At 35.5% G+C, this 144,179-nt stretch overlaps 6 protein-coding genes across 13 annotated transcripts; 3 read left to right on the top strand and 3 right to left on the bottom strand.

Annotated features, from left to right (window-relative positions):
• The first annotated feature begins 59,734 nt into the window (after positions 1 to 59,734).
• On the top strand, positions 59,735 to 72,328 carry LOC114309884 (uncharacterized). Of its 8 annotated transcripts, none has more exons than XM_082921600.1 (7): positions 59,735 to 60,850; positions 66,680 to 66,821; positions 66,900 to 69,275; positions 69,721 to 70,181; positions 70,554 to 70,629; positions 71,836 to 71,921; positions 72,077 to 72,328. In XM_082921600.1, exons 1-4 carry the CDS (start codon positions 59,772 to 59,774, stop codon positions 70,090 to 70,092), a joined length of 3,969 nt encoding a protein of 1,322 aa, XP_082777726.1. In that variant the 5' UTR covers positions 59,735 to 59,771; the 3' UTR covers positions 70,093 to 70,181; positions 70,554 to 70,629; positions 71,836 to 71,921; positions 72,077 to 72,328. The 8 variants fall into 8 exon arrangements, with proteins under 8 accessions (XP_082777726.1, XP_082777723.1, XP_082777727.1 ...); XM_082921597.1 differs by having other exon boundaries at positions 69,718 to 70,181; XM_082921601.1 differs by lacking the exon at positions 70,554 to 70,629.
• A 6,808-nt stretch (positions 72,329 to 79,136) lies between these two features.
• Positions 79,137 to 80,345, bottom strand: LOC145822076 (uncharacterized). The gene has a single exon (XM_082918663.1). It carries the CDS (start codon positions 80,343 to 80,345, stop codon positions 79,137 to 79,139), a length of 1,209 nt encoding a protein of 402 aa, XP_082774789.1.
• Positions 80,346 to 85,457: 5,112 nt separating this feature from the next.
• On the top strand, positions 85,458 to 100,718 carry LOC114309906 (5'-adenylylsulfate reductase-like 4). Its single transcript, XM_028255783.2, has 4 exons — positions 85,458 to 86,258; positions 99,304 to 99,491; positions 99,615 to 99,739; positions 99,934 to 100,718. Exons 1-4 carry the CDS (start codon positions 86,037 to 86,039, stop codon positions 100,377 to 100,379), a joined length of 981 nt encoding a protein of 326 aa, XP_028111584.2. The 5' UTR covers positions 85,458 to 86,036; the 3' UTR covers positions 100,380 to 100,718.
• Positions 100,719 to 104,765: 4,047 nt separating this feature from the next.
• LOC114309917 (14-3-3 protein 7) lies at positions 104,766 to 109,057 on the top strand. Its single transcript, XM_028255791.2, has 7 exons — positions 104,766 to 105,195; positions 106,452 to 106,758; positions 107,270 to 107,357; positions 107,513 to 107,622; positions 107,719 to 107,867; positions 108,592 to 108,626; positions 108,814 to 109,057. Exons 1-7 carry the CDS (start codon positions 105,129 to 105,131, stop codon positions 108,817 to 108,819), a joined length of 762 nt encoding a protein of 253 aa, XP_028111592.1. The 5' UTR covers positions 104,766 to 105,128; the 3' UTR covers positions 108,820 to 109,057.
• A 10,409-nt stretch (positions 109,058 to 119,466) lies between these two features.
• Positions 119,467 to 120,204, bottom strand: LOC145822075 (uncharacterized). The gene has a single exon (XM_082918662.1). The coding sequence runs from the start codon at positions 120,202 to 120,204 to the stop codon at positions 119,467 to 119,469; it is 738 nt and encodes a 245-aa protein (XP_082774788.1).
• Positions 120,205 to 128,511: 8,307 nt separating this feature from the next.
• LOC114309927 (putative protein phosphatase 2C 9) lies at positions 128,512 to 135,937 on the bottom strand. The gene is made up of 6 exons (XM_028255803.2): positions 135,568 to 135,937; positions 135,303 to 135,458; positions 134,090 to 134,329; positions 133,709 to 133,985; positions 129,033 to 129,187; positions 128,512 to 128,963 (listed from the first exon to the last, which is right to left on the bottom strand). Exons 2-6 carry the CDS (start codon positions 135,339 to 135,341, stop codon positions 128,823 to 128,825), a joined length of 852 nt encoding a protein of 283 aa, XP_028111604.2. The 5' UTR covers positions 135,342 to 135,458; positions 135,568 to 135,937; the 3' UTR covers positions 128,512 to 128,822.
• Positions 135,938 to 144,179: the final 8,242 nt, after the last annotated feature.

Genomic DNA, 144,179 nt, shown 5'->3' with positions numbered 1-144,179 from the left:
CCGAGCTACCAATCACCTTGCAGAAACCGAGATAGAACCTGTAGCATCCATATAGCCGAAGTAGGGCTCCTATTTTTTACTTTTATCTTGTAGCACGGTCCAATGATCTGTGCTTAACCCCTTTGTTTTCTACTTTGCAGACTTAGGTTGCCCAGGCACTCCTCTGCGCGCTCAACCGAGCCACTGAGACAATTTTTTGGACCGAACTTTAATTTATTCATAAATTATACAATAAATGGGGAAGTATAGGTTTCTAGTAAATACTTCGGGCAGTCTATCCGAATTCAAAAATGACTACAATATACCCGACGACGTCCACCTAATTTTAGCGGAAAAAGATGTCATACCTTGGGGAAATGAAGGCTTTGTCCCTTTCACCCTCTTATCCATAATTGAAACCGAACTACGATTTCCAGTCCAACCCTTAATTTGTGAGTTTCTTAGGCAAACCAGACTATGCCCAACCCAACTATCCACCAATTCATACCGTATAATAATGGGAATAGCCGAACTAAACCGCCAAGCCGGTCTCAACCTCGGTCTGGCCGAAATCTTTCACCAATACTCTATTGGTTCGAAGGAAGACGGCTGGGTGTACTACCTTAGAATACGCCGTCGTCGTGAGAAAATAATAAAAAACACACCGGATAAAGACTTGAATGACAACGATTTTTTCTGGGTGTCTGGGAACTTTGAGGATCACCAAGCCCAGATTCCTGGCCGAAGCATCAATTGGAAAAAAGGAGAACCCGGTATATTTACTTCGGTTTTCTTGCGTGCTTTACTATATTTCGATTTTTCAATCTTTCAGCCGAACTAACAGTTGTCTTCTTTCGCAGATTCTGCCCACCTCCATTCTCTATATAGCTATCCAAACCTAGCGACCTTGCGCGCCGCACTACGGTATCCAGAACGTAGTTGGGCCAAGCTGCTAAAGTTCGAGCCGACCTATAGATACAGCGGCCGCCGAAAAGCGAGAGTGACCAACTTTCTGCTAGATGAGGCCCCAGAACCAGACCCATCCTTGCCAGAAATCAAACTAATCCCACTGACCGCTGAAGAAGAAATGGCCAAGAGAAACAGAGTCAGGGCCCTCTTGACCGAGACCAACAGACCCGAAGTACCGCCACCAAGCCAAACGACTGAGACCGTGGTAGCCCTTCCATCCCAGCAGCCATCCTCATCTCGGGCGAATAAGCGTGCCCGGACTAGCCAAACCGAGCAACGACTTGTTGACGAGGACGAGACCATTCTTCCGCCCAGCCCTCAACCAAGCCCTCAACCGGAGTATTCTAACCGAGGTGACTCCTCCAAATGAGCTCCAAGTCTTACCTTTCAAAATCGAGATATTCAGGAAACTGACTCGGTTGTTGCTGAGAAGGATCACTTTATGGCTTTCAATCTAGCCAAGAGTGTTTGCCTTCCAAAAGACATGAAGCACTACAACAAACAACTAAACACCGAGCTGAAGGCCATCCGATCATCAACAAAATCAATGATCCTGGTAAGTGGCTCTCCCTTTTCTTTGTCTAACTTTTCCCAACTGTCAGTCCGGCTAAAGAGAGTGACTACTCTTTTGCAGGCCATTCAGAAGAACAACATTGCACATAAGAAAGTGCTGGAGCTCCGCAGGACTGCCAGGCAGGCCATGGCAGATGCCGAGGCAAAGACAGCCGAGCTTGAGCAAGCTAAGAAGCAGATAGCCGAGCTACAGTCCGAGAACGGTCACTTGACCGGGCTTGTTAGCTCGGCTGAAGCTGAAAAACAAAAAATTGCACCAACAGTGAAAGACAAATACTTGCGCGAGTTGGTCAAACTTGAAAGCAAAAAAGACGCCGAAATAGCCGATCTGAAGAAGAAGGTCAGTGATGCCAACGCCAAAGGTTTCAAAAAGGCGGAGGGCCTCTACATTCCACAGTGTGAGGGGGCGAAGGACTTATTCTTTAAGTGTGGCTGGAGGAGTGCTGTGGAACAGCTCGGCTGTGGGCCCGAAACCGAGGTCTACAATGCTCCGCAGTACTTTATTCCGGCCTCACTAGCGGAATATGCTGCTTCTGTCCAAGAACAATTTTTGCAGGATTCAAATGATGAAGATGAAGAAAACGAACAAACTGTTACTCCGGTAGTCAACGAACAAGTCAACGATCAATCAACTCGGTTGGAGGCAACGGTTGAAGACCTGACTGTTGAGCCATCGACTGATATCGTTCTGCCAGTTGCTACTGAGACTGATCTTCCATCTGCAACCGGTGTTCAAGTTGATATTGACGCCGACCTTGAAGACCTTTTCACTTGATTCTGTACTTTTCTTTTCTTTGTTACTTTTTGCTCTTGTAACCGGGCTATGGCCCCCCCTTTGTAATTGCTTTTTGATGAATGAAAAATTCCTTTTTGTTTTGAACTCTTATTTCGGTTTATCTGTATGTTTGTACTTGCAATGACTTTTCCATGTTCTTTTTACTTCAAACTGTTATCTCGGTTTAATTTCCTGTTTAAGCTTGCTTTCTAATAATATTGTGGCCGAGACACTTTAATATGGTCTCAGTTGTGTAGTCTGACTGAGCATTCCAGCCAACCACTCTTTAGCCGATGTATTTATTTCGGCTAAAGAGTACTAAGAGTTTGGTTTAATCCAGCCAACCACTCTTCAGCTTTACCCTTAATTCGGCTGAAGAGTAACAAGAGTTGGTTTAATCCAGCCAACCACTCTTCAGCCATACCCTTACTTTGGCTGAAGAGTAACAAGAGTTGGTTTAATCCAGCCAACCAATCTTCAGCCATACCCTTACTTTGGCTGAAGAGTAACAAGAGTTGGTTTAATCCAGCCAACCTCTAAGTTAGTTTTTCCAGCCAACTTAGAATAAAGTGTTTGGTTATTCTGACCAAACGTCCTGCAGCCTGGATCCTTATCCTGGGTCTATGAGGGGTGTTGGTTTGATCCAGCCAACGTCTAAGTTAGTTTTTTCAGCCAACTTAGAATAGAATGTTTGGTTATTCCAACCAAACGTCCTGTAGCTTGGATCCTTATCTTGGGCTTAGGAGGGGTGTTGGTTTAATCCAGCCAACCTCTAAGTTAGTTTTTCCAGCCAACTTAGAATAAAGTGTTTGGTTATTCCGACCAAACGTCCTGCAGCCTGGATCCTTATCCTAAGCTTAGGAGGTGTGTTGATTTTTCCAGCCAACCTATAGATTGGTTTTTCCAGCCAATCTAAAGTAAAATGTTTGTAATGTTCTTATCTTCTCTAAAATTGATAAAAAAAACAACTATGCTGAAAAAAATCGACTTGTTTTATTGAGGAAGGAAAAAATTACACATGTTTGAAAGAGGAAAGCTAAAAATAAAATAACTTGAGATTGGTGGTGTTCCATGGCCTAGGGATTGCTTTGCCGTCCTTGTCTTCTAGGTGGTATGCCCCTTTGCCTGCTAACCCAACCACTTTGTAAGGACCTTCCCAATTTGGCCCTAACTTGCCATCTCCTGGTATCAAGGTGTTTCCCATCACTTTTCGCAGTACCCAATCTCTGATCTTGAATTGTCTTGGATGCACCATTTTGTTGTATTTTCTGGATAACTCTTGTTGATATGAAGCAATGTGAACTAGTGCTCTTTCTCTTCTTTCTTCGGCGAGGTCGAGCTCCAATGTTATGGCCTATCCATTCAAGTCGGGATCAAAATTTTCGCTTCGAATTGTGGGGAGGCCAACTTCCAGTGGGATTACTGCTTCCATACCGTAGGCTAAGGAGAATGGTGTTTCTCCTGTTGACCGCCGAGGTGTGGTGCGGTAAGCCCATAAAACATGAGAGAGCTCTTCCGCCCACTTGCCTTTGGCTTTTTCTAACCGTTTCTTCAGTCCATCCAATACTACCTTGTTTGATGCTTCTGCCTGACCATTTGCTTGGGGATATGCCGGAGTAGAATTGTAGAATTCTATCTTGTACTCTTCACAAAAGCCTCTGAAGATTCTGCCGTCGAACTGAGTGCCGTTGTCTGAGATTAGGGCTTTTGGTATGCCAAACCGAGTGATGATATTTTTCCAGACAAACTTCTTCACATCTCTTTCCTTGATTGATGCCAATGCTTCTACTTCCACCCACTTTGTGAAGTAGTCTGTTGCTGCGAGAAAGAACTTCCTGTTGCCAGGTGCCGTTGGAAGTGGTCTTACTATGTCCAAGCCCCACATTGTGAAAGGCCATGGGCTAGTTAATGGTAGGAGTTCTCTAGCTGGTTGATGTATTTGGTGTGCGAATTTTTGGCATTTCTCGCACTTCTTCACATATTTCTCTGAGTCGGCCTGCATGTATGGCCACCAGTATCCTTGTGAAATGGCCCTGTAAGCTAGCGATCTTCCTCCTTGATGGCTTCCGCACACCCCTTCGTGTATCTCGTACAAGAATGCTTCTACTTTGCTGGGGTGGACACACTTTAGATAGGATCCTGAAAACGACTTTTTATATAATGCCAAAGATGGGGAGAGCCAAAATCGCTGTGACTTTGCTCTAATTTTGTTGGCTTCTTTCTTTTCTTCTGATAGGACGCCGTCTTTCAAGAATAATATGATGGGATCCATCCATGAGGGGCCTAGTTCTGCGCAACATACCTCTTCTGCTCGGGGTCCTCAATGCTTGGTCTAGGTAGGTAGTCGATCAGTAGTGGATGAGGGATGGAGGTGTCTGCCATTGAGGCGAAGCCTGCTAGTTCGTCTGCTCTGCTGTTCTCCTCTCTGCCTATCTGTTCTATCCTCACTACTTCAAATTTCTTGATTTATGTTCTGACCAATTCTTGGTACTTGGCCATCCTATCATCCTTTGCTTCATAGTCGGCAGAAATTTGGTTTACCACCAACTGTGAGTCGCTGTAGACCATTAATTCGGTGGCCTTCATGTGGTATGCTGATTTGAGTCCTGCTAGAAGTGCGTCATATTCTGCTTCGTTGTTCGATGCTGGGAAGCCCAGGTTGATTGTTTGCTCCACAACCAGGCCGTCTGGTGAGATGAGGACTATGCCAAGTCCTGCACCATGCCGGTTGGATGCTCCATCCACAAAGAGCTTCCACATCTCACCAACGAACAACTTCTAGCAAGTGGAGGGGTCGGATGATGTCGTGGGGTCAAGAATGTTGCTGGTGTTTTCTTCAAGGTCCATGCTTGCTGTCTGCCCCTCGCTATCTGATTGAACCAAGTCTTTATTTGTTGGTGAGTCTTGGTTTGTTGTAACTTGGTTTGCTTCTTCCTTGCTGTCTATAGTCTGGTCTGCCTTGGAGTCTGACTGAGTACCTTCTGCTAGGGGTTGCGCTATTCCGACGTCAACTTTCATCCCTAGTTCGGTTGTGTCAGTTAGGTCGACTGGGCAGATATGATGACTTCCAGGAGTAAACTCTGCGACGAAGTCTGCCAAAGATTGGGCCTTTACTGCAGTCCTGGGTTGGAACTTGATGTCGAATTGTCCCAACTCTACTGCCCACTTCAAGATTCGCTCAGAAAAGCTCGCCTTCTCAAACAAAGCTTTTAGTGGAAAAGCTGTGAGGACAACTATGGTGTGGGCGTGAAAGTAGTGTGCCAATTTCCTGGAGGTCATCATTAAGGCCAATGCAAGTTTTTCCAGTGGCAAGTACCTTGTTTCGGCTTCCAGCAATGTCTTGCTGACATAAAAGATGGGCAAATGTTGGATTCCTTCTGCACGAACCAACACTGCGCTAATTGCGTGCTGAGAGACTGCCAGGTACAAAAAAAGTTCTTCACCAGGTACTGGGGTAACAAGCAGTGGTGGGGAAGACATATATTCCTTCAAGCTTTCCAGAGCTCGGTCGCATTCTTCGTCCCACTCGAACTTGACTTTTAATGCTTGAAAAAATGGTCGTAGTCTATCTGACGACCGGCTGATGAATCGGTTAAGTGCAGCCGCCATGCCGGTGAGTTGCTGCACTTCTTTTACTGAGTTTGGTCTCTCCAAATCCTGGATTGCTTTGATCTGGGAGGGGTCTGCTTCTATACCCCGGTTGGTCACTAGGAAGCCCAGGAATTTGCCAGATCGTACTCTGAATGTACATTTAGATGCATTGAGGCGCAACTTGTGTTTCTTCAGGATTTCAAACATCTCTCCTGGGTCCTTGAGATGGTCATTCTTATTTTTGCTTTTGACCACCATATCGTCGATGTAAGCCTCCATCGTTCTTCCTAACAATGGTTCAAACATCTTGGTGACCATTCGTTGGAATGTTGCCCCTGCGTTCTTTAGGCCAAAGGGCATGACCTTGTAACAGTATAGTCCTCTTGGAGTTGTAAAGGATATGACCTCCTGGTCTGGTTCATACATGGCGATTTGGTGGTAGCCTCTGTATGCATCTAGAAAGCTAAGTCGGTTGTGCCCCGTTGTTAGGTCTACCAGTTGATCTATCCGTGGAAGAGGAAAGTTGTCTTTTGGGCACGCCTTGTTGACTGTTTTGTAGTCGACGCAGACACGCCATTTGCCATTCTTCTTTGGCACTACGACCGTGTTGGAGATCCATTTTGGATAGTGCACCTCTCTAATTGCTCCTGCCTCCAGCAGGTTACCTACTTCTTCCGCCACTATTTCGGTATGGTGAAGTGCCGATCTGCGAGTGCGCTGAATGACTAGTCTGGCGGATGGGTGGACATTGAGTTGGTGACAGATGAAGTTTGGATATATGCCCGGCATGTCGTAAGGTGTCCAGGCGAACACTTCGATGTTAGAGGTTAAGAATTCCAAGACCTCTAATCTCTCAGTGCTAGACAGCAACGAACCGAGCAAAAAGAACTTATCCGGGTTCTTTTCATCTATTTTTACCTCTACCAAGTCCTCCACTGCTTTCTGATCCGCAGCTTTGTCGACATCTGAGAATAGCTCATTACTCTCAGGTTCTTCCACCGAATGAACATATCCTTTGGCAGCGTGGCTGCCATTTACCGTGACAAAGCATTGCTTGGACATAATCTGATCCCCATAGACCTCTTCAATTACACCAGTGTCGTTTGGGAACCACATTACTTGGTGGTAGGATGACGCCATCGATCGCATGGCATGCAACCATGTTCTGCCCAAGATGATGTTGTAAATGGAGGGGACTTTTAATATCCAGAACTCTACTTGTTTAGTCACGCTTCCAGCTCTGACTGGAAGAATTATTTTGCCGACGGGCCATTCTGGCATGGAGTTGAATCCAATTAGGGGAGATACGGCTGGCGCCAGGTCCTTGTCTTGTAGCTTCAATTGTTTAAATGTTTCATAGTACATGATTTCACATAAACTACCCTGGTCAATCAGAATCCGCTTGACGTCAAAATCCTTGACTCGGAGAGTGACGACCAGGGCATCATTGTGAGGGCAGTATATTCGTTCCAAGTCTTTATCCGAAAAAGACATGACGTTTGTTGCCTCTGTCTTCCCCTTCTTGATGGCAGGTTGGGCACTTAACACCTCCCTAAAGTGCTCGGCCTTTTTGATTGATCCCCTGAGCTCGCATACACGCTCAGGTTCAAAGACTCCATGTATCACATTGATAACGCCTTGAGGTGGGGCATCGATCGGCATTCCGTTGGGGTGGTTATGGTCCTGGGGGGCTGGTTAGGCCCCTCCTTCGATGTATTTATCCAGGTGACCTGCTGCCATCAACTCCTCCAAGTGCTGTCTTAATGGCGTGCAATTTTCAGTGCGGTGCCCCTTTTCTTTGTGGAAGGTGCACCGTGATCTTTCGTCATAGTCCTTCTGAGCTTCCCCTAGCTTGGCTAGCCATCTGACGAAAGGCTCATCTCTTATTTCGCTCTGAATCCGATATATCGGTTTCTTGAATACCGTGGTTATGGCAGTGCGGATTCTCAACCATCTTTTATCCGGGTCTTCTCCGTTATCTCGCCTGCCACGTCCGTTTCTGTTCAGTCGATCTACCGTATTAACCTTTACTGAGGTCTTTTTTTCTGGTATTGTGGTCGCCCTAGATTTTGCTTTGGCACGTGCGCCACCTCTTCTACCCTGATGTGCTGATACACTCTTTCCATCAAGACTTCAATGGTGAGGGGTGGCGTCATGGTGATCGAGTCCCTTAGTCTGTTCCTGACTAGAAGGCCTCTTTTATACTGTGCAATGGCGAGATTGGTGGGGCAGTCCCCAATCTGATTGAATGTCTCCCAGTAGCGACTATTGTAGGATCTTAGGGTCTCTTTATCGCCCATGTCGATGGAGAGTAACTGGTCGATCTCCACTGGGGTTTTAGTGTTCGTTCGGAACCTTGTTACAAACGCCTCTGCCAATTGCGCCCAAGAGGCTATGCTGCCCTTTAGAAGTTTCTCGAACCAAGTTGAGCCTAGGTCGCCAAGGCTAGATGAGAAGAGTATGCACATTAAAGCCTCGTTTCGCCTGTATACAGCCATGACCTGGCGAAAGTGGCTCAAGTATGAGTAGGGGTCCGTCTTCCCTTCATATGTAGTGAATTTGGGCTGAAGGAAGCCTGATGGTAGGGGCGCGTTTTCAATCGCCGGAATGAACGGCGAAGTGTGCAGCCTTGCTAATGCTTTGTCCGTTGGTTCGTAGGCAAGGCGCGGTATTAGCATTCCAACCTCGACGCTTCCATGCGTCCGAGGAGCCAACCGCTGTAAAGCAAAAACTCTGTGTGGATCTCGTGCCCTGGCATCATCCTTGCATCGTGCCTTTTCTTCGAGCACGGTTCGCAAGTCGGATGATCTAGGTAACTCCGTCTGTCTAGATCTGGTTTGGTGTGTATGTGAGGGCCAATACGTGTTTCCTTCAGTGTATGATCTTTCAGATCTCGTCCTCTCAGACCTGGAGTAACGAGTTCTGGAAGACCTGGATTGAGTATCGCCTGTCCTGAGGCTTCTACTCTCTCCTTGCGAGGGTGTGGTATTCCTACTACGATTTTCCAAGTGGTGAGGGGGCGTCTTATTTTTGCGCCCCTCTCCTGTCGTCACTTCTTTGTTCTTTATCTGGCGCTTCAAGGCCTCCATGTCCGCCGCCATCTTCCTTATCAATTCGTCTTGCTCCTTCACGCGGTCCTCCAGAACTTGAGGATCAATCCTCCGCCTTTGCCTTTCAGGACTTTGTGAACGAGAGTGACGGGGGCTGTGAGTCCGTCTTCCCCTAGTATCTCTCCTGGGGTTATGTCGTTGAGACTCTAAGTCCGCCATTGGAGGGATAGAAGGTAATCCTTCACGCCTGGCCCCCCCATCTGGTGTTTGCCTGTCAATGGCGGACTGTGGTAATTCTTCATTGTGCGCCATTGTTCCTCAAGAGGTAAAGCTTGATCAAGAGGTTTTGTTCTGTCTGTTATTCCCACAGACGGCGACAATTGTACGGGAAAGAAATAAACCTTCTCGTATAATCCTGTTGATCAAGTCTGCGCTCCTCTGTACGTCGTCGCTTTATCACCTGAAAACACAAACGAGACCTAACCGGCGGGTGTGTGCCGGAAACCTCTCCGATGCCTAAGTCAGTAAGCTTGACAAATAGACAAAAGCTCCGTGTATTCAAAAAGCAAAGTTGTGTGTTACCTCTCCAAATGTGATGTTTGTGAGCTTTTATAGGTTTCGTGTGGTACAATCCTAGTAGGACTTCTACTCCTCCATGCAGAGTCCTCTTAGGATTCATACTACTGAAAGATAATGCTTATCCTTCAACACCCCCCTCACTGCTTAAACCAAGTGAGATGGTTTTTACCATGGCCGAACTCCAACATGACCGAAGTAATCATGGCTATGCTGAGCCGCAGAGTAGGCCGAACTATCCTTGGTTCGGTTCTTCTTTTCACTACAACTTATCTCGATTCTCTCATGTACGAACCATGGTGTGTTTAGACCGAGCTACCGAGTAGTAAGGTTATGACCGTTCTAACCACAATACGCTATGACCGGACTAACTCTGAGACCGGTCTAACTCCAAGTCGCTTCTGGACCGGAGTAACATTACATTTATCTCGGGCCGGAGTAATTTTGTACCTCTCTTGGGCCGAAGTAACTTTACGGCCTTTTTACTCAGCCCTTCGTATTGTGGGCCATAATGACCATCTCCCAGCTCGGCCCGATTTTCACAAAAATTATCCTCTCATATTTGTTTTATAATATATATATACATAATATTTAAAATGTAATATTTATACAAACATACAAAATATATAAAAACATATCAAAATATGTAAAATAATAAAATAGTAAAAATAAATAGACTAATAAAATCTATTTTAACGGGTCAAATATCTAGTATTTAGGCTCTGATCATTTCGTTTATAAAAGAGAAAGTTGTTCTTTAGTGGATTCTAGAGATTTTGGACTTGAAACTTTGGTAGATTTTGGATTGACTCATCGCCGTGGATTCGAGAGATTTTGGACTTGAAACTTTGGTAGATTTTGGATTGACTCATCGCCGTGGATTCGACATCGGCGTCGTGAATTCAACATTGGGTAAGATAATTCCGAGATAAAGACGGTAGTGGAAGAGGCACATTGGGGTCGGTTCAATTCGGATGTGGATTCGCTAGGTAATTGAGGATATACTTATATAATTCTTTTTTTGTCTTCTTAGTAGATTATTTTGTAATTTTGGCCATGATTTTTTTTATCACAATTGAAGGTACTCCAATTGTGATTTTTTCACATTAAATTGTTGTGTCAATTTATCTTAATTGTTTGATTGGGCTTATTATTTATTGTTTTAAATTGAAACATAATCACCAATCAATATCTCGGGAATCTTAGATTTACACATTCAAAAGGACTAAATGGATTACAAAAAAAAATATGGAACTATATAAATCACAAGTCTAAAATATGAGACTTATTGGTCAATCTCTCATTTAAAATTTATAGTCAAAATTTATTTAATATTGTAATTTTAAATTTACACAATTGATTTAAAATTCTTAATACTTTTTTTATCAATTTTTGATATCATAAACTATTAATTTAAAGTTTATGGATTAGATACATAAGATTTTTGTTCCAAGTATTTGAGATATGGTCATATTGACAATTGGAACAATGCAAGAGATATTTAAATTTTTACATATAATTTACTCCCTTCTCACTTGGGATATGAGACCCACAGAAAATTATACAATAATTCAAAGTATCCCGTGGTCATATCTTATCACTAATCATCATTTTTTATATCCTCTCATTTTCTTCGATCGTTCAACACAAATAGCTAATACTCCACATTTTCCATCAATAATACTATCATAAAACACCACGCAACCATACTCTAAAACTAACAATTATCACCTCAAATATCTCTAACATTATGGACATTAAAATTCAAATTGGAAAATGGGTGAAATTCTAATAAAATTCTCATAATTTCATTCACAATAATATGAAATGATAGGTATTAATTTTTAATTTACCACAGACTCAATTATATAAAATTTTACTTATCACATCATTAAAGGTACATTTGGGGATCCAAATGTGAGTCTCTAGTCTTACTAATTGAAATTTAGGCTTTGTTGGGTTTCATGTTACCAAAAAAAAAACATAAAATACATTTGCTAAATACATTAGATTTTTTAACAAATTAATCCTTTTTTTTATTTTTAGATGGGGATCAAACTAATCCTAAAAATAAAAAAAAAATAAGAAAACTTGTGATCAACTCACATGCCACTAAAATATATATATATATATATATTTATTGTGAGAGTCAACATATTGTGAGAGTCAAAAAAAAAAAAAAAAAAAAAAACTCACATGCCGCTAAAGTGGCACATGTGCTAACATGGTGAGAGTCAACGTATCTAAAAAATATTGTTAGACATCTCACATTTGATATTATTTTTAGGGCAAATTACAAATACTCCTTCGAGATTTAGTAAAATTATAGATACTTTTTGAGGTTTGAGAAATTACATATACCCCCTGAAGGTTATATTTGCATGACAAATCAGGGGGCAATTTGTTATGAAAATATAAATCTCAGAGGGTATCTGTAATTTTTGAAACCTCGAAAATATCTGTAATTTAGCTAAATCTCGAGAGAGATATGTGTAATTTGCCCTTATTTTTAATATATCATTATATGCCCCCAGTCAAATCAGCGCCTATTTATTTTGCAATCATTAGGTGTTTTTTTTTTTAGTCTAGTTTATCTCATGTTGAGAGAAAATTAGATTCGTCTAGTCTAATTTATGGGTTTATTTTTAGATTTTATTTTAATAATTTGAACTGTTCAATATATAAAACTCGTCGTGTACTATATCCTTCTAAAAACTCACGTTGATCGGATATCGATAGCTATTTGATCGGATCAGATTTGTATTAAAAAAATGAACGGTGAAAAATAAACGATTGACAGAATTCTAATCCGATCAAATAGCTATTGATATCCAATCAAAGTGATTTTTTACAAAGATAATAGTACTCGATGAGTTCTACACATTAAATTGTTCGAATTATCAAAACATGACCAAAAAATGAACCTATAGACTGAACTAGACGGATCCAATTTTGATCTCAACATGAGACAAGCTGTTCGCTTTTGTTTTTTTACACATTCTTAAATGAATTATAAAGATTCAAGTGCAATTGATATCTAAAATTCTACCATAAACATCAATATTTGGTAACGAATGATCTAAGCATGAGTAAAAAAAATATTAATACAAATGCATTTCATAATCGGAAATTCAGTGGCAATCTTTCTTAACAATACGTTCGGATTTAAAAGATCGACAATGCTACGTAACTCAAATTTTGTGGCTCAAAAGTGGCTCAAATAGCCAAAACGACGTCGTTTTGAGTACAGAACAACATAAAAATCGTTTTGGCCATTTGAGCCACTTTTGAGCCACAAAATTTGAGCTACGAGACATTTTCCTTAAAAGATACATGCAATTATCGAATGATTTCATAAATTCAAAATTTCCTCTATTAGATTTGGACTCGGATTGAAAAGTCTTAATATGAAGTGATTACTCATTAAAATAAATTAAATTTAGGAGTGGTTTGGGATGATCTAAATAAGTGTAGTTTTTGACTTTTTATGAAATATAGATTGAGTTTGAAGTGATGAGGTAGAGAGGTGATATGACTTAAATAAGATGATGTGATTTAAATAGGATAGTGATTTTTTGATTTTTTTAAAATACCCCAAACAAGACAAGTTACAAGAACAAGATTCATAATTCAACTGAATTATTATGTCTTTTTTTCTTTATCATTGTAATTCAATTTATTAGTTCACTTGATGAGGAGGTGTAGTGATAACCTTCTTCTCCCAAATTTCTCTCTCACATGCTCTTATTTTCTTTTCTTCACATGTTGATAGGTTATGTTCATTTTAGTCAAAAAAAAAAAAAAAATTAAAATATCATTATAAGTTGTTATATCATTCTTTTTATTTTTTTACATATTTTTTTTAAAAAAATTTTAAAAAGTTACTAAAATAATTTTCGTTTGGTATGCCAAAAAGTCTGGCTTTTTGGTTATTTTAGTCATAAAAAGACAAAATAGGCTAAAAAGTTAATAAGACAAAATGTCGGGAAATTCTATTTCCACACACCACATTATCTCTATGCACATCTTTTCTCACTCCACTCACTTGGTGATTTGATTTTTAGGTATTTATCTCAATCCACACACGCCTTTATTTTCTTCATCTTCCAAACTATAACCCTAGCCAACATCCACCTCGTGGGCACTAATTTACTATATTAAGTTACATATTTCTTTCTACTTACCTTAAGCATGCCAGTAGATCACTAAAGAAAAGTCATATCTATACTGTTTTATCAAGAAACAATGTGTTTTTCCTTCTTTTGAACTAACAATGTCCATGTGATTTCTTCACATAGCCAACAGTCAATACCACATCCCATGCTCCCTTTTTATGCTTATCAATTACCAATCCTTCCATGTGATAATCCAAAATATTGTTTGGCAGACGGTACATAGAATTACAAAGATATATTACGTTAAATATAAAACAGACCCCATAATATTTTCTTAGACTTCTAAAATGTTTCACAAATAATTGGTTTTATAACTCCATTATTTTCTTATCTTCTTTATTTTTAATTGTTGTCAATGGCTACTAGTAGTAGGTAGTGGTTAGGGTTTTGATTAAGGGTTAGGGTTTTGATTGAAATAGAAAGGGATATTTTGGTAATTTCATTTAAGACAAAAATGTAATTAAAAAAAAAATTCATTAAGTGTGTTGATAGAGAATAACTGGTGTGTGGAAATAGAATTTCTCAAAAATGTCACATCTAAATCATAATTATTTCATTTTTTTTCTCATAAAAGCCAAAAAAGTCAAAAAATCTATTCCAAACGAGACTTTTTAGCCCCAAGCTAAAATAGCAAAAAAATCAAAAAGTCAACCCACATCCCAAATGAGGTCTTAGGCTTGTTTTAGGAAGATGGTAAAAAGTGACTTTTTGACTTTTAACCAAGCTTTTTGATTTTTTTTAAAGTCATTTGGGAAGTTGATAAAAAATTACTTTTTGACTTTTTTAGTTAATAATTTTTAATGTTGTCACATCACCATGCCATAATGTAAAATGACCCAAATATCCCCTCCCCATGCAAAATGATGAAGTGCTTGTCTCAGTAAATCTTAAAGTGAATGGAGGGTATATTCGTAAATTATCGTACGACTTATAGCCAACTTCCCAAATGGCATTAACCACAAAAAAGCCAACTTTTGGCTTTTTCAAAAAACGCCCAAATGTGACTTTTGACCACATTTCCAAAATAAGCCTTACATTTTATTTTGCATTGGCCACGGTAGTCAATTTTTTTATGTTGTGACTTTTTTAACCTCATTTGGTTTTTGTTTTTGGACTTTTTAGACTTTTGTGAGAGAAAAAATATAATGCTTATAGTTTAGATGTGACATTTTGTCTTATTAACTTATATAACTTATTTTGTCTTTTTATACTTTTTTTAGTCTCAAAATGAAAACCAAAGGAGGACTTAGTAACACAAATTCCAGTTACCAAAATAATATCTCTAAAATAAGGATAAGAATGCTTACACAATTTCCTTCTCAGTCCTCGTTTCAACAAGAATCTTGTCTGCTAGCCATTTAGGGTTCGTTTGGAATGTAGGTTAATTTTTTAATTTTTTAATTTTTTTAGTTTGGGGTTAAAAAATTTTATTTGGGATAAATTTTTTAACTTTTGTGAGAGAAAAAAATGAAATGATTATGGGTTAGATGTGATGTTTTGTGTTTATTGGGCTAAAAAGTCTATTTTGTCTTTTTATAACTAAAATAGAAAAAAAATAAAAAAGACTGACATACCAAACGAAGGCTTAATGTTGGTATTAACTCACACTAGTACGCTGCGTCTTAAAGGAATTGGGGTGGCTATTGTGCCTTGGGTTTCATTTTAGGTCTCATTTGGATGATTTGAATCTCATTTTTTAGGATACATCAAGTAAAATACAAAAAATCAAATTGATTGGACATCGAAAGTCTTTTCATTGAATTGCATTTGTATGCAGTTTTGTATTTCAAATTACATTTACTATTTATTTATTTTTTAAATACAAATGCAATTCTATGAAAAGACTATCGATGTCCAATCATTTTAATTTTTTTACACATATATTTTACTCGATATATCTAAAAAAAAATAAATGATTCAGATCATCAGAAGTTCCAAAATGAGGATCATCAGCTACACAACAACCACTCCAATTCGCATCTTAAACCACATCTTGAATTTAATTATTCTTAGTATTTTTTTGGTTTTGTCATATTTAAACTGAGAAGTCAAAACCCATAACTACATCGTAATTTAAATTTTTTATTTTAATTACTTAAATTATATTTTTTGTCACAATAAAATAGGAAATTCATAATTTAAATTACTTGGATTATATATATAGTGCTTGTTTGGTGTCGCTTAAAAACTGCTTATTTCAGCTTTCAGCTTAATTTAAGTTATTTTGATATGTTTGGTTTAGCTTATAGCTTATAACTTATAGCTTTTTGGAAGTCAGAAATCAGCTTATTCTTTAAGTGGGGCAGGAGATGCTTAATTTATAAATCAGAAATCAGCTTATGTTCATAGTTATAAGCTATAAGCTGTTTAAGTTATAAGCACTTTCTCACAGCTCTACCAAACAGAGCCATATATATATTTGTCACAACATTATAGAAATCTCATTGCATCACGACAGAATCTCAATTTCTTCTTCTATATTAGCAACAAAAAAAAAACAAAAACAAAAACAAAAACAAAGACAACGTATATCTGCTAAAATCATACGTCATTTAAAAAATTTAAAAAAAAAAATCTCTAACTGAAATATCTAAAATGTACAAAACATGTCAATAAACCATATGAATATTAAAAGTTAGTTCAAGAGTAACTCCAACAATCTGTTTAAAATCCATGTGGTCCTTCAACAAAATAAACAAGCTCTATAGCGTGATTGGAAAAATGATAACAAGATTTTTATTTTAATTACTTAAATTATATTTTTTTGTCACAATAAAATAGGAGATTCGTAATTTAAATTACTTGGATTATATATATATTTGTTACAACATTATAGAAATCTCATTGCATCACGAAAGAATCTCATTTTCTTTTATAAGAGCAAAAAAAAAAAAAAAAAAAAAAAGACAACGACAGCATATATCTGCTAAAATCATACCTCATAAAAATAAAAATAAAATATTAAAAAAAATAAATAAATCTCTAATGCTGTGTTTGGTTGGGAGATTTGAGGGAAGATTTGGAAAGAGAAATGGAAAATGTAGGTGAAATGAGAATAAAATATGCTTAAATTTCACATAGTTTCACACACCTTTTCTCTTTCTCTTTCTCTTTCTAAATCCCTCTCCAAATCCTTTAACCAAACACAGCATAACTGAATTATCTAAAATGGACAAAACATGTCAATAAACTATACGAATATTAAAAGTTAGTTCAAGAGTAACCTAACAATAGATGTTTAAAACCCATGTGGTCCTTCCACAAAATTAACAAGCTCTAGGGTGTGATCAGAAAAATGATAACAAGATGTGCCAAAACAATGAAATGGTTTAATTTTGGATAAATTACAAATATATCCTCTGAGATTTATTTAAATTATAAATTATCTTTTGTGGTTCTAGAAATTACATTATGCCTCCTAAGATTTCTAATTTCATAACCAATAAGTCCTTTTATTAATAAATCATCAAGTTAATTAATAGTTTTTAATAATGTTAAAACTTTATTTCAATTAATAATTTAGATAATTTTTCTATTGTATAGGTGAACAATTAGAAATTTCATTTTTTCAATTAATTATGTTAAATAAAAAATTCTGACAGGGAAGTATTTGTAATTTTCCAAACCACAGGAGATAATTCGTATTTTAAACAAATCTCAGGAGATGTATTTATAATTTATCCTTTAATTTTAATACGGTTCCTGTTAATGATAGTGTTATTATATAATGTTAAATATTCATAATTTTAATACATTTTTTTTTACTTATTTCAAAATACTTTTATATATTTTTATACATTTTAATAATTTTTTATATGTTTTTTGCATTAATTTTTTAGAAATTTTTTGTATTTGTTTGTACCAGGTTAGGTCATAAGCCTCACTAAAATGTAAATATATGGTTGAGATTGACGTATTGCGAATCTATGAATAAATTTAAATTACATGTTAATATTTTTAAATAAAATTATTACTAATCAAAATTTTAAATATGTGATATTATTATTATAAAAAAAAAAGTTATTATTCTTATATGATTCTGCTAGCCATAATAATTGGACATTGGCTAAAAATCAATTAACTTTTTTTTTTTTAAATGATAATTATAATGCAAAATTTACATATTTTGCCTTCGTTTGGAAAGTAAGCTGGTTTTTTTGCTTTCTGGCTTTTTGATTATTTTAAGATGAGCTAAAAAATCTCGTTTGTGATAAATTTTTTGACTTTTTTATTTTTTTGAGAGAAAAAATGAAATGATTATGAGTTAGATGTGACATTTTGTCTTATTAATTTTTTCATTTTGTGATTATTTTAGTTCCAACTATATATGCCAAACAAAGTAAGATTATATCATATGCACCTTATAACTAAAAAATAATATGACATAACTCTATACTTTTTAATCATAACTAAAAAAGAGATAAGCCATGACCAAACACTACATGAGGCATCTGATAAGTTAGTCATAACTAAAATATTGTATAACTAAAAAAGAAAATTAATCATAACTAAAAAAAAAAAAAAAAACATAATTAAGAGTGTATATAGTACATTCCTTTTAAGAGGTACGTTACTGTATAGTAGAATTTCTCATTTTATATTAATGAAATTAACTGTCAAAAAAAATGTAATTTATCATTTTCAAAAATTATTCAAGAATAATACTTGGCAGCTCAAAATGCCATTGGCTCGAATAGCACGATTGCCCAAAATGATGTCGTTTTGGGCTTCTTTTTTTTTCCCCCCATGTATCTCTGAAACAGAGAGAAAGAGATGAAGAGAAGAAAGAGAGAGAAGAGAGAAGAAGAGAAAGAGAGAGTAAGAAAAGAAAGAGAGAAGAGGGAGGGCGCTTCACCCATCACCGGCACCGCCATCATCTGTGTGTATACACAGATTTGTGTACCTCTCTCTCTCTCTCTCTCTCTCTCTCTCTCTCTCTCTGTATAGATCTGTGTGTGTATAGAGAAGAAGAAGAAGAAGTACAAAACAGTTGTTGTTGTTGATGTGCTGTTATTGATGAAGAGAAGAAGAAGCACAACACAGCTATTGTTGTTGTTAATCTGGTGTTGTTGATGATGATGTATTCTACAATTTTTTTAAAATTTTTTTTTTTATTATTATTATTTTTTTTTGTGATTGTTGGTTGTTTTTTCAGATTCACAGCTCCCTTTTCTCTTTCTTCTCTCGTCTTCATCTTCATCTTCATCTTCATAGAGAAAAGAATAAATAAATAAATAAATAAAAAATCTCAAAACGACGTCGTTTTGAAATTCGAGCCATTTGGAGCGAGCCTTGTCCGAGCTACGTAGCAAAACTGAATTATTCAATATGATACAATTCCAAATAAATTATTTATCTATTTATATCAATATCAAAAAAATAAATAATTAAGGAAGAGGCTTCTTTTCGGTCCAAATAGTATTGAAGGATGCTTTTGGCTCACGCCACCACGAAATCTACATTGATAATCCGAATTGTTAATGTGTAAGGCTCGTCGATTATTTTATTATTACAAAAATTTACATTAATCGAATATTGATAGCCACTTAGGATTGTTTTATGCAGTAGGTTAAAAGTTAACATTGTGACTTTTATTAATTTTTTTTTTTAAATATAAAAAAGTAGAGAGATGATGTGACGTAAAATAGATTAAAAGCTAAAAAATAGTCTTTTTACTCACTTGCCAAAACAAACCTTAATCAGATCACATTTATGTCAACAGTAAGTATAATTATAAAAATAAATTATTAATATAAATATGATTTGATCAAATAACTATTATATCTGGTTAATATAAATTTTTATATAAATAAAATATTTAATAAACTCTATCCATTAAACAATTCAAACTATGAATGTTAACTTTGTAATGGATTCTTCAATTGAGAAAACTACCAGTAGATTAGGGGTGTAAATTCAATTCAGGCTGGCTTATGTCACGTCTCGTGGGTTCTTATTAAAATTCGGCTTGAGTTGAGTCGGTCTACGAGTTAGAAAATTAGGTCTATGTCTAGGGAATATTCGAGCTGTGGACGGGCTAGTGGGCTTAGGTTTGGGCTTGGGCTTGGGGTAAGGTATGGACCGGGCTTGGGCGGGTCTGAACAAATTTATTTTTTTTTTTTCATTTTTTTATTAAAATTTTATTATTTTCTACTTGACACTAGGTTTCGGACAGAATAGGCCTCGAACTGGGATTTGAGTGTGCCTTGTACGGATCACGGGACAACCCAAGCGGGCCGAGCTCACAGGCCAAGCCAAGATTCAAAATAAAGGCCCAAATCCAAGCCCAAAGTCTCGAGCTAAACTCAAATCTAGATCTAACCGGGCTAGATCCCATCATAAACCACGGATGAATTTCAAACCACCCACAAATACCATTTTTACACCTCTACTACAGATCGAAGCTTCTCCATAACATTGAAGTTTTTTTTTATCAGATAACATTGAAGTTTATATTGATGATATGATGATAACATTCTGACTTTCACATGGAGAGGCCGGCCAGTGGCCCAGTTGGTGTCGTACGCACCGCCGTCAGCGCATGCTCATTTCGCAGTCATGACAAGTCATCCATGGCGTGTTCAATGTTGCATTTTTTGAGAGAAAGCAAGCAAAGAGAAAAGTTACAATTGGTTTTCAATCATTGGCGCTAAAATATATACAAGAAATTAGAGAAAAAGAAAGAGTGATTGCAATCGCAATACCATTGTGCCAATCACGCTTATGGTTACCGTTTTAAAATAATAATTTTTTAAAAAAAAATTAATTTTTTTAATAATACAATTATTACATTTTAAAAATATGACTTTATTTATTTCTAATTTTTTTAAAAATACTTTTCAGAAATTTTATTTATTTATTTTTTGTATTTATTTATTTTCACTAAATTTTTTTAATATTTTAAGTAATTTTTAAAATTTTTAGACACACCTAACATAAATACACTTAAAAAGTATAATTTTTATGATTTTTTTCTAAAAAATTCACTAAATACCAAAAATATCAAAAAAATACAAAAATTCAGTATATTTTTCATATTTTTATGTATTTATTAATTTTTTAAAGTATTTTTCATAAATATTTTATTTTTTAGATATATCTAAGTAAGGTACATCTAAAAAAGTAAAATGCATGATTAAAATTTAAAAAATATTCACTAAAAATAAAAAAATATGAAAAATTAAAAACTCAATCTTCAGAAAACTAAAACCAAACGCACTGATTAATTTTTTAAAATTATTTTTTGATAATACATTTTTTTGAAAAATATCAATTATCATAATTATATTTTGTGTTATTAATAAATTTAAATGAAAGGTAAATTGAGAAATTTATATTATTTTAATTCTTAATTTTTGTAAATGGACTAATATTTTAGTATAATAAAAAAATAGAATAAAAGACTAATATTTTAGAATAGAGGGAATACAAAATATAATTGGAAAATGTGTGAATTCTAATAAAATTCTTATAATTTCATATAAAATAATGTATAAGAATAGGTGTCAATTTTTAATTTGTCACATATTTAATTATGTATAATTTTACTCTCTTATTACATCATTACAAATGTATTTAAAAATTTCAAATATAAGCTTCTAGTATTACTCATTGAAATTGAAGCTTTATTGGGTTTCATGTTACCCAAAAAAAAAAATTTGCTTAATACATTAAATTTTTAACAAATTAATCATTTTTTTAGATGGGGAACAAATTGATCCTAAAAAAAAAAAAACAAAAAAAAACACTTGTAATCAGCTCGCATGCCACTAAACTGGCACATGTGCTAACCTGGCGAGAGTCAACCTATCTAAAGGTCATGTTTGATTCACAAGATTAATAGTGAAATATTAATAATCCTATTAAATTAGTGTGGTATTCACTATCCAATTGGATTAATATCCATTAGATTAATAATCTCACCCCTACCCCATTACTAATAATCCTACAAATTTGTTGGATTAATTATCCATTGGATTAATAATCCTAAACAAAAATGTTAAAACAAACATAGGATAATTGGGCCCACAGATTAATAATTTCAATCCCATACTCTAATCCACCCAATCAAACATATTCAAAAAGTATTGATCGACATCTCATATTTGATATTTTTTTTAATATATCATTATGCCCCTAAGTCAAATTACAAAAAATAATAAAGTCCTAAAATTCATTTCTCATTACATTCACTCTTAGTCACCATCTTCTCCTTTTTTATCGCTACCGCCGCCGCCATCTCTAGTAGCCACCTCATCCCTTTACAAGCTCTCTCTGCCATCCCAAATCCATTTAAAAATAGATAGTTTATTTTTAAAAATATATTTATAATCTATTTTTTTTTAATACAAATGCGATAAAATAAAAAGTTATGATTATTAAATCAATTTAATTTTTTTTGATAGATGACATACACAAAAAGTCTTATAAAATAAATTGTTCGAATCATTGAAACGAGACTTGTAATGAGTCTTAAGAATCCAAATATAACGGTCCATTTTAAATTCAAATGTAAACTTAAAATAAGCCTACTCCTGAGTTTCAGCTTAATTTGGTAAAGGAGCACAAATAAATTAATTGTTGAGCTCAAGTCAAATTATTTATTATTAAGAGTTTGATTCGTTTTTAATAAACCTGTTCCAAAAAGTGGTTGAGCATCAAATGTCCAAAAGCCCAATAGTGAAAAGGAGATATGCTTCTCTTTTTTTTTTTTAAATTATCTTTTACAATTAGATCGGCATCCACCAGGGTCAAAATCAAGTGCAATTATTTTCTGGTTGGCTCCTGAAACAAAGGCATATGAATCATAATTCCTCATGATTTAATGGGTTAAAGTGACCTAACTATGTGGTTTAGTATCATTTGTTAAGTTTTTAAAAATTGTTGTTCAATATTAATAGTGGCTTGAAGTTTACTTAGCCTCCGTTTGGGAAGTGGGTTGACTTTTTGGTTTTTTGGCTTTTTTGGCTGTTTTGGCTATTTTAGCCTGGGCTAAAAAGCTTGGTTTCGGAAGGGCTTTTTGGCTTTTTGGCTTTTTTGACTTTTTTTGTGAGAGAAGAAAGTAATGATTATAGGTTGGATGTGATGTTTTGTTTGTTATGGCTAAAATAGCCTATTTTGTTTTTTGTGGCTAAAATAGCCAAAAAAGCCTGAAAAAGCCCTTGCCAAACACATGACCAAGGTTCATTTCTAATCACTGTCACACTTTTTTTGGGTAAATTGCATTTGATATCTATACATATATATATATATATATATATATATATATATATATATATATATATATATATAATTTGATTCAAATTTTAGTTTGATCTCTATTATTTTAATTTAGTCATTCTTTCTAAATTATTGTCAAAATTTTCTACATGTATTACACATAACACTGATGTCTGAAAATCGTGAGTCAGTTTGGATGAAAATGCCAAATTAAAATTGAATTGAAAGTCTAGATTAATATTACTCGAATTGAAATAATAATAAAAAAAAAAAAAAAGGTAATGCTATAGAAACAAATGTTTTATATAAAAAAAATTATATATATCATTTATTAATTGGAAACCAAAACACTCATCACTGTAATTCATAATTATAAAAAATATTATTGCCACATCATTCTTATCTTAAGTTTTATATGAATATCAATTTTCTTTAAGTAATTATATTCTAAGTAGGGATGCTCGCGGATCGATTATTGACGGTTCCGTTTATGGTTTGAACATGCCCGCATGTCTGCAGTTTGGAAAAAACTGAACACGTAACCACCCGCAGTATGGATTGCGGTTTGTGCGGATAGGGTTTGAGGATGTGCGAGCAGTTGCAGGCAGTTTGTGGATGGGGCTTTTTGTTCAAAAATTTATTTTTAAGCTTGTTTTTTTCCATTTTTTAAATATTCTTTTTGGACCTTTTTGTAAATTATCAATATACATGTAACCATAGTAATAATGCGGAATTGAATTTTACAGGATTTTAAATTCAATACAGCTCAAGAATAAAATAAACATACCTTTTTCAGCTATTGAATTAGAGAAATTGAGAAAATATCCCTAATAGTTAAACCTTGAATTCTTTGTCTCTCTTAATTAGGATGACTATAGAATTTAGAGTGATGGAAAAATACTTATATTATGTAAGGGGAGTCACTCATCCTTATATAGAGAAGAGAAAAGAGCCAGATAAACTTCATTAGAAGAATTCCTGTCTATCAAGGTTTCCTTCTTATCTTAGAAAAGTAATTATCCCATATTTAAAATTATAATTACTGAACTTTATCTTAAATATTGGCTTTATCTAGTTGTGGAGTCCAAATAAAATAAAACATGTAAAAGATATGTAGGCTATTGGGCCATACCAAAAAATAAATCCAACATTCTCCCACTTGGCCCATTAAACCGATTATGATGCAATTATGAGTTTTTCCAAAAATATGCAATTTATAAAAAAAATTGACTTATTAGATTCCACACTAAAAACTTTGATACATGATCATGGAATTTTAAAAATAGCCAATAAGTTCAGATATATTAGAAATTATAATACTGTGATTACTTCAGATCACTAATATGAGTTATAGCAGTTATATAACATTTATGTCATATTTCCTTGTATGCACCACATCATCGATAACCTTCACTAACCTAGTCTATTATCGGAATATGTAATTATGTGCCTGAAAGGCCCATGTAATTTGTCTTGTTAAGACATTTCCTGTTTATCAATATTCGAATTAAAGTGTACACACATTTTTAGAAACAGGAAAAATATAAACAAAATTATTATTGCGCAAATAGTGTCAAATAAAAATAATCACTCGAGATTAACCATACACATCATGGGTTGCTTAAAAGACTCATCCTGATAACATGCTTTTTGTATGTCTTTGGTGGCAATTCCTTTGTGACTGGATCAACAATCATAAGAGAGATGCTTAAGTTTTCAATTAACACTTTTTGTTTCTAGACTATTTCTCTAACAACTAAGTACTTTACTTCCATGTGTTTGGAACCACTTGAGTACTTTTCATTGTTAGAGAAGAAAACTGCTGCGGTATTGTCATAATATATCTTCAGTGGCCTAGCAATTAAGTCAACAACACCAAGTCCTGAGATGAAATTTCGCAACCATAAAGCATGATTTGTAGCCTCAAAGCATGCCACAAACTCAGCCTCCATAGTAGATAAAGCAATAGTGGACTGATGCACACTCTTCTATGAAATTGCTTTACTAGCTAGTAGAAAAACAAAACTTGATGTAGATTCTACTATCAAGGCAACCAGCAAAATCTGAGTCTGAGTATCCGGTCACTTCCAACTGTTCTGATTTCCTATAGGTGAGCATATAGTCCTTTGTTTCTCGAAGATATCTTATAACCTGCTTCACTGCTTTCTAATGTTCCATTCCAGGATTACTTTGGAATCTTCCCAACATTCCAACTGCAAAACTAATATTTGGCCTGGTACATGTATGGGCATACATCAAGCTCCCTACTGCTGATGCATATGGAATGTCCTTCATTTGTTTTCTTTCCAACTCATTCCTTGGACATTGTTTTTCACTTAATTTATCACCCTTCATGATGAGTGCATCACCGGCTGAACAAAACTGCATATTGAATCTTTCCAAAATACAATCAATATATCCTTTTTGAGATAGTCCTAGCAATCCTCGAGATTGATCCCTAAAGATCTTTATGCCAATAACATAGTTTGCCTCACCCATATCGACCATTTTAAAGTTCTTGGAGAGATATTCCTTGGTTTCATGCAATAAGTCAAGATCATTACTAGCTAACAAAATGTCATGCACATATAACACCAAAATAATGAACTTATTCCCACTAACTTTCAGATATATACACTGATCAACTGCATTTTCCTGAAATCCGAAGGAGGTAATGGCATCATTAAATTTTAAATAGCATTGCCTAGAAGCTTGTTTAAAGCCATATATGGATTTCTTTAATTTGCAAGCCAAATATTCTTTATCTTTCTTTGCAAATCCTTCTGGCTGCTTCATATAAATTTCTTCATCCAAGTTCCCATTTAGAAAAGTAATTTTCACATCCATTTGATGCAGCTCTAAGTCGTAATGAGCTACCAATGCTATAATGATTTTGAGCGAGTCCTTCTTAGATATTTGGAGAGAAGGTCTCTTTATAGTCTATGCCTTCTTTTTGAGTAAAACCCTTGGCAACAAGTCTGGGTTTAAAGCATTCGATATTGCTTTTTGCGTCGCGCTTGGTCTTGAAGACCCATTTACACCTGATTTTTTTACAATTATTAGACAATTCGATGAGATCCTAAACACCATTCTATTCCATGGATTTTAACTCTTCATTTATAGCATTGACCCATGTAGTAGAATTATCACTATTCATAGCTTGTGAAAATGAGACTAGATCTTTGTTAATCCCAATATCAAAATCAGATTCCTGTAGATACACCAGGTAATCATCTGGAATGACAGGTTTTCTTTCTCTCTGAGATCTTCTCAAAACTACCGGTTGTTGTGGTTTTACAATATTTTCAATGGTGGTATCTTCATGAAGTGGTGAAACATGAGGGGGTGAAGAATTTTCATTATGTTGTTCGTTTCCCTCAACCTGTTAAATAGTCTGAGGAACAACAATTTTTTGATAAGGATCAAATGTTGGCACATCTACCCTAATTTTCTCAAAATTCACCACTCGTGTTTTCTCACTCCCATTAATTTCACCATTCTCTAGGAATCTAGCATTACCAGTCTCCACTATCCTTGTACTGTGATTAGAACAATAAAATTTGTAACCTTTAGACTTGTCTGGATAACTAATGAAATATCCAGATATTGTTCTCGAGTCCAACTTTTTCTCTTGTGGGTTGAAGATTCTTACATCTGTTGGACAACCCCAAATATGTAAGTGTCTTAAACTAGGTTTCCTTCCAATCCACAACTCAAAAGGAGTTGTTGAGACCGCCTTATTAGGAACCCTATTTAAAATATACATTGCAGTCTTTAAAGCTTCACCCCCACAGTGAAATGGGTACAATTGAGTAACTTAACATATTCCTAACCATATCTTTAAGTGTACGATTATGCCTTTCAGCAACACCATTCTACTGTGACGTACCAAGCATTATATATTGAGCACGAATGCCTTTCTTTTCTAAGAATTTAGCAAATGGGCCAGGATTTTGGCCTGACTTATCATATTTACCATAATACTCACCATCCCTATCTGATCTCACTATTTTAACCTTTCTATCTAATTGTCTCTCAACTTCAATTATGTACACCTCAAGGATGTCAACAGCTTAAGACTTTTCATGAATTAGATACACACATCCATAACGTGAGAAATCATTTATAAATGTGATGAAATATTTTTCACCACTGAGACATGGGAGGTTGAGTGGCCCGTAAATATTTGTATGAATTATCTCAAGAAGCTAATTATTTCTTGTGGCACTTTTCTTGGTGTGTTTGGTTTGCTTTCCTTTAATGCAATCCACACATATCTCAAAAAGTGAAGTCTAGGTTTTTCAAAATCTCATTCTTTACCAATTTTCAATTCTATTTCTAGAGATATGCCCCAACCATCTATGCCACAAGATTGAGGATTTTTCATTAATTAAACCACGTTTTAAACCAATATTCGAATGCAGAGTTACTAATGATTGTGCAAACTCAAGATTTAAGGCAATTTTATATAAACCATCACATAAATTACTAGAACCAATCATTATTGAATTAAACATTAAATTGAATTTTCCACAACTAAATAAAACTGAATATCCAACACGTTCTAATTGGATAACAAAACTACATTCCTAGAAATTGAAGGAACATAAAAAGTGTCTTCTAGATCCATCGGATGACCTGTCTCTAAGATCAGTCGATAGGTTCCTACTGCTACCACGTCAACTTTGAGACGCTTCCCAATATAGACAAATCTTTCACTTTCCTTTTGTTTCCTGGTTGAGAGGTATCCATTTCTTTTCGAACCAAGCCTTTTGCTTGCTGCAGTTTTTCTTTACATGCCCCTTCTTGCCACAAAAGTAGCACTCGACAGTGAAACCCTTCTAAGCCTGATTTTCTTCCCAGGTCCATTCTTTTTCTTGGGTTGATTTTTCTTTAATTTTACAAACTTACCCTTCTTTTTCTTTAGAGCTCCATGAGTTACAGTCAATGCAATTCGATGCCCTTCCTTCCTCAGCCTCACTTCCTCCTAAACACACATATTAGTCAACTCATTCAAACTCCACTTACCTTTATTGGTGTTATAGGGAATTTTGAATGCGCCGAACTGTGATGGAAGTGAGTTGAGAATAAACTGCACGAGGAAAGTTTCATCAACTTGTATCCCTAAAGTTTTATGCTTTACAACTTTGTTAGCCATATTGAGGATGTGATCCTGAACTCCTCGGTTGCCATCATATTTCATTGTTGTCAATTCAGCCATAATAGTGCCAGCAAGTAACTTGTCAGCAGATCTAAATCAATATTCAATAACCTTTAAGTATTCCAATGCATTAACAGTTTGAGGTAAGGAGGTCTTGATGTTATTTGCAATGGTCATCTTCATGAATATCAAACTGAGTCTATTAGACCTTTTCCAAGATTCAGAAATGGCAACTTGTTCTACAATACTATCTTTAGTAATGTCTGTAAGTTTATCTTCAAGCAATGCCATATCAAGGTCCAACACACCCAGTGTAAATTGAACAAGTTCATACCATTTCGAAAAATTCAAGCCAGTAAGTAGAGGGACACCCGATGCAAGAGAGCGCAATGAGGTAGGAACTGTTACTGAAATAAGATAAAACATATGACGCCCTAAATTTTACTCTCAAGGTTAGGGTAACGTCACTAACGAGTCATTTGGTCAATAATCAAGTAAGATCCCAGGAAGGTTAGAGGAGTCAATATTGCCTCCCTTCTAAGTCTAACCACCTTAGATAGTAAACTATCTTTTTGACAGATCTTAAGAGGTATTAACACAAGGTCTCATAAGTAACGCAGAGATAGGCATAGACAATAGGCATATTAAAGCTTTGAGAATTATAATGATGAACTATTGATATCACATAAGTCTTTCCTTTGGTCAAAACTTAGGTATATCTATTGTCCACTCGTCAAAAATCACTTATGTAGGTTTAAAGTAATTTATGCAACCTTTCAGTTTAGTCATGTTACCTTTGGGTATTCAATTCTAATCTGTTAAATTACATAAGTTACATTACCCTACCCAATTCATAATTATTTGAAAGTGACTCTCCTTTAGGCTAGTCTTAATCTCTTAATTATAACTGCAATTGAAAATATTATCGACCTTAATGTTACCATTTTAACAATTCTTTTATGTAGTTCTATATTCATAAGTTTTACAAATCTATGCCACTTTAACATCTACTAAATTAGTAAACCCCATGAATACGGAACTAACCAACAATATTCTCTATTAATTTGTGTGTGGGTGATTTTCCGACCACACTGCCCGCTTAGTAACCAGCTGGAGAGCACTGGCAGAATAGATGGCCCCTGTCTTACCTGTAATAGAAATATAAGAATCCCGCGGTGGTTTCGACCACCCGGGGGCACTCCGACGATCAAGTCAGTATATCTCTCAAAGATAAATCAAGTACTAAACTCACAAGCTTGAGTATCAAAAGCATACCTTAGACCCATGGGGGTGCCTCTCTTTTATAGCCAATACAATCCTAGTCCCAAAAGGAGCCTGGCCCTAATGGACTTAGGATTACTGCTAATCTGGGACTCCTAGTGGGATTAGGATAAACTCTCTAAGAGTCTTATATTTTCCCAAACTGAAGTCTTTTCTCATTCTAGGACTCTTGTCCCTTATCCATTTATCTCGGATTCCGATATCTTCGGAGATAACCTCGGCCTTGCCGAGATTACCTCGGCGTTACGACCAGGATACGTGGCACCTCGGCTAACACGTCGGCGTCACCTTGCCACGTGTTGGTACTCAGAAAATATATCCCCACAACTGCCCCCTAGGTTCTATTACCTCGGCATTCTGAGGTGATGGAACCTAAACTGTTCATTCATCTGTGCCCCTCTGTCCGAGATCAAACTCGCTGAACTCAAAGTTCTATGGACTTTACTGTCCACTGGTGTCAAGAATCAAGTTTCATGCTTTCCGAGCTGCTTGAAATCGCACCTCCTAGCCGAGGTTCTGGTTCTATTAATTCGTAAACTCCAAGAGCTTTGCAACTGCTTCATTCACACTCTCTGGTGAGTTCTCGATTTCCAGTCATCTACTTGACTCCGGTAATTTTCATATCAGCGTTCATTTCACTTGGTAGGTTTATAAACTCTTTGCTTGCTATTAAGCTCAATCTTTCATAACTCTTCTGATTTACTTTGAATCTGTTTATTTGCCATTTGTGGTTTTCTGTTCTCGTCTGTCTTCAAGTTTTTGATTTTTTATTGCTAAAATACCTGGAACTGTTCTTTGTCATATCCGCTTTCTGTTGCTAGCATCATGTCTGGTTCATTACTTTCTTGTTCTTCACATGCTTACTTAGTGCCTGTGCACTTGGCTTTATTCTTAAACTTTGTCATCTTCTTGACTATTTTTTCTCTTTTTTCATTTAATCCTCTAGCTTCTTCTCTTTCTAGCTCTTTTTCTTAAATCCGTCATTTGTTCTAAGCTTTCAAGCTTCTGCAACTGTATTCGTTCCTCTCCTCCGGTGAAGCTTTACGTCATTCTGTCACTGTCGTCAGACTTCGGCAATTCTCATTCCGGCTTCCCTGTTTCTGGTAAGCCACTGTTCCTCCTGATTTTATTTCTTGTTACTTTCCAAGAAGCTCTGCTTCATTGTTAATCACCATTGCTTTTTTTACCCGTTATTTCCAAATCATCTTCTTGAATACACACTGTTCACACATCTGTTGATTTCTACCACTGTTCTTGGCTTGACATACTTGTGCAATCTTTTTGTCTTGATTTCTTGATAGCTTCATCATCATTCTTGATTACGAATTACATTCATGTTTCTGTTTTCTGTGTCTTTTTCCAGATTCTTGCTTTCAATCTTTGCCTTCAAACTCCGAGGTGCCAATCGCCGAGAAGAGCTTTGATCAAACTCTTCAAGAGGTCGATGCTGAGCTCGTGGCTGAGAAGGCTGCTGAGAAGTTCTTTCCAACTGTCTTCTGGGGGTGAGACATAACCTACCGCTGATGCCGAGTAGTTTGCTTCCTTCTTGAAATTGATGCCGAGGTAACGGTAGAAAAGCTCCTCCAACTGACTGCCGAGGCTGAACCATTGTCGTCCGTCGAAGCAGATTAGTCCAACGTTTTTGCTTTCAGTCTCTAGTTCTTTAAGGTCTTCATTTTTGTACTTGCCAACCTTCTCAGCTCTTAACAAGCTAGTTGGTCATCCCGGTTGATCATATCTCGGAAACGTCTTTCAGTGTTTATCTTGGCTATACCAAACTTGTAAATTGCTACAAATTTCAACAAGTGGTAGACTTCATAATCTTTGGTTAACTCATTTTGTAATTTGCTCAAAAGTTTCAACAAGTGTTAACATTCCTTGCTCCTTAATTATCATTCCTTCCCCCTACACCTTCTCACTGCCCCCTAATGTGAACACAAGTTGTACTTAGGATCACATTAGGGAAGTGGGCTTCATGCTGTAGTCACAGACCTGATGTGTTCTTCTTTCGCCGATGTATTAAAATGTCTGGCATTTAATTCACCCCCTTTGGACCCTATTTCTCTTGGCCTTTGCAAACTATCATCGCTGTTTCTTGAAGCATTTATTTCTTTCACAATTCTGGTCACCACTTCTGGCGTGCACTTAGTGGTTCTAATCAAGACGACGTTTGACTCTGGCGAATCTTTTGCCGACATTTAACTTTGTGCACTCTTGTCCCTTAAACATCATTTCGGTTTAACTTCGGTTAAGTATCATCTCAGTTTAACTTCAGTTAAACATCACCTCAGTTTAACTTCGGTTAAACATCATCTCGGCTTAACTTCGGTTAAGCATCATCTCAGTTTTTGAAGTTTTTCCTTTTTTTTGTCGCTTGTACTCTTGTACCTTTTTGTTCTTTAGATAATGTAAGCTCTGCATATGGCCGATGTGCCTCTTTGTTCTTCAATGTCTAATTCAACTTTCCTTCTCTGAATGAAGCGCTCTTCGTCACCCTCCTAGACGAGGATTTTCTTCAGTGTCTCTTCACTCTTTTTGGCTGGCTCCTTGCCGACATCATCTAGGACCTCCATGTCATCGTCTTCAATCTCTGCCTTCCCTGGTTCCCGAATATTGCAGGTAGTTTTCATTGCTGTCATGGAGCAATTCTTTGCCTGCAGTTGGTCTCCTCTGACTTTCTTCAATCTCATGTTCTGTGGGGAACCACAGTAGTTGATGCAACGTTGAGGGAACTGCCCCCATTGTATGCAGCCATGGCCTTCCCAAGATGATATTGTATGGTGAGGGCGTGTCAATCACCATGAATTCTGTCTTAATCTTCTAACTGCTCTTGCATGATTCTATGCTTAGAATTTTTTGCATGCCTTCCATACTTTGCCTCCTTTGTGCAATCTTCTCGGGGTTACATACCTCGGGTATAATAGCTACAAAACTTTTACTTCGGCAAGATACTAACCTGCAAACTTTTCATAAATTCTAACAAGTGCGAAACATATACTACTCAATGTTAACTTTGCAAACTTTTTCTCAAGTTTCAACAAGTGTTTAAATGGTGATCTCGGTCTAGCCTACTTGTAAATTGCTACAAATTTCAACAAGGGTTAACATATACTGTAATAGGGATCAACAAGGATTAACATAACAAGTGTTAAGCAATAATCTATTTGTAAATTGCAACGAATTTCAACAAGTGTTTAAACAACATACTTAGTTTTTTCCTCAACCTATAAATTGCTGCAAATTTCAACAGATGATCATATGTCGGCTTGACATTATCTTGTAAATTGCTACAAATTTCAACAAGTGTTAAGCATCTTCTTTGGTTGGGCCAACCTGTAGATTGTTATAAGTGTGCAAACTATGACCTCGGCTTCACTTCGACTTGTAAATTGCTACAAATTTCAACAAGTGAATTAAGTAATAATCTCGGCTTAACTTCGACTTGTAAATTGCTACAAATTTCAACAAGTGAAGATAAGGAATCAGCTTAACTCCAACTTGTAAATTGCTACAAATTTCAACAAGTGAATTAAGGAATTATCTCGACTTAACTTCGACTTATAAATTGCTACAAATTTCAACAAGTGAAGATAAGGAATCAGCTTAACTCCAACTTGTAAATTGCTACAAATTTCAACAAGTGAATTAAGGAATAATCTCGGCTTAACTTCAGTTAAGCATCATCTCGGCTTAACTTTGGTTAAGCATCGTCTTGGTTTCTCTTCGGTTAAACATCATCTGGGCTTAACTTCGGTTAAGCGTCATCTCGGCTTAACTTCGGTTAAGCATCATCTCGGCTTAACTTCGGTTAAGCATCGTCTTGGTTTCTCTTCGGTTAAACATCATCTGGGCTTAACTTCGGTTAAGCGTCATCTCGGCTTAACTTCGGTTAAGCATCATCTCGGCTTAACTTCGGTTAAGCATCGTCTCGGTTTAACTTCGGTTAAACATTATCTAGGCTTAACTTCGGTTAAGCATTATTTCGGCTTAACTTCGGTTAAGTATCATCTCGGCTTAACTTCGGTTAAGCATCATATTGGTTTAACCAACTTGTAAATTGCTACAAATTTCAACAAGTGGTAAACGCATTCTTTTTCTCTCTGCCTCCCAAGTGTGAACTTAAAATCCACTTGGGTTCTCATCATACATGTAGCTTCGACCTTGTCGCCGAGGTTTAATTCAAGCCGAGGTTGTCGGCCTTGGTTTCTCTATTAATCTTACTTGGTTCCAACCTGAGTTTGATTTTCGGCCTCGCATCGGCGAGCCGTTTCTCTTTTCTCGTTCCGACGCCTTTGTTCCCGGCATGTCCTCCTCGGCCCTAGTATACTTCTCAATTCTGGCCAACTTTAGTCTGATCTTGTATGTTTTCTTTTTATCTTCTGGGATCTGAGATCTGCTCATTGTGCTCTTCTCTTCTCGGACTCAAGTGCCGAGATCTTATCTTCTGGAATCTTGGATTTGCTCACTTAGGTTGAGCTTTTCTCTTCTCGGACCTACTCATCTAGGCCGAAATCATGTCTTCTAGAATCCGGGATCTGCTCACTTAGGTTGAGCTCTCGTCTTCTCGGGCCTACTTGTCTAGGCTGAGATCATGTCTTCTCGGATTCGGGATCCAGGATCTGAAATCCGGGATTTGCTCACTCAGGATGAGTTCTTCTATACTTGAATGTTATCTCCTTGGGAGCGCTCATGCCCCCTGTCTTTGCATCCCTTCTGGAAGGGTCTTCGTTCCTCCGCAGGTATCTATCCTTCCATACCTAGAGGTCTTCTTCATTGCTTCGATCTGTTGTCTTTGGTGCGTCACCTTCCTGGCTGGCTTCTTTCACTTCGTGACTCTGGTCACGAGTTTCTGTGTTGCTATTGTCCCCTTCAACGTCGAGATCGATAGATCTCCGACTCCCAGTAGGAGCGTTGTCTCTAATCTGATCCTTCTGTTCGTCATTGGCCATTTATTCTTCTTTCTTTCCCACAGACGGCGCCAAATTGTGTGGGTGATTTTCCGACCACACTGCCCGCTTAGTAACCAGCTGGAGAGCACTGGCAGAATAGATGGCCCCTGTCTTACCTGTAATAGAAATATAAGAATCCCGCGGTGGTTTCGACCACCCGGGGGCACTCCGACGATCAAGTCAGTATATCTCTCAAAGATAAATCAAGTACTAAACTCACAAGCTTGAGTATCAAAAGCATACCTTAGACCCATGGGGGTGCCTCTCTTTTATAGCCAATACAATCCTAGTCCCAAAAGGAGCCTGGCCCTAATGGACTTAGGATTACTGCTAATCTGGGACTCCTAGTGGGATTAGGATAAACTCTCTAAGAGTCTTATATTTTCCCAAACTGAAGTCTTTTCTCATTCTAGGACTCTTGTCCCTTATCCATTTATCTCGGATTCCGATATCTTCGGAGATAACCTCGGCCTTGCCGAGATTACCTCGGCGTCACGACCAGGATACGTGGCACCTCGGCTAACACGTCGGCGTCACCTTGCCACGTGTTGGTACTCAGAAAATATATCCCCACAATTTGAGTTATTTAATTATCATTAATTCAATCACTATTTATGATTTCTAGAATTTCTTTTATGTGATTGCAATTACCAATATAATAATAATAATAATAATAACTCTAGATGAACATGAATATATATATATATATATAATTATATCATGATATCAAATAAATATATTTATTTAATAAACTGAAATCACTTTTAATAAGATAACTTGTAATCAGATTTTGATGTACCAAGTCGGCCAAAAATTGGTAGCTAAATGAGTTAGATTGTGCAATAACAAAGTAACGACCTGAATCAAATTTTGATCACGGTTCGTTTAAAAAAAAACTGGTCCAATTCTCTAACAAGAACGCAAAGTTTTAACTTTAAAATTTGACTAAATTTAACCAACTACCTTACGTGGCTGATAAGTAGACTACTATCATACAAACTTTAAAGTCATGGCGATGCCTATGCTTATTGTAAAGGGATATGGAGAGCATGTTAATAGCATAACAAAATCAAAAGGTGTATTACACGTTTGATCAATTCAAACAAATTGAGATAATATTTTAAAGTCAATACCGATAATAAAACAAAGGCACTGTCTATTAATAACTGTATAATAAATATATTATTATTCTAAGGTGTATTGATTCACAAAACTAAAGTTCTGATGCCACATGTAAATTATCAATATATATGTAACCATAGTAATAATGCGGAATCGAACTTTATAGGATCTTGAATTCAATACAGCTCAAGAATAAAACGAAAATACCTTTTTTAGCCATTGAATTAGAGAAGTTGAGAAAATACTCCTAATAGTTGAACCTTGAATTCTTGGCTCACCTAATTAGGATGACTATAGAACTTAGAGTGATGAAATATTATGTAAGAGGAGTCACCCATCCTTATATAGAGGAGAGAAGAGGGCCGGATAAACTCTATTAGAAGAATTCTTGTCCATCAAGGTTTTCTTCTTATCTTAGAAAAGTAATTATCCCATATTTAAAATTCAAACTACTGAACTTTATCTCAAATATTAGCTTTATCTAGTTGTGGAGTCTAAATAAAATAAAACATGTAAAAGATATATAGGCTATTAAGCCACACCAGAAAATAAATCCAACACTTTTCCCTCCCATTTTTTAAATATTATTTTGGGTATAAAATCACATATGTTTTTTATCATGATATCATTAGTTTTCAAATGATTTATCTCAAATAAATTACAGACTATCTATCTAATTTACTTCCAAAAGGAAAAAGACCATAAACACATATCAGGATCAGTTAATTGACTCACATTCACTTTACAGAAAAAGTATAAACTAAACAAAACTCATAGTTGTTTTAATGAAAATGGAACAAAAATCTTTTCTGAAAAATTGATTTTAGGGTTTACTGGACTCATTAATTAGTGAAAAACAATAAGCATAACCACCAAAAGCCTTTTTACTCATTTTATTACAAATCACCAGTATTTGTTGGGTTTTCACACTTGCAATGCAAAACAAGTTGCAAAACATTTATGTTACCCAAAAGATAACCTATGAGAGAGGGTGAATTAGGTTTCTACAAATTAAACTAACAATTCCTCAATAAAATGAACAACTAGTACAACAAATTATTAACAAGCAAAATAACAGTGAAATACTACTAATGCAATGAGTATATCAAATGATAAACACAATCGTAACAGATAAATATAGTAGTAGTAGGAATTATAGCAAACACAATGAATGGAAAGTAAATATATCAGTTAGCTAGAGCCGTAGAGTAAAGAGATTAGGGAAAAGAATGCAAACAAGATTTATTGTGGTTCGGCTTCAACCAAGCCTACGTCCACTTCTCAAGCTTCACTTGAGATTTTAGACTATCTTCTACCTTTATAGGGGTGCTAGCAACCTCATAAATATAGAGCAATTTTCTACAAATTTTTTAACTTCACAGGGGTGCTAGTAACCTCATACATATGAAGCTATCCTCCACAGATTTTCTCTAGCTTTACAGGCTTGCTAGTGACCTTTTACAAGATTGGAAATGAGTGTTTTTGCTTTCAAAGAAAGCTATAAAAAATATCTTTCACAAATAGATATAAAAATCTAACTCTCAGATTTTTCTGTAAAACCTCTCAAAGGCAAATAGGCATAAGGCTTAGGCTCAATGTTTGTTTTTTGAAGGAAATGAATTAAACAAGAATGAAGAATATTTCAGATAACTCTAAAGATGAGTTTAAGACTGATGATAGAATCACAGAGATTTTCTTAGCTCAAGTCTCTATAATTTTTCTGATAACCTCTCACAAGTAGATAAGCTTAAGGCTAAAGGCTCAGTGTTTAATTTACTAAAGGATTAATGAAACACAGATGAAGACCTCTTCAGATAACTCAAAGTAGATGAAATATGTATGTGATGAAGGATGTGAAAATGTTTGGCTCGTTGTCTCTATTCTTTCCACTTTGTATTCACTTCACAGAGCTCTGTATGTATAGCAGAGCTCAGTACTCTATTCTGTTTGACAAGCCCATCTTCTTCTTTTTGTTGAGGAGATGGGATGGTGATGGTTGAGATAATAGAAAAATCAATGCTCATATATTCTCTAACAACCATGTGTGTTTTGGCCGTTGAATAATGGAGAGAACAATTCTTTTCAATTCACTGCTCTGTTACTGATATAAGCAGCTTTCACAGTGGGACGTCTGCTCGGATGTCCTCAGTGAAGCTTTGTGTCTGTGGGTCGTCCACCCGGATGTCTTATGAAGTCCTAGTCATCAAGGTTGTTGTCCGCGGTCATCGAGCATACTTCCTGTCTGATGTTTGGAGCGAAACATAACTGAACTAGAGTTGAAATTCCTCTACGGGTCGTCTGCCCGGATGTCCTTGAGTGCCCTGCAGCTGAAAGAAGAAATTGCCGAAAATTAGCCTGACTAGTCGACCGCCCGGTTGTTCTGCCAGTCGATTGCCCCTCAATGGGCTCGGCCTCCTAGCTTGCTGCTCTGTGTTACTACTTCCTGGGCTTGATTCAGTACTTGTTTAAGTTTCATTTGGCCTTCAAGAACATAGTTAAACACAAAGAGAATCATAGATTATAATGATTAAATCAAACAATAAGTTTTCAATCATAATCCATTTCTCAAAACAAAATCAAAACAAAATATCAAAATCATGTTATTCATGCTATGACTAACAATTTGTTTACTTGCAAGTGAGTGAGAAAAAAGAATATTAGGGTTACATACTTACAAAATTTACAAAAAAAATCTAATGGTCTAGATTTAAAATAAAATAAAAAAAATGTATATAGATACGGGTGTGGGTAAAAACCGCAACCCGTCCGCAACTTGCAAAACAAAAAAATCTTAACCCGCATCTGACCATAACGATTATGCGAAACCGCCCAAATAGGTGTGGACAGTTTGGGTTGAGCGGTTTTCGTGGGTTGGATAACCCTATGCACAACCCTAATTCTAAGCTCAGTGGTCACATATTCAACAATGACTAAGAGTTATACATCAATAATATTACACTTATGATAGTTTTTATATCATGTTATACTTACCATTTTACTTATCAACATAATATTGATATAATGAATTTCACCACTAATTTTGTATATCTCGAATGCAACACTGACAACAAGCCTAACATCAAAAATATTAAGAGAAAATGATAAAAATAAATGATCCTTATCCTGAAATGTTTGAGTATATGCAAAATACGCTCATCTGGAAAATATGAAACCAAATAAAAAGTAAGTGTGTGTGTGTGTGTGTGTGTGTGTGTGTGTGTGTGTGTGTGTGTGTGTGTGTGTGTGTGAGAGAGAGAGAGAGAGAGAGAGAGTTGTAGCATTCTGAGTTTCTCTCGCACGGAATCAAAATAAGGGTCTCAAAAAGAGCACGGAGGAAGCGCGTGTATCCACAGCATTTGGAGGCGTTTTTAAACGCCTTCATTTATAAAACGGTGTAGTTTTAATTAAAAAAATATGTGACGGTTATAAAACGTCGTTAAAAATTAAGAAAAGTAGTGCTTTAAAAAACGCCGTAAAAAAAACGCCGTTAAATCTCATTTTTCTTGTAGTGAGAGAGAGGATAAGGATTGGGAGACAACAATATCGAGCAATATCGAGCAATGTCGAGCAATGGTTATGGTGGCCCAAATGCTTGAAAGTAACACCAATTGTGATGTACTATCTCTGTACTTCATCCTTCATCAATATATTCTTTGAATAAAAAATAATAAAAAAAATGGCCAGCACAAGAAAGCTTTACAGTTGGCAATAGCCAAAGTTGTATGGCTGTGATTCAAGTCCTTCAATTCATTATTTGTTAATCATTTAGTTCAGAATTTTTGTACATTTTCAATTAAGGGGTCAAGAGTCAATCTTGGCTGCAGAGCAATTGATAACTTAATTTTTAATATGATTTTTTTGTAATAAGAATTATAAACATGAAAAATGTTTGAGGGTCACAATTTTTGTGACTCAAATGGCTCGAAATTGTTAAAATGATATTGTTTTGACAATTTCAAAGTTATTTTGTACTCAAAACGACGTCGTTTTGACAATTTCGAGCCATTTAAGCCACAAAAATTGTGACCCTCAACCATTATTGTATAAACATTTGTCACTTTGCAGTGAAAGTTACAACTTATGATGTGTACCATCCTTTTTTAAGGGGTGTACACTGTAGTAGTTTCCATATTTCTTTTTAAAAAAAAGATTTCTATTATGACTCTTTATTGTAATATAGTTGTTAGGATTGGATTTGCAAGTTGAACATTTTTATATAGTAAAATTTTCAAATTAATATAATTCACTCAATAAATAATCCCCATACCCATTAATAAAAAAATCAATTAATTGCTGCTAAGAATTTGTTGTCCATATCCTTGTCGACAATTTAGGATTGTTTTGAAAAGTTAAGTATTTTAGTTTTATAAAAAAGATGTGTAAAAAAATTAAAAAGAATAATTAATGTTTTGGTAATGATTTTTTGGCTAAAATAATCTATTGCCAAAATATCCTTAAGCCTTCATTTGGAAAGTGGGTTGACTTTTTGACTTTTTTAACCTAGGGCTAAAAAATTTCATTTGAGAAGCCTTTTTGGCTTTTTTAAATTTTTTGTGAGAGAAAAATGTAATGATTATAGGTTAGATGTGATATTTTATCTTATTGAGCTAAAATAGCCTATTTTATCTTATATGACTATTTTAACCCCAACTCATCTTCCCAAACAAGCACTTGAGTATAATAGAGAATGGTGCAAATAAAAACAAAAAGTATGGCCAGATGGTGAGGTCATGTTCATAATTTCTTTTTGTCTTAATCAAGTGGGATTTGCTTATTAAATATATTTTTGACTTCTTATAAAAAAGATGTGTAAAAAAATAAAGAAATGATATAACCTAAATAAGCGCACTTATTTAAAGGATAAATTACAAACACACCTTCTGAGATTTACTTAAATTACAAATTACTTCATGTGGTTCTAGAAATTACATTATGTTCCTAAGGTTTTTAATTTCATAACAAATATGTCTTTTTTTTAATAAATCATCAGTTAATTAACAGTTTTTAATAATATCAAAATTTTATTTCAATTAATAATTCAAATAATTTTATTATTGTATAGGTGAATAGTTAGAAATTTCATTTTTTTAATTAATTCTGTTAAATAAAAAATTCTAACAGAGAGGTATTTGTAATTTTTCAAACCATAGAGGATAATTCGTATTTTAAGCAAATCTCAAGAGTTGTATTTATAATTTACCCTTATTTAAATCATTTCAAACAACTCTTTAAATGAATTTTATTCTCTTTTTACTTGTTTTCAATTGATACTATTCATACTATTTCACAAATATATTTTGCATATGCTCAATGTTGTTTTCATTTTCTAGTTCTGTTATTGAAAAAAAATAAAAGAAAAAAAAACTAATTCATAAAGTTTGTTTGGCAAATTATCCTGAAGAAATAATAAATCATTTATTTTTTAAGAACAAATTCCATATTAATGTTTTTTGAGTTTTTGAAAACTCTGTTTGCAAAAAAATAAAACGACATTAAAACAACTGATGTTTTTACTTTTCAATATTTTTTTCTTTTTGAAAATAAAAAAAAAATTAATTTAATTTAATTTAAAACAATTCCAAACTTGTTAGTTTTATGAATAATGTTTTAGAGCACTAAATTGGGAGCTCTAGAGCATCACTAATGATGTGGCACAGTGGTCCCCACCAAAGTGATGTGATGTTTTGGCTTGAGTTTTTTTTTTTTTTTTTTTTAAGCTCATTAAAACTATTAGTAATCCAAAAATTAGTGGAATGAATCACCACTCTAGTTTTATTTGTATTCTGGATTTACCTAACTTTCATCGTCTTATTTTGGAAATCTTGGGCTAATCTTATGCTTAGAAGTTTGATTGTTGTCTTGTCACTGGTTTAGAGCAATATACAAATGCGAGGACGGTTATATATTAATGACTTTTGTTTATCATTTTATATTAATGAGTAAACGATGTTATATTATTTGTCTTTATTATTATTTTTTAATAATTATTTTCAAACAATGAACCAATTATAAATATTTATACGAATACAATGATACAAAATTATGACAAAAAACAACATATAAGATTGTTTTAAAAAGCAATAGCCTGTCTCCTATTGAATTTTTAACTAGACCAAACAGTTGTGGATTCAACGTCTCAGAGTTTGTTATATACTCAAAATGAGCCAATGCCTTTCCATAATTCTAACTAGTAAGAGAATTTGACCTAGAGCTTGAATAATGGGCCGTAGCATTTCATTAATTTAGACTAATAAGATATCTTAATTGTCTGGTCCAGTTGAATCTAAAACTAGAGATGAGCCATTTCGTTTCTAAAAAATATTCCTCTTAAAACTTTAGCTACAAAATAGGTGTACTTATTATTATTTTTTGAGAAAATTACAATTCTGTTGATATTTTTAAGAATAATTACAAATAAATGGTAAATTTTATAAATATTAATAATTGAAATCATAATTATTATTATTATTTTGTAATAAAGTTCCCTTTTTACCACTAAATAGTAATATTTTCTTATTTTCTACGACACACTAGTGAGGTATTTAAAATGATCTAATTAAATATACTTTTTGATTTTTTATAAAAAAAAAATATGCAAAAGTAAAAAAATTGATATAATTCAAATAAACACACTTATACAGGTTATGCCAAATATCCTTAAGGGGTCTTTTGGGCAGAAAAAAAAAAGTTAGCTTTAGTTTTTTACTTATTTTGAGGCATATCACTTCTCACATTTTTTATTCACAAAAAATAAAATAGAGTAAAAAATGAAAAAATTAAGTTTTTACCAACTTCTCAACACCGCTAAATGTACTTATTTTCCCTTAATAATCATTGTGGAGGAGACCAACATGCAACCATAGGATAGCTTGTCAGACTAACATCACTCACCAAATGTCGAGTGGTTTTTGGGCGCGTCACAAGCACAATCACGTGGTATTTTAAGATATTATGATTGATGAAAAATGTAAAATTTATGATTTTACGTCGGATGATTAAGGAATATGAGGAGATATAATGTATGATAATTAATTTTGGAGTATGAAAACGTAATGTTTTAAAAATGTTGAATAATTTTTTTCCAAAGATGTAGGCATTCATTGTTAATTTTTGGATTAATTATGTTTTTCACCTTTATAATTTAATTTAAAATTTACTTGAGTTCATATTATTTTAATTTGAACAGCTAGTCCTTACAGGTTTAGTCTAGAGCTTGTTTGGCATGTGCTAAAATAGTACATTATATTATTTGAGTCACAATCATTTTATTTGGATCGCATCACTTCTCTACCACATCATTTCAATCCCAATCCCAACCCACATTTTATATTTTTTTTTGTAAAAAGTAAAAAAATATACTAAAATTGACAAGTCTTTTAAAATTATTAATTTTAACCTTCAATTCAGACGGAGTGACCAAATTGTTTAATTTAAAACTATAAGGATTAAAGTATAAGAGTGAAAAGTATAATTAATCCTTAATTTTATCATACATTTATTTAAGAATTCTCATCCTAATTACAATTATTTTATGAATGATTTTTTTTTATCCAATATTTTGTCTTGTTAATCATTTCTAGCCTTATAATTGTTTTATAAATTTTAATTGAATTCTATGAATGTTCATTGATCAAATAATGAGTCACAAACACCCCTCCATTTGAGAAAATTTATTTTGATTTTGTAGGTCACATTATTATCTTTAGCTTTTCAATTATTATTATTATTATTTTCATTAATATTTTCTGCCTGAATCCCCCGAATAAGACTCTTATCAGTAAGAAACCCATTCGGAGGGCATTCGGATGGCAAATTTATGTGGATGAATCATTTATTAAAATAACAATTCTCATAATTAGTTTTATTAATTTTAATTTTAAATTTTTTTTTTTGGGTTATGTTTCATTCCAAATATTTATTTGAGCAAATCGAAAATATTGAGAAGAAAAAAGACTTGAAAGATTCAATGTATGTGATATGTTTTTCCTATTAAGAAAGGACATAAGTAAAGGACGTGCGTGGTAGAATTTCACAAAATACCTAAAATGAATAAGGAATCAAATCAATTCCATTTTTATAAGTTGGGTTAGTTTTATTTTTTTCAATACACTAGTTTAGTTTTGAATTATAAAACTTATTCATCCGATAGAATTGGGTTGAGCCATGGTTCAGACCAACCAAGATCCGAACTCGTATATATATGTATATATATTGTATATAATTTCATATAATTGGGCTGTTACAAATACTACAATGGAATTGATTACACCTGATCATTGCATACCTAAAACAAAAGTGAGGACTAATTGAGAGGGTAATTTTTGAGAAAAATTGGGCCGAGCTGAGAGTTGGGCATTGAGGCCCAAAACGCGAAGGACTAGGTAAGAAGGCCGCAATAGTTACTTCGGCCCAAGGAGGTGAAATTACTCCGGCCCAAGAAGAGATCGTTACTTCGGCCCAAGGAAGAGTAAAATTACTCCGGTCTGGAGACAACCCGCAGTTAGGCCGGTCTCAGAGTTAGTCCGGTCACAGTATGTTCTGGGAAGGCCGGTGTCGGAATTAGTCCGGTCGTGACTTACAAGGGTTAGGTCGGTCAGAACTTGTTACTTGGAAGTTTGAATTAAGCACATCAAGGTTGAACAGGGCTGCCGAAGTAAAGAGTTGGAGGAGAAGACCGAGCTAAGTATAGTTCGGCCCTCTGTGGCTCGCTATAGCCAATTTTACTTCGGTCAAAGGGAAGTTCGGCCATAAAGAAAACCATCCCACTTGGTTTAAGCAGTGGGGGAGGGTGTAAAAGGATAAGCATTATCCTTAGGAGAATGAATCCTAGGAGGACTCTGCATGGAGAAGTACAAGTCCTACTAGGATTGTGCCACAGGAAACTTATAAAAGCCTACAAGCATCATCTTGGAGGAGGTAATTGAACACAATCTTTCTGAGAACTTAGAGCTTTGTCTATTTGTCAAGTTTTCTGACTTAGGCATCGGAGAGGTTTCCGGCACACACCCGCCGGCTAGCTCACGTTTGTGTTTTCAGGTGACAAAGCGACGTCGTACGGAGGAGCGCGGACTTGGTCAATAGGATTATACGAGGAGAATTATTTCCTCCCCGTACAATTGGCGCCGTTTGTGGGAAGAACAGACAAGAACAAAAACCTCTTGACTAAGCTTCTCCTTTCTCGCAAATCAATGGCACACATTGAAGACTTGCCACAGTCCGCCGTCGACGGACTAACTCCAGAAGGGGGCGCAAGGCGTGAAGGATTACCTGCTGTCCCTCCCATGGCGGACTTGGAACCCCAACAACATAATTCCAGGAGGAGTGGCAGGGGAAGGCGGAATGGCAGCCCTCGTCACTCTCCAAGTCCCGACAGACAAAGGAGGAGGATTGATCCTCAAGCCTTGGAGGATCGCGTGAAGGAACAAGATGAACTAATTCGAAGGATGGCGGCGGACATGGAGGCTTTAAAACGCCAGATGAAGACTAAAGATGTGGCGACAGGAGAGGGGCGCAAGCATAAGACGCCCCCTCGCCACTCAGAGAATCGTAGTAGGAATACTACGCCCTCCCAAGGAGAGAGCAGAAGCCTCAGGACAGGCGACACTCACTCCTTGTCCTCAAGGACTCGTCACTCTAGGTCTGAGAGGACGAGATCTGAAAGATCATACACTAAAGGAAGCACGTATTGGCCTTCACATTCACACCAAACCAGATCCAGACAAACCGAGCTACCCAGGTCATCCGACTTACGAACCGTGCTAGAAGAAAAAGCACGATACAAGGAGGATGCCAGGGCAAGGGATCCACACCGAGTTTCGGCCTTACAACGGTTGGCTCCTCGGACGCACGGAAGCGTCGAGGTTGGAATGCCAATACCGCGACCGGCCTACGAACCAACGGACAAGGCATTGGCAAGACTACAGACTTCGCCGTTTGTCCCAGCGATCGAAAACGCACCCCTACCATCAGGCTTCCTTCAGCCGAAGTTCAATACATATGAAGGGAAGACGGATCCGTATTCTCACCTGAGCCACTTTCGCCAAGTCATGGCTGTATACAGGCGAAACGAGGCCCTAATGTGCATACTCTTCCCGTCAAGTCTGGGCGACCTAGGCTTGACTTGGTTCGAAAAACTCCCAGAGGGCAGCATAGCCTCCTGGGCCCAGTTGGCGGAAGCGTTCGTAACAAGGTTTCGGACAAATACTAAAACACCGGTGGAGATAGACCAGTTACTCTCCATCGACATGGGTGAGAAAGAAACCCTCAGATCTTACAACAGTCGCTACTGGGAAACATTCAACCAGATTGGAGACTGCCCCACCAATCTAGCCATTGCGCAATATAAAAGAGGCCTACCAGTAGGGAACCGACTAAGGGATTCAATTACCATGACGCCACCCCTCACCATGGAGGCCCTGATGGAGAGAGTGCATCAGCACATCAGGGTAGAAGAGGATGGCGCACGTGCAAAGGCGAAATCTAGCACTACCATAGTACCAGAAAAGAAGACCTCAGCAAAGGTCAATACAGTAGATAGACAGAACAAAAACGGGCGTGGCAGACGAGATAACGGAGAAGACCCAGACAAAAGATGGTTGAGAATCCGCACTGCCATAACAACGGTGTTCAAAAAACCAATATATCGAATTCTGAGCGAAATAAAAGACGAGCCATTCGTCAAGTGGCCAGCTAAGCTAGGGGAAGCCCAGAAGAATTACGACGACAGATCACGGTGCACCTTCCACAAAGAAAAGGGGCACCGAACTGAGAATTGCACGCCACTAAGACAGCATTTGGAAGAATTGGTGGCAGCAGGCCACTTGGACGAATACATTGAAGGAGGAGCACAACCGGCCCCCCAAGATCATAATGACCAACCCAACAGAATGCCAAACGATGCACCACCACAAGGCATTATCAATGTAATTCATGGAGTTTTTGAACCTGAGCGCGTATGCGAGCTTAGAGGTTCGATCAAGAAGGCTGAGCACTTTAGGGAAGTATTAAGTGCCCAACCCGCCATCAAGAAGGGGAGGACAGAGGCAACAAACGTCATGTCCTTTTCGGATAAGGACTTGGAACGAATTTACTGCCCCCATAATGATGCCCTGGTTGTCACTCTCCGAGTCAAGGATTTTGACGTCAAGCGGATTCTGATTGACCAGGGTAGTTCATGTGAGATCATGTATTACGACACATTCAAACAACTAAAGCTGCAAGACAAAGACTTGGCACCTGCAGTTTCTCCCCTGATTGGATTCAACTCCATGCCAGAGTGGCCTGTCGGCAAAATAATCCTTCCAGTCAGAGCAGGAAGTGTAACAAAACAAGTAGAGTTCTGGGTATTAAAGGTCCCCTCCACCTACAACATCATCCTGGGCAGAACATGGCTGCATGCCATGCGTTCGGTAGCGTCATCATACCATCAGGTAATGAGGTTCCCCAATGACGCCGGTATAATTGAAGAAGTCTATGGCGATCAGATCATGTCAAAACAGTGCTTCGCCACAGCAAATGGAAGCCGAGCTGCCAAAGGATACGTTCATTCGGTGGAAGAGCCAGAAAGCAATGAACTGTTCGCGGACGTCGGCAAAGAGGCTGGTCAGAAAGCGGTGGAAGACTTGGTGGAGGTAAAAATAGATGAGAAGAACCCGGATAAGTTCTTCTTGCTTGGCTCATCGTTGTCCAGCGCTGAGAGATTAGAGATCTTGGAATTCTTGACCTCTAATATCGAAGTGTTTGCCTGGACACCTTACGACATGCCAGGCATTGATCCAAACTTCATCAGTCACCAACTCAATGTCCACCCAACCGCCAGACCAGTCATTCAACGCACACGCAGATCGGCACTCCACCACGCCGAAATAGTGGCAGAAGAAGTTGGCAACCTGCTGGAGGCAGGAGCAATAAGGGAAGTGCACTACCCAAGATGGATCTCCAACACCGTCGTAGTGCCAAAAAAGAACGGTAAATGGCGTGTCTGCGTCGACTACAAAACGGTCAACAAGGCGTGCCCAAAAGATAGCTTCCCTCTACCAAGGATAGATCAACTGGTGGACTTAACGGCAGGACATAACCGACTTAGCTTTTTGGATGCATACAGAGGCTACCACCAGATCGCCATGCATGAACCAGACCAGGAGGTCACATCCTTCACAACACCAAGGGGGTTATATTGCTACAAGGTCATGCCCTTTGGCCTAAAGAACGCAGGGGCGACATTCCAAAGGATGGTCACCAAGATGTTTGAACCATTGTTAGGCAGAACAATGGAGGCGTACATCGACGACATGGTGGTCAAAAGCAAGGATGAGAATGACCATCTGAAAGACTTAGGCGAAATGTTCCAGATCCTGAAGAAACACAAGTTGCGCCTCAACGCGTCCAAATGCGCATTCGGAGTTGGATCTGGCAAATTCTTGGGCTTCCTGGTGACCAACCGAGGTATAGAAGCCGACCCCTCTCAGATCAAAGCAATCCAGGAGTTGGAGAGACCAAACTCAGTCAAAGAAGTGCAGCATCTCACTGGTATGGCGGCTGCACTCAACCGGTTCATAAGCAAGTCATCAGACAGACTACGACCATTCTTCCAAACTTTAAAAACCAAGTTTGAGTGGGATGAAGAATGCGACCGAGCTCTGGAAAGCTTGAAGGAGTACATGTCTTCCCCACCACTACTTGTAACTCCAGTTCCTGGTGAAGAACTCTTTTTATACCTGGCAGTTTCTCAGCACGCAGTTAGCGCAGTGTTGGTTCGTGCAGAAGGAATACAACACCTGCCCATCTTTTATGTAAGCAAGACATTGTTGGGAGCCAAAACAAGGTACTTGCCCTTAGAGAAGCTAGCATTAGCGTTAATGATGGCATCCAGAAAGTTGGCGCATTACTTTCACGCCCACACCATAGTCGTCCTCACAGCCTTTCCATTAAAAGCTCTGTTTGAAAGGGCGAACTTCAGTGGGCGAATTTTGAAATGGGCAGTAGAGTTGGGACAATTCGACATCAAGTTCCAACCCAAGACCGCAATAAAAGCTCAATCTTTGGCAGACTTCGTCGCAGAGTTTACTCCTGGAAGTCATCATATCTGTCCAGTCGACCTGACTGACTCAACCGAACTAGGGACGGAAGTTAACGCCGGAATAGCGCAACCCCTAGTGGAAGGTAGTCCATCAACCGAACTAGGGACGGAAGTTGACGCCGGAATAGCGCAACCCCTAGTGGAAGGTAGTCCATCAAGCACAAAGGCAGACCATACTAAGGACAACAAGGAGGAGCCAAACAAAGGCTCACCAGCAGTTCAAACAGAGGACGAAGGGCAGACAGCCAACCTGGACTTTGAAGAAAACACCCTTCTTGACCTCACGACATCATCTGATCCTTCCACTTGCTGGAAACTATTCGTTGGAGAGATGTGGAAGCTCTTTGTGGATGGAGCATCCAACCGACATGGTGCAGGGCTTGGCGTAGTCCTCATCTCTCCAGACGGCCTGGTTATAGAGCAAGCAATCAACCTTGGCTTCCCAGCATCCAACAACGAAGCAGAGTATGAGGCGCTTCTCGCAGGACTCAAGTCGGCACACTTCATGAAAGCAACCGAACTAATGGTGTACAGTGACTCACTGCTGGTGGTAAACCAAATTTCTGGCGAATACGAAGCAAAGGATGACAGAATGGCCAAGTACCAGGAGCTAGTCAGAACGGAGATCAAGAAGTTTGATGTGGTAAGGATAGAACAAATTGGCAGGGAGGAAAACAGCCGAGCGGACGAGCTAGCAGGCCTTGCCTCAATGGCAGATACATCAATCCCTCATCCATTACTCGTCGACTTCTTACCAAAACCAAGCATAGAAGACCCCGAAGAAGAGGAAGTGTATTGCGCAGAATTAGGCCCTTCTTGGATGGATCCCATCATCCTGTTCCTAAAAGACGGCATCCTACCAGAAGAGAAAAAAGAAGCCAACAGAATAAGGGCGAAGTCGTAGCGGTTTTGGCTATCTCCATCTTTGGCATTATATAAGAAGTCGTTCTCTGGGCCTTACCTCAAGTGCGTTCATCCCAGCAAAGTAGAAGCATTCCTGTTCGAAATACATGAAGGGGTATGTGGAAGTCATCAAGGGGGAAGGTCGCTCGCTTACAGGGCTATTTCACAAGGATATTGGTGGCCATATATGCAAGCAGACTCAGAGAAATACGTGAAGAAGTGTGAAAAATGCCAGAAATTCGCACACCAAATACATCAACCAGCAAGAGAACTCCTACCTTTAACTAGCCCATGGCCTTTCGCAATGTGGGGCTTAGACATAGTAGGACCACTTCCAACAGCATCCGGAGGCAGAAAATTCTTTCTCGCAGCAACAGACTACTTCACAAAATGGGTGGAAGCAGAAGCATTGGCATCAATCAAAGAAAAAGATGTGAAGAAGTTTGTTTGGCAAAATATTATCACTCGGTTTGGCATACCAAAAGCACTGATCTCAGACAATGGAACTCAGTTCGACGGCAGAATCTTCAGAAGCTTTTGTGAAGAATACAAGATAGAGTTCTACAATTCCACACCGGCTTATCCTCAAGCAAATGGGCAGGCTGAAGCATCAAATAAAGTCGTCTTGGATGGACTAAAGAAAAGGCTAGAGAAAGCAAAAGGCAAGTGGGCGGATGAACTTCCTCACGTCTTATGGGCTTACCGCACCACACCTCGGCGATCAACTGGAGAAACACCATTTTCCTTAGCCTATGGCATGGAAGCAGTGATCCCACTAGAAGTTGGCCTCCCCACAATTCGAAGCGAAAATTTTGATCCAGACTTAAATGGAGAAGCCATAGCCTTAGAACTCAACCTTGCAGAAGAAAGAAGAGAAAGAGCGTTGGTCCACATCGCCTCATACCAACGAGAGTTAATCAAAAAATACAGCAAAAAGGTTCATCCAAGACAATTCAAAATTGGCGATTGGGTATTGCGCAAAGTAATGGGAAACACCTTGGTCCTAGGAGACGGCAAGTTGGGCCCAAATTGGGAAGGTCCTTATAAGGTGGTTGGGTTAGCCGGCAAAGGGGCATACCACCTAGAAGACAAGGATGGCAAGGCAATCCCTAGGCCATGGAATACGGCCAATCTCAAGTTATTTTACTTTTAGCTTTTCTTTTTCAAACATATGTAATTTTTTCTTCCTTCAATAAAATGAGAAATTCTTTTTGGCACGAATTACTCTTTGTAAAAATTAGCTTTCAAGACTTAAGTATATTGCAAACATGTTATTCTAAGTTAGCTGGAAAAACTAACTTAGAGGTTGGCTGGATTAAACCAACACCCTTCCTAAACCCAGGATAAGGATCCAGGCTGCAGGACATTTGGTCGGAATAACCAAATACTAGAAGTTAGCTGGAAAAACTAACTTAAAGGTTGGCTGGAATAAACCAACACTTGTTACTCTTCAGCCGAAGTAAGTGTTAGGCTGAAGAGTGGTTGGCTGGAATAAACCAACCTGTTACCCTTCAGCCGAAGTAAGTGCAAGGCTGAAGAGTGGTTGGCTGGAATAAACCAACTCTTGTTACTCTTCAGCCGAAGTAAGTGCAAGGCTGAAGAGTGGTTGGCTGGAATAAACCAACTCTTGTTACTCTTCAGCCGAAGTAAGTGCAAGGCTGAAGAGTGGTTGGCTGGAATAAACCAACACCTGTAACTCTTCAGCCGAAGTAAGTGCAAGGCTGAAGAGTGGTTGGCTGGAATAAACCAACACCTGTAACTCTTCAGCCGAAGTAAGTGCAAGGCTGAAGAGTGGTTGGCTGGAATAAACCAACACTTGCTACTCTTCAGCCGAAGTAAGTGTAAGGCTGAAGAGTGGTTGGCTGGAATAAACCAACACTTGTTACTCTTCAGCCGAAGTAAGTGTAAAGCTGAAGAGTGGTTGGTTGGAATAAACCAACACTTAATACTCCTCAGCCGAAGTAATTATGTCGGCTAAGGAGTGGTTGGCTGGTAAGTATAGTTTAACCAACCAAAAACCGAAATAACACTTGGAGTGAAAGGAAGACATTACAAACGCAAGCATACACACAATAACCGGAATAAGAGAAGTAAAATTTTCATTCAAAGAGAAGTCATTACAAGGGGGCTTAGTTCGGTTACAAAGGAGAAAAAGTAAAAAATCAAGAGAAAAGTTCATCAATTTCAGCGTCGAAAACCGCATCGGCATCAACTTGAAGACCGGTCTCTGGAGGGAGCTCATTCACACTAGGGTGAGCCACTTCGGCTACGGTTCCACTGGAAGGATCAACAGTTAGGTCTTCAGCAGTGGGCACCGACCGAACTGGCTGGTCCACATTTTCGGCCGGAGTATCTTCATCAGAGGCATCATCAGAGTCAGAGTCTTCCAAAAACTGTTGTTGCAGAGCAGCCGCGTACTCCGCCAGGGACTTCGGTATAAAATAATCTGGAGGGTTGAAGACCTCGGTCTGTTGATCTTGACCGAGCTTCTCCACTGCCGCCCTCCAGCCGCATTTAAAGAACAGCTCCTTTGCAGCGTCACATTGTTGGGCGTAAGCATCCTCTGCCCTCTTGAAGCCTTGTTTCTCAGCCTCCTTCGCCTTCTCCTTCATTTCGGCGTCTTTCTTTCTTTCAAGTTTTAACAACTCGCGCAAGTACTTGTCCTTCAGCACAATGGCAGTCTTTTGTTTTTCGGCCTCGGCCGAACTAACCATTCCGGTCAAACGACCGACCTCACCTCGGAGTTCGGCCATTTCCTTTCTGGCCTCCTCTAGTTCGGCCGATTTCGCCTCTGCCTCTGCCGCTGCTTGCCTAGTTACTTTCCTCAGCTCCAGCACCTTCCTATGGGTGATTTGGTTCTTTTGAATGGCCTGACAAAGCAACTTCCTTTTAGCCGAAGAAAAAGTTGAAAATAAAAAGAGGAAAAAATAGAAATTCGACCGAAGTTACTAACCAGAATCATCGATTTAGTCGCAGACCGAATGGACTTCAGCTCGGTGGTTAATTGTTTTTGGTGATGCTCCATATCTCTGGGCAGACACACGCTCTTGGCCAGGTTGATGGCCAACAGGTGGTCCTTCTCAGCAACGACCGAGTCTGTGTCTAGAATGTCTCGGTCGTTGAAGGTCAATTTCGGTGCCCAGCAGCCGATGGTTCGGTCGGAAGACTCCGGAAGGGGGCTCGGTGGTAAGCTCGGCTGAATAGGAGTTTCTTCATCAATCAAAACTCGTTCGGGTTCGGAAGTTCGGGCACGTTTGGTTCGGCGGGAAGAGGATGGCTGTTGGGAAGGAAGGGCGACAACAGCAGGCTGCGGTTGGCTGGGAGGTGCCACTTCGGGCCTAGCTGTTTCGGTAAGAAGGGCCCTGACTCTGCTCCTTTTCGCCATCTCTTCTTCTGCGGTTAGAGGGACAAGTCTTATCTCGGGCAAAGTTGGGTCCGGCTCCGGTGCCTCTTCAAGAAGGAAGTCAGTCACCCTTGCTTTTCGGCGACCGCTGTAGCGATAGGTCGGCTCAAAATTTAGAAGCTTGGCCCAATCTCTTTCTTTAATCCGAAATGCAGCTCGCAAGACTCCGAGGTTGGGATAGCTATATAAGGAATGGAGATGGGCGAAATCTGCAAAAAAGAGAGAAGTGTTAGTTCGGCTAATAGATTAAACAACCGAGATAACACACAAAGCAGAAGACCGAAGTAAAATTACCAGGCTCTCCCATTTTCCAATTTATAGGTCGGCCAGGAATTTGAGCTTGAAAATCCTCAAAGTTCCCAGAGACCCAAAAGAAATCATCATCGTTAAGATCTTTGTCCGGAGTGTGCTTGATTATCTTCTCTCGGCGGCGGCGAATTCTAAGGTAGTAGACCCACCCAGCATTCTTTGAGCCGATAGAGTATTGATGAAAGATCTCGGCTAGACCAAGATTCAGTCCGGTTTGGTGGTTTAATGCGGCTATCCCCATTATAATACGGTATGTATTGGTGGATAGTTGGGTGGGACATAACCTAGTCTGTCTAAGAAATTCGCAAATTAGCTGTTGGACAGGAAACCGTAGTCCGGTTTCTATTATGGATTGAAGGGTAAAGGGCACGAAGCCTTCATTGTTCCAGGGGGTAGCATCTTTTTCGGCCAACGCCAGATGGACATCATCAGGAATCTGGTAATCTTGCCTAAATTCGGCCAGGCCACCAGGGGTTTCGACTAAATATCTATACTTACCCATTTATTGTATAATTTATGAATAAATTATTTCGGTACAAAAACTAGGCTCAGTAGCTCGGTTGAGCACACGCAGGAGTGCCTGGGCAATCTAAGTCTGCAAAGTAGAAAACAAAGGGGTTAAGCACAGATCGTTGGACCGCGCTACAAATTATAAGCAAGATATACAAATCCTACTTCGGTTTAGTGGGCTGGTTCTACCTCGGCTCATCAGAAGGTTTCTTAGCTCGGTTTTGAGCAGTTTAGACCGGTTTAACGTCTGGGGGCAGCTTTCTGAGTTCGGTCTAAAAAACTAAGAAAGCTGGTTTAGTCCCAAGGCCTAAATCGGTTGCGGTGTGAGGAGAGTTACTCCGGCTGAGCCCCTAGGGGCGGCTTTCTGAGTTCGGTTTCAGAACTAAGAAAGCCGGCTTGGCCCCAAGGTCTTACCTCGGTTGGAGACCGAAGTACCTAGTTCGGTATGTGCAAGCTTATTCGGTAATCTTATCTTGGCTAGAGTGGTACAGGATAAACTACTGACATTCCTACAAGTTCTAGCTCGGTTATTGACTATAGAAATCTACATATTAGGGGCAAACAGAATCCTAGTTCGGTCGCAATGTGATTTTGGATCTAAGGCTTGTTTTTCTACATAACAGTTCATACACATTCAAGTTCTACTGGTTTCTTCATAGAAAGTACAAAAGCAGAGCAGATAAATGGAGAAAGATGTTTACAAAAAGCATACAAAACAGAAACGAATGATAAAACAAACAAAAAATCGCAAAATGGTTAGATTTTCTTACCAGAGAAGAGAGAAAGAAGACTGGAGTCGGAAACGGTGGCAGCAAGAAAAGAACACAAGCTCAACACAAGCTCGAGTGTGGAAGAAGTAGAGATACAGAAAGAAGATGAAAACAATAGAGTAAATGATTCCAGAATCGAAAGGACTGTTTTGTGTAAAAGGGAGAGAGAAAAAGGCGGCAAAAAGAAGCGGGAACAGTACAAAAATTCTGAAGGACGGCGTGACAGTTGGCCACAGCTTATCAGAGCTTGCCACGTGTCACTGGAATTGGAAGCGTTACAGTCGCTGTGATTGAAGAGACGTTTTGACCGGACATAGTGATACCCGAGGTAAACTTAGCTCGGCTGGAAAGGCTAAAGGGTTTTTAGCTCGGCTGGAAAGGCTAAAGGGTTTTTTAGCTCGGCTGGAAAAGCGTAACAAACTTTAGCTCGGCCAGAAGGCTGGTAATCCCAATCATGTCGCACAGATGGAATTAAGGGGCAATTGAGAGGGTAATTTTTGGGAAAAATTGGGCCGAGCTGAGAGTTGGGCATTGAGGCCCAAAACGCGAAGGACTAGGTAAGAAGGCCGCAATAGTTACTTCGGCCCAAGGAGGTGAAATTACTCCGGCCCAAGAAGAGATCGTTACTTCGGCCCAAGGAAGAGTAAAATTACTCCGGTCTGGAGACAACCCGCAGTTAGGCCGGTCTCAGAGTTAGTCCGGTCACAGTATGTTCTGGGAAGGCCGGTGTCGGAATTAGTCCGGTCGTGACTTACAAGGGTTAGGTCGGTCAGAACTTGTTACTTGGAAGTTTGAATTAAGCACATCAAGGTTGAACAGGGCTGCCGAAGTAAAGAGTTGGAGGAGAAGACCGAGCTAAGTATAGTTCGGCCCTCTGTGGCTCGCTATAGCCAATTTTACTTCGGTCAAAGGAAAGTTCGGCCATAAAGAAAACCATCCCACTTGGTTTAAGCAGTGGGGGAGGGTGTAAAAGGATAAGCATTATCCTTAGGAGAATGAATCCTAAGAGGACTCTGCATGGAGAAGTACAAGTCCTACTAGGATTGTGCCACAGGAAACTTATAAAAGCCTACAAGCATCACCTTGGAGGAGGTAATTGAACACAATCTTTCTGAGAACTTAGAGCTTTGTCTATTTGTCAAGTTTTCTGACTTAGGCATCGGAGAGGTTTCCGGCACACACCCGCCGGCTAGCTCACGTTTGTGTTTTCAGGTGACAAAGCGACGTCGTACGGAGGAGTGCGGACTTGGTCAACAGGATTATACGAGGAGAATTATTTCCTCCCCGTACACTAATTAAAATTTATTTCCTACTTTCATCTAGACAACTACAAGCTGCGCTACTGTAGTTATTTTTTTAATTCTTGGTGACTGTCTCCCAAGTTTCCGAACTCAATCCATATCATCTCTGTGAGTGTTATTTGTTTGTATTGTGTTAAAAAAATGTTCAAGAGTTGTTTATTTTAATCATTTATTGTTGATCGATTCACTTATTTTTATAATAGTGGAACCGTGATTTCAATTCAGACCAATCCAAGGCTTGAATTGAGTTGGTTCCGATGCATGATTAATTAGCTTTGTCTTGAATTTAAAAACCTAAAACCAGTCACGATTAGTTTGGTTTTAATAGTTTAACCTAAACAAAACCGACCCATTCACAATGTTATGAGTCATCATTTCCATGGAGAGTTAATCAAGTTGGTCATTATAGAAAACAAAATATTGCAAATAAGATCTCCCAAGACTTATTAGAATGAAACTAATAATGAGCTTTTGAAAATTGTTTTTGCACAAAAATTAAAACATATGACAACCATAGGTACTTTTACTTTTCAGTGTTTTTTGTTTCTAAAAGCTCAAAAAACCTAAAAAAGTAAATAAAATAAATAAAAACAATACCAACCACGTTTAGTTTAATTTGTTTTGTTTTGTTTGGTTTGGTATTGTGACTTGTTTTGGCTTCCTAGTCATTGTCGAGGAAACCAACATGCAACCATCGGATATCATGTCGGGTACAAAAGATAACATTATTAACCAAAGTTAGGTATTTATTTTTAATTTTATCTTTGCTGGTTTTGCCGTACATTTCTTAATTATTCTTTACACTTATTTTATGAATGCATTATTTTTTTAATGTCCAAGATTTTGCCTCCTAAACCATCCATAGCTTTATAGTTTATATATATATATATATATATATAATTCATTCAATTATATCAATATTGATCGATCACATAATAAGTTGGAAACGCTATTCCACTTGAGAACATATTTTGATTTTATAAATTACATTGTCTCTAATTTTCCATTCTTGTTAATAATTGAACTTAGATAATGAAAATGTTTAATCTTTATTATCTTTGGCTTTTCAATCTTTAATTTTTTTTTTTTTAATATTTTTTTTTATTGCAAGCAAGATCTCCTAGAACTAAAATGTCATTTTTCTATCATCTTTCATAACAAAATGTTTACAAAAAGTTGAAATTAAACAAATTAGAAGATTACTGATTGACAATGATTCATTGCTAAAAAAAATAAAATATAATTTGTCCTCAAATGATTTTAGATAGAACTCAAAATGTCACAAATTTTCATTTCAGCTTTCCAAATAAAATTATAAGTGCCAACTTTGGTTGCTAATATGGGCAAAGATATATTAACTTGCCCTTTCTTAAGACTTATTGTCAACTAATAGTTTCTCTAATGCTCTAGAGAATCAAATTCTTATGTGTTAACTTTTGGTTTACATGGATCCTATCTTATATAGTTATTATTATACTTAGCCATTAAATTTTTATATTACTCCCACTAATAAGAGTCACTAAACATTTACATGTCTTTTTAGTTTTGTTATTTATATAAAAAAAAAAAAAAAAAAAAAAAAAAAAAAAAACATGATGGTCCTCAAGTTTATTTGACCTTCACTATTCTTAGATTATGGTTTTAGCTAGTAGTGGCTGTCTATTGTGTCATCTATATCACTTGTAAAAAGACTTTGAGCTTGACAAATCTTGCCTACAAACCATTCAAGGGCTCTACTTTCTCTTTTAAGAGTAACCAAGTACTTTCCCCCCCACCCCCCCCCCCCCCCCCCCCCCCCCAAAAAAAAAAAAAGAAAAAAAGAAAGTAACATCTCCCTTTCTTATCATATCATATCTTCTTTCTGGGCAATAGAATCAACCTATAATTCATTAATCGGGCTAATTTAATTGATCAGCTTTTACACTTTATTATTATAAAAATTATATTAGTTATTACTTATTTCCATTATAAACTTGGTGGTTGTTGACCTTTCAGTCATTTTTAAATGAGCAATCCTAAAGATTCCAAATATTCTATTAAAAGTTTTACCAAAAATTTTTTATGGGTGTAAGACCCACACAATGTGAGTCTTACATCCATGTGAGACATTTGGTAAAATTTTTGAGACCTCTAATATTTTTGTTTTTGAATTAGATATGACTCTTTCAAATTCTCCACATAATAAATTATCACAAACATTTATTATAATACATATTTGGTCTCTTTCCCAACTTAAATAAAGTCCCAAACCTTTAGCCCATTGTACTAACCAATGTGTGTGTTGAATTAAATCCAATATTAGCAAAATATTTGAATAAGAATGGTTTGGTCCAAACTTATTTAAATAAGAAAAATACTATTCTTATAAAAAAAATCCAAAAAAAAAAAAGTGAGAGTGATATTTTATAACTAAATATTAATTTAAGGTATTCTATTTTAAATAATAAATTAATAAATTTGAATACAATTACATTATTTTGCATACAAATCCATTATATTTGTATTTAAATAATTTTAAAAAATTATTTACATGAAGATCCCCCTAAACTTAGGGTCCCCAAATGGCCCACGACAAAAAATTCCGATATTACCCAACCTAGCCCACTAACCGTCCTAGGCTTGAGTGCCCAACCCGTTCCAACTCATAAAAGATGGTACTTTGCACAAATGTTTGTAATATGAACCCCACCGGAAACCCGGCCATTAAGAGTCAACATGGGTAAGTCCAATGTTTAGTTTGATTTTTTTTTTTCACTTTTTATTCTCATGTTTAAAGTTTCTATTTTTATTTTATTTTTTCCCCTCCACTTGTAGGTATTATATGTTACTTGATTGTTTTTTAAGTATATAAGATTTTAAAAAATCAAAATAATTGAATTATGTTAGGAAGTAAATAAAAAAATAACTAATGAAAATATTAAAAATATGTAAATAAAAATGTATAGAACTTAATAATGTAAGTGTAATGCTTTTTAATTATATAAGATTTTAAAAAATCAAAATAATTGAATTATGTTAGGAAGTAAATAAAAATAAAAATTAATGAAAATATTAAAAATATGTGAATAAAAATGTATAGAACTTAATAATATAAGTGTAATAAAAAAATGTGCAGCTTAATTCGGTTTGATTTTGACTTGAAAGTTTTGAGCTTATGGGTGGGATGTGGTTTTAAATTTGTAAATAAGTTCGGCTCATATCAATTCGTTGAATAGTCAAAACCTGAAAAACTTGTTAAAATATGGGCTTTAGGCACAAAAGTTGTGGGTTAGGTAAGTCCATCCCGTCCCATTGATGACCCTTATCTAAACTATCGAGAAGTATCATTTTAACCCCTTAAATTATAAAAATATACAAATTGGATCGTTTAAACTATTAAACTATTAAAAAGTATCACTTTGTTTCATAAACTATAAAAATATACAAATTGGACTCTTTAATGGAATGGGTCACCAATAGTTTAGAGGGTCTATTTGTACACTTTTATAGTTAAAATGGTAAAGTGATATTTCTCAATAGTTTAAGAGATTCAATTTGTACGTTTTTATTGAATAGGGGTCAAAGTGATATTTATTAATAATATAGGGAGTCTTCGTGTAAGCAATCCATAATTTAAAGCCCAACCCTTACTCAACGAAACTGAGGGGCAATTTGGAAAGGAGTTAAAAAAGCTAGCTTTTTACACACAAAAAAGCCTCCAAAAAGCCACAAAAAGTTAGTTTTTTATTATAAAAAAGGTTAAAAAATAAGAAAAAAAGTTAAAAAATCAATTTTTTATCGACTTTTTAAAATACCACTTAAGGGTGGTTTGCTTATTGACTTATTTTCTATAAGTTATCACTTCCTTATTTTTCTATAAATATTTTCGTAAAAAACGAATAAACTAAACCATGCCCAAACCATTCCCTCAGCGGGCCGAAATGGCGATCCTAGCCTCCTAGCCTAGGCATGATTCTCTGAAGCCCAGTCCATATGATGTGGGCTATTTTACGTGTGCAGTAATAAGCCCATTGTATCGAAACACTACCGCGAATCAGCACGTGTCACCGTATAACCGTAGAGATCGACGGAAACAACATGAAACTGGTTCGAGATCCGTACTCTCTCAAGTTCTCTCACAAATTTAACCCAGCCCCACCAATTCTCTCTAAACACAAACCTCACCACCACCACCACCACCACCACCACCACCACTCCCTCATGGCCTCCGCCACCGTAGACTCACCGTCCTCCGACCGCCTTCAACTCGAATCAATCCCCGCCGTCGATCTCCGCCTCCTCTCCCAATCGGAACTCTACGCCCTTTCCCTCTGCTCCGACGGAGCATTCGATCCACTCTGCGACGACGTTGTGATTCCCAAAATCGATCGCTCCGTCTTCAACGAATCCGCCGGCAGCCGCAAACAGACCTACTCTCGCCTCCGCCTCGCCCCTCGCAAGCCCGAATCCGCCTCCTCCACCGCCACCACTTCCTCCATCCCCCGCCGCACCCCTCACCTCCGTACCCTAAAATCCGCCACCAATCTCTCCGACGATACCGATCCCGAACGGGCCGAAAATTCCCAAATCATCGGTCTCTTGAAAGATCTTTTCGTATCGGACATTAATAGCGACGAATTAGTCCCAATTCGTGTCGAATACAGCGATTCGCTTCCCAATTTGCCGAATGTGGGCAATTACGGGGTGAAGCATTTGCCGAATGTGGGCAATTATGGGGTGAAGCGGAAGAGAGGGAGGCCGCGGAAGAATGAAAATCTGGCACTGGTGGCTGCTGAAGTGACTGAGGTGGTTCCCGTGGAGGTTCAGGACGAGGGCGGGGACGGTGTGATTAAGGGCATTGTTGTGTATGAGAATGTTGAGGACAGGGATAAGGAGATTGTGAATAAAAATGGGAATGTTGTTGATTTGGCTGAGCTGGCGAGTTTGGAAGATCCTTATGGTGTTGAATTGCAGAGGAGGACTGAGAATTTGAAGACAGAGGAAGAGCTGTTAGGGTTTTTAAAGGAGTCGAATGGACAGTGGGGAAGTAGGAGGAAGAAGAAGAAGATTGTCGATGCAAATGAGTTTGGAGATGCATTGCCCAAAGGTTGGAAGCTCTTGCTTTCCCTCAAGAAGAAAGAAGGCCGTGTGTGGATGTTTGTTCGTCGATACATAAGGTTTTTCTGTGGTTGCTTGCTTTCAATGTTTTTGTGTTGTTTCTTGATTTCAATGTTCTCGTTTTTTTGTTTTTCTGGTTAATATTTGCTTCAGAATGCAACATATTTGTGGATGGAAATTATCAAGAAATATTAGACATAACAATAGTTGATAGTGTTCGATGAAAGAAAGAGAACAAAGAATAAAGGAATTTTAATCAATATTCATGATGCATGCATTGTTGTATTAGATTGAGATTCAAAGGTTCTTTCTTGACCTAAATACCAGGATGATGCTTTATCTATACTATTATATTAAGTGAAGGCTGGACTTGCTGTCCAATCTTTTGCTTGTTTTTCCTTATGTCACACGTGTCCCTCATTTTTTTTTTTAATTGGAAATTTTTTTTTTATATAAATAGGAGTGCGACTTGGACCGCAAGTCTAGTGAAGAAGACTCTTTGACACAACACAATATATATAGTAAATATTTTATTTTATTTTTATTTATTTGAATTGCACAAACATCGCATGTGCTAACCTCTAGTAATATGGAAGATAAAATAAAGAACCTATAAAGGAAAAAATAATAGAAATTATTAGTCTTGGAATCTAGTTTTGGATCAAAACGGTTGTGCTAATGGGAAAGATGAATAATAATAGTCGATTTCTAAGTTCTCATTTTACCTTTTTGTGGTTAATATTAGTTTTAAATGCATTTGAATTTTCTTTTAGAAGAGGCATGTCACCCCATTTTACTCCTCTCCAACAGTTTTAAGAGCAACTCCAACAATCTCTTCAAATTAGGCTAGTTAGGTAAAATAGCTTGTCTCTTTTTTTTTATTTTTTTATTTTTTTATTTTTTATAGTTCCAACAAACTCTAAATGCTAAGTTAATTTACCTCCCACTTTTTTTTCTCTCTGCATTTAGAGAGGCATTCTTCAAATCCAAAGTAACACTTCCTTTTCTTTCCCTCCATCTCTAACGTTGATGTAGCGTGCCATAAAACACTATCAATCATAGATTAGTTTAGGTAGAGGACTAGATATAGAGTAGTGTTGGATTACTAGGTGACTAGTTAAAGTAAAGATTGTTCTTTTTTGTCTCCTTTAGCTAGCAAAAAATGACTAGTCATGTTGGAGTTGTTCTAACAATGCTCGTCCAGGCTAGCTATCTTTGAAGAGTCTTGGGAGGCTCTTTAAACAGCTTGTTTGGATGGATAGATAAAATAAAGAGTAGTATTGGAGCACATAGATGAAAATGTGGCCAGGTAAAACAAAGTGTACCTTTTTTTTTTTTTGTACTTTAACTAATGAAAAATGAAGAGTAGTTTTCGAGTTGCCTTAATAGGATATTATTACTGGCATTCACTTTTCTTATTTGGGTTTTGATTTCCTTGTCTTATTGTCTGTTGGGACTACATCGAGTTTTTTACAAAGTTGTTTGTTTGGCAATCCATCTTTAGAAATTGTTGCTTATTTCCATGCATATATGGGTCCACAAGCCAAACGAACCTGCCACATCATCGCCACAATGATGCAATCAAGATTGAGGATCAACTCTTGAGAACAAAAGGCACATGATCAAGCTTTAAGAAAAGTGTTTAAGAATCTTTTTTCTAGTTGTATGGTTTACTAGCCTATTTAGATATAGGTTGTGATGTACTTTAGATTTTTATCATTAGGTATATTTTTATTATTGTGCTTTTGTAAGGTAACTTCCTTTGTAGGTGGGGGATTTTGTCATTGAGGTGGTTGTTGTAAGCACCTTATCTTACTCTTTGGTATAGCAATTGTATGTAGTACATGTATCAATGGGTGGCTACATATGGACTCATATTTCACTCACTTGTCATTGAATGGTTACATGTAGATCATGTATTAGTATTACTAATTTGTTATTGAGTGCTTGCAAGTTTGCCACTAGTCACCTTATTGTTTTGTAGGGTTTTTTTTATTATATAAATAAATTTATAGGCATTTCACTATAAAGTAATCTCTTTAACTACGTAGATATGAGATTGCAATATTAGTTTGGTGGAGGTAGCTGTTAAGGAATTGAAAATTCAGATTTTGGTATTTTATTATATGTTATAACCTTATTTTGCAACTTCTTAAGGCTTCGCCTTGAGCTCATAACTCATGGTTCTTACCACAAAAAAAATAAATAAATAAAAAATTGAGCACATAGCTTGTGGAATTCAAGCCATTGCTGGATTTTGCATTTCCTAAAATTTGATTTTTGCATGATTTGGCCTTGATTCGAGTCCACATTCAGGGTTGGAACTTGGAACCTCTAACAAACTACATCCCACGATGTTGCCATGCCATTTTGTTGTCACACATACTTTCACTGCGTCTCCATCATTAGTTGAGATCAAGGTTTAAGTAATGGTAGCTGCCACTGATGGTAATGGTGGCAATGATGCGATTATAGGGTAGTGACGGAAGTAACATAGTGGTAGCGGAAATTAGAAATGTGAATTTTTTTTCTTGCTCACAACTATGCAAAATTTGACTTGTACATGGTTCGCTTCCATAATCGAGGACTACAATTTTGTTTTGATGTGTTGTTTCAATTATTATTTAGTATGGTGCAAAATCGGTCCAAAAATATTTCACAAGCAATGGAATAGTATGAAAATACATAGAAATGCTTAGAAACATAAACTGAAATTTATCTAAATATTTAAAGGTTTAATAATAATTAATTAAACATATTGAGATTCATAATCATTCACATAAAATGACAAGTAAAATCAATGATAAAATTTTTAAAAGCAAAATTTGACTTGTACATGGTTTGCTTCCATAATCGAGGACTACAATTTTGTTTTGATGTGTTGTTTCAATTATTATTTAGTATGGTGCAAAAACGTTCCAAAAATATTTCAAAAGCAACGGAATAGTATGAAAATACATAGAAATGCTTAGAAACATAAACTGAAATTTATCTAAATATTTAAAGGTTTAATAATAATTAATTAAACATATTGAGATTCATAATCATTCACATAAAATGACAAGTAAAATCAATGATAAATTTTTTAAAAAAAAATTACTAAGAATTGTCAAATAACTTATCTTTATTAAACAATTGTAAATGATTCTAAAAGTGTGGAAGATCCCAACAAAATAAGGACTAAAAATTAGTATATAGTAGTATAAAATTATTACTATATTAATAATAATATTTACTAATATGTTAAAATACAACCTTTTATATATTTTGCTTAAAATAATGTTGTATCATAATTAATTAAAAAAGTTAAATATAATATTTACTAATATGGTAAAATACAACCTTTTATATATTTTTCTCAAAATAATGTTGTATAAAAATTAATTAAAAAATTTAAATATATTCCGACATAAATTATTATTTTAGTATGTTTCACCATGTTTTGGTGTGTTTCACCATGTTTCGGTGTGTTTAAATCTGTGTTATCAGAAAATGCTAATACTCTAGTGAATTTTGTATTGGTGCACGCTCCAAAACATGGTATACTTCCATGCCAAAATGATAAATTTAGTGATCGGAAACGATCCTAAAAGTTTTTTCCAATATATTTCCATAAAGCTTAGTTTGGTTAGATAAAGAATACAGGAAAGTGAAAGAAAAAGAAAAAGAAAAAAAATTTGTGTTTGTTTAGGTAGAGAGTTCTAGAAAGTAATGGAAACTAATACAACTCGAATTAGCTTGTTAGTTAGACTCACGATTTTTCGCAAAATATATGGGGAAATTGATTTTTTTACCACAAAACTGGACAATGCTTATTTTGTTTTCCTCTTTGCCCATGTTTTTCTCCACAACTCCCTGTTATGCAGTGATTACATTTCTATCCATCATTTTCTTGCTAAGTTTTCCATCTATTTTAATGCATGCAAAAAAATAAATCTTCATTTTTTTTTTTTTTTTCTTTTACTTCATTTTCTATCATTTTCACTTTCTATCATCTATTTCTTTCTAAACAAACATAGCCTAAATTTTACCTTAGGAGGAAAAAAATCAATTATTATGAACTAAATCTAAGGCAGGTTAAGTTTTGACAAGACAAAAACATCAAAAATGAAAAAAATTAAAATTAAAATACATTTTATTAGATACCTAATAGTCAAAAGAAAATTACTCTAGAAGTACTTTAAATTTTTAAGTGTAATATAGAGAAGTTTATCCCTATCATACCACACGTTCCAGTTCCTATTCCCATTCCATGTACCTAAATGATCCACGTTCCAGGTAACATAGAAACACAAGAATTTCTTTATTTTACTAGTGTTTCGTTTCGGTCTATTAGGAAACAAAAATTGTTCGGATATTTCGATGGAAAATAAAATTGCATTTAATGAGCTTTAAATGAATTTTGCTAGGTTTTATCTAATTTATAAACATGATTTAATATGTGTACTACTAACGTTACTATTTTTAAGTCATGTGAAGAAAGTTTTACACAATGAAAAAATCATTATTCATAGGTTAATGACTCTAATCAAAATAGGAAATTAAACCCTAATAGAAAAGGGAAATAGAATCGCCAATAAAATAGGAAACCAAATATTAATAGAACTCCTAATTAAAACTATAATTAAAAAGAAAACAAATATTAATACTAAAGATATAAAATTATAAAATTGCAGATAAAGCCCCCATGCCAAGAACTCTATGTTCCACATCAACCTAATTATTAGCTATGGGTGCGAGGCCTCTAGCTTCATGCGATTGGGTAGTTAGAGTTGATAGTTCATCAAGGTGCTCATTCCACTTTGCCTTAAGGAACTTGTGAGATATCTCTAGGTGAAGACATCTTAGGACCATGACCTTATGTGTCTGCCTTACCTATACCATAATTTTCAAAAGGCTCCTTTTTCAACTCATCTCCCAACATTCATAATCTTCATTTTGGCTATGACTATTTTATATTCATGTAAATATTTATCCAAAATATGGCTGACTATAAGGATTGTATTGTCACTTGATAGACTTTTACAGTTAAGACTTTTCTAAAACACAAATGCACTTGATCAATCTTGTTCCAATTATGCTGTTAACTTTTCTTTCTTCTTCTCTAATGGGGGGATCGAGTCATGGAAACAAAACATGTCTATTTAGTGAGTAGCCATTAGGTTTCACCTTTTTCAAATTCACATTTCACATATTTTTACTGACCAGCTTACTCTAGCATCAATAGATTTTGGAGATCTTCCTATCATTCATCTATCCGGTAAAGAAAAACAATAGATTTTTTGCTTTATTTTGTTTCATTTCCTTTTGCTGGCTCTCGCTCATTGGATGGACTGACTTGAACATGTTTTGAATTATTCCACTACCCAACCTTGTGAACTAGGGTTGTGTTCTCCTTTTCTCTTACTTTACTGCCTTCGTTTTTTCTTCTCGCCAAACGAAACTTCACCAGTCCTTTTTATTTTGGGCCTCCTAAGCCTGTTCCCTTGCCTTGTTAACTTAATCCTCTTTTTTTCCCGTATAAAATGATCATGGAATCGTAGAACTGACAATTCAGCTGTCCTGTGTGAGATATTCTGTGAAAAATTAATCTGGGGTCTGGTTGGACGGTTGTAATTGTCCTACCATCCTACCAAGTTGGAAAGGTGATTTCTTGGCTGGGATGTTTGATTATCTATTTCTTCATCTCCAAAAAAAAAAAAAAAAAAAGTAATTGATTCTTTATTATAAATTCCAATTACAGTCATATATGTTCCTCATTAGAGCCTGTAGTAGTTCATGAATGTTGTGTCTTAGTAGAAGATTTTATTCATAATGATTATATTTTATCTTGAAATTCCTTTCATTTGTTTTCTTACTTACATAGTTATTCTTAATTTGGTACACAGCCCTAATGGACGGCAATTTGTGACATGCAAGGAAGTTTCCTCATATTTGCTTTCCCTCTTTGGAGTCCAAGATTCACATCAGCCAAACTGTGGTCAAAGCAATGAGAATATTCAGTTGACTTGCAACATGGCTTGCGAAAATGTAAGTTGATATATATTATATATCATATTTGTTCATCCATTTTTTTTTTAAATGTTGATTTGTGGGGATATGCCACAGGCTGCAGATCTTGCTGTCAAAGAAGTCAACAAAAGTGGAGACCTTGTTTGCCATTCACCATCGGTCATTACTTGTGTCTCAAATGATCACGAGAAGCAAGTCACTTCAGAGGCTGGAAATTCTGCGGAGATCCAAATGGGAGATATTTTAAAGTGTGACAGGTGCTCCATGTCTTTCAATGAGAAGGATGGTTTGTTGCACCACCAAGTATCATCCCATAGGAGAAAGAAATCTAGATTTGGTGCATCCATCACTGATGGGGTGATAATCAAAGGTGGACAATTTGAGTGCCAGTTCTGCCATAAGACATTCAATGAAAGGAATCGTTACAATGGCCATGTTGGGGCCCATAAAAGACACCACATGAAGAGTGATGAAGCATTGTCAGGAGCTCTGACCTTGCAAAATAGTGTTAGCCTTTCATCCTCAGATGAAGTTCCCCCGAAGAAGTCTATGATGCAAACATCCATTGGAGATGACTATGATGCTGCAACATATAATACCAATGCCGATAGTGTACCGAAGCCTGTTTCTTCTCAAAGTAAACTTACAACTGGTTCAGATATAGAAAGTTATAGTGACAGGTCTGGTCATGAAGTAAATGTTTTGCCTCATGATGAGCAGGATGCAAATTCCATTGGAAATGAAAGAAATTTCGCTGAAGACCCTTGTGTAAAGCACGATAGAGGCAATAAGATGGCCAATTGTTTGGGTAGGGTTGATGAGGCTAATGATGATGTTACTGCTACATTTAATTTTTGTTTGGATTCTGAAGTTGCTGTGTCTGGTAATGAGATTAACAGTAATGGTGAGTGCACTGCAAACAGAGTTAACGATCAAGTTGTTGGACAGGGAAGAAGTTTGGAAAGCTGTCCACATTCTCCTTTTGCTAATGAGAAAATTTGTGGTGCTGAAATTAATGTGAATGAGGACTCTATTATTTTAGAGGAGCCAAATCAGGAAGCAGGTTTAGAAAGTGTTTCGCTTGCTCCCCTTGAGAATGAAAAATCGTGTGGTGTTGAAAACATGGAGGATGTGCATGAACTTGATACACTGAAATTTGATAGTAAACTAATCCATAGTTTTGGCAGTAGTCGTGCTGAACCAGATGAGGATTTTGTTACTGAAGGCAAGCAACAAAATGGTTCTGGAGCCTGTTCACCCATCCCAGTCAGTAATGATGAAAAATGTGATACTTCTAATTACATGAATTCATTTTCAACTTCTTCACTGGAAGAGTCCAAGCAAAAGAGAGATTCTGAAAGAAGTGATAAGGAAACATGTGGTGTCAAGGATATTTACAGGGCTTCTGGTAGCTCAATCTTCAAGACCAAGATTGATGCAACAAACAACAGTGGGAACAAGGAGGCAATAGATGAGGATGCTATAACTAGGGTTGAACATGAGAATTCTGAAAGATATTTGTTTGTTCCATCTTGGAAAGAACAATTATGTGGTATGAAAGATAATGAGAGTGTGGTTTCTGTTCGCACAATGGAGGAACGAGTGCGGGAAAGAGGTTCTGAAGACAGTCTTCATATTCTATCTGGTTATGAACAAACCTGTGGTGTCAAAAATGATATGGGTAATATTTCTACAAGGAAAATGGAGGAGCTTAAGTTTGATGAAGTTCAAACTTACAGGAATAATGAACTCACTTTTGGCATCAGTTACCCTAGACTGAACACACAGAATAGAAATCTTGAATTTGGTTCACCTGTTCTGTCTGGGAATGCGCAAGAATTTGTTGAAGAAAATGTAACTGGGGTTTGCAATAGCACAGAGGAGCATCCCAAGCAGAAAGGAAGTTTTGATTGTGGTTTATTTGCTCAGTCTTGTACAGGGAAAACCTTTGGTGATGTATATATGATGAATAGAGTTTCTACTAGGTCCATCGAGGAACCCAAACCTGAAGTCCAAAACTTTAGCAATAATGAGCTAATGATTTCTTTTGGCAACAATGGCACGGGAATAGTTGCTGATGTTATGAATAATGTTCCTATGCATCAAACATTTAGTTTCGAAGCTAATCCGAGTAGGGAAAACAGCAGAATAGGGAAGGATGCGAAAGAGGAAAGTTGGTTACTTGGTCCATCTTGTTTTCCCAAAACATGCGCTGATGATAATCATTTGAGCAGGGTTCACGCTGTTGGAATTTGGGATGGGCCCATGATGGATGAGGTTGTAAATTCTGAGCATGATAAGTTAACTATTGGTTTTGGCAGCATTAATACCCAATCAGGTGGGAATGTCATGCCCGGCAATATGTGGAGACTTGATGACGAAATTGTCTTGCAGAGTACTTCAGCTGATACTTCAACCCAGCAGCAGCAATCTGCAGGTTGTTTTCCCACCTTCGGTATGCTCTCAGATAAGGTACGAGTATCAATCTTGAAAATAGAGCATGTCACTAGGGAAAACTGTGAAAACTGCCAGTTTATTTTTGAATTTTTAGTAAGGACCACTACTATAGCATGTATTTTCTGTAAATTTTCATCATTTCTTTTCTTGTTTTTTAACATTTTATTTGAAGGTTTGAAACTAATATACCGAGGCAATATTGCGCAAAGCATTAATTGTTCATTCATTGCTTGGTTTGCTGTATATGTGTAATTTTAATTTGGATTTTTAGATACTTTAACATTGCTTTTTTTAATTTGAAGTTATAGTGCATAATGCGATGAATTGATAGCAATCTTTTGTATTTTTTTTTCTTTTTCTTTTTGAGATTATCTTTATAATTTAGTCCCACAACAGTTGACAAAAATTGGGTTATTCAGGTTACTTGTTAATGCTTGACATCATCTTTTATCTTTAGCAGGGTGAAAATGAGCTCCTTGGAGTTGATGGCAAGTATGACAGCATGTCAGGTTTTCAAGGGGCACAATCAGGTCATATTGAACCTGTGGAATTCAGTTTCCTGACCATGCAAAATTTGAATTCTCTTCCAGGAGACTCCAAATCTCTGTCCTATAACACACAGATGGACCAAGGGTTTGATTCCTCATTTTGGCTTGAAAAGGATGCTTTATCACTGAATCTAGCTTCCAGGAATCAGGTTACTTCTATCTGTGTTTGGTGCAGAAATGAATTCCATGGTGAGTCTCTACACCCTGGAACACAAACAGGTGGAATCGGTTCCATGTGTCCAACCTGCAGTGCAAAAGTTACGCAGCAATTTAATGTCTTCTAGAGTGGCTTGTCCTTGGAAACTCCAGCCGCAGCAAAGACTTGTTTCTCACATTTTTCTTTGCTATGTTGATCTTGAATTCTTGATATCAGGTAATTCTTTCATCTTGATATGAAGATATAATGTGACTTGTGTTGATCAGATATTTTTTCATGACAACCTAAAGTCGAAGCTAGATGATATCTCTATGATGCTACCCAAAAATTGTTTTTAGAACTAGATGTGTGGACCTGACATCTATAATCCAGTGTGTAAGAACAGGTTCCAAATCGGAGGTTGGGGCTTCATTTCCTGTCTATGACACTAACCTATGCAATGGTGGTGCTTGTTCAGTCTATGATTTTGTAGGATTGTGGTGCTTTGTTGTGGGCTAGGTGCAGTCAAGGCTTACCTAGGACATTTTTTTTTGTTTGTTTTTGTCGTTCGGTTCACATCAATAGAGTTAGCTTGTTATTTGTTTGTAGGGGAAGAAGGAAACACAAGGGTATCTTGGAGTGCAGAGCACCAATCATTAGATCAAGGCTATTTTAGGCAAGAAGGGTGAGTTTCAATGCTTTGCAAGATGGGAATAAGATAGGACGGATAAGGGGTTGAAAACCTTTTAATCTAATTTCGTAATTAGGTATTGTTATTAGTTTAGCTTGGGTTTGGTAATTGCTTTTTTAGTTGTTTTTTTCTTTCCTTTTCTTTTTTTTCTTTTTTGCATTTTTAGGATAAAATTGTTGCTAAAAAAGTTGATGCGTTTGGCAATTGGTAAAAAAGTTGGTTCTTTTTTTTCCCTTTTTTTTTTCTTTTTTGGTTTTTGGGAAAGTTTAGGTAAATTGATTTTTTTTTAATAGATTGTTTTTATTTTTTATTTTTTATTTTACTTTTTAGATCTTTTACACTAGGGGACCTGACAAGTAAACAAAAAAATTAATGCAAAATTTTAAGAATTTCACTATAAAAAATAGGGTAAATTACAAATAAACTTCATGAGATTTGTTTAAAATGCAAATTGTCTCATATAATTTTCAAAATTACATTGCGCCCCTTCAAGTTTATAATCGCATAAGAAATTAAGTCATCAAGTCAATTAACGGTCTTTCATGATGTCATAAATATGTTTTAATTAACAATTTAGATAATTTTATTGTTATATAAGAGAGTAGTTAGAAGTTTTATTTTTTTGTTAATTCTGTTAATAATTTTTTTTTGATAAGAGAGTGAATGTAATATTTTTCAAATTACATAGGGATAATCTGTATTGTAAGTAAATTTTAGAAGCTTTATTTGTAATTTAACCAAAAAAATGGGTAAAGAAAAAAAATTGTAGTCTTTTTAGCAATAGCTAAACATAAATAAATCTTGTTTAACGATGGTTTTTTTTTTTTTTTGTTATAAATAAAAATAAAACTAAAAAAAAAAAAAGCCAAATAAGCCATATTCAAACAAGACCTAAGATTATGTTGTGTCTTGGATGTTTTTATGATTAGGGACAACATTTTATGATGTTTCTTCTATGTTTTTTATAATTAGGGACAATGTTGTAAAGGTTCTAAAGCCTTAGGTGGTTGCTTATTAACCAATTTTTTATTGACATTATTGTTTGTAGGGAAAAATATTCTCAGTGATAGTTTAAAAATTATAATAAATGTATGAAATTTTTTATAATTTTAATTACTAGTATTAATAAAATTTATTATTAATTTGTAATTATTTTTGAAGTTTCATTTTGATGTGAACTTTTCCCTTGTTTACAAGCAGCTACTAATGAAGTGGCTAGATTTGGAGCACTTTGCACTTGCTTGGCATTTAAGTAATTGATTGCATCATGAAGTAACTTGTACAAGGTGTACTCTTGTACTTCATAGACCTTTGTTTGAGTCCATAGCTCTTGGTATTTGAACTGTCTTACCAGAAATTGAAAATTTTCACATATATATATATTTGGGTTAATTCTAATATTCATATAGTTTCAATCTTTTTTTTTCTTTTTTTTTTCCAGTGCTGCAGGAAAGACAGTACATAAGCGCAGGTGGATCTTCATAGAGCACTAGGTCCTCTTTTGCAAATTGTTTTGTTTTGATTCGAGTATTATTTGAATTTCATCTTGGATCATAGTTGTTGTCGGATTTGTTAACCTTGCTATATATCAACCAAGAATTAAAAGGAGACAAGAAGAAAAGATCAAACCCTATGCTTTAATCTCTCAGACAAATTTACAATATTTTATGATCATTGGAAACCAGTTTTAATATTTTATCTTTCTGGTTGTTGCTTTTTATTTACTTGAGTGAGCTTGTCACTTTGTCCATGGAAGTGTTATGAATTAAGTACTGGTTGAGATGGTTAATCAGTATCCTAGGTGCAACTCCAATTACGTTCCCAGCATGTCGTTCATGGTATGCCTTCTTAATCCTTTCTCCAAGATCTCCAGGCATTTTTCTCCTGGTTGAACAGAGATGACATCATAATCATCTGGTATACCGAGATTTTCAAAGACTGCAACTCTCTTGACATTTTTCTTGTCTTTAGTACAGTCACGAGCATAATGGCCTTCCTCACCACAAAGATAGCATTTACAATGTTTTGACTTTTGTAAATACTTCCTTTTGTCGATTCGTACATGAGAAGAATGTGGCTTGCCTTTGTATGTTGTTGCTTTGCGAATGCCATATTTTCGTTCCGGCTCCTTATAATAACCTGGAATTGAAGTCTAGTCTGAAGTTCGAGTCTAGTCTGCAGTTCATCTGTAATCAAGTTTTCAATCAAAGTTTCCGCTGTTTCTGTAAGGTTTCTATCTAGTTCTTTACTTTGAAATTTTATTACGATCCTGTATTTGGTATCAGAGCTAGTTTGTACTATGTCAGCTTAAACACTTTACAAGGTAGCAAAGGCCTCTGATTATTTAATTATCATATTAGACTAATAAACCATTAGGTCATTTAGAGAGTTTCTTAAATCTGGCAAAAAAATTTAAAAAATTTCTTGTCATTGAATTAATTAGATAAGGTCTTATTTTGATATTTAGGGGTTGTTTGGGAAGTGTTAAATTAGTATATTTTTTGACTTTTTATGAAAAAATATGAAATATAGGTTCGCTTTAAAATAATGTTGTAGAAAGGTGACGTGACTCGAACAAGAAGTGATGTGACCCAAATAAAATGATTGTAACTTAAATAAGATGATGTGTTAAAATAACATATGCTATTTTTGTACATGCCAAACAATTACTTATTCTGAAGTTTTTAAAAACAACAATGATTCATCCCACTAAAAACATCACCACTAATAGCACTAATGCATTAAAAAAGTAAAAAAAAAAAAAAAAAAAAAAAAAAACACAACTCCAAGATCAAAGCATCACATCATTAATGGCGGGATCCACTGCCACCTAATTAGTGGGAGCACTAATTAGTGCTCCCAAGCATTTTCCTTTCAAAAATATTGAGCAGTTAAAGTTACCTAAAAATTATTGTTGGCATGGATAGGTTTCAAAAAGCTTGGTGAATTTTGGCATAGAAGGTGGTCTTGTTATTTTCAATTTAGTTAAATCATGGTATCTTTAATCACCTTATGTTGGGTTTTTTTTTTTTTTTTTTTTTTTTAATCGCTTGTTTGATGATGCTAGATAGTTGAATACTCAGACTGATGGATTGTAAGGTTTGCTTTTAATCCATGTTCCCTTTCTATTATTTAATAATAAAAAATAAAATAATATGTGCCAAATATATATTTTTTTATTTTAAAAAATGGGCCAATTAAATTGAAGGTTTTGTAAGCGCATTTCCTTTTACCAATTCTTTTATTAAATTTAAATTTGATAAATAGTAAGTTCTAATCATTTTAGTAAACTTGAATTAAATTTTTCAACAAATTGGAATGATCCTTCTCAATGATTATTCAAATAAGGTATCATATCTAGTTTTTAATTTAAATTTCAGAAAGAAAAAAATCAAGAACTAGAGAAGGGCCTCATATCATATCTACTCCACTTCACTGTTGTTGAATTTTAAAAAATAATAATAATAATAGTTTAAGTCATAATCATAGCCACGTTGAATTATTTAAGATATAATTAAAGATTACTGTAGTTGTAATCAAAGTTTTTATAATGGGATCGGTAATCAACACCATTTTTAAAAATGAGTGATGATATATAAATAATTGTTTTGTATAAAAATTTTACAGAATGAGATATCTTTTGTATTCTTTTCATTTTTAATATTAAAAAAAAAATCACCATTGTAATTTTTGAATAAATTTGTGTTTATAAATAATTTTCAGTATAGAATATAACAAAATATCACAATAAACCAAATTCAACTTTAATTTAAGTTTCGTTTGTTTGAGCAGAAAATATTTTCTAAAAAATTATTTTCGTATTTTCTTGTGTTGGATAGAATGGAAAATGAAAGTCAATGAAAAATATTTTTCATGGTCAATAGAAAAATAAGCCTATGTGAATAGAAAATATTTTCCACTAAAACATTTTACAGATTAAAATTTTACTAATTTCACCATGTTTCCCTGTCACTCTCACCTCTACCACCAACACCACAGCAACTGCCATCATCACCGCCACTATCGCCTCACCACTATGCCTTCACCTCTATTTCCACCTTCGTTCAATCACCACCACCACTATCACCAAATATAATTTATGTGATTACATTATCTCCTTATTTTTAAATCCAGACATTTTTAATTCATTCAACTAATTCATTGAACTATAATAATCATACAAGTAATACATTTTTATAATTTATGAGATTAAAACATATAAAATATAAAATTAATAAGATAATATTTATAAATGATTGAGCAATTTTAGCATAATTGATCCCCCCCCAAAAAAAAAAAATGAAAACTTTACTCATAAATCTCATAAAGGGAAATGTTGATTTATTTGATCCTAAGAGTTTTCTTATGAACCAATTAGTTCTTTTTATTGTGAAAAGTTGTATTTATTTGATTTGGTGCCATTTGAGTTTAAGTGAATACCCTTTTATAATTTATTGTTTCAATTTTTTGATTCGTTTTTGGGATGAGAATGAAAATATGAGATATGAAAAATTCTTTTGGGGGGATTGGTGGCTGAAGTGTTAGTTGTCGAGCGTGAAAATTTACATTTCTGTTAGTGTGATTTTCTAGTGTTACATTAGAGTGTTATGTTTGGAAAAAATACACCAAGGAATTTTTGTATATTACATTGATTAGAATGTTACTGTCATGACCTAAAGCTGCCCCTATAGGTTTAACATCAATCCTTGGATTACCAAAGGTCTCTAATATGAAGATCATAAAATATAAGCGGTTGTGAAAGCAAATATGAAATACAATGTCCATAAAGCTGTACTGACGTACATATGACAGAAATTTAAAACTTATATTTATATTTATAAGATGTCATAGCCACGTCAACATTCATACGTACAGACAACTAAAGTCCAGATTACGCTTAGCAAGGGAATACAAAAAGATCTTAAACATTGATTACAAAAATTTGACCACTTCTCAAAACGAAACCTCCCCAGAAGGCACGGTGGCTGGCTGACCCAAAACTCCCTAGACAGCAGCTTAGGCCTGGTCACGCGCCTGTTCACCTACATACATAATATAAATAGTGAGTGGAAACCCAGTGAATAATAACAGAGTAAAGGGTTTAAATGAATGATGTCCCATATCAGATTCAGAAACAGATGTCATATCAGAAATCAGAATTTATGCTTAATCATACATGGTACATTCATTAGCACTGACAGATCAAATACAGAGCCTCTTCTTTGATCTCACTTCCTTCTTTCTCTCCCTCTCTCTCACGTGTAAAAGCTCAAAAAGATGGAGAAAAGATAAGTCTAAGTGGTGTATAGGCCTTATATAGGTTCAACTAATGAAGCTTAATTAACTTGAGTTTAAGATAACTACGTAGGACCACTTTGTTCTAATTAATTCGTTCCGAATCGAATTTCAATTCAACCTATCATAATTTTCTAAAAATTCCAAATAACACATATATCGAGTCAATTTTGTGATCAGATGCCGATAAGCCCTTCAATTCGCAAAATAAAACAGAAACACTAACAGATCTTTCTACGATAGACAGATAGAAACACAAATAATACAACACATATGCAAGTAATTCAGAATTTCCTTTTAATTATTCATTCGGCATAACTATTCATGGTTTATCGACTAATCATATGTCGGGGTTGTTACAGTCTCCCTCCTTAAAGAGTTTGGTCCTCTAAACTCGAATTACCTTCGTTTTGGAAAAAAATCGGATCCAAAGGGAACAGGTCAGGGTATCTTTTCATCATATCTTCTTCGGTCTTCCATGTTGCATAAGTCTCTCCGTGGTTCTGCCAATCCATTTTCACCAATGGGATTTCTTTGTTCTTCAATCTTTTAATTCGGCGGTTAACAATCTGTATTGGTCATTATTCATAAGTAAAATCCTCTTTCAAAAGCATATAAGTAGGTTCAATTATGTGGAACGAATCTCTCAAATATTCTCGGAGCATTGAGACATAAAAAACATTGTACATATTCTTCATAACTGGCGGTAAGGCTACTCGATATGTTACCGAATTGATTTTCTCAAGGATCTCATATGGCCCAATATATCTCGGTGCCAATTTATCTTTCACTCCAAACAGCGTTTGCCCTTTCATAGGAATCACTTTGATAAATACATGATCCTTGACTTCATATTCCCTATCTCTTCTTCAGACATCTACATAACTCTTTTGACGGCTTTGTGCAGTTTTCAATCTCTGTTGGATCAATTTCACATTTTCAATTGCTTCTTGCACAAGTTCCGGTCCCAACAATGGTTTGTCACCTACCTCGGTCCAACAGATTGGAGAACAACATTTTCTACCATACAAAACTTCGTAAGGAGCCATGCCGATACTCGAATGGTAGCTGTTATTATACACAAACTCGGCTAATGGTAAATAGGTCTCCCAATTGCCTTGTAAATCGAGGGCACACATTCTGAGCATATTCTCCAAAGTCTGTATTGTTCTTTCCGTTTGGCCGTTTGTTTGTGGATGATAAACATTGCTTAATCTCAGTTCGGTCCCCAAAGCCTGTTGTAAACTCTGCCAGAATCTCGAAGTAAACTTAGGATCTCTGTCAGATACAATAGATACTGGCACATCATGTAATCTCATAATTTCATTAACATATAGATTAGCCAACTTATTTGCATTATACAAAGATTTGACAGGCAAAAAGTGGACAGATTTAGTTAAACGATCAACAATGACCCAAATAGAATCCATACCTTGGGAAGAGTGAGGTAGTCTAACAATAAAGTCCATCGTAATATACTTCCATTTTCATTCTGGTATTGGGAGCGGCTAAAGTAGTCTAGTGGATCGTTGATGTTTAGTTTTAACTTGTTGGCAATGCAAACATATGGCTACAAAATCAGCAATGCTTTTCTTCATGCCAGGCCACCAAAAAATCTGTTTTAGGTCCTTGTACATTTCGTATTACCCGGAGGCATAGCAAATTTCGAACTGTAAGCCTCAGTCATAACACGTTTCCTCAAGTCAGAATAATCTGGTACACAAAGTCTATTCTGAAATTTTAACACATTATCATCATACACAAATCCCGGCCTCGATTTTGAGTAAAGGTCATCAACAATCTTCTTCAAAAACTCATCGTCAAGTTGTTTCTCTTTGATTTCTTCAACGATTGCAGGTTGAGTAGAAATGGTGGCTAAAATCTCACTTTATTCACGTAATACAATTTCGATTCTGTCTCTTTCCAAGTCACCTAACAGCTCGTTCTGACCGGTAAGCAAACATGACACATTAGCAATGGATTTTCGGCTCAAAGCGTCTGTAACAATATTGGCTTTCCCCAGATGGTACAAAATCTGCAAATCATAGTCTTTTATTAATTCAAGCCATCTTCTCTATCTCATATTCAGTTCCTTTTGGGTGAAGAAATGTTTGAGGCTTTTATGGTCAGTGTACACTTCACAAGTCACACCATATAGGTAGTGTCGCTAAATTTTCAATGCAAACACCACGGCTGCTAATTCAAGGTCGTGAGTCGGATAATTCTTTTCATGTGGGCGAAGTTATCAAGAAACATAAGCAATGACTCTTCCGTTCTGCATTAATACACATCTCAAACCGTTGTACGAAGCGTCACTATAAATTTGAAACCCATCAATACCATTAAGCAACGTCAAAATTGGTGCAGTTACTAACCTAGTCTTTAACTCTTGGAAGGCAGACTCCCTTTGATTAGTCCAATCAAATGGTGTAGTTTTCTATGTCAATTGAGTGAGTGACAAATCAAGCTTGGAGAAATCTTTCACAAATTTGCGATAATAGCCTGCAAGCCCTAGAAAGCTTCGAACTTCTAATACATTGGTTGGTCTAGGCCAGTCCACAATAGCTTCAATTTTCTCTAGGTCAACAGAGATACCATTTTTATTGATTACATGCCCCAAAAATGCTACACTGTTAAGCCAGAATTCACATTTGGACAGTTTTGCATACAATTTCTTTTCTCTCAGAATCTATAAAGCAATTCTCAGATGATTATCATGTTCTTCCCTGTTTTTGGAGTAAATCAGAATATCATCAATAAATACAACTATGAATTCATCAAGAAATTGTTTGAAAACCCTATTCATTAGGTTCATAAAAGCTGCAGTTGCATTCGTTATCCCAAATGACATTACTAAAAATTTATAGTGTCCGTATCTAGTTCGGAAAACGATTTTCTCAATGTTTTCTGCCTTAACCTTCAATTAATGATAGCCCGATCTAAGGTCGATTTTGGAAAATACTCGGGCTCCCTGGAGTTGGTCAAACAAATCATCTATTCGGGGCAAAGGATATTTATTCTTGATAGTTACTCTATTTAATTCCTGGTAATCTATATACAACCTCAAGGATCCATCTTTCTTCTTAACAAACAAAACTGGAGTACCCTAAGGTGAAGTGCTTGAGCGGATGAATTTCTTATCTAATAGTTCTTGAAATTGGATTTTCAATTCTTTCAATTCTGAGGTTGACATTCTGTAAGAGGTCTTAGAAATTGGTTTGTGTCCTGGATACTACATCAATAGTGAATTCAATTTCCCTATCAATTAACTCCCCAGGAAGGTCATTAGGAAATACATTAGGAAATTCATGAACTACGGGAATAATTTCCACATTAGCACTATCCGAAGATACAGTCAATACACAATACAAGTAGCCCCGACAACATTTTCTTAAGAATTTCCTAACTTTCATAAATGAGATCAAGTATGGTGGAGGAACTACCCCATTCCCAGTAAACACAAACTCAGGTAATCTAGGTGGACAAAATACAACAAACTTATTCACACAGTCAATAGTTGCACAATACTTCATTAACCAGTCCATACCCAAGATGCAGTCAAAATGATTAATATCCAAAAGTAGCAAATCAACATACAATGTCATATCACCAATCATTATATCACATACCGGATAAATATAAGCACATATCATAGAACCCCCAAATGGTATAGATACAAATTGCAAATAATTCAATGGTTTTAAGGGTCGAGGTAATTTCCGAGAAAATACATGTGACACAAAAGAATACGTAGAACCAGAATCTATCAACACATAGGCACGTTGAGCACAACTAGAGATCATACCTAACACCATTGGCTCGGTGTTCAGTACATCACTAGGTACTAATGTAAACACTTGGCCTTGCTTCAGGGTTTCTCTCCCAGTATTGGTTTTCATATTTGTTCTTGATATAGGGATGGATCCAATTGAGCTTGTCGTAGAATGGGTAGCATTGTCGAATCTCATCGGACAATCTCTAATCATGTGGCCGGTCTTGCCACATCGAAAGCAAGCGCCAGATGCACAGTGACACGTGCCTTTATGCTTCCTTCCACACTTTGAATACACTGGCATAGACCCATTGCTTTGGCTTGAACTGCTTGAGGATCTAATATTATGCTTTTTGTTAGCAAAGGATGAACGACCGTTCCGAAAATTGGTTCCAGGTCTTTTACTTCTCCATTTTGTTGTTGGTGCTTTGGCTTGTTTCATTGCCGCCATTGTGGTCTCTGCCATTAATGCTCTATCCAGTACCTCCACATATGTAAGTAATTTCAGGACACCCACTCGGTCAAATGCATCCAAATCTAAATCCCCTTCAAGTTTTCGAGCCTTCTTATAATCTGTGTCGACCATATAAGGAGCAAATATGGCCAGCTCAGTAAACTTAGCCTCATACTCGGCTACAAACATCTAGCCTTGCTTAAGTTCTTGAAATTCTGACACTTTACGGTCTCTGAAACACTGGGGAAAATATTTCTCATAAAATATTACTTTAAATTGGTTCCATGTTATAGTCCCACTAGTATCTCGAATAAGGATTTACCATCGCCTAACTTTTTCCTTTAAAGTATAGATGGCCAACAGAACTTCTTAAATTTCCAAACACGGAAACACCTCAAATATCTTTTCAGTTTCTAGCAACCATGTTTCAGCCTTCAATGGCTTAATACCACCCAAAAAGATTGGCGGCTTCATTTTGTTGAACTTCTGTGTCAGTGAAATCATATCCATGTTTTCTGGTGGTGGGGGAGGTAAAGGTTGTTGCCTATGTTGCTACGTCATTCCTTTAGTCAAAGCTGCAAACATCTGTTCCATTCGGCTCATTCGGGCCTTAAAAGATCCAATTGTATCATCACTTTGTGTGTTTTCCATTTGCTATAGGTAAACAGAGTACTTATAAACATAGGCAAATAGTTTGTTTCATAATGTTCAGAGTATTTAGATCCAGTTCATTCGTTTCAATGTCATGTATTCATGTCCAGATTCAGTTTTCACATTTACAAAAATAAATACTCACTCACATATGCAGATGAAATGTCCTTAATCTTTTCTAGGACATTTTATAACTCATATGGACTTGTGTGCGCAGTATAACTCGTGCTCTGATACCACTCTATCATGACCCAAACCCGCCCCTATAGGTTTAGTATCGTAACCGGCCAGTAATCCTTGGATTACTAAAGGCCTCTAATCTAAAGATCACAAAATATAAGGGGCTGTGAAAGCAAATATGAAATATAATGTCCATAGAGCTGTGCTGACGTACATGGGGACAAAAATTTAAAACTTATATTTATATAAGTAACACGTCATAACCATGTCATCATCCATATGTACAGACAACTAAAGTCCAGATTACGATTAGCAAGAGAATACAAAAAGATATTAAACATTGATTACAAAAACTTGACCACTTCTCAAAAAGGAACCTCCACGAGAGGCATGGTGGCTAGCTGACCCAAAACTCTCTAGGCAACAACATAGGCTTGGTCACGTGCCTGCTCACCTACATAAATAATATAAATAGCGAGCGGAAGCCTAGTAAATAATAACAAAGTAAAAGGTTTAAATGAATGATGTCCCATATCAGATTCAGAAACAGATGTCATATCAGAAATCAGAATTTATGCTTAATCATACATGATACATTCATTAGTGCTGACAGATCAAATACAGAGTATAAAGGGTCATGCTTGCCAGTTCCATTAAGGAACCTTTGGTACCGGGAACTTGTAACATACTTGAGCCACGATATTGTTACCCCGGGCGACGGCCATGAGACCACGGTATTATTACCCCTGGGCAAGGGCCTTGCTTGTAAACCACGGTATTGTTACCTTTGGGCAATGACCTTGTGCTAAGGATGCCATGAGTACTTTTCAATATATGAACAATCATTCATTGGTTCAGAACACAGCATGTCAAAAAACAGAGCATTTTTTGTCAAATCATATCATATAGGAAATTACTTAAACGTAAACATAGCTTTACAAAGCTATTACTCACAGATGGCTCCAAAGCAAACAGATAGAGCAGACAAATTAGAGAACTTGCAGCGCATGACCTACACAGATACAAAATGAATACGTACTGAATTACACACCTGGGATTATTAACTTAATTCTTTTTTATCTTGGTATGTTTCTATTTCTTATTCTTATTATTATGTCTTAACCATGGTCTAAGAATGCTTAGGATGCAATGAGAATGCCAAAATGTACTTTGAAGCACTTAACAAATTTTGCTGAAAACAAGGCCTTCGCTCGAGCACAACTTTCTTCGCTCGAGTAGAGGCTAAAAAATGTGAGTAGTCGATTGAGCGCAACTTCGGTCGCTCGAGCAATTTGTAAACTTTACAAAAGTATTGGTTGCTTGATTTTTCCGCTCAACGCACGCTCGACGGTCATTCGAGCGTGAGACTGAAGTCCTCGCTCGAGCGCAACTCTTATCGCTCGAGTGGTCTGCAAAAATGGTAAACTTCTAGGAGCATGCATTTTTCACTCGAGCCCACTTTTGGTCACTTGTGTGGAGGTGCAAAACACAGAGTGGTCACTCGAGCGCAGGATATGTCGTTCGAGCGGATAGTAGAATTTTAGAATTTCCAAATTGCACTTCCAAGTTCGAAACTCGAACCCAAAGCTACAAATCAAGTTCTTTTGGGCCAAAACTTAAGGAAACTTGTGTAAATTTGTCAAACATCAAGAATTCAAAACCATTTCGCAAAATCAAGGCCCAAAAGCATGTTAATTGTGTGAAATCAAAACTCGGAATTCATGCTATGCACATGTATGTAATTTCTTCAAACTTCAACCTTTCAAAGCATGCTCAAACAAGGGATATTGATGGAAAACATGATGAAGTCTCATAATTAAGTCAAAAACATGACATGCATGGAAGAATTACTTGGAATCAACTTCAAATTCATGAGAATTATGCATGCATAACATGTATGGGTCAAATTCCTTCATTTCTAGATCAATTCTCAAGTTAAACACTTAAAATCTTAAATTCATGCAATACACTCTAATTTCCTTTTTAATTTCATATGTAAATAAGCTTGAAGTTACAAAATGTGAGTTGAATCTTTACTTAAGGTTGATGTTAAGTGTAAGGTTCCAAAGTGTCTTCAACTCACCAATTCTTTCTTTCCTCTTCTTCGATCTCACTTCCTTCTTTCTCTTCCTCTCTCTCACGTGTAAGAGCTCAACAAGGTGGAGAAAGATGCGTCTAAGTGTTATATAGGCCTTATATAGGTTCAACTAATGAAGCTTAATTAACTTGAGTTTAAAATAACTATGTGAGACCATTTTGTTCTAATTAATTCATTTTGAATCGAATTCCAATTTAACCCATCATAATTTCTTAAAAATTCCAAATAACACATATATCAAGTCAATTTCATGATCGGATGCCGATAAGGCCTTCAATTTGCAAAATAAAACAAAAACACTAACATATCTTTCTATGATAGACAGATAGAAACACAAATAATGCAACACACATGCAAGTAATTCAGAATTTCCTCTTAATTATTCATTAGCCATAATTATTCATGGTTTATCGACTAATCATAGGTCGAGGTTGTTACAGTTACATTTGGAAAAAATACATTAATGAGTTTTTTTTTTTATTTATTTAGAATATTACGTTATTACGTTTGAGACTAATACACTAAGGAGCTTTTTAGTGTGTGACATTGGAGTGTTACATTTAAAAAAAGTACATTAAGGAGTTTTTGTATGTTACATTAATTAGAGTGTTACGTTTGAGAAAAGTACACTAAGAATTTTTTGTGTGTTACATTGATTGAAGTGTTACGTTTGGAAAAATTATACAAAAGAGCTTTTTTTTAAATGTCACGTTGTTATATTTGAGAAAAGTACACTAAGGAATTTTTTAGTATGTTATATTACAGTGTTACATTTTTTGAATGTTACATTGGAATGTTTTGTTTGGAAAAAGTACATTAAGGAGTTTTTTTGAAGTGTTACGTTAGTAATTTCAACATTATGAAAAATTTCATATTTGTTCCTCAACACATAACACACACATTTACACTTGACATTTTATGTAATTCACACTAAAATGAGACATTTGGATCTACAAGAAAAAAAAAGAAGGACCAAACAATTCATAAGATCACTATTTAGGATTTATTGGCGCTTTACCTAAACGGTCCATACATTCAATTTTGGATTTTCTTTGCCTAAAAGATTCACACTTTAAAATACTTTATCCATAAGAACAAACTCTTACAAATGACTAAACTACCTATGTGTGTATATATATATATTAGAGTTATTTGGAAAGGTTTATTTGGGCTACTACAGTCAATAAATTAAAGACAAAAATTTAACTCATAATTCTCTCACAACCATTAAATTAATTACAAAAAAAATTCAACTATCTTCCCAAGCATAAATTTTTTAGCTAGGTTAAAATAGCTAAAAAGACAACTAAAATAGCCAACTTTTCAAACAAGGCCTGACCAAACGAAACCAAAACATTTCTCTCTCCGCTCTCTTCCACCGTCTCTCTCTATGTTCTCATCCTCTCTCTCTTCTTCGTCATCGTCACGGTCTCTCCTCTTACTTATCTGCTCTCTCTCTCTCTCTCTCTCTCTCTCTCTATTTCTTTATTATTTCTCCTATCTCAACAAGAGAGAGAACATCTTCGATAGGTACATTGTCGTCGTCGCCACTACTATTACTGCAAACGGCGACGACTCTCATTCGATCTGTTATTCTCGATCTCCTCTATCGCCCTTGCATCCACCGCACCACCACATCCTTATCTTCCTTCGCTGGTGGCTCCGCTGAATCCTAGAAGATCTGACTACCAGATCCAGATCTGTTGACTCTTAGTGCAATCAATCAACATAACTAGATTTGTTGACTCTTACGCTGTATTTGGTTCAGGGATTTGGAGAGAGATTTGGAAAAGGGGTGTGAAATTAAGTGAAATATAGATATATTTTATTCATATTTCATCTATCTTTTTCATTTTCCTTTCCAAATTCCCTAACTAAATGCAATCAATCAACACAACCAGATTCGTTAACTCTTAGATCTCTCTCTCTCTGTGTATATATATGTATATTTATGTCATGTTGTGTATGTAAATATGTATAAGTTTCAGTTAGTAGTGTGCCCGCTACTTCTTTAGTTGGTAGCTTTGCCTTCTGTTCAAGGATCTGCCAACACAACCAGAATCAGTTTGTTAAAGACCTTAAATAGTCAAAAAAAAAAATAAAAAAAAATAAAAAACAAATGTAAATACATAAAAAAAATTCAACAGATAAATCCAGTGGTAAAATTAAAAACAAAATATTCTTCAAAACAAATAAAAAGATTTCTTATCAAACTATTTTACAAAAAAAGACATCTTACCAATAAAAAAATATTTATGAGACCTAATATTTTATATTCAATAATTTTCTCTAAAAAAAAAAAAAAAAAAAAAAAAGGCTAGGATAAACATGACCACCAGACTCCAGTCAACAAAACAATAGATGGAGAAGTCATTGGTGGGGTTACTCGCACCCAATAATTATGGAAAATGTTTGAGGGGCACAATTTTTGTGGCCACAACGGCTCAAAACTGTTAAAACGACGTCGTTTTGACATATTTTATACTCAAAACGACGTTATTTTGATAATTTTAAACCATTATAGCCACAAAAATTATGGCCCTAACATTGTTGAATAATTATTTCCAATTGGAAACGTGAAGGTATCAGCAGACAGCTGAGACTGATGATTCGGGGTCCATTTTGCAATTCCAGAACAAAAAAAAAGCTACCTGGTTATCGTCATATCTAAGGTCCCTCCCAACCCAACCCAACCCAACCCCTCTTTTCCTTCCCTGAACCCTCCGAAGAACCAGATATCTATATCTATATCTAAATAAGTTGGAGGGTTTGGATACCGATCATCAAACAATCATTACCAACGATGGTGATCGTATCTCTAATTTGAGTCTCGGCTCTAAAATGCGCTGGGGTCGCTCTCCACCCATTCTCTCTCCACCCAATAATCCCTACCGTTGATTTTGGTGGGGTTTGCTTCGTTGGGTCCCGATTCGGTCTCTCAAGATCACTCGATGCCTCATCATCAAATGGCGGTTAGGGTTTGGGGGGTTCTCTCGGTGGTGCTGGTGGTTTTCGGGAGGCTAACGAGCGCCGAACCCGTAAGGGTTCCGTCGTCTTCCGTTTGTCCCGTGAACTCGGTTGCGGACTCGGTATTTGGATTTCAAGATTTGATCTGTCCGTTAAATGGGGATGAATCTATTCATTCTAATATTGCTGCTGTTCCTGTTACGGAGGTATATGAAATTATGTATTTCCCAACAAAATAAATTTGTCTGTTTTTTTCTTTTTGGGGGGATTAATTGACTTCGATGTTTTATTCTCTGTTCTTTCTGCTGTTTTTTATGGAAGGATTGTTTTGCCTTGAAATGTTAAGTATGATTGCAGGATTATGCTTTTGGGTTTGTTATTATTATGAGTGCATTTCCAATTCCTGTGACAACTAATTATGTCTTTATAGTTTATTAACACATGGGTATGCAGAAAGATTGCTCTTTGGATTGACAGGTTTAGGGATAGTTAGAATAGCACCCTAGGAAGCATAGATATGGAAACGACACGATATGGATACGGTATGGATACGGCGATACGACAAAACTTAAAAAATTAGGATATCAGTATGGCTGGGATACGTTTGTGAAAAATATATTTTTTAAAATTATTAATAGTGAGTTACACATAAGCTAAAGAACGTTGAGAAATCACAATATAATTTTATAATACAAAATTTGATATTTTGTATTAATTTAAGCTAGTAGCTTGTTTACTTTTTAAATTTTTAATAGGTCTTGCAAATATTTCATTTCAATATCGAGTTTAATATATTTATATTACAATAGTAGATTCCTTTGACACTAGTGAAAAATATTGTATTCAAGTTTGCTTGCTTATTTATTTATTGATATTTAATTTTACCATTGTTATATTCTCTTGTTAATTCTTACTTTCTATGTAGTTATAGGAGACATGCATGAAATAATTAGGATATATCAATTTGATAAATTCTATTATTTAACTCATTATGCTCTTCTTATCGAAGAACTTAACAAAGTATTAGAAAAATATTCTTATATTTATACTTACAATTATATTATATTATATTATATTACTATGCAAGAAATGTTACAATTCTAACTTCATAAAACAAGTAAACATGACTTGGAGTATCCGATACTCCAAAATTAATGAAAAAATAATTAAGAAATATCCGATATTTTTAATAAGTATCCGATATGTATCTGCGAGTATCCAAGGAGTATCGGTATCCGATATGGATATGATATGGATACGTCACCCCAGTGTTTTGAAAAGCGTGCCTAAGCGCGCGCCTAAGCTCAAGGCGAGGCAAGGCGCAGCTCTGCGCCTCATGCATAGCGAGGCGAGGCGACATAGAGGAGGCGCAGCTAAGGCTCGAGGCGTGCGCTTTTTTCTGAGGCTCGAGGCGTGCATTTTTGGCGTTTCGCGTTTCTTCTACTGCTACAGCCCATCTGGTTTTGGTGTGAATACCCACATGGAATAAATTATCAAATGATCAAAACGTGGGTCAGAAGAGCAGGGAAAAAAAAATAAAAATAAATAAAACCTAGTGGAGAAGAAGAGGACAACGAGAAGAAGACAACGACGAAGGGCCACGATCGCTCTCTCGCTCACGATTTCTCTCTCTCTCTCTCTCGCCTTCTCTCTCGCGATCGCAATCGCGATCTCTCTCTATCGCCTTCTCTCTCGCGATCGCAATCGTAATCGCGATCTCTCTCTCTCTCGCTTGCTCGCTTCTGTCTCTCCCACTTTATCTTCTCGCTTCTGTCTCTTCCTCTTTTATTTTCTTGATTCATATATGTATATAATATATATATTACATAATACCTATTATATAATATATAATATACTTATAGCTAATATATAAAATATAATTAATATATATATATATAATATTATATAATACCTAGAATACCTATTATATAATATATAATATACTTATAGATAATATATAAAATATAATATATATTTATACATAGTAATAAAAAAAATAAACACATGTAAATAAAATAAAATAAAATAAAATAAAAAAATTAATTGAAACACATTATGTAAAAAATATAATAAATAAATAAAATAATATATATATTAAAAAAATTAATTATTTTTTTTCTTCTTCTCTTCTCTTCTTGTTAAAAAAATTAATAATATACATATTAAATATTTGTTTATGTTGAAAATTGTACTATATTAATCTTTTGCTTAACGTATATAACTTGCGCCTCGCTTTGGTGAGGCGCGCGCCTAGGCTCTAGGTGACCTTAGCGCCTCGATGTGCCTAGAGCTTTTTAAAACACTGTGTCACCCTATTTGAAGTATCCGTGTTTCATAGATAACACCCTTTTGGGAATTTACAGAAATCGAGAATCATTTGTCCTCTTCTTGATGTGTGAAGGTTTTTATTTATTTATTTATTGGTTTGCACTAGGTGGGATGTTAACTGGTTAGTAAGTTAGGTTAGCACACTGACAAAACTAAATTTTCTTGCTTGAGAAACTCTAAAGTTTTGTAACAAAGGACATCATGTTGCTTAAGATGCTTAAGCTAATCTATTTCCCAAACTAAAGCTATAATATCTTTGTCACTATAAGTAGTGGTAACCGGTAAACTGCATAAACAAGTCAAGAAAAATGCTTTTTCAGGATGTCTTATTTGAGGAGGGCCTTCGAATGGTATCTTTTACCAAAAGTTGATTGGAGAATGGGATGGAGATTTTCATAGGATAGGGATCTGATGTCCCATGGCCACACCCAACATACCCTTCTTTGCTTGAACAATTGACTAGGGATGGCAATTTGATCCACTTATTGGATTACCCACCTCCCCACCTCCCCACATCTTCATCTTCAAGTCATATGGTTATATAGTTTGAAAACATGCTTTGAGCAATGTATATGCATATTAATGTAGAACTCTATGCATTAATACACATTTTGTCTTGTTTCTTTGTGATTGTGCTTTTGAATTTATATACACATTGATGTAGAAAGCTATGCATTAATACACATTTTGTCTTGTTTGTTTGTGATTGTGTTTTTGAATCAAGAAATTTGTCTAGGTTTGATTGATATGTGTGTATATATAACTCTAACTCGTTGTTGGAATCGTACGGTTCACGATTCGATTCATACATCTAGATACGATTTTTAACAAAAATGATTCAAATCATGTTGTTGAATTGGAAATTGAGTGAATCCTACTATTCACTATGATTCATTACGATTCACTGTTATTCATTTGTATTTTTGTTTTTGCTTACATAATGCATGAAACAATATCGTTTTCCCCAAACTATCAGGATATATAGAAGAGATCAATTAGTTATATTGATTTACATGATGTTATATGTATAATGTATATATACATATATAAATTTTAGTTATATTGATATTTACATCATTTTAAACACTACGAATGAATTTTTATATGTATATAAATATATAAAATGTGGGGGTCGAGAAGGTGATTACCAAGAACGGCAAACAGAGTACATCTAAGCCTATTTGAGATGGGCCGAATAAACTGAAGCCCATCAGACGTTGGGCCATTGCCAAATATACGCAGCAATATAGAGAGTATGCCGAGTAAAGGGTACTTGAGCCATAAGGTTGAACCGAGTGTATCGGGAAAGTTGGCTTCACCAAGTTAGACGAATTTGGATTGTCCTTTCTTTTAATAAAAATATGATAGGGAGATGGGCCCTGACAAAGTAATGATGGAGGGCTAAGATACATAGAGAAAATATCAAGAAGAATAACGATATAAAAGGAGGAAAGAAGCCCAAGCAGGAGGTATGTGCTAAGAGCCTTGAACTTCAAGAAACCAAAAAAACACCAATGTTTCTGTAGAGACTAACTTGTCCGTCGAAGTGTTAATTCCCACAAGGAGGTCTCTAAATTTTGACCCGTTAACCCCATTTCAGCCTTCAACATCCGCAGAGGATGCCATGCAAACATTGATGAGTCGGATGCAATGTAGTGAATAGCATTTCGAAGATATGGCAGTGGAAAACGAGCACTTGCGTCAGGAGTTGGCAAAGTCCCAACAATTACCACCTCCCCCCAAGTGTGGTCGATCGCCAAGAGTTCAGAAGAGGCAATGCACGAACAGCCATCATCTAAGCTTTCGAATTCGGAGTGCTCTTATGCTCGGCACGAAGAGCTATTATCTAAGCCTCTGAATTTGGAGCGCTCTTCGTGCTCGACACGGAAAGCCAGTAGTAAAACCTTCGAATTCGGAGCACACTTCATGCTTGGCACGAAGAGTCATCAATAAAGCCTCTGAATTCGAAATGTTCTTTGTGCTTGGCACGAATCTAAGCCTTCGAATTTCGAGCACCCTTCATACTTGGCTCGAAGGGTCATTAAGCCTTTGAATTCGGAGCATCATGTCATGTAAAGCATTATTTTCCAGCAAGATTTGGAGACATAACTAGCTTGGCGAAGGTAAACAAATGAAATTAACATTTTTATTAAATTAAACATCATGACATTCACGTTACATTTTAGGAACATTGTTTTTTTCTAAGGCCGATTGACATCCTAATTACATGGATAAAACCCAAAGAATTAAACTATTTATTACGCCGGTTAGCTCTGCTCAGGGTTCGCAGCCTCCTCTTCATCGTTTGTTTTTTTGGCGTCATAGGCTTCAAACGACATTATATAGCTCTGATTGAGCGGCGAAGCAGAATCCACACTCGCCGTTTGGAGAGCTTTTTCCACCCATGTTTGAACCCCCAATTTTCACATCGACAGACGTTATCAGCTAATTGTTCCCTTCTTTTCTTAATGCCGACCTTCTTTCCCTCAAAGAAGCCCTTGTTGTAGGCTCAGTGCTCTATTACTTCCCTAACAAAGATATTAGCCGTATCTTGGTTGGCTATTGCTCGGTCCATGAGGCATTGGGCTGCTTTGTCCATGGACTTCGTTGTCCCCGCTGCCCTGAGCTTGGCTATCTTGGCCTTTCGAGCCTCGTTCTCAGCCCGCTCTCTAAGTTTCGAATTTGCCCATCTTTATGTTCAATTTCTTTTCAGCAGCGCGAAGGCACATACTGACTTTGTATGCGTTGTATAGTCCTTTGACAGCCTCGTGAACTCCTTCCTTGAAGACCTCGTAGTTGCCTCTGTTGGTCATTGATTGCTGCACTTCGGGGGGGAAGATCTACCGTGTGAATTCAACCACCACATTTGGATCTTGGACAATTTAGTCGGCTTCAGTTATGGGTTTGTTCCTAATAAAAACGGAGAAATTCAATGGACGTGGCGGTTTACACGGCTCATTTCGCACTGAGCCATGAGCACCAACCGTTTTGTGATCTCCTTTCCTTTCGGTTCCACCTCTAGACGACCTGCTTCGTTCATCCCTTCTGGGCAATCCACTAGGTCGCTTGGGCGATCGACGCTTGTTTAGCCCCTCCGGTTCACTAGTGTTTCTAGCACAGAGTCGCTTGGCGCTTGATGACTCATCTCTGAGTCCAAATCCGCTAGCGTTTTCCCCTCCCCTCTGCTGTTGAAAAACAATCTGCTTGACATACACGCACTTCTAAGTTTCGCTGGAGGTGACTCTCCCCACCACAATCTATGCTTCACCAGTGATGAAGTTTGAGGTCACTTCTCCTACAACGAACACACTAAGTGGACTTTCCCTATTGGAAGCACAAACTGTCGCTTTGAAATGGCAATACTCCTACAACAAGTATACTAATTATAAGTGGATACACTTTCAATAAACAGCTTTAAATTACCCACAAAGGCGCCACTCCCCATACCACTTGAATGATCCCACGTGTCATCTGTCCTTTTAATCGTTAGCGAACGCGCTGCTGATCGCCTTCCACTCATTCGGCTTACTGATTGCCTTCGTTCTTAACCAGGACGAGAGCAAATATATGAATCTATTCGGTGCACACATTGCCCCGCTTGTAACTCGGCTGGATGCATTGTGCTGATTTCAACTTCCTTCGTTACCAACTGAGGCAGGGGCAAATATATGAATCTATTCGGCGCACACATTGCCCCACTTGTAACTTGGCAGGACGCATTGTGCTGGGCAGGGGCAAATATATGAATCTATTCAGCGCACACGTTGCCTCGCTTGTAACTAGGTAGGACGCATTTCACCGATTTCTTCTGCCTTTGTTCCTAATCGGGGCATAGGCAGATATATAAATCTATTCGGCATGGGATATACCTCACCTGGTGCGAGTACATTTGATTGGCTATGCAATGGTGCACATATTTGGCTGATTAAAAGTGCACGAACAGATTTATGCCGATTAAGCGAGTATCGATTTAGAACAAATTGAAATATAATGATACGGAAAGAAATTTTGATACACAGTAGAATGTTTTCATTTATAAACTGACTTGATACATAAGTTGGTCACTTTACATCTGAAAAGGACCCTAGTACATCAATTCTTAAAAAAAAAAAAAAAAAAAAAAAAAACAAATAAAAAGACTATTACAATCGAAACCTAGTCTAAACCGTTCGGCATTAGATCTACTCCTCTAGGTCCGACTCCAGCGGCTCCACCTTTTCTTGCTTAAAAGGAATCGACACGTCCAGTGTCACTTGTATGATGACCAATGCCTTGAGCCAACCATGTTTGAAGTCTCGATTCTTAAACTTCAGGGCCTTGTCGGCATACTTCTCCATAGCTGACAACTCCCTATCTCTAAATGCTTTGGCTAGCACCGTTTGCGCCTCCTCTGTCGCCGTCTTCGCTTCCAGAAGCTCGTCCTTAAGCTTTTCTAGGTCTGCCTTTGCTTCTTTCAAAGTGGCGTTCGAAAGATTTGCCCTTTCTTCAGTAGCACGACGAAGCAAGTCGACGTGTTTTTCTTTTTACTCTTCGGTGTTGGCCCTCAGATGCTTCTCAGAAGCCTTTCTCGCTTCAACTTTAGCTTTTTGTGCCGCTATGGCCAATTCGGCAATTGCTCGGCCATCACTTATCCTTTAAGCTAGTTGATCAGCTCGACGGCGTCATGGTGGTGACGGCTAATCTCCACAATCCGCTTAGTTGCCTGCAAAAGAGAATGCTTATATTAAGAAAACAATGAGGTTCTATCAACTTACATGTTTGTTGAAATCAAATCACCAGAATAGCTAATTGTGCGGCCATAGCAATTAAGATGACATCTGGCTCGACGCGGAATGTTGCCTTGTCTAAAGGTAACGTGATGGTTGTAGCCACATTTCGTGCAACGGCATGCTCCTTCACCATCGATGTGCTCTTGGAGAGGAGCGACCCCTTAATCTTTGGCTGAAAATGGCGCGGCCAGATCCAAAGCGAGTGAAGCCCTTGGTCTTTTCTCAATCGGCCACTCGACCGACTGAGTGGACTTGGCGGGGTGCTTCTCACCCCTTTGTTCGGCCACCGTTTCTTCGATCAGGGGCTCAGTAGTTGGCTATGCCGACTTCGTAGGAACGGGGGGAACAGTGATCTCTTCGAATTGGGTTGCCGTCGACAGGGGGATCTTTTGACTGCATCCAATGGCTCCCGTCTTCCTCCTTGCTGCCATCCTCTTGGCATTTTTTTTCGTAGCAAATTGGGCGAGCGAAAGGGACTTGCCATATCTTCGACTCTGGACCCAGCTAGGTTGTCCAAATCAAAAATATATCAGCCTCTTCATGAGCTCCTTCCAAATCGGCTCGAGCAGGAGATGACACTAATTCCAAATACTGTTGGTTGGATTCTTCACTTTCGGCGATCTCAACGGCCGAATCAATGCCCTGCTGTGCTTGCTCGGCGCCTTTGTTATCCGTGCCATCTCTTCGTTCGACACCTAGATTGGCTTCTTCAGCGCTTGTTTCGCTACTTTCATTGTCTGCTACTTTAATGGTTCCTACCAGTGTTGTTAAAAACGCGCCTAGGTGCAAGGCGCATCGAGGCTCAACCTGTGCGCCTGAACTGGTCTCAGGCGAGGCGCGTTGAAAAAGTCGCGCGCCTTAGGCGCGACTGGAAGCAGGCGAGAGAGGCGTAAGGCTCACGCCTAGACGCAATTGCTGTTTATGCCCTAATCTTTGATCTAACGATCGTCTCTTCGTCTCTTGACTTCGATTCGACTTCGTGTTGTCTCTTCGTCTCTTGACTTCGATTCGACTTGGACTTGGACTGGGGGGCTACGACTTCGACTTCGACTTCAACTTCCAGGTGCGCTACACTCTCTCTCTCTCTCCCCTTCTGCCTTCTTTGACTTCAATCGTCTCTTTCTCGCCCTCCTTCGACTTCGATCGTCTGATTAGTTTTCATTTTATTTATTTTTTTCTCCTTCTTCGTCTCTCTTCTTCGCTGATCATCTGCTCTGCTCTGTTTTTTTTTTTTTTCTCAATTATTTATGCCTTTGAGTCTCTGTTAAAACAAAAAAAAAATAAATTCAAAATAAATACAAAATATTTATGCCTTTGTCAATTAAATATTTTAACAAAATAAATATTTTTTTAAATAAATACAAAAAAATATATAAAATAAATATTTTTTTTTCTCAATTATTTATGCCTTTGTACTCTGTTAAAGAAATACAAAATAATTTTTTTTTTTACAAATAATTAATTAACACACTGCTATTGGTCTCTGTTTTTTTTACATTACATTATTTTCTAAATTGACACATTACATTACATTACATTACATTAATTATTTTTTAAATTGACACGTTACATTACATTATTTTCCATTACATTGTATTAATTAATTTTCCATTAATTAATACACTATGCATTACACAATTGTATTAATTAATTTTCCATTACATTACACAATTAATTAATACACTATGCATTACACAATTGCATTACATTGTATTAATTAATTTTTCATTACATTACACAATTAATCACACTTATGAATGTGGATTATTTTATCTTTGAAAATTGAAATGTTATGTAATATGCACTTTCATAGTTTTGAAAATTATTTTATATTTTGTCTTGAATCTTGATTACTTTTTATTTTTAAAAAAATTGTCTTAGTACTATGAATGATTAGTCTATGTTAATTTTTCTATTTTTTACTAAGACTGTGTGCCTTACTTCAATAAAGCCCGCGCCTCGCCTCGCGCCTTGCGCCTAGGCCCCGAGAGACCTTCAGCGCCTTAGTGCGCCTTGAGCCTTTAAAAACACTGATTCCTACATTCCTCAAATTGACGAAACTTTCAAAAACCAAAGCCGTTAGCTGTTGTTCTCCTTCAGGAATGGAAATGTGATCAATAGTAGCAAAAGTAGAATAAGATGGGTTGTATCTAAGAAGAATATGCACAGCACGACTTTGCCTTTCGAGATTCTCTGGGCCAATATACTCGAGAGTAGTCTTGACTTGGGCCAAGATGGCTTCGTCCTCTGAAGTGATCGGCTTCTTCAGATCGTTACCTGCAAGGAAGCAAAGTTGTTTATACATTTAAGAGCCGAATAGAATTGAAAGTGACTGTTGAATTACTTAGCCACCTGGTTTCCCTTTTTGCCTAGGAATCGAGTTCGAACGGTCTCCCTCTGCGCCGAATTCGCAATTTCCACTCACTAGGACCATGACATCATCCACGCTCTTGCCTGAGCGGGCAAGCATGGTCACTAGCTAACGATTAGTGTCCTTGGACCTAAGGAAGAATCGTCCTAATCGCCTATATGATTTGGCAAGGGCGTAGTAGTGCCGAATAGCAGGGATACCCAGATTAATTCGCAATCGGCGGTTGAGTGTCGCCTTCAACAATGGCTAGCAACAGAAACACTATGGTGTCAGTGTCCGTCCTCTCTATATCCACCACTGTGTCTGCAACGAGCTTTATTTGAACATCGTCGGGAATAGAATAATGGCGGTGAAAAACGGCAACTTTACTCTCAGAGAGCAAGGCTTTTAGATAGTTTGCCATGAAAATGTTGAAGGATGGACAGATCGAAGGCAAAAAGGTGGACCGGTGGTAGAGCAAAGTTGAAAATTCAAAAAAAAAAAAAAACAAGAAAGATGAAAAGGGGGGTTCAGAAGATTTACAAGATCAAAACGAGGAATGTCTAAGCAATGAGGGCTGCCACAATTGTAATTAAGTGGTAGAAATTGAAGGGGTGAAGGAATGAAGCCTTTTCGGAAGTAAAGGGGCACAGGCGGCGGATTTTTTGAATAGCAATAAATAAAGAGCTAGGAGACAAACAAGGGATGAGAAGATTTACGTATCCCCCATTAGGTCCCATCCATTATGTTAGGTGTGATAGTGTGTCTACTACGCGCTCGCATTTCTAGGTACAAATTATGATTAGTGCAATACATCTGTACGAAGTCAGCCTAGCAGGAGCCGAGCATGAAGCCCACTCGGCATATGAGTTGATCCGGTGCTCGGGGGGCAATTGTGGGGGCCGAGAAGATGATTACCAAGAATGGCAAAAAGAGTACATCCAAGCCCATTTGAGATGGGCCGAATAAAACCCAAGCCCATCAGACGTTGGGCCATTGTCGAATATACACAACAATATGGAGAGTATGTCGAGTATAGGGTACCTGAGCCATAAGGTTGAGCCGAGTGTATCGGGAAAGTCAGCTTCACCAGGTCAGACGAATTCGGATTGTCCTTTCTTAATAAAATCTTTTAATAAAAATATAATAAGGAGATGGCCTTGACAGAGTAATGATGGAGGGCTAGGCTACATAGAGAAAATATCAAGAAGAATAATGATATAAAAGGAGAAGGGAAGCCCAAGAAGGAGGTGTGTGCTAAGAACCTTGAACTTCAAGAAATCAAAAAAAACACCAATGTTTCTACAGAGACTAACTTGTCCATCGCTAATTCCGGCACCAGCGTCCGGAGTTTTATCTCTATTTCAGGTGACAGCTGAGAGGATTATCCAAAGGCTTTGAATTGAAGGAGTATTTCATATCTACCTCCACACATAAAATTATATGTTATATTAAATTAAACGAATCTTATGATTCATGATTCACTATTTTAGCAAAATGATTCACGATTTGATTCGCGATTTGACAACTATAATTTTTTAATGATTTCTTGGGGATAGTTTGGATAGGATGGTGTGGGACATGAAGAAGCCAATGGGTTTGGGTCATTGGCATCGAGATTCAAGAGTGGGGGAAGGATTTCTTTGGTAGGGTGAAGTTAGGAGGGGGTTCGTGGTCCATACCCACCCCACCCTACCCCCATTGTCATCCTTACTGGAGATGGATAATTTGAGGAGGGGGCAAGTTTTTGCTTGAATGGTGCTACATTTGTAGAGACATTTGAATAAATTTTTTATGTATACATGTCTTATTACAATGCTCAATTGCTCGGGAGGTGTGTATTATGATATTTATGAAGTTTTGGGGTGGCATTGATGATGCCTTGATCAATTGAGGAGCAGTTTTCTTCGTGGTACAAGGAATGGGATGCCCTGAGGGTAGATTGTGGAAGGCTTGGGAAACTCCTCCTCATTGCATGTGTGTTGAGAGGAATCTGAGATCAAAATTTAGAGAGTTACAGTTTTAAAGTCTTCTTTTTATTTTTGGCTTGGAAAGACTTTCCTTTACTTTGTTTTTTTTTTGTATACAGGGTTGTGCCCCCTTTGCTGGCACTTTTTGTAATGAAACTATTACTTATCAAAAGAGATGTCACCATTGATGGGGCGATGTGTTAAAAGATAGATCTAGTACATTGCTAGGTTGTAATGCGTTGCCTTATCACCAAAGAGGAAAAAAATTACACGGGTAGGGAGATTGTTAAACCAAAAAGATTAAGAAGCACAATAGATATTGAACCTTATTATTGAATTTGAAGAAATGGTGACGGACCCTTTAATGGTCTACATTCTTGGAACCTAGATAATTGAATAGGGATTGTAGTCTTCTTACTTATTGTTTAAATTGGTTCTTATTTTTGAACAACCTTACTTCATTTGTATATTGGTCTGTTCAAATCTTGTGAATTAAAGAAATTTATACTGATTGAGATATTTTTCAAAATTCAAACTAGCATGGTGTGACAATAGATGCAACGGTAAGGAAGAGAGATCACTATAAATGGAAATGATAGAGGGGAGGGGAGGGGAAGACAGACCTATACTAACGTGAGCTGTAATAAATAAAAAAATGGTTTGAATTTATTTAACTGAAAGAGCATATGGTCTTTGACAAAGTGGAATGACATAAAATGATTTATGTAGCCAACCCCAATTGCATAGGACAACAGGCTTGGTTTGGTTGAGTCTTGAAAAAATTGTGTTATAGTTGATATATGATGAAGCTGAAAGCTGAGATTACATTCTTGTCATGCCAATTAATTTCCATGTATCCATCTACTATTCATCTTGGAAATGACACGGTCCCTAGAGATTCATGCAAATTCTTGTTTAATTCCTGTATATTGATTCAAAATTTAATAGCAACCTGTTTGCTCAAGTAGTCAAATTCCACCCGCTTGCCATCTAGTAATGCTTTGCCATACTTATAGCTTGCATATGGTGGGCCTCCAATCAAAATCAGTTGTTACTTTTCATATTGATGCTTTGAAGTTTGACAACAAAATATCAGCTGTCTTCACTTCTGAAATTTAGAAATTATGCAAGCTGGTTGCGCATTGTGTCAGCTAACAATTTTTTATTGTAATATTTGTTCTTAAATCAGAAAGAAAACCTGAGAACAGTTGTAGGCAACATTTTCAAGGATGGATTTGACCAGTCAATTGGATCAAGATCATTATTATTATTACTATTATTCAACTTTTTGAATCAAAGGCCTTTTGATCTGTTATCAGAAACCAACCCTTGGCATCTGAATTTTGAGAACATACATGTAGCATGTGACCGATCAAATTATAATATTTTTAAGTTCTTCAATTTTTTTTATTATTGTGGCACTTGAGTATCATCACTTTTTTTGGTGCCAAACACTCGTAGTTGCACCAATTGTTGGATAGCTCAACGCTTTAATCATCTACATTGTTTGATGAAGGGCCATGTTAAACATGTGTATGCTTGTTATTTGGTGATTTGTTGGATTTGATTTTGAGGAGTCCATCTAATAGAGAAAGTTGTGGAGCTGTCTCACTAACTATAACGTAAAGAAATGATATATATCCATGAATTTTTTGCCCTTTGTAATTCTTGGGCTGAATGGTGCTGAGATTTTTTTTCTTTCTCTCTTTGTTTTTAAAAGGGTACTGACAAGTTACATTTGTGATATGGAAAGAAAACTGAATAAAACTATTAAGGTTTTTCTTCTCATATTTAATTTTCTGCTGCTGATGGTATTTACATGTCTTTTGTGAAGGGCGATGAGGTCTCATTGCAGAGGGCACTGCATTTGGTCCACAAGAATAATCATGATTATGTTGCTGTGCTCTTCTATGCTTCTTGGTGTCCTTTCTCTGGAGCTTTTAGACCCACTTTCTCCATCCTATCAACCTTGTATCCCTCCATCCCTCATTTTGCAATTGAAGAATCAGTCATCAGGCCAAGGTTTGGGAACTAATATCATTCTTTTTGGATTTTTGTTTTGTGTATATTATGTCTTGACACTTGGGAACAACAATTTTTTTTTTTGAAAGTCACTTGGGAATAACGTTGTTCAATTTTTATCAGTACTCTCTCAAAATATGGAGTTCATGGGTTTCCTAGTCTTTTCCTTCTAAATTCTACCATGCGTGTATGCTATCATGGCTCTCGGACCCTTGGTTCTCTTGTTTCTTTCTACGATGATGTTACTGGTAAGGCCTTACCCTGGTACTTTTCTGGTCATTGTTTAAAGGAAACTCACTTGAAGATCTTACATTTTTTTCTGAAGATGTTGATTTCATTTATCCATAAGAACTTGTAGTATATTGTTCTTTGCATTATTTGTATCAAATTACTGAAGAAATTTCTCAAGCGATATCTAATGAAAACAAGGTCACTTTTTTAGGCATTAAGACTGAGCCATTGAATGGAACATACTTGGAAAGAATCGGACAGTCATCTGATGATGGAAAAAACAACCACCCCGAGCAGGAAAGTTGCCCGTTCTCATGGGCTAGATCTCCAGAGAATTTGCTTCAGCAGGAGACATATTTGGCCTTGGCCACTGCATTCGTGCTTTTGAGGTTGCTCTATTTCATTTTACCAACTCTGTCTGCATGTACTCGATTGGTTTGGAGACTGTACATCCCGAATATGAAGTTAAAGAGCTTGTGGGAACATCCTCCGGCCTATCTGAATCAAGCAATCCAGTTATTCAATTCCCTAAAGGAGCCCCGCAAGAGAAGTAATTTGCAAGAGGGAGCGATGAATGCTAAGGCATGGGCTTCAAAGTCCTTAGCTTCGGTTTCATTTGGGGATGCAAACACCAGCCGGGTTGTGCCAGTAAGTTGATCTCACTTCACTTTTTCCGGCAAAATTAGGCTTTCAGATTCTCCTTTGCTGCAGAATCTTTTCTGTGTCCGTCTGCAACAAATTCATGATTTGATTTGGTTTTCCATTTGGGGCTCAATGTTTCATGGTAAGGTGGAAAATTTTACATTGGTTGGTTGTTGTAGCAACCGCCATTTCTATGTAATTTAGAATAGAATTTGTTATCACCATCCAAAAAATAAGAAATGGCTTTAATTTTGTGAATAGCTTGTAAGCTATATAGCCTTTACGGGCTGGTTTGGACCCCCTCTTGTCATTCCAGATAAGTTTGTCATTTATATATCTCATCTTTGTATGGTATTAATATTTCTTGATAACTAATTTTAAGCAACGTGTTAAACAGCAGTTTAGAAAAATTAATTAGTGTATGACTTTTTCTTTTCTTTTCTTCCGGCGGCTCTTAGAACTTTACTTGTGTTTGTGTCTATACTTGAAAGATGTTTAAAAGCTGGTTAAACGGGGAATCTGATCTGAACTGGTTGAAATCGGGTAATTTGGTTCTAGTTTTAAAAAATTTAGAATCATTGGATATGGTTTCGTTAGTAGATTAATGCTCAAAAGAATTGAACAAAACAAATTGAATTTTTTGATATTTTCGTTAATTTTAGTATTCGGACGTATACGATCTTCCATGTGTACTTTTTTTGTCGTCATTAACTTCTTTAAATCTTTATCTCATTCCACAACGGGACTCCATTTTCCCATTCATGTGAAATGGGACGATTGTTGACAAATTGTATAACTTTTAACATACGCCAATAGAAAAATGAATTTGAATCAATTGCTAGTGGTCATAAAATTCAACTTAAAATTCAAAATATTAAGTAAAATTTCTCATTGTTCTTTATTTATATGTATATACGTCCAACTCATGTTTCCTTTTTTTTTTCCCTTCTATAATTAGTTATTTAGTAAAAATCAATATTCTAATATTGCATTTATTAATATCTAAAAAATAATATAAATTGAGAAGTTGTGGCGTGGAAATAGATGCTTTTCAAAAGGGTTGTTCTCTCATTCATTGGATTAGAAAAGAAGGTAAAATAAAAGGAGGTGATCGTGATTTGCGGGGGACCAATGGCAACTTTTTCTGCGTGATTGGAGAGTGAATTGGAACCTTAATATCCATCCAATTCTACTTATACTGTGTTTTGATTGATAAATTTAAGAAGGAATTTGAAAAAAAAAAATGAAAAAGTAAGTTAATATGAATAAAATATATCTATATTTTACATAATTTTACACGTTTTATTTTTTCTTTTTAATTTTTTTTTTAAATCTTTCAATTAAATACAGCATTATACGTCTATCCACGAATCCCACCCAATCATTCATTTTTGCATCGTCCTGTTTGACCTCATCATGATGATGATGAAGAACTATATGGGTCATAAGTGGAATAGAAACTCCTATAATAACATTGTGCCTCCGTATGGGAAGCGGATTGATTTTTTGACTTTTTTTTTAACTATTTTAATTTGAGGTTAAAACGTCTGGTTTGGAAAAGATTTTTTAATTTTTTGCTGAGGTGTCTTCCTGTTAAATTACCAAACCGCCCTTCATGTTCAACTTTTGCGTGTGAGGCAATGAAAGTGGTCCTCCACGTCAGCCTCCGTTTAGACTGAATTTGGATATATTTTTTTTTTAAATGTTTTTGAATGAGGCGTATTTTTGTCCTTATTTTTTTTAATTTACATTTTTGTCATTTTTTTATTTGTACACATTAATTTTTTTTATATTTCAAAAATGGGTTTTCATGTGTTTTATTTATTTGTAAATTACGTGGCAAATGCTAATTTCTGTTTTTATGTTTTAAATTTTTTTTTTTGTTTGGATGAGCCGTATTTTGGTCGTTCTTTTTTTTTAATTTACGTTTTTGTCATTTTGTTTTTTTGTATACATTAATTTGTATTTATATTTCAAAAATGAGCTTTCATGTGTTTCATGTATTTGTAAATTACGTGGCAAATGCTCATTTCTATTTTCTAAAATTTATTTTCCATTTTTTGGATGAGCCGTATTTTTGTTGTTCCTTTTTTTAAATTTACGGTTTTGTCAATTTTTTTTTTGTATACTTTAATTTGTATTTATATTTCAAAAATGGGATTTCATGTGTTTTATTTATTTATAAATTACGTGGCAAATGCTCATTTCTATTTTTTAAAATTTATTTTCCATTTTTTGTATGAGCCGTATTTTTGTCATTCTTTTTTTTAAATTTACGGTTTTGTCAAAAAAATTTTGTATACATTAATTTCGTAAATGTTCTTTTTTTTTTTACGTGGCAAATGTAAAAAAAGATTTTTGGTAAATTTTTTTTGTATACATTAATTTTTAACTTTATTTTTTTACGTGGCTCAGTTCAGGATTTTGTATACATTACGTGGCAAATGTTCTTTTTGTTTTTTCGAGGGTGTGATAGTGTGAACAAAGACCCAGGGGTAATTTGGTAATTTCACCCCTCTTCGTATGGTAGATACAATCCTGAAGCGTTTTTGTCGCGTTGTGGCTAATTTAGCCAATTTCGTCCTGTAGTGGCTAAATTTAGCCCCCAACTCTCTTGTCAAAGGGGAAGAATTATGCCATTTATTGTATAATTTTAGACATTAAAAAATAAATTGGAAGTGTAAGTGTAAATAAGTGAAGTGAGATCTCTTTTTTATATATCTTTAATCTTTGTATTAACAAATAATGAAGAAAAAGGTTAGATGATTATGATGGTAGATTTATTTTTAAATCTCCTTTCTTGTTTTCTGACACTTTTTTTTTTTATTATTATTAAAAAAAAAACAATTTCTTTATGCCATAAAAGAAATGAAGTAATGCTATACAAATAAACAATTCTTAAAAAAACACTTTTAATAACAAATGTAACACTAATCATATCATTATAGTGGGTCTCAAGTTTACATATCAAAGTTTTATTACTTTATGCCATAACAATGAGTAAGAAAAATTTATTAAATTTGATAGTTTGTATAACATTTGCTTTTATTTAAATTATTTTTATCTCATAAAATATTAGTAAAAGTAGCACTCAATACTTTTTTTATATAACTCCCAAATTTTGAAAGAAAATTTAAAATCAACATCTCATAAGTTGACCATAAACTAGTTACAAATTTATTTTATTATTCTTTCTTTCTTGATTATGTAAAGCTAGATAGAACTTAGCTTATTTCTACTAGATCCTGCTATTTTAATTGTGTTAATGCCTTATTTTGGAACACTATAATGTCAAAATATCATATTTTGATAGATTCGCTCGAGGAGTACATATGCTATTTTTTTTACAATAATTCAATTTTTACAAGATATGATTAAATGTACCTAATTAACATATTTAATATTTTCTAAAGGAATGTCTTCAAATTTTCTTTTAAATTAAAAATTATTTTAATATGGTGATTAATATATTTTTTTTCATATTTTCTTTTGAATTAACTTATTAATTTTAGTGAATTTATGTAAAAAAATACATGTTTTTTTAAGGCAATATACAAATCTAAAGAAGTAAATAGACAATAGTCACATATGTACCGTATTAAAATTCAACATGCTACTCCTCGACACAATTGATAGAATTGTTTGAATTTAACATATATAGTAAATTGCTAAAGTGTGTATTTAGGCCAAGTTTGGGGACTTCAAAAAAAGTCAAAAAGTCAAAAAGTTACTCAAAAAGTTAAAAAGTTAACACTATTCACCAAAAGTCAACAATTACGGCTGCACAACTCCCAATTAAAATTTTTCCCTACAAATCAATTTTTACAATTTTTTATTACACATTTTTCAATAAAAAGTCAAAAAGTTAACCCAAACATCCATATTTTCAACCTCAATTTTTTAGTCCAAAAAGACAAAAAGTACACTTTTTTAGTCTTCCCAAACTTGGCCTTAGTTTCTATGGTATTAAATTTTGACAATAACATGATTAAATAATAACCGTTGAAATCCCTCTTAACTTGTTAGATTTTAGATCTGGTACGTGGGTATGATAGGAAAGTTGGTTAAAAAATATTTTTTGAGTAACAAAATGATAAGTATAATATATTTGTGATAATAAAATTTTAAAAAATGCTTAGTCCATTGAAATATAACTAGTCTGGTTCTGTCCGAATGTCATAGTCGAACGATGAATGTCACCTTTGTCAATTGTAATTGCTATATTTATTAATCGTAGTGGTCACTCTTATCATGCCGTGTGTCAATCGATATATGTTCGGATAATTGACATCTTTCTGAATAATCAATCAAACGATTGATATACATAAATTCAGACAATTGAAACGTGTCAAAATTTGATAAAAAGTAACATTGTTGATACATTTGGATTTTGGATTGACGCATAAAATTGGAAAAGTCAAAAAGAAAACAACCGTTTTGTTTGTTTTTTTTTTTGTTTTTAAGATAGAACCGTTTTGTTTGGTTGGGAATGGAAGATGTGAAAAAGTATTTGACAAAAAAAATATACTTCTTGAAAATAAACATTCAACTATTTTCATTTTGAAAGTGTTCACGCGTCACAAGATTAATTTCCAACCGTCGATCGTAACCCCACTCATCCCAAAAACCTCCAATCTAACGGCCTATTCATCTACTTCACCCCCCTTCCCTGCCTCAAACCAGTTACCAAGCCCTCAGATCAAACACACCCAAACAGAGTACTACTTTTCTAGAGAGAGAGAGAGAGCGAGAGGGATTGCAGCGATGGAGAAGGAGAGAGAGCAACAGGTTTACTCGGCCAGACTTGCAGAGCAAGCCGAGAGATACGATGGTATTGCTTTGTTTTTTTTTTTTTGTTTTTCAATCTCTGTCTATGTATGTATGTGTATATGATATGCCATTTGCCTTCCAAGTTATAGATTTTCATGTTTTCCCTATTTTTATCTACATCCCAAGTTTACAACCGTCAATATTAGTTCACTGCCTTGAGGTTGTGTTTGCTTTGGATTTTTTGAATGGGTTTTTATTAGTAGGTTGTTGTTGATTATCAGAAAAGTGATAGGGGAAATTACATGTCAGAGCTATTTTCAAAACTTTTAATTGCAAATTTATGGAAAAGTTTATACTTTTACTTTTTAATATTTGTAAAGTTTATCACTAATCTAAAAATATTTTTTCAAATATACACTAATGTGAAATTACCCCCAAAATTTAATCACTTTGATGAAGAATTTTGCTTAGTTTATATTAATACAAACTAACAATTAGTTTTTTTTTTTAGATGGTGGGCAAATTGATGTATTTGTGGAAAACTAGTTTAAACAATTAAATCATCTAATCTAGTAGTCTCATTAAAATCTAGGCAATCAACCTCGACGAGACACAAGATTTAATGCTGAAACCCTAAAAAATAGAAAATCACGATCCTAACACACAAAAGCAATCCACTATTGAATCAAACAGTTTCAAGACTTGAACGATAGGAATTACAGCCTCTTAACCAAATTTAGGTTCAACAATTTTGATTTCTGCTCCAAAGCAGCCTTGGCATCATTAAACATCGTAGATCTAATAGCCTTCATGAATCTCCTTGCTTTGATCTCCATCTTCAATGGTCAGTGGTCACTAACATACTTAAAAGGATGTAATAATCATCTTTTAAAGGAAAAAGGACTACATGCTTATAAAAATGGCTAAATTTGAGCCGACAACGCTCGAGCTCCTGCAAGGGACTAAGCGAGCCTCTCAATAGTTGCAGGGCACAAGCACCCCATAGGCGCTCGATCCCCACTTAATTAGGATACAAGGCTTAGGATGATTTGGTTAGTTTATGTGGAATCCCTTAAATTAGATGATTCTTTGAATAATGTGATTTCAACATTTAGTTTAATTTTGGTGCGATTGTTTTCTTCAAATGTTTTCACTGTCTCTTATAATTAGCATCCTCGTCCAGAAGGAAAAACTGGATGCTTCAATCTAAGACCCCTTCTTTAGCACATAGGACATAAAAAAAAAAGGGTAAATTTTTTGGTTTACTTCATCTAAATTTTATGTTTGTATGTTTCTTCATAAATTATATGATTGCAGAGATGGTTGAAGCAATGAAGAAAGTTGCTAAAATGGATGTGGAACTCACTGTGGAGGAGAGGAATCTGGTTTCAGTTGGGTATAAGAATGTCATTGGGGCAAGAAGGGCTTCCTGGCGGATATTGTCTTCTATTGAACAGAAGGAGGAGGGCAAGGGGCATGAACAAAATGTGAAGAGGATAAAGGAATACCGACAGAGGGTTGAAGATGAACTTGCAAAGATATGCAATGACATATTGGCTGTCATTGATGAGCACCTCCTCCCATCATCCTCAACAGGAGAATCAACTGTTTTCTACCATAAGATGTGAGAGTCTTCCTTGTAAAATATTAGTCTACCCTTTCTCGTCTAGATTTCCATGATTTGAGGGACTAACAAATGAGTAACACTTGATTATGGATTGAGATACATAGAGAATACATCTGGTGTCTCTCAAACTATTAATTAATTCAGTCCTCTTTGGATGGAATGTTTGAAGAAGATAGCTGATCGCAAACAATTGGAATAAGAATTGGATGTTGATCGTGTGGATATAAATGTCAAAGTAACAAGCCTGTATGTCTTTGTAACAAATATGTGGTGCACAGTTTTGATCAACACTGCAAGTTGCTTGGCTTCCATTTTGCTATTCAATCGAATTAAATAATTTTATCTTAAATATTTGCAAATAATGCTTTAAATATTACTAGGTGAGGAGGAGCTTGCATTTATTGAGTTGAGTATACCGTGTTTGGTAGATTGAGTATGCATAGTTCTTTCATATATTTTGCCTGCTGAAGTTAATGTTGTTTGTGATCCCTTCTTTCTCACATTCCAGGAAAGGAGATTATTATCGTTATTTAGCTGAGTTTAAAGCTGGAAATGATCGTAAAGAGGTGGCAGATCAGGCACTGAAGGCTTACGAGGTTTTTGCCCTCCTACTTTCTTTGCCAGATAACCTTTTATGTCCGAGTGTTGCTTCTTTCTCCACTAATTTCTTTTATTTTCAGTGTGTTTGTCTTTTATTGGTTGTGTTTTGGCTCTCAGACTTAGAACATTAGTTGGATATGTTATGCTGCAGGCTGCCATTGGAACTGCTTCAACAGAGCTGACCCCTACTCATCCAATCAGACTTGGCTTGGCTCTGAACTTTTCTGTTTTTTACTATGAGATTATGAATTCCCCTGAGAGGTTGATTTCTCTCTCTCTCTCTCTCTCTCTCTCTCTCTCATTAAAGGTGATGCATTTATTAGGGTTTGTATGTGAAATGCTGTCTGTTTTGCACAGGGCTTGCCATCTGGCTAAACAAGCATTTGATGAGGCCATTGCTGAACTTGATAGCCTCAATGAAGATTCCTACAAGGACAGCACTCTTATAATGCAGCTTCTTAGAGATAACCTTACATTATGGACCTCAGATCTGCCGGAAGAGGGAGGTAACTGTTACAACTCTCTCTCCCCCTCCCTGTTACTTGGCTGGCTTAGATCAGTAGATGAAAGGACCCAATGCAAAAAAAAAAAAAAAAAAGAGGAAAGACAGTAGAAAGTTGGATCCTCTGTTGATTTGATAAATTTATTTGCCAGCTTTTTTTGGCACTAGCGTGTTTATGCGGGTTGCAGTTTCTGTCTAGCTTAGGACAAACATGGCTAGATTAACATCATTCATGTTTCTCGTCGTGTTACTGTATTGCTCTAGAAAGTTTAAAGTTTATGAAGATCAAGGTTAATGTTCGAATATTATTAACCTAGTTATGTAGACAACTTAAGATGATCAAACCACAATGATCTGGCTTTTAGTAAGACCTGGTACTCTCTGTCATTTGTTTTAATTGCAAGATCTAACTGCAGCAGTTTCAATAAGAACGTAATAATAATAAAACAGAAATCCACTTGTATCTATGTGATTGCGTTAAACATCAACCTAATTTATGGGCACCAAATTTTCAATGTCAAATGGGTATTAAGAAATCAACATTTGAACTCTGGTAGTGAACCCAAATGGAGTATCATATTTTGACCTCTGCTTTTACAAAAGCTTTTTCTTGGTTTGTGCTTTTGTTGCATTGCTTGGTAATGGTTTGCTTAGAATCCCGATTTCTACATTTAAACAGCTAACTGAGATTTTTCTTCTTTGTGCAAATGTGTCATCTAAATTGGCAGGTGAGCAGTCTAAAGGTGAAGAACCTACAGCGGAGGTAAGAAATATGAATGAAATCACTCTTTTTTAACGTATACTATTAAAGCCCGTGTTTCTAAACTCGTGGTAGGTGAGGTTGACGATGGCAACAACAGTTGCCTTCTGTGCCTCTTAGAAAGATCGGTTGTGTTTGATATATTCTTTATTTCTTTCTTACATCAACCACTTGTGTGTGAATTTTGCAGAAATAGTGGGTGGCGTTTAGGTGGTGGGCTTGTTGACGAGGGATGCAGAGTGGGAAAATTCTTATGTTATTACCATAACGGAACGATTAGGGAGTAATTGGCTTGTGTATTTTATGGCTTACATAATGTTTTTAAGACTATCACTGATGTCTACTTTGATAAGTTTATTGCTATTGTGGTTGTGAACTCGACTCACTATTTCATTGTTTCTGAGCCTCTTTTCGAGTCTACTTTGTTCAGATCAGATGAGCTTCTTGTTTTAATTGCTTTAAAAATTTCCGTACTGTTTAGAATAATGCGGTTGAATGGACAATTATTGTGTTGGAGCAAAGTATCCACAAAAATGAATTTTAATTATAAAATGTCACCTCCACATAATTCTAGCCAAATATTATATATATATACACATTTTAAAAATATAATTTCCTAATGAGTACAGTCATTCACCCATCTGGGTTCTATATAAGTAATGGGATTTTTTTTTTCCTCCAAATCTAAAAATCAGAACATGTGAAAAATAAAAGGGAAGTTGCAATTTAGTTAAAAGACTAAAAAAAATTACAAATTAGCGGTAAAATTTATCAATTTTAATAATTGAAGCGAAAATTTTGTAATTTTTTTTTTTATCTTTCAACTGATTTGCAATTTTTTTCAAAAACAAAGAGAAAATTGCAATTCACTGATTTTTCTAAATAAAAAATTTCAAATCAATGATACACTTTATCAACTTTAATAATTAAAGTCATGAATTTGTAAATAGTTTGTGAAAAAACCATTGATTTGCAATTTTTTTAATAGTAAAAGCCTAACGATTGAGGTGATCCCTTACAAATCGTACGAGTCTCACAACTAGAAGATGCAAAATCATATACACCATCTCTTTCTCATTGGCATCCTAAACATCAGAGAGAGTTTTGTTACTATTATCTTGATAATCCACATTGCCATTGATTTCATGCTTCTTTTCTTGATTTTCTTTTCCTCGCCATTGCTACTACCTAGATGATCACCATCGCAGCCATCGCAGCCAATATCTCCTGGTACATCGCGAACTCTCCTTTCAAATTTTCTCTTCTTTTTCTTGGCCAGTAAATAAGGAGGTATTTGCAACATGGAGATTCGTTCCCACTCTTCAATGCTGCCGATATTGCAATCATCGCAATTCACACCCGCCATTGCTAAAGCTTCAAGCGAAACCGCCATAGGAGAAGATAGAATAAGAGGAGGAGGAGAAGAAGATAGAATATGAAAACTAAAACATATAAACCTAGTACTTATAATACTTATATACAAACGTTGTTTAATAACTAGGATCTCTAGTATTCTAGTGGAGATAGGATTTACTTTCAAATTGAATTTGCTTCAACAAACCCAAGAGTCATTTAACTGTCTTTTTAATAATTCAAAAGCTTGATAGGAAAAGGGAATTAAAGTGTAGATGTAGGATCTAAGGAACTGAATTTTGCTATCACACGGCATCATACTTTTCTTTGCATGAGAGATCATTATCATAACTGTTTTCCATACCAAAACTATACAACAAACCTTTTGGGCCCTATTATATTATGCACTTTGGAGGAGAGATTGAGATTGATAGGGGTACGTGGGGATTGGTCCTTGGGAAGAAAAAGAATCATCAACTAATTCATTCTTGTAGGATTGAAAAAATTATGGGAAATTATTATTAAAAAAATAAATAAATTCAGGATTTGAGTCTTATAAAAAATAAACCTCAGTTTTTAATTTTATCAATTTCAACTTTAAATTTTTGATTTGTTTTTAATATAAATTATTTGTATATTTTTGTTAAGTAAAATCAATGAGAAAATACGTATTTCAGTTATTAAACTTAATGAAAATGTTATTTTAGACATTTTATGTATACCTATATTAAGTTTAATAAGTAAAATACTATTTTTTCGTCGGTTTTATTTAATTAAAATAGATGAATGATTTAGATTTAAAACAAATTAAAATATTAGAATTTAAATTGGCAAATTAAAACACAATATTATTTTGGCAGGTGGCGGAAACCTTGGAGTTTTATTTGTAATTGTTTAAAAATTTTGGAAATTTTACTTACAAATTTCATATTGAGGAATGGTGATCCAATTAGTTCCAAAAGTTTTCTTATAGGCCAATTAGTCCTATTTATTTTGGAAAGGTAAATTTAATATATTATTTAAAAATTAGATTTATAGTTATACCCTTATTTCTATTATGTTTTCTTTTCTTTTCTTTTCTTTTCTTTTTTTCTTTCATGTTAGAATGGTAAGATACACAACCTATGAGAATCAAAATTTAGGATCAATTTTTATATGGAAATCTTTTTTATTTTGAATGACTTGAAATGTAAGATTTTTCAAATATTTTAAAAGAAGTACAAAAATAACTTGAAATATGGAATTCTTTAAACATTCCAAAAGGAAGCGAGATTCTTCAAATATTTCAAAAGGAGTACAAAAACTCTTTAATAAGCTTTGAGTAAATATATAATTTCAATTTGTAACACTCAAACATAACACTCTAATGTAAGGATGCAACTTGAGCTGACTCAATCCGAGCAACCCGAACCCAGTTTGAATTTTTTTAGGGCTTGGATAAGGTATTTTTAAATTTGGTACGGGTTTGGGTAAAAATTCAAAAGCTTGAATTACATTTTGGACAGGTTTGAGCCAAGACGTTAAACAATCCGAAACCCGAATTATACATATATAGATATATAAAAATATTAAATATACATATAAATTATTAGTCTTTACATGATATTAAAGTAATTTAGATTATTAAATCATATTGAATATATATTATATATATAAATAACATAAAATCTTTCTCTTTTTATTTTATTTTATTTTCACTCATAAATTGTAAAGATTACTATAACATCTCTTTTACATTATATAAATTATTTATTTTGATGGTATTAATGATTTTCTATAATAAAAAAAATGTAAATGGAGTCAAATTTTAATAATTTAATAATGCAGCTGCAAAAAAAAAAAAAAAAAAAAACTAAAATTTATTTACAATTCGAGCAACTTAGGCAATTTGGGTTTAACTCGGGTCGAGCTTGGACAGGCAACCTCGGGTTATAATTCGGACCTAGGTATGTCTCAACACAACTTGGGCTGGAGTTTGACAACCTTCCAACCCAACCAAATCTGCCCGAGTTGCACCCCTACTCCAATGTAACACTCTAAAAAAAACTCCTTAGTATACTTTTTCCAAACATAGCACTCTAATGTAACTCAAAAAAAACTCTTTAGTTTAACACTCCAATGTAACACTCAAAAAAATTCCTTAGTATATTTTTTCCAAATGTAATACTCCAATGTAACACTCTAAAAAAAAGATATGAGATTATTCAAATTATTCTAAAATGAGTACAAAAATTCCTTAGTAAGTTTTGAATAAATGTGTAATTTCAAATTATGAGTGTTACGTTTAGAAAAAGTATATTTAGTAGTTTTTTAGTGTTTTTATGTGTGTTATAGAGTGTTACGTTTGAGATTATATTGATTGGAGTATTACATTTGAGAAAAGTACACTAGAGAGTTTTTTTATGTGTTACATTGGAGTATTACGTTTCAGGAAAGTTTGGGCTGTTACATTGTTACGTTTGAAAAAAATATACTAAGAAATTTTTTAGTGTATTACATTAAAGTGTTGTATTATTGGAGTGTTATATGGGATTTATTCTAGAATTAGAGAAAATCTAAAACCTCTATAGTGTGGATTACCCAAATGTATAATTTCACATTTAGATAAACCCATTTTTATCTCTAAAAAATTAAACTCAAACGCATAAGTGACTACCGTTTTGTGTAATTTTTACTTTAATGAGACCTTTAGATTCATAAGAAAAAAAGAAAAAGAAAAACTAAACCGTTTATAAGATCATATTATGAAATTTATTAGTGCTTTACTCAAAAAAATATTTATTTATTTTAAATTTTGACAACTTACAAATCAATCAAATGTATGATGCTATTTACAATAATATTTCATAAATAAATATACAAATCAATCAAATTAAGAAAAATGTGGGGGTGAAAATATGGATGTCACCTGATTAATGGTATTAGAATTTTTATTTTTTATTTTTTTAGGGATTATTTACACTTTGTCCTTTTATATTTGACCATTTTATCACTTTGACTTTAATTTTTTTTTCCCCTTCATGGTTTGAGTTTTTCCGATTTACTCCTAATATAAATTTTTATTAAAAATTAGATAGAAAATGACACATTGACAATCACATGATATAAAAATATTTTATTATATATAATTCATTGACACAAACTCAAACTCCAATATATTTTATGCCATGAAACTGCCAATATGCCATTTCTATATAATTTTTAATATAAGTTAGATTTAGGAATAAATTGAGAAAAAGTTGAAATATGAAGGGTCAAAGAAAAAAAAAAATTCAAAAATTAAAATGAGAAAGTAGCCAAATATAGACGGGGCAAAATATAAATTACCCTAAAAAAAAATGGGAAAATTAGTCTAAGGTCCCTCTCCCACTTTTCATAATGGAAGAGATCCACAAAATTATTTTTTGATGTCTAAGATCCCTAAACATACAACAGAGAAATTTCAGTCCTTTATATTATCTTCATCATCTGACCCACTGCCATCCCCAACAACCCGACTCTCAGTCCTTCTCATCTTCCAATACTTCCCAAAGCTTTACCCAGTGGAGATTCCCGGCCTCGTTCTCCTTCTCTCCTTTCCTCTCATCGCAATCCCATACATCTTCGTCTCCGAAGCCCTCGTGATCCAGGCGCTCATCTTCATCTCCTACGCCGGACTGAAGATCCGCGACATCGAGCTACTTTGTCGGCTCCGGACATGTGTTTTGGTGCAGCGTTGATCCAGGTTCGCTTCCGACGGCGCTGGGTTATACTCTATGATATTTTTGATCGGTACTGGTTGCGTCAATAGTATTTCACTTAAGTTCACTTCTAAAGATTCTTCTAAGTGATGTCGTCTTTGTTGAAGATTACAGTTTATATCTAACACAGTAATTATTTTGTTTGATGAACTTCCAATAAAGATGGATACCCGTATGGAGTCAAGTACTTGGTGTGGTTCTACTTTGTTCCAAGTTACACGTACAGTTCTGTGTATTTGTTCTCTTTTAGCATTTCCAATTATGTTTTGACAAAAAGCAATACATTGACTATTGAAATGTTGGTGTGCTGTTGTACTGGAGGATCTGAATCCTATATTCTTAAGTTCACAAAAATAGAAATTGAAGCCAAGTGTAGATTAATGAGAAAAGTGATCTTCTGGTTGAAACTAGAGAAATTCTTTGATTTTTTAACTGAATTTAATCTGGGTTGAAACCAGAGAAATTCTCTGGTTTTTGAACTCAATCACCAAGTTCTGTTCATAAAAATACAACTTTACTGTAAATAGAGAGAATTTCTCTGGTTTGTCTGGTTTGAAGAGAATTTCTCTGGTTTTGAACCAGAGAAATTTGTGGGTTTGTGGGTTTGTTAGACATGGGTTTAATTGTAGTTAATAGAGCCAGAGAAATTTGCGAAGTCAAAGAAATTTCCTGGATAGCCATACAAATTTCCTTTCCACAATTTTCTCTGGATTTATTTGGTACTCAGAGAAATTTCAATTTTCTCTGGAGAGAATTTCCTTGGAACTGAAATTTCTCTGGATGTGTATTTGTTCTCTTTTAGCATTTCCAATTATGTTTTGACAAAAAGCAATACATTGACTATTGAAATGTTGGTGTGCTGTTGTACTGGAGGATCTGAATCCTATATTCTTAAGTTCACAAAAATAGAAATTGAAGCCAAGTGTAGATTAATGAGAAAAGTGATCCTCTGGTTGAAACTAGAGAAATTCTTTGATTTTTTAACTGAATTTTCTCTGGGTTGAAACCAGAGAAATTCTATGGTTTTTGAACTCAATCACCAAGTTCTGTTCATAAAAATACAACTTTACTGTAAATAGAGAGAATTTCTCTAGTTTGTCTGGTTTGAAGAGAATTTCTCTGGTTTTGAACCAGAGAAATTTGTGGGTTTGTGGGTTTGTTAGACATGGGTTTAATTGTAGTTAATAGAGCCAGAGAAATTTGCGAAGTCAAAGAAATTTCCTAGATAGCCATACAAATTTCCTTTCCACAATTTTCTCTGGATTTAGTTTGTACTCAGAGAAATTTCAATTTTCTCTGGAGAGAATTTCCTTGGAACTGAAATTTCTCTGGATTTCAATTTTCTCTGGAGAGAATTTCTCTAGGACTGAAATTTCTCTGGATTTCAATTTTCTCTGGAGAGAATTTCTCTGGGACTGAAATTTCTCTGGATCCTGTTAAGGGACCTTAGACATCATGAAAATATTTGATGTCCTTTATACTATAAAATCATAATATCAGGGACCTTAAAAAAAATACCCCAAAAAAAATTACACCTAAACATGTGCACCGAAATTATATGTATACAAATAAGGAGTGAAGTTATTTGTAGCATGTTGACAAATTTAACCTGCGAGTCAACCAACCCCTTTATTAATACACAAGTGACTCACATCAAAGGTTCATTTATGAAATTTTTGAGTTAATAAGTCTAAGCTTAAAATTTTTTGGGTTAAAAAGTCGTTGATCTGTCCAAAAAGATTCAAATTTATTCAAAATTTACCTATTTATACAATTTGTACATACGTTACGTATCTATATAATTATCTATCCAAATATTACATATCAATACACACGTCACCTATTTATTCATCAAGATATCTTTATCACCCAAAAAAATTAAACCTTAGACTAAATAATATAGAACTCTATTAGTGTAAATTTTTCACAAATTAGCCCTTAACATATCAGCCAGGGCACTCAACCCAACCCAACATCCTTCTCAAACAACACGGTTTAAGTCTTGGTAGTTTGGTTTTGTGCAGGATGACTGTTAGGTACTACAATATTGAATTTGGCCGGTTAACGGAGCTGCTGACGCGACTCAAGAGTTTTGGTTAGAAAAATGTTATAGGTCCTAAATTTTTTTTCAAATGAATAATTAAATGTCTCACATGAATGTAAAATTTATATTTTATTTGATAAAAAATTTGATATTCCTATCTTTAGCCTTTTGGTTAAGCTTCAAGTTGAAGGCATGCAAGGTGGACTTCTTAGTGCAAGAAATGTGACCAAAAAGGTAAGCAGTCAAAGAAGGCAGTTGAAAGCAATTACATTGAGTGGGCAACTTTCCAAGTAATGGGGGAGAGGCGTGCTTGGTTATAGTGGTTATGGCCAGTGTAGAGAAATTAAAAGTGAAAATTCGAAGATGGGAGGACCTTCAAACCCATTCAAAACATTTGTGAAATTAGGGATAGCAATTAGATATCTCAGGAGTAGTTCTTTCTTACAATTAGGCATAGCAGTTAGCTTGTAAAGTGATCTTGTAGTCTTATAACCTTGTTATTCTTATTTTCAGTTTATGTAATTCAGAGACAAATTCAATTTTAATATTTAATTTCAATTCAGTTTATGTTTGTTTCTTTTCTTTTTCAATTCAACTGAAATAATAGCAAACAATAGGTAAAGTATCCTTTATAATTCAAGAAAGTCAGTCCCTCGCAAGACTTACTCCAGTCATGTCATCTATGACTAGAGATCTCGCTTCTTCAAGTGGGTCTTTTAAGACTACCACATGAACATCCTAGGTTACTTCCGAATTTGCTAGTTTGTCAGCAACTCAGTTCCCCTCGTGGAAGGAGTGGCTAAGGGAGCAATTGCATCTCTTCAGGAGGAACTTCGTGTCTTCAATGAGGGCCTTATGAGGTGAGTTGTAGTTTGATCCATCTTGGAGTTGGATGATAGCTTGTTCAGAATCTATTTCAATTTTCACATTCATGATACCTTTTTGGAAGAGGATGGTTAGTCCCCTATATATGCCCATATTTCAGCTTCCAAACTTGAACAGTGCCCTAGTTTTCCATAGTATCCCCATAGCCAAGTGTCAGTTTCATCCCGCAGTAGTCCTCCATATCCAACATGGCCTAGGTCTCCTTTAGAGCATCCATCTGTGTTAAGCTTGAGTTTACCTGTAGGTGGAAAAGACCAGTTGATTAGTCTAGGTTGAGAAGGATTGGAGTGGAGAGGGGAATAGAGAGCCTATTCAATCTCTTGAACATAAAACCTTATGTTCTTAAAATTGGTTTGAATAGGGTTCAAGATGTTGTCAAAAACCATTTTATTATGTCTCTTCCAAATCTGCCAAATAGTGACAGTAAAGATAAGGGGCCAATTAAAACCACGAAGAAACATTTTGTTTTTCAAATTTGAGGAAACCCATTCAAACAAAGGTTGTCCACATCCTTGCTCCCACCAGGCATGGTTTGTAATTGCAGTTCAGACAGTCTTGGAATTGGTGCAATCTCTGAAGAGGTGACTCATATCCTCACTAAGTAGGCCACATCTAGGACAAAGATCAGATGATGCCATGTTTCGCACAAGCCTCAAGTGGTTGGTAGGAAATCTGCCTTTCAAAATAAGCCAGACGAAGCACTTTAACTTATGAGGAATTTTCATTTTCTAGAGCAATTTCCAATCTCTGCCATCTCTTTCTTGATTAGTGATAATTTTGTAAGCAGATGCAGTGGTAAAAATACCAGTTGTGGACCCATTCTAGGAGGGAGTATCTGGGTAGGTCACGAATTTGGGCCTATAGATTGTTATGATCTCTTGGAGGTCTTGTTGGTTCACAAGGTTGACAAGGATATCAGTGTCCCAATTCCCCTCATCGTTAAGAATAGTGCTTACCATGGTTGAGTCATTATCATGAGTGGAATTATGATTTTTGGCCAATGGTTGTTTCCCACACCACCAGTCATTCCAAAAAGAGATAGTATCACCATTTCCTACTCTCCACTTAACACAGTTTCTAAGGGTGTCTCTAGTGAGACAGATACTCTTCCAGATATGGGATGAATTTTTCTTTTGGGGCAGTTGAAGAAAGAAGTGGTTCTTAAATATTCGGATTGCAGGATTTGGCACCAGAGTTTGCTATTGTCATTTAGTAAATTCCACCCAAGTTTGGTGAGGAGGGCTGAATTTTGTTCTCTAACTTTTCTAATTCCAAGGCCACCATCCTCTTTGCTTTTGCATACACTATCCCAGTTGACAAGATGTATTTTCCTTTTATTCTCAATACAACAATGCTAGAGGGCCACAAAATAGTGGCTCAAATGGCTCAAAACTGTCAAAACGACGTCGTTTTGGGCACAAAACGACGCAAAACGACGTCATTTTGGCAGTTTTGAGCCATTTGAGCCATTGATTTTGTGGCCCTCAAACATTTTCCTTCTCAATATCACTCCATAGAAAATTCCTGTTAATTTTGTTTATTTCATTACAAACAGTCTTAGGGAGTTCTAACGTTTGCATATTATAACTAGAAATGGCAACTGATTGAATGAGAGTAATCCTACTTCCAAGGGAGAGATTTTTAGCTTTCCAACCTAATAATCTAGACTTCAGCTTCTCAATAACTTCATTGAATTTATGTTTGCAAATCCTTGTGTGAAGGAGAGGGGATCCCAAATATTTACCAAGGTCACAAGTAAGGAAGATACCATCTGGTTACTTAGGGACCTCGCTTGGTTAAAAGAGAGGTTGGGGGGCACAAAGATTTTTGATTTCAAGTGGTTAAGTTTCTGACTAGAGATCTCACAGAAGTCACTAAGGACATCCACAATAGTTGCACAGTTAGTGTGGTCAGCTTTAGCAAACAAAATAACGTCATCGGCAAAGAACATATGGGATAGAGGGGGACTATGTCTAGAAACTTTCATTCATTGCCTAGATCCCTTATTCACTTTAAGGTTTATCATGTTGGATAACCTTTCCATACAAAGCACAAAGAGGTAGGGTGAGAGGGGATCACCTTGCCCAAGTCCTCTCTCAATATGAATACCATCCAAAATTTCACCATTCTAGAGTATAGAAGATTGGTTATTGATAACAAAGGACATAATCAGTTCCACCAATTTCTCATTAAGTTTAAATTCATACAAAGTATCTCTAATGAAGTTCCATAAGAGTCTGTCATAGGCCTTTTCTAGATCAATTTTAAAAATCATACCTCCATTTTTTCCTTTTTTTTGTTTCTCAAAGTATGAAGGATCTCTTGCATGATAATAATGTTGTCAATTGTGTTTCTCCCAAGTATGAAGCTACTTTGGTTAGGACAGATGATTTTATCCAGGAGGGGTCTAAGTCTACCCACAATGATCTTATAGGATACATTGCAAAGGCTACTGGGTCTAAACTGTTTGATGTTCTTAGGATTATCAACTTTAGGGATCAACACAATTAAGGTCTCATTGATAGTATTGGGGACTTTGGTATTATGAAAACAATTAGTGACAAAATCACAAACAGACTTACCCACAATATTCCAATACTTTTGGTAGAAGATGGCTTGCATACCATCATTTCCTGGTGCTTTAAAGGCACTCATGGTGCTTTAAAGCCACCAATATTCTTAACAGCTCTCAAGATTTTAGTATTAGATATGGGTTTGAGGAAATCAACATTATTGTCATTAGTAAAATAATTAGGAGCAATATTACACCAATGGTTAAGAATGTGAGTGTCAATTTGTCTAAAGAGATCAGAAAAATAATCTAAGATAATGGCCTTGATTCCCTCTTTCTCCGTGATCTAGTTTTAATTTTCCTTCTCTTGTTGATGGTAGAGACATAGGAAAATCTAGTGTTTTTATCACCAAGGGATATATATTTACAACGAGATTTTTGAAACCAAAGCATTTCCTCTTGAAAAATGGTGACATTGTATTGATTGATGAGGTCTTTCTCTAAGGCCTGTAAATTATGAGAGAAACTGGTAGTTTGGGCTCTTTGGATGCCTTCTATCCTAGCAAGTAAGAGTCTCTTCCTTTTAAAAATGTTGCCAAATATTTCCTTATTCCACACTGACACTCTGAGAGTGAATTCAACTATGGACTGAAGAAGATTGTTGTTCATATCTTGCCAGAAGGAATTCACCACATCTAAAAGACCAGGGTGAGACATCCAAGCAACTTCAAACCGAAAGGGCCTGCGAAGGGGATTTAGAGAATGCATACCTTGAGTGTGGACTGTTAATAGAAAGTGATCTGCATATGTTCTAGGGAGCACTCGGACAGTCACTTTAGGGAACATGGTCCTCCAGTCTGCATTGCACATAGCTCTATCAAGTCTTTCCATGGTGTTAGCAAGCCCTTGTCTGTTGTTCGTCCATGTGAGTCTGGGACCAGTGCTTCCCAAATCTAACAATTTGTAGTTGTTCGCCCTAACAAGAAATTTATGGGTTCTTCTAGAGTTATGGTTTGTAAAGAAACTTTTTCTTATTTTGGCTACCATAGTCGTTAAAGTCACTAGCCACCAACCAAGGTTTCTCCATGTTCTATGCTACTGACTCAAGATCATCCCACAGAATGTCCCTAAGAGAGGGGTTTGGGCTAGCATAGACAGCTGTTAGGACCCATTCCTCACAATCCTCTTTATGGATAGTGGTTTGGATGGCTTGGGAGTTGACAGACGATGCTCTAACATTAACATGGCTAGTGTCCCAAACAATCCAAATACCTCCAGATCTGCCAATGGGATTGACAATTGTTGAAGCTGCGAAACCCAACGTATTGAAGAAGTTGCCCATTGTACTAAAAGCCACCTTTGTTTCCATCATAATTAAAATTTTCGTTTATGAATGCAAATAATCTCAACAAGATTACGTTTGAAAGTGTTGTCGACACCGCGACAATTCCAGATAAGTAGCTTTAACAAATCCATAGAAGGGCAGGAGAAGGATGTATTAGTTACCAAATCTTTGACAATGCTACGGATGCGTCAGTGGTCGTCCTTTACAGACCTCATGGATGCCATCTAGATCGATTGAAGTGGCTTCACTAGATTGTTCTCTCATTGTGTCTCTATGTTCAGTTGGAGTTGTTTGATCCACCAAACGAAAGCGACAAGGTGAGTTACTTCGTTCTCGAGATCTAATAATAGACCCACTGATTTGCTCTGATTCTAGTGTTCTTGCATTCCCAACTTCGGTGACTCTGGTTCAGAGCCCTCTGGAATCTTCATTAGTAGTAATACCTAGGTCTGGTGGTTTCAATTCTTTTCTCTAAGCTTCCTTAGTGAATTCGTTAACTGTGTTTATGGGGGTTGGGTTCTTAGAAGGGGAGTCTGTGTGAGTAAAGGTTACCATGGTTGGGTCCACTGGTCGTGATGGGTTTGCTGAGATGTATATCATGTCAGTTGGTTTTACTGAAGATATGATCTCATTACTGCAGCTAGTGTTGCTTTTTAGAGCATCATCACGTGTTTCTGATTGTAGTTTAGAGGGTTGATGTGATGAGCTGGTTTCCAAAGTCTTCAAATTAGGATGAGGTTTCGATTTGGGTTCTATATCCATAGATTTGGGATGGGCTGGGTCAATTTTGGACTTACCTCTATTGTCATTTGGTTGAGTTAGGCCTGATTGGGTGATATGCTCGTGATCTGCCGCTGTTGCAGTGCCTAAGTTGCTCTTATCCTTGTTAGGTTCCTCGTGGTCAACATGGTCCACTTCAAGATATTTAAATTTGTTAGGATTTGGAGATGGGCCTGTGGACTCTTTATATTTCTTTGTTTGGGTTGGTCTATGAGTCCACTTGGTAACTAGCCTCCATGGGCCGAATTCTACCTCTTTTTCTTTGACCGATGGCAGGTTAATGTTGCTAGATGTGGTTTGGGTGATGTTGACTATTTCATTGGAAACGGCTAGTTTGGTCGTCGTCGATGGAACATTTGGGGCCTTGAATTGGCATGCTTCTTTCCGATGGTCAATTCTTTCACAAAGGAAACAGAAAGGATGAAGAGATTCGTATTCAATATTATAGTACTTGTCCTCAAGGATGAATTTGGGCCGCAATTGTTTGCTGAGATAGATTTCGATGCACACTCTGGCAAACTTCTCTCTGGTAGCTATAGTCGTTGTCCAGTCAATTTTGAGAGGTTTTCCAATAAATTTTCCAATGGCAAACAAGACTTTATCTTGGTAGTATTCAATCGGAAGCTCCGGAAACCAAACCCATACCGCGGTTGTGGTTTCAAAGGCTTTTGATGGTTTAAAGTTAGGCTCCCACCTTCAAACCGTGAGGTAATGATCTAGTATCACACAGGCCCTCCAATGTAAACTTTGGTATAGTCCTCTGGTTCAAAGAATTTAAAGAGAAAATAATTAGTCCCCAAGTCTATGGTGTTGAATTCACCAATAAGGCCCTAGATGTTCTTCACCCTAGAGCAGAGCATTTTGTATCCAATACTTTTGCCCAGTAACCTGATGATTAATTAGCATGTTTTTCTACGGCCTTCTTATCTTATCCAATAATTTCCTTGGTAGCGAGACTTTAGGTATGCCCAGGTGCTCTGAGAAGGTACTTTCGACTGACGAGTGGTGGTCATCATCGTCTTTATTTGATGAGAGAATGTCCACTCTATTGTCAAACAAATAATAACCGCGTTGAATCGTATTCAAGGCCTCCTTGAACGATTTGGAAGGAGGGATCACTGTCGTTGCAGGCTTTTGTAATTTAGTTGTCTCTATGTTTATTTCAGTTTCCATAGTCATTACCTTCTTCATCTCGTCTTGTACCCGCGAGTGAGCTATCTCGATAGTGGGTTCTATTTCCATAACTATTACCTGCTCCATCTCGTCTTGTACCTGGGAGATAGAGCTTTTGATTTTCTTGGTACTTCTGGTAAGATGGTCTTGCTTTTCAGACGATTTTGCTAGGTCAATTTGGTTACACTGGTCGGAGATGTTGCCGACGGTAGTGGCTGACATTTCTTTAGAGAGAGAAAATTTGCAGTTATCCAAAAATTTACTCTCTTTATTTCTTTTCATCAATTCACTCTAAGAAGTCATTGAATCCGTAAAAGTATATATATATATTTTTTGATACATAGAGTATCTTAGACCAATTTACGCACACCAGACTAGATCTCTTCAGTTTGATCAAGCATTCTAAAATAGGATTTACCCTATGGTCTGTTACCTTAAAAGTTTTGCTAATGAGGAGAGTTGAAACTGAAACCTTAAAAGAAGCAAATCCTGAAATCTCTAGCCTCATCTATTTATGTTTTTGTGAATTTTTGTTTATCTATCGACTATCACATATTGATGTTATCCAAACTAAAAATTTAATAACATTCAAAAATTACTATTTATTAGTCTCATTTTGTTAATAATAAATGATTAGTCCGGAAGTAATGAGATCCACAATTTGCCCAACATGATATCCACAAATATTTTGGATAAATTACATTTACACATTTTATGTTTGATCACTTTTTTACTTTGACTTTTAAATTTTTTTTTCACTTTAGTCTTTCATGTTTTAAATTTTTTCCAATTTACTTAAATTAATTTCTATTAAAAATTAGACAAAAAATCACACATTAAGAGGCATGTAACATAAAAATATTTTATTATATATAATTCATATTTTTGTTCCCCCGCCCCCAAAAAAAAAATTACATTTCTAACATAAATTTAAATTCTAATATAATAATATATTATTTACGTTATATAATAGTTATTATAGCATTTTCTATCAAATTTTTAACAAAAATAATTTTTAAAATTAAATTAAAAAAATTAAAAATATAAAAATGATCAAACATAAAGAGTAAAGTATAATTTATCCAAATATTTTTTTGTTTACTATTTAATTGGCAAAAATAGATGGTCATAATTCAATGGTCAAAAAAGGTTCATTCCTCATTTATCCCATCAATAATGATTAAGAATATTAATTTGGGACGTTCTAATAGAACACTAATGTCATGATAAAGAAAAAAAATAAAATAAACTATGACTAAAACATCACATCACAATAGATAAAGCCACTGCCAACTCATTAGAGTTAATTTTAAAACTCAAGAATTAAATCTTCAAAATATTTTTTTGAGATGTGCTACGTAGTTCGAAAGACAGCCTCCCCGAATCTCCCGAATTCAAAAACGACGTGTTTTTGATTTTTTTTTTTTTTTTCTTCTTCAGAAGAGAATCAGAGGAAGAGAAGGAAGGAGGAGGAAGAAGAACTGGAGGGGAGGGGGCCAACAAAATTGGGTTGAAGGCAGAGGCAGAAGCAAGAGGAGGAGGGAGAGGCGGGGGCTGCGAGGCAGAGGTGGAGCTGCGACGAGCGACGAAGGGCGACGATCGGGCGGAGGCGACGGTAGACTCCTCTTCCCCTCTCATCTCTTTCTCTCCTATCTCATTCGGGGGATTTGGAGGGCTGAAAATAGGGAAAAAAAACATTTCTCTATTTTTTTTTTAATCTCATATCCTTCCATGTACTGTTTTTCTACCATCCGTTACCAATTCTATTGAAAATTGGATCACCCATTGCTTTCAAAATAATATCATCATTATGGTGTAACTTACATTTCATTAATTTTAAATCAATTTTCATGATCCATGTTTCCCATACCAATTCCATTGAAAATTGGATCACCCATTACTTTCAAAATAATATCATTATGGTGTAACTTACATTTCATTAATTTTAAATCAATTTTCATGATCCATGTTTCCCATACCAATTCCATTGAAAATTGGATCACCCATTACTTTCAAAATAATATCATTATGGTGTAACTTACATTTCATTAATTTTAAATCAATTTCCATGATCCATGCTTCCCATACCAATTTCATTGAAAATTAGATCACCCAATGTTTTCAAAATAATAACATCATTATTGTGTAACTTACATTTTATTAATTTTAAATTTATAAAATTTTGAAATATTTTCCAGATTAAAAATTCTGGATTCATATCATTTCCATTACCAAAAAATTATTACCAATTTAAAAGAAAATTACTCTTGAAAACAATATTCTGCACCAATTTGGCAAGTAGTAAAGTTGCCTTCTCGAATATTTTTTGAAGGGCTATTTTTTTTATATTTAATTTGGATTTTTTTATTGGTGAATTTTTTTCAAAATTATATCAAATATTTCTACATTTTAAACCTGACAACCTAAATTTTTTTTTAAGAAAAAGATTGAACTTAAACTTAGTTTATAAAAGTTTGTTAATATTTATAAAAAGAGAATGAAGTATGCAACATTTACATAAAAAATCAAAATTCAAAATTTACACTTTACTTTCCTCATTTTTGATAAATAACTTGGTTATAAAGACAAATAAATCCTAAAAATATACTAGAACAAAAATGTATATACCATAGACAGGGAAACCAGAGATGGAAGAACACCAATTCTCCGAAACACCCTAATACTATGGATACAAAATTATTTATGCCTCTAGAACAAAGCCAACAAAGAATTTGATACCCTTGAAGCTGAAAGGAGAGGCAATATTATCTCAAATAATTTAGAAAAAAAGTAAAATAATATTTACAATCTATTAATCTCTTAACAAATAAATATAACTTTTAAAGTTGTGTGAATTTTGAATTTATAAAAAAGTTTGAGATCTACAAATGAAATCAACAGGCAGAGACATCAAGCCAGAAAATGAGATGGAAAAAAAAAATCACAATTTCTAGAATAATAAACATTGAAAGATTGAAATTATATCAGAATATTCCAAAGGAAGAGAGGCGAGAGAAGAATTAAAAAAATAAAAAAAAAACCCTAAAACTTTGGAAGAGAGAGATGAATATGTGCCTCCAGAACAAAGCCATCAAGAAATAGATCATCAGATCTCTGCTCTTGCAGCCGAAAGAAGAGGCAATTAAATTATACACACATAAAACAAACACATATACATATATGAAGATATATTAGTGCTCTCTGTCTCTCTCTCTTAGCATTTACGGAGAGGGAGAGGGAGAGGCAGAGGGAGAGAGAGCACAGCGTTGTGTTCGTGCCTCATGAGCTCTCTCAGCCGAGACCTAGAGAGGCCTTTGCAAGTTCAGTATTTATTAGGGTTTTCTGTGTCGTATACCGTAATTACGATCTATCAGGGCTGTGCACTTTGTTTGTTTATCAAACCCTAGTTACCAAACTTATTTTTCAGATATAAGTTTTTTAAAAATATTTTTTATTTATTAAATTTTAAAAATACGACTTCAAACTTAATGCTGTGTTTTCAAATTATTATAATTTTAAAAAAAATGACGAATTATATTAACGGTTTTTATAGTTTTGTGTCATTTTGGTATTTGATTACGACATATTTGATTCTAAATTTTGAATCTTATTTCAAATAAGAACAATTGAAAATATTATTATTTAATTTCAAGGGCAAAATCTTCAATTTGATAAAATATAAACTAATTTAATAAAAATAAATGTCAAAAAATATTTTTTAATTTTTAAAAATTAATATATCTTTTAAACATTTATTTATTTATTTATTTTATGAAATTAATTTTTATTATGTATTTGGAAGACGATTATGTAATAGATGGTTGTTAGAATTTTAATGTGTAATCGATATATTTAGGCCAAGTTTGGCAACTTCAATATAATCTATCTTTTTATCTTTTTTCCATCACATCACTTTTTTACTTTTCTGCACATCTTTTCATAAAAAGACAAAAACTGCACTTATTTAGGTCTTCCCAAACAACCCCTTAATATATGAAATGTTTTTAATTTTGAATTTTTTGATTTAATAGATTGGTTCAATTATGATATCAAATTTGACTTCATATTTAATTTTTAAAAAAATAGAAACTAATTTAATAAAAATAAAAATAACCACCCATTACTTGATCATCATCTAAACACATAATAAAAATTAATTTGATAAAATAAATAAGTAAATGTCTAAAAGATATGTCAATTTTATATAATTTTATCTTTAGTGTGTAGAAATAATTTTTAAAAATTCAATAATATTTTTTTGACATTTATTTTTGTCAAATTAGTTTCTATTTTATCAAACTGACGATTTTACCCTTGAAATTAAGCAATGGTATCTTCAATTATCCTTATTTAGAATAATATTCAAAATTTAAGATCAAATGTGTCACAATTGAAAAGTCAATGATCAAAGTGACACAAGTCTTAAACTACAGAAACCATTGATATAATTTGTTTTTTTTTAAAAAAAAAAAAAAAAAAAAAAGCAACAACAACATCTCAAGCAAGGGTGAGCATAGTCAAGAGTGGTTCGGTTTGGGACAAAATTAAGATCAATTATTGTTTATGGTTTCACAAAAATTGGAATCAAATTAATCCATTTAAATCATGAAATCAATCCAAACCAAACCATTAAAACACAGTTTGGCTTTGTTGGGATTTATGGTTTTATATAATCTATTTATAAGAAAAATCATATAACATTTTTAACATTAATTTACCTGTGATTTTTCGAAACTTAACTTAAACAAACATAATATCTAGTAAATAAATATATTATTCAACATGTAGCAAACATAAAACTCTCATCAAACAAATATTTTGTCGTAGCAACAATAATTACAAAATTATGCTAAATAATTTTTAAAAAAACAACAGAAATAGCAATAAGAATAGCAACAACCCATCATATAAAAGAGGGTAGGATTGTATGAATTTGGATGTATAGTATATATATGATTTAAGTTACATATAGTCTGGTTCAATATTAAGCCAAATCTGAAACCGATTAACGGAAATTGATTCTCCAATTTTTCAAACCAAAACCAAATCACATATTCAAAAAACTAGTCCAAACCTACCGAATTGAATTGGACCGGTTCAAATTGCGGATTTTTCAAATTTTTTGCTTAGCCCTAAAGCAACCCATGAGATAGAAAATAACTAACCTGATTTTTTTTTTAATTTGGCTTTTAATTATTTAAAAAATAAAAAATAAAAATAGAGACTTCTAGCTATAAAAAAAAAAAAAAAAAATTAAATTTTTTTGATAATTAATTAAAATTTTCACTGAAAAATATACATAATCAAAACTGACTCAAAAGTCTGAATCCAAAATCTCAAGAAAAACTCTTAAAATTAAATCAAAAGTTTTCCCTGATTTATTTTTTATTTTTATTTTTATTTTGTTCATACCTTTACAAATTTTTCATTTTTAACAAAATGAGCACCATAAATTTATATTTGGTGTAAAATTAAGAATTTTCATTCACATTTTACAAAATTAACCATTAAAAAATATCGCTTACAGCCAAACTACCTATCATACAGCTATCTCTTCTCTCCCACTAACACACATTTTTCAAATATAACATAAAATCTTATGTTAAGCCGAAGCACTGTCCAAATGAGAGCTTAATCTCTGGTCGATCTCAAATTTGACATGCATGTTAATCATAAAGAGCAATATATAATCAATGGATAGGTTTGTTCAACTGTAAATCTTTAAAAATAATAACATAAGAGAAGTTACGAATGGCCGTTCTAAAAACAAAACAAAACAAAATAAAACAACGAAATCGCTAAAACATGAACCGGGTGATTAGTAATTGCTGGCAATGGCACCCCATTTAACCCTCACACCTTACTTTCCTTTCCAACAGAATTTCATGCAGCCCTAAGTTCAGCAGAAAAGATGAGACGATGTCAGTTTGTCCCATTTCAAAATTGAAACTTTGAGAGATTTAAATTTAGAAGTGTTGTTTCAGCATCTGCTATACACAATCCTTTTGCAACAATCCATTCACACAACCTGCGTTCGTAGAAAACGCAGACACCACTTTGTCCTTCAAATTGACCATATTGATTTATCACAAAAATTCCTATTACTAGCAATCAAACCCATGTTCTTCATCTACACAGCTGCTCAATCTTGCACACAATTTAGCAAACGATATATATCACATTGCTAACAAACTCAAAAGAAGAAACCAAAACAATATTGAACAGAAACCAACAAAAAGAGCATAAAATTTACAGGAGATGCTCTCCATTCTCCCCTTTATGGTTTTCCTAGCAATTTTGTAATTTTGGCAACTCACTGGCAATTTTCTTATTTTAAATATATCTTGCAATTTAAAAGTTTTTTTTTTTATCTCCTAAATCTAACGACAACGCAAGATATATCATCTTTACTATCTCTCTTCAATGCTTCAGAGGTTAATTGCTTGGCTGCCTTCTGGGGATCTTTGATTCTTCTTGCAATATCAACTGCTTCATGATTTTCCATTACCTGAACTAATCAAATGTTAAAAATAAAAATAAAAAAATGCAGTGAGATGTCACAGAAAAGATGCATCACCTTCCAAAGACCATCACTCGCAAGGATAAGAACTTCAATACTGGAATCGATATTGATATCTTGAATGTCAGGATCTGACCGCAAATGTGATTTAAGGCTTTTATCTCCAAAAGCACGAGAAACAGCCAACTGTCCATTCACTCTAGGAACATCCCCTGATAGAAAGGTGCAACAGATAACATTTATACGCCTATTTTCATAGTAACAGCCATACAAACTTTAGTCCAATTGAGAACCTTGTTTGATCAAATTATATTATCGGTCATAATTTTTATTCAAGCAAGATAAAAACATGCAAGAAAACTATGTTCATTTTAAGGAAGTGCTCATACAATACAAGCAATCCAGAGAGATGCATCAGACATACTCATAGTCATATCCTCATATTAGATGTCCAAGAAGGATATGGACATGGGACACAAATATGGCATGATATGAATAAGTTGACAAGGCAATTTTCAGAAAATCACTACAGAATTTAGAATGCTAAGAAAGACGTTTCATAGAAACAGTTAACATCGCTGGCAACTATATTTCATGTTAAAACACAATCAAGGAATTTCGGACAATACTGAATCATGGACAAAAAATAATAAGCTTGTAGGTTTAATACTAAAAAATACGACAAGACTAAATAGTTCTCCAACCTCAATTCTATTCAATAATGTTAGATAGCTTGATATCAATTGTTGAATCAATTTCCTTAACAATTTAAGCTTTTTTAAATGAGTTAATGGTTCAAGTCTCATGTTTTTTTCTTTTTTCTTTTTTTTTTTTTTTTTTTGATTGGCAAAAGTTAGTAGTTAATTGTTAGATTAGCAATCAAGGGAGTTGAAACTCACGCTCATACACCTTGCAAGAAAATCTTGCCCTCCCATTCCACTCCTAAGAGTGGAACTCAAGACCTCCCCTTAGGAGAAACCTCATGGCCGAAGGAATAGCCAACTAGGCTAGAGCCCCTTGGTTAATGGCTCAAGTCTCATTGCATATTATTAAATACTTCCACAAGTTTGGTTTAGCCCCATTACGGAATAAACAATTAAAGTTATACCCTCACTAACAACTTAAACTTTTAGATGGGTTGGTGCTCTACAATTTAACAAACCAAGCATTCTGATTATAATAGAAGAGTCGTTGAAAAGCCAATGAAGGATCAAAACTCATTATGTTGTTCTTGAAGTGGTGACTGAACCTCCACTCAAGCATGCTAACTCCCTTGCTTGTGATGACACACACGACATCCTTGGCTAGGTTTATCGGTCAAGCGATTCTCCATCCAAGTTTGACTATCACATGCCTAATGTCCCCTGTACCTGAAGAACATATGCGGCCACGTTGCAACTGCTGAGACCTATGAGGACTGTCCCCCCACTAGTATTAGTGGCCTATACTTCCAAGTTATTGAGTTTATTTATTTATTTGGGGGATAAGCAAACAACGTGTCCCTTTGTCTTTACCTGAGCATGTGAGATTATGGACTCAAATAAGCTGGTGTCTAACACCCAACCCTCCTACAAATAGGAGGATTCTATCTCAATGCATGCAAGCTAAATAAAATTGCTTGCTTTGGGGAAACTTGCAAGTACAATTTGAGGGGAGGAGGGCGTCGACCCAATTTTATGAGTATTCTGACTAACAGTTCCGATAGCTTGTACCTGTGCTCGTTTATGAGTTGGCTCGACTCTTGCAAACTTCTTTCATATTTCAACCTAAAACTAGGGTTCCTATTCTAGACCAAAAGATTAACTACTCTCTGCCAACGCTAGAAGGTGACCTTTTCTATCTAAAATTGTGTTGTGCATGCTTTCCCAATTAGGTTCTTAGTCTCACTAGCAAACTAGTACCATCTTCTCTTTCCGGCCAATGATCCAATCCAATCATCAAAAGTCAATACTAGATTGAAAATTGATAGTTATCCTCAAGAAAATTGATAGTTATTCTCAAGAAATTTGATTTCTCTTTCCCTAGAGTGTGAAGATAATTACAATAGAAGCATTGCCACTCAAGACAAAAAATTAGACCCAATTTTTAAGCCCAATGATGTGTCAATCAATTAGGATATTAAAGGTAACACTCTTTCTCATATCTTCTCTAATCATCAACCAATTTTATCACTTACACATTATTGGGTCTATAAAATGGATCTAAAAAGTGGGCTTGTATATCATTTTTCTTACAATAGTTACTTATTAATAGGAGGGGAAAAAAAACCTTTTTGAAGCTGATCCATTTAATGGATAAAAGGTGACAGCAAAATAAGCAACTTATCCCATTACACAACAGCCTTGGGTATTAAAACAAAATGTTGGCACCTTAAAAGACAAGAATGAATGACAGAAATTCTGAAGAATTGAAAATATGGATTTCCTAATAAACCAAAAAATGATTTCGATCTGTATGTTGAATCTAAGCACCTTTTCTTGATAAGTAACAAAAGCACCTTTTTTATGAGATTAAAGCCTAAAGTTTGAGTTATCAAATAAACTGCTTATATTCTAAATTCAATTGATAATTTGCATGACAAAATGGTAGCAAAGTAGCATACACTTACTGCAATATGCCTTTCATTCAGTTGATGAAAATTACGCCTAATTCACTTTATTGCATATTGGATCATGCTGCATCTTTTGTTGATTAAGATGCATGTTGCATAAATTTCATATGGGTAATCTAGTCAGTTCACTTCAGCAGTATTAGATGGGGAAAAGTACACAAACTTTGGGCTGGTTTGGCATAGACTATATAAGCCACCTTTTTATCTCTTTATCTCTTTATCTTTTTTCCATCACATCACCTCTATACTTTTCTGCACATCTTTTCGTAAAAAGACAAAAAGTGCACTTTTTTAGGACACCCCAAACCAACCCTTTGTACTTCTGCAAGTACTATAAGTACTAATGAAGTTTAGTCCTTCTTAAATGACAAGATATAATGCTTGTATTACATCTTCATGAATGATAAAAGTATTAGATTGGAACAAAAAAGACAGAAGAGAAATATCTCCCTGCTAAAAAATGAAGATCAAAATTTAGAACATGAAACCAATGATCTACGTTACACGGACTCATCAGATTTGGTGAAGTACCCATGTCGACACAACACGGGTAGGGGTACAGAATCCGACCAGGACACGACATGGAGAAAGTGGATATAGCAAACGAAGAAGAAAGATGGCATCCCTGCGATTAGGTCTTCGATCTTCATCTTCTCTCTCTCTCTCTCTCTATATATATATATATATATATATAATTTATATAATATATCAAATTAAATTATATATATAGTATAATTTATTTTATACCTAATATAATTTTTAATTTTTTAACAGAATCTATTATTTCTTAACTTTTTTAAACTCATCTTCATATAATAAATATATTTTAAAAATAACTATTTAACATATTCACATATCCGTATCCAAATTTGGATTCATATCCACGTGTTCTCAATTTTTAATTTTTAATTTTTAAGTGTCCGACCCCTAGATACGCACCCACACCCAATACCTACACCCAAGTCTGTGTAATGTAGCCAATGATTACTAAGCAGAATAACAACTACTACTTTTCAAAAAGACAAATCAGCAAAGAAGCACGGACACGGACACGGACACCTAACACGACACGGATACAACATGGACACGCAGATATGGCAATTTTCGAAAAATGTAGGACACGACACGTGGGGGACACGGACAAAATATATAATTTTATATATTTATTATATGTCATATATATGAACATGTCATTCTAAGACAATAAATAAATACATTATAACACTTATTTGTATAAATTGACATTATTTTTCCTCTATCATCTTATTCTAAGTTATTTTGTTCAAATTTATAATTAGTTTCGTGTGTCTAGTCGATGGACATGCATGTCCTTAAGTGTCCGAAGAGTGTCCAAGTTTTAAATTCTTTATAAAAAATCAAGACATGTTTGGATGAGTGTCGGACACGTGTCGGAAGGGTGCCTGATGAGTGTCGGTGTCCGACACGGACACGCCACCTTTTTAGAAGTGTCCGTGCTTCTTAGCAAATCAGTTAATTCAAAAAATCCAAAAATAATAGACCTCAAAGTTTCAGGAGCTAATGAATTAAAACAAACTAAAGTGTATACATACAGTTTCGTTTCATTTTATTTCTCATTTTTATGTTTTTGGTGCATTTAAAGTGATTGCACCACCTTCTGTCAAGATGGACTAGTTCTAGTTTGAACCACAGAAAGAGTCAATTTATGGTTTGGCTGTACTGTATTTGGAATTAGAACTATGTTTAAGATACTTAATAAAGAATTTCTAGATCCTATATATTATCAAAATGCAATATATCCTCTTCGGAAATAAATAAATAAAAAGTCTAAAAAATAATAATAATCAAATTCCTATTCTTAACAATGCTATTTGGAAGCTAGTAGGGTGGCATAGAGAGGATAAGAAACTTCAAATTCGTTTGCTTATCAGAATCCCTACCTACAGATATAAGTTCTGCAACACACTAAAAACCCAAATAAAAATTTTGACGCCACAGCCTCACTTCAAATGTGATAAGTAGATCTTAAGTTACTAACCACTAAATAGATTCTGAAAAAGAGAATAGTGATATCCACATTTAAATTCCAAAAAGCTAACTTTTTTGATCAATGGGTTATAAAACAATGGTTTTTACAAATAACCTGGCATGTTTGAGACGAAACCTCCTTTATTCTCGATCATGCCTCGTTCCGCGCTAGGTTCGTGATCTGTAGACATTTGTATTACCTGACCTCCTCTTGAAAGAACAGCTCGTGAATCTCCCAAATTGGCTACCCACAGTCTCTGGCCATTTATCAGAATTGCTGTAACAGCGGTAGACCCACCTCTTCCCAAGTTGGAACTGTGTGAAAGAATTGCTTGGTCGGTCTTCTCATAGGCTTTTGAGATAGATGTTCTTGGGTCAGTCCAAAACTCTTCCTAAAACAATTGAACACACAAGTGTAATATAGCATCAATTTTTTTGTTTTTATGAAACTAAACCAAATATGCAACCAATTTATTTCAGTTTTGAATCACCCCACCTCCTTAAGGATGTTGTCATACAAGTTATTCTGCAGGTAGGCAGGAACACCATCTCCTAAGTGGCCATCAAAGATAGCAAACAGCCCAAGCTCATGTCCTTGTCTTTGTATGAACTTAGCGACATGATAATCCTCCATTGGATGATTAGCCTTTCCTTTCACTAGGCTGAAACCATACTTGATTTGACTCTCATGGCTACTTCCCTTACCAGAGCTATATGATGAATTCACTCCTACACACTAACCTCCCAATTTATCGAAAACCAGTCAAATAAGGCAATATCAGGAAAAAAAATTAAAACAAAAACATTACATCAAGCCATCAATATGTCTTTCAAGGAAATGAGTTGTGAGGTTAACTTTATATGAAAATTAATACAGTAAGATTTTGTGTATTGAAATTATATCTTTTTCTAACAGGATGAAAAAGTGATCTCATTATATGCTTTAAGTAAAGAGAGGCCATACTGCAGAAATGTTGCGATTATAATCACGACTTATTCATTCCTATCAGAATTTGTGTGCACAAACATAGCCAATCCCAGAGTTGTAACGCTTTTAATTCTAATATTTACCTTACATTCAATGTGATGGAATTTTAGGGTTATTGGGACCACCATTTGGATGTACCAGAAAAATGAACGACTCCATTGACATTTTGCATACCATTTCAAGGTAAAAACCTTACATCTTGAATGGAGCCACTAGTGAAATGGCTGTCATCTTACAAATTGAGATCATATTACTGACTTTTTTTTTTTTTGGATAAACCAAGAGATCATACTACTGACACATTATGCTAGAACAAGACCATAATGCAAAAACTGAGCAAATCCTAGTTATAAAGTTTCTTTTATTCCATTCTTTTTCTTTTTTCTTTTTTAAAAATTCTTCATTTCATTGAAATCTAGAAAGGATTCTACACCAAGAAATATGATCAGTCACCAACTTTTCTTAATACCAATTTTAGTTGGTGAAAGTGTGACCATTGGATGTCCAAACGCAACCTCAGAATGTTGGGTTTAGCTCCTAATGGCCCTGATGTCAACCCTTCCTGGGGTTAGATAATATGTATGTATACGAAAACCCTCGAAATCCAGCACAACAAAACATCCCCTAATTGCAATAACCCAATTTTATTCACGCCCTGTGCTAAAACTCCATATCAGCAAACATAAATCATTGAAGAACAACAAATAGATGAGAAGGTTACCTGAACACAGACAGCATTAAAGCAGGCAAACTTGTCCATCAAAGAATTTGCAAAAAAAAAGCTATAAACTCTTACATCTACCACTTGCTGTCCTCTGATCGAATTTTCACACAAAACCCATCTCAAAACACCATGAATCTCCCCCAAATTTATAGCCTACATCATCAAAAACAAGAATTCAATTTGAACAAACAAAACTTCAAAAAAACACAGAAAGCCAAAAAAGCAAAAAACACATGTTGGGTATTTCAGGATTTTGACTTACTGATTCAAAAGACTCTGAATAACCTCCAGAAATTACTTGATTTGGGTTCGTTTGCTCAAACAATTGAATATACAAACAATAGTTCTAGTTAGAGAGAAAAAGAAACAAAGAGAGAGACCATAAAACAATCGTAAAGAAATAAATAAAGATTTGAGATGATAAATTAATGGGCGATACTCTTTGTGTTTTCTTTTTCGTAACCGTCTTCAGAGAGAGTTGAGTGAGTCTTCGGCAAAAAACAAAAAGAAAGGGGCAAAAATGGAAGACTAGGCATTGTTGACTTTGCTGTCCATAGACTCTTACCGAAAAAAGTCCCGTTAAATTCTCACCTTGTTCCAATCAAAAATTATATTCTTGCCTAATTGCTGTTACGGCTGTATTACGATATGAGTTTGGATTTGTTGAAATAAAATATTAAAAAATTTAGTCAAAATCTCAGTATTAGACCTTTGTTTGGTAAAAAAAACGATTTAATTTATTTTATTTCATAAATTTTTTAAAAAGAAAATATATAATTGAATAATAATAAAATAAAATATCATCTTTTTTTTCTCTTTAATAATATTATCATAGTAATTTGTTACTGTGAATCGGAGTAACTGTCAAACAAAATAACATTTTACTGTGAGACAGAGTGATATTTTACTATCAAATAGAGTAACATGTTATTGTTATTGGTTACATCAATTTCGACGGTAATATTTTTTTTTTAAAAAAAAATTCATAGTCAACATGGATTTTATTTAATAGATCTTGATGAGAAAATTTTAAAAAATACTAATTTTATTAAAAACCGATATCTATATCAAAAATTATATAATTTTAAAATTTAATATTTTGATAATAATAGTATGTATTGGATTTTTAAAAGAAATTTTTTTGTATTTGTCCTTAATATATTAAAATTTTATTATAAAGGAGTTTTGACCAAATCTCCCTAAAATATTAACGTCTTGTTTGGTTTGTTTTTGACAGATATTTAAAAAATAAAAATTGAAAATTTTGTTTGGTTAATTTTTTTAAAAAAATTAAAATTATTTTTCTCTCTCTTACACATTAATTAATCACTTTTTTTCTCTTCTCTTCTTCTCTCACATCCTATACATTGGCCTATTTTGGAAAGCAAAAAAAAAGCTAACATTTTAGTTATTTTTTTTAATACTTTTTTTGGAAAAAAATATGCAAAAAAGTAAAGAGGTAATTTTGTTAAAAAAAATAGTTTGAAAACCATTAATAGATAAATGAGAAATTGACTCCAAAATGCACCATTTGATAATGGTTTTGAAACAAAATTTATTTAATTTAAAATTTAATTTTATTTTGATAAATTTGTTAATTTTTTGAGTCAAAATTGAATAGGATTCGATTCAAAATTCAAATTCTTTAAAAAAAATAATTATATTTTTTAGTTGCACTTTTTCATGAAATAGAGGTGACTCTTTTGAAAAGTCACCATAACCTTTTGAAAAACCACCAATTCATCTATATAAACAGGCCTCCCATTGCATTCATTTTGCATACAATTCATCTTGTGTTTCTTTCCTTCTGCACTCTGTCTTTTCTGTAAGAGAATTCTGCACGGTAAGGTTCATCAGACTTACCGTGGTAGTGCTGTTTCTGCAAGGTTTGATCATTGTATCCTGAGAGACGAATAGCCAATAAAAACTCGTGAGCACCATAGCGAGGGATGGATTTGTCTTAAGGAAATATTATCCAACATAAGTCTCGATCACATTTGGTTTTGTTTCCAGATTTTACAATCTATTTGTAAGTTTTCTATATCTGTAAGTATTTCTAGTTCTCTGTATATAGTTTGGTTTGGTTTTACCCAAATAATTTACGTTATATTCAACTCATATTTTTTATATAATTTAGTAATATATTTGATGCAATGATTACTTATTTCACACCGTACACATAAGAGATTATTCTAACAATCTTAAAACAAATTCGTATTTTGTTTTATACAAAATAGATATTGATCGGTAGAATCCTGGTTTATATAGATTATTATTTTATTACATCTGTTTTTTCCTATTATCACGGTAGGCAAGACATTGATTTGTTAATTCTTTAAACCATCGTTAAGGAAGAAAACATATTAGAATTGGGCCTTTTGAAGGAAAAGGTTTTGTGAACCGGTGCTAGCTTAGCTTATTGATGATCATAATTTCATTATATAGAATATTTTAATTACTAGTTCTGAATGCATTTTTATTTCCTAATTGTTGATGTGTGAATTTATTTCATTAGCACAGATTTTTAAAATATCAGAATTTATTTGTGATTTTTGTACATAGATTTTGAATTCATTTTACGACATATTTTATTGTATAATCTGTCTATCAGGTTTGATAATCACAATTTTGGTATTTCATATGTCATATGTTGTTCTTTTTGTTTTACTATTATTGTTGTTGAATATAGTTAGACTTGAACCGATATTTTGTGGTTACTTTCTATTGATACATGAGACTTGAATTGGTACTTCTTTGTTACTTTTTATTGGCACATGCAATTATAGAATATTATATTCATATGATTAGAGAAATTGTTACAATTGCTACATATGTATGTTTATTATTTTTTACGCATATTTTATAGTTCCTTTGAGTCTTGATTTGTTTGCTATTTGGTTTGTGGTCTTAGCATGTATTCATGTGGGCGTTTTGTTTCTCTGTTTCACTAGGTATGACACCAAATAAAATAAATTTTTATTCAAGATATTTAATTGTGAACAAAATAAGATGTATATGATGCATATTGTATGTATGTGTAGAGTAGATGTAACTCAATTTACTTTTAATAGATTTGTTGACTCAGTCAGTAATTGTTTATCATACTATTGATGACATTTACACCCACGTATTAATTTTAGCATTTTTAATTAATTTGCAATGAGATTTTATGACATCATATATTGTTATGAATTTTTTATGAAATATTACGTGATGTGTTAATTTTTTGACTAATTTAATTCCAGTGTTATGTCAAAAATTTAGATAAAGTCTTATTTAAAAGTTTGTGAAATTTTTAATTAATTTGTGATTGTGATGATGAACATCATCAATGGATCTCTTTTAGAGTATTATGTGGAAAATATATTTTATGTGTAAATAATTTTTTGTTTGAATGTGGTAGTAGTATTCTTACAATATTAAGGCCAAGTTTGGGAAGTTCCAAATAATCCATCTTTTTATCTTTTTTTCATCACGTCACCTCTCTACTTTTTTACACATCTTTTCGTAAAAAGACAAAAAGTACACTTATTTAGGTCATCCCAAACAACCCCAAGCAATCATTAACACTAGAGAAGTTTAAACATGATAGTTTAAACAGTGGTGTCATTCTATTTAATTGGAAGTACATTGAGGAATCTTTTGTGTTGATTATTATTTTGTTAATAATCATTTGAAAGTTATTTTTAAAGTAACTTTGAGCATTGTGACATAAATTGTCATTAATTATTATGAAACTTGTGAAGTAGGGTTGGTTAATGTACAAGCATGAAATAATCTTATCGTATAATCCTATTTATCAAGTTTGCGTTCCTCCAAACGTCGTCGCTTTACTCCCTGAAAACACAAATGTGAGCTAGCCGGCGGGTGTGTGCCGGATACCTCTTCGATGCCTAAGTCAGCAAATAGACAATAGATAAAAGCTCTGTGTATTTGAGAGTCAAAATTGTGATACCTGTACATAAGTCTTGTTATAAACTTTTATAGATTCTGCCCGGCATAATTCTAGTAGAATTCCAACTTTCCTCGTTAGAATCTTCCTAGGAATCACACACCCTACTCACTACCAACCAAATGAGATGATTTGCACACTCCTAGTAGGACTCTATTCTCCTCAGCAGAGTCCTTCCAGGAGTTAGAAAGATAATGCATATCTTTCCACCCCCTCCTTACTGCTTAACCAAGTGAGATGGTTTTACCATGGTAGAATAACAGCACAACTGAGCTATCTTTAACCTTCTAACACACTCAGCTCAGCGCTTTCACGGGTGATGCTTAGCTCAGTCATTGTTCAACTATACCTCGGTTTGGAATACAGAGACCGAGCTAATTGCAACCATTTCTGACCGAGCTATCAGAAACAAGGTCCAGTTGCGAAGCCTTTTTCACCACGGCCCACAGATCGGTCCATTACACTGTTTGGGCCTAGCTCGGCCCTAGTTCACATAAAATCTCCCTCTCAATTGCTTCTTAATTCCATTTGCAACGCATGATTTGGGATTACTTATTACCAGTCGAGCTAAAGTTCCAAACCTCCAACCGAGCTTATTTGTTACCGGGCTACCGATTTGCCCGGTCCAAAAACATCTTGTCAATTCCCCTGCACATCATTCCATCTCCCATGCACGTCTAATCGTTATCTATTCCCTTGGACACATGGCTGGCTTCCACTGGTCAAGTACAGTTGTCACAACCGCCTTCGTACTCCAAAAATTTGAATAGTCCCACCCATTCTTGTGCTTTATACAAAAAACCCCACTTTTGAATCAAACACTCCACTGTTCATCTTCTCTCCTTGCTTTCTGAGTATCCATACTCACGACCATAACACCTACAAAACTGGCGCTCTAGCTGGCATCCTCACTGCGTTGATATTCTTCTTTTCATTTTCAAAACTGTAAGTGGCTCAATCCTTTCTTTTTCTATTCATTTCGTGAGTATATATATATTATAGAAATATATATATACATATGTTTTTCAAAACGCACTCCTATAGTCTTCACATAAATGGGTAAGGACCACTAAATCCCCAAAAACCATATATATAGACCTCAACTACACAATAACGGAATTCTCTACTCAATCTGGAATACAATCTTTTCGATCTACAATAACACCACGACCGAGTTAGGAACCTGTTTGTGATAGGTGCGTACTCAACCGGACTAGAAAACCTCACCCAATAACCGAGCTAAAAACCTTGAGTCACTCTTTGTGCCATGACCGATCTAAGAACCTTCCTGCTCAATAGCCAAGCTAAAACTTGTGCTACAACCGAACTAAGAATGGGTTGTAACCCATTTAGCTGAATTAGGGTTATATTTATTTTGTCTTCTTGCTTAGCCCGGTCCAGTGATCTGGGCTTAACACTTTTTATTCTCCACTTTGCAGACTTTGACTAGGTTGGCTAGGCACACCTTTGTACACTCAACCGAGATATTCAACGTCATCTTAACGCTGAGCTAGGCTACCGTGCTAATTTATAAACAATATAAGTTAAATGGGTAAATACCGATTCTTAGTAAACTCACCTGGGCCCATTGCCGAATTTCGTAAGGACTACAACATTCCTGATGATGTCCATCTCTCATTAGCCAAACTAAATACCACGCCCTGGGGAAAACCGGGCTTTGTTCCCTTCACTGCAATATCCATTGTTGAGACCAGTCTCCGATTCCCAGTTCAGCCACTAATATGCGAGTTCCTCAGGCAGACTAGATTATGCCCGACTCAACTCAACACTAATACTTACCGAATAATAAATGGCATTGCCGAGCTAAACCATTGGCTCGATCTCAACCTCGGATTGGTTGAGCTATTCCACCAATACTCGCTCTGCTAAAATGATGACGGTTGGGTGTATTATTTAAGGGTACGAAGAGGCCGAGAGAAAATAATAAAAGACACACTGGATAAAGACATAAATAACGATGATTTTTTTTGGGTTTCTGGTAATTTTGAAAATCAAGAGGCCCAAATACCGGGCTATAACATAAACTGGAATAAGGGGACTGCCGGTAAGGATACTTCGGTTCTCTTTTTACTTTGTTATTCCAGGTTATAATTTTACACTGTGCTAACCGTTGCCTTTCTTTTGTGCAGACTTAAACCAGCTAAAGTCAGAGTACCCATACTCCAACCAAAATGCCCTTTGCGCCGCACTATGATACCGTCATCGCGATTGGGCTGAGCTGTTAAACTTTGAACCGACCTACTGAGATAGCGGAAGGAGGAAGACTAGGGTGACTGACTTCCTTTTGAAGCCTTCCCCTGAGCCAGATCCCACCTTTTCACAAATCAACCTGATCCTTTTAACCGAAGAACAAGAAATGACGAAGAAGAGGGCTATGCGGACACTTATCATCGAGCAGACTTCCGTTGAAGCGTAGGCCGAGCTAGATCCGTCTTGCCAACAGCGTGAAACTGTGGTAGCTCTCCCAACTGCAAGGGCCTCAACATCTCGGCTGAGTAAACGCGCACGTACAGTTTCGACTGAACCTCAACACTTGGTCGATGAGGACACCGTGCTTCTGGAAACTACGATGCCGAGTCCTTAGCCCGTGTACTCAGATCGAGCTAGCCCTTCGGAATGGGCACCGAAAATGACTTATAAGAACCGTGCTATCTCGAACACAGACTCGGTGGTTGCAAACAAGGACCACACGCTTGCCTTCAACCTTGCCAAGAGCGTGTGTCTGCCAGCCGACATGGAGCACCTCGACCATTTGATCGAGCTCAAAGCCATACGCTCGACCACTAAGTCAATGGTGCTTATAAGTGCTCTCTTTGTTTGTTTACTAGTTTATAGTCTGTTTGCTCGGTTTTAGTTATGATCGCTATCTCTCATTCTGCAGGCCATGTAGAAGAACCATGTTGCTTATAAGTACGTGCTGGAACTGCGCAAGACAGCACAGCTAGCTATGGCAGATGCCAACGCTAAGATGGTCAAGCTGAATGAGGCCACACAAAAAATGACTGAGCTCGAATCTGAAATCACCCGACTCACTGAGTTGGTCAACTCGGTGGAAACGGACAAGCAGAAGGCCTTGGCTGAAAAGAAAGACTACTATCTGCGTGAGCTGGCCAAGCTAGAGGAGAAAAAAGATGCCGAGATCACCGAGCTAAACAAGAAAATGGAGGACGCTAAAAATAGGGGCTACAAGGAAAGGGAGACCACCTGCATCCTGTAATGTGAAGCTGCGATTCAAATGCAGATGGAAGGCAGCTGTAACAAAGCTCAATTATGGTTAAGAAATCGAGGTCTTCCACAACCCTCTTCTCCACTTTATTCCAAGTTATATGGCAGACTATGCTAGTGCCATTCAACAAAAGTTACTTCAAGAGGGGGAGGAAGAGGAAGAATCCCCAGAGCCAAACAACACCCCAGCTGTTGCCAATGATTACGGTCTCCAAACTGCTCAGTTAGCTCGGGTAGAGCCACCGGTGCCAAGTATGGTTGATGATGCGCCTATGACCGATCTACCTGCTGGAACCGGGTTACCGAGTGGTGAAGCTCGAGTTGACCTGGATGTAGACTTGGACGATCTATTTGCTTGATCTTGTTTTTTCTCTTGAAATTATAACCAGGCTGAAGCCCCACCTCTTGTAATGCACTTTTAAATCTTTGAATGAAATCTGCTATTTTTCCAATCTTTTTGTTCAGTTCACGCCATATTTCTTGTATTTACCCTTTAACTTTGATTGCATGAGGCTTGAACTCTTTGCTCAATTTCTCATGTCTTAATTTTTATGGCCGAGATAACCATCTCGGTCCAAGAGCTTGGTAATCTGTTTACTATGTGTTGGTCATACTTGCCAACTTTCTTCAACCTAGATCCTTATTTTGGCTGAAGAAAGCTAAATGTTGGTCATACCTGCCAACCTTCTTCAGCGTAGATCATGATCTCGGCTGAAGAGAGCTAAATGTTAGTCATACCTGCCAACCTTCTTCAGCCTAGATTCTTATCTCAGCTGAAGAGAGCTAAATGTTGGTTATTCCTACTAACCTTCTTCAGCCTAGATCCTTATCTCGGCTGAAGAGAGCTAAATGTTGGTCATACCTGCCAACCTTCTTCAGCATAGATCTTTATCTCGGTTGAAGAGAGCTAAATGTTGGTTATTTCTGCCAACATTCTTCAGCCTAGATCCTTATCTCGGCTAAAGGCTGAAAAAAGCTAAATGTTGGTTATTCCTGCTAACTTTCTTCAGCCTAGATCATTATCTCAGCTGAAGAGAGCTTAATGTTGGTCATACCTGCCAACTTTCTTCAGCATAGATCCTTATCTCAGCTGAAGAGAACTAAATGTTGGTCATACCTGCCAACCTTCTTCAGCCTCGATCATTTTCTCGGCTGAAGAAAAGAAACTGAATGTTTGGTCATTCCTGCCAAACTTTTTGATTGCCCCTTGCTGGCAACAACTAAGAACAACTTTTATATTAGAAAGAATTATGTTGAAAAAACTACTTGTTTTATTTGAAAAATGGAAAAAACTACAAGTATTTTAAGAAAAATCTAAAAATAAAATAATTTAAGATTGACAGTGTTCCATAGCTTGGGAATAGCCTTGCAGTCTCCATCTTCCAAATGATATACCCATTTTCCTGCTAAACCAAACACTTTGTGTGGTCTTTCCCAGTTAGGCCCTAACTTGCCATCTCTAGGTATCAAAGTGTTGCCCATTACTTTACGTAATACCCAATCCCCAATCTTGAATTGCCTCAGATGTACTATTTTGTTATATTTTCTGGATAACTCCTACTGGTATGAGGCAATATGAACCAGAGCTCTTTCCCTTTTCTCTTCTGTAAGGTTGAGTTCCAAGGTTATGGCTTATTCGTTCAAGTTTGGGTCAAAATTTTCACTTCTAATAGTGG

This window comes from Camellia sinensis, chromosome 3 (genome assembly GCF_055761805.1).
Source record: "Camellia sinensis isolate YWXY chromosome 3, ASM5576180v1, whole genome shotgun sequence".
In the NCBI taxonomy this organism is placed as follows: Eukaryota; Viridiplantae; Streptophyta; class Magnoliopsida; order Ericales; family Theaceae; genus Camellia; species Camellia sinensis.
This window is presented reverse-complemented; position numbering and strand designations above follow the sequence as displayed.

What these genes read in the sequence shown, in the direction of transcription:
- LOC114309884 (XM_082921595.1), top strand. Translation starts at nt 59,772, where the DNA reads ATGAAACTGGTTCGAGATCCGTACTCTCTCAAGTTCTCTCACAAATTT. An exon ending in TTTGTTCGTCGATACATAAG is followed by an intron (nt 60,851 to 66,679) that starts GTTTTTCTGTGG and finishes TTTGGTACACAG; the next exon opens with CCCTAATGGACGGCAATTTG. An exon ending in GCAACATGGCTTGCGAAAAT is followed by an intron (nt 66,822 to 66,899) that starts GTAAGTTGATAT and finishes GATATGCCACAG; the next exon opens with GCTGCAGATCTTGCTGTCAA.
- LOC145822076 (XM_082918663.1), bottom strand. Translation starts at nt 80,345, where the DNA reads ATGTTTGTAGCCGAGTATGAGGCTAAGTTTACTGAGCTGGCCATATTT.
- LOC114309906 (XM_028255783.2), top strand. Translation starts at nt 86,037, where the DNA reads ATGCCTCATCATCAAATGGCGGTTAGGGTTTGGGGGGTTCTCTCGGTG. An exon ending in GAATCAGTCATCAGGCCAAG is followed by an intron (nt 99,492 to 99,614) that starts GTTTGGGAACTA and finishes AATTTTTATCAG; the next exon opens with TACTCTCTCAAAATATGGAG. An exon ending in TTTCTACGATGATGTTACTG is followed by an intron (nt 99,740 to 99,933) that starts GTAAGGCCTTAC and finishes TCACTTTTTTAG; the next exon opens with GCATTAAGACTGAGCCATTG.
- LOC114309917 (XM_028255791.2), top strand. Translation starts at nt 105,129, where the DNA reads ATGGAGAAGGAGAGAGAGCAACAGGTTTACTCGGCCAGACTTGCAGAG. An exon ending in GCAAGCCGAGAGATACGATG is followed by an intron (nt 105,196 to 106,451) that starts GTATTGCTTTGT and finishes ATATGATTGCAG; the next exon opens with AGATGGTTGAAGCAATGAAG. An exon ending in AGATCTGCCGGAAGAGGGAG is followed by an intron (nt 107,868 to 108,591) that starts GTAACTGTTACA and finishes CTAAATTGGCAG; the next exon opens with GTGAGCAGTCTAAAGGTGAA.
- LOC145822075 (XM_082918662.1), bottom strand. Translation starts at nt 120,204, where the DNA reads ATGGTAGCCAAAATAAGAAAAAGTTTCTTTACAAACCATAACTCTAGA.
- LOC114309927 (XM_028255803.2), bottom strand. Translation starts at nt 135,341, where the DNA reads ATGGACAAGTTTGCCTGCTTTAATGCTGTCTGTGTTCAG. An exon ending in ATGACAACATCCTTAAGGAG is followed by an intron (nt 133,986 to 134,089) that starts GTGGGGTGATTC and finishes CAATTGTTTTAG; the next exon opens with GAAGAGTTTTGGACTGACCC. An exon ending in CGAGTGATGGTCTTTGGAAG is followed by an intron (nt 128,964 to 129,032) that starts GTGATGCATCTT and finishes TGATTAGTTCAG; the next exon opens with GTAATGGAAAATCATGAAGC.